Genomic DNA, 123,388 nt, shown 5'->3' with positions numbered 1-123,388 from the left:
ATTAATTAAGCAATTAAATCTGAAGTATTTCTTCCTGTAAACGGCTAAAATCTAAACCTTTAAATTTAAATTTAATAAATGTTGTGAAAGGTGTTACTGTAAGATTTATATTACTGCTAGTTCTTTTACACACTGTCAATGTCTTTTACCAAGCCCTGTAAAATGAATGAAAAAAATATATATATATCGATGTGTGTGTGTGTGCTGAAGTAAGGATGAACGCCTTGGTTGAGTGTCTGTTAAACTACAGTGTACTGACATTTACAGTGAGCCTCTGAAAGGCTGAACAAGCATTTGTCAAGAGCTATAAACCGTTGAATGAAAAGGATCACAATCTACAGTTGCAATCTGCAGCCAATACAAGCGACCACTGGGCTGCTTGAGACTGGACGAGAAACGGCCGATGCTGCAGCACATTGGTTTGCTGAAGATTTACTGCCAATCTGGAATTTGCTGCATTCTGTTGAAAACCGACAAAACATTTTATCGTCTGTAAGGAGCAGACCACTGCGAAATGAGAGTAGGAGGTAATTCAACACATTATTTTCTGCAAGATTAGACCAGGAGTGGAGAGTCGTGCAGTGGCTGCTGTATTTAGGCTTCCCAAAGCTCAAAAAGCTCAATTTTATTTCTACTGTTGGCAGGAGGCACAGGACTTGACTGAGCACAAAGAGGGACAGCAAGGAAGGAATAATGAATTAACACAGGGAGAGGCACTGCAGATTTCTAGCACTGTGAACAGAAAATGACTTACAGATAGATGGCAACATGATGGCTTGTTAACAGACACTAATTTCTACTGTCTGCAGTGAAGCGTAAGACAGGAAGAGTACATGCTTTGTCTCACCGTCTGTGTCAGACTGTGGGAGAAGGCCAAAGTTCCAGATGGTGTGTGCTGCCCACGGCTACTGGCTAAATGAGACGACTATGTAAAAACTGCTCATGTAAGAATCACAATAAAATCTGGCATTCATTCAGCAGGGACAGCTTACATAGATCCAGATCCTACATGTTTATCCTGGGTTGCACTCAAACCCACATTCAAATGCCTCTAATACATACATGGCCAAGACACGGAAGGGAGAGGATCTGCACTGAAACTATTTTACATAAAGACAATTTGCTGCATTTGGTAAATGCCCACCTGAATGCAAAAAAAACTTTTGTTACGCCTGACAGATGTGATGCAGCAGCACTCACATTATCATAATGTAATTAAATGGTCAAATATGGATCTGACTGGCCAGGAAGCAAGCGAATGAAAGAAAGAGGCTAACAATAGGTAAGCAAACACACACAGATACACCCTGCTGGGCTTGGCTCAAGATGTGCAACCTGATAAAGCTGGACACAGTGAGGAGAGTTGGCCAAATAATAAAAGGATCTCTCCCTCTTTCAGACACTGCAGCACATTCACAGTAGTCTCTGGCAGATTTAATCTTTGTGGGGTACAAAGAACAACTTGAGAAAACAATTCTGCACTGCCTTCCAAGCCAAACATTTACAAACACATCCGTGAAGTGTCACCTCTTCAGTTTTAAAGAAGGAAGAACCCGGATATGGAAAATAGGCTTCCACCACAAAGTGCTGGGCCATACAGACAGCAAAAAACACTAAGTAAGTCGCATTGCTTGACAATCTGCTGTACTGACGCAGTCAATCGAACTGAAACAGTCAGTTAGGTGCAGGCAGTGTACTCAAAAAAGGCATGGGAGATTTGGTTGAGGTGCGTAAACACACCACATGCTACTGTTCTGCAATCAAAAGTGTGATAGAAAGATGGGAGAGATGAGAGTAGACATCTCACTCCATCAAGACAAGAGTTTATCACATTAAGCATCACCACCTAAAAAAGCACCAGCAATTTAAGATTTTTTTTGGGGGGGAGGTTCTGCTTTATTTAGATAGCGACAGCTGCAGAGAGAGAGAGAAGCTGATATGCAGCAAATGGCCCAGACTGTAATCAAACTTGGGCTACAGTAACAAGAGGTCAGCCTTAATGCATGTTATAGTATAAGTATATTAAAGTATAAGCTCCCTACAATATTCCATATTATAGGAGCCAGTGGGACTTATTTAATTTTGTATGAATTGTTTATTGAAACAGACATTCACAGAATTCCCTAAAAAAAAAAACCCTCTCAATATAGTGCACTGCATATAGTGCAGTCTTATACAACACCACCTTTAAATATGAACTCAGTAATAAGCATATAAATAGAGAGAGAGGAGAATTAGTCAAAACAGAGCTGGAAAGTGGCCCAAAATTCGTGGTGGAAATGATGACCTCAGATGTGCGTCAGGTTTGTATTAAGTGCATTTGCACATTTCTATAGAAACCCAGAATTTAAATCTGTGTTTGTTTGCTTGAGTCTGCATAGAGGATAGGCAGAGGATAAGCGTGGAGAGTAAAGTGCCACAGCAAAATACGGTCTGACAGCACAGCAAAAGCCTCAGAGGAAGTATTTTACATAACGACAATTTGCTACATTTTGTGCGACTGAATGCAGAGCAGAAATGTCTCTTGTAAGGTAGGTGATGTTAAAGCATGTGGGAGAGCTGCGTGTTGATGCACCCAGGAGAACACAAAAACTACAACTGGCATGACTGCGATAAGAGCTGATGGGCTCTCGCGAACATCCTGGCCGGCATATCTGAGCTGACTTTGACGTCTGCTCCCAAAACACCTGAAGCCGAGACGACGCTGAGGGCTCGCAGTGAGTCGTATCCCAGCAGTCATCCAACATGACAGCAGTCCCATAAAGCTGCTTATGTCACCTTTCAGGTGCATAAGAATCAGCACAGCAGAGATCACAAACTTCCCTTTCGCGCAAAGAAGAATTAAGAAAAATGTCAAGATCAGGTGTTCATGCCAAGAAACACGAAAGAAGCTGTACAAAATAGATATATTTGTATTTAAAAAATTCACTTTTTACCCTTAATCACAAAGTGGAGAAGAGCTACTAATATGATCCATGTTGTTTAGTTAAGTATTAGAATTCACTAATATTAACCTCATGTTTCATTTTCACCACCGTTACTTTGGAAATACTTTCCTATACACAGGTCCTAAAGGGAACAGTTGTGGTGTTTTGGGAATCATGTTTGTGTCCCTTTTGGCTGAGAGGCAGAGAACATACCAGCATGCTACGTGTTAGCATAAAGAGTGGCAGCAAAAGGGAAAATCAGGTAGACTGGCTGGTCTGGCGAGGCTAACAAGAAGCCCGAGTCTCTCTGAAGTTCATAAATACACCCAGCAGTACCTCTCAAAATCACTACTAATGTTTTTGTTTAATCTGTACACAAACAGAAAAGACTGTGGTTTGAGTGTAGTGTAGTCTGCTAAACAGACAGATAGTTGGTTATCAATAATAAGTCAAAATCATCAATTCACTCTAAAAAAATTGTCTTTTTTTTAACATTTCTGTTTTAGCATGAATTAAACAAACAATATAAAACTTGTCCACTATTAGACTATAGTACTGATCATCTCGCCTGACATTCAAATAAATTTATTTCCCAAAAAGATGAACTGTTAAGATAAAATCTAATTAAGTAAAGATTCATAGACAAATATATATGTGTGTGTGCATATATATATATATCTCCTCAAAAAGAACTCCCTCCCATATTTATGGCTAAAATGCAGAAGTGTTTGCTTTGGGTTTAGCAGACCGATTACATCACAAACCAATACAATCTCTATCGAGAGCTCAGGCAGGCCACACAGTAAACTGTCTGCACATTCAAACTGACACATTAAGGTTTTCTATTTAATGAGCATACTGAGCAAGTTTACTTGAATAAGGCAGGAGCTCTTCGGAAACGCAGCCATTAAGCTGCATTAAGCCATAAGTTGTCAAAAATGGTTAAATCTTACGACAAGAGTGGAAAAACCATCATTGACTTTCATCCCATCTCAATCCTCCAAGTCAAAACCAGCATCTAGTTGCTGTGTATATGTTGCTGTTTTTAGCACTTCTACAAACGAGTTAACAAATGTTTTCTTAAAAAAAGAAAAAGAAAAAGAAAAAAAACCCTCATGAAAGATTAGGAGATAAACTGCACAAATGAACCGACAGAGAAGCTTCCTGAGGCTAGACAGACGCACACTGCTCATCAGCCTGCTTCAGTCACTCTGCTCCAGATCTGTCTGCCTTCATTTGAGCTCAGCAGCAGCAGCACTAATTGTTTGGGACAACCAATGTTTAATGCTAAATGGTGCAAGAGCACTGGCACATGTAAATATAATAATGGCTGCCTTACTAAAGCCATGTCAGAAATGACTGCCACTTGGTCAAATCAAAGGTAGCAGGCAAAACCTTGAGAATGGGTTGCTTTTGTAATAGTTAAACAGTTAACTTGATTTATTTGGAAATGTGTGCATCAACCACACTGATTCTGACAAATTTGCTTCCCTGTTAATTATTTTCTGATTGATTTGATATTGTTCTGAATATTGGTTATCCTATTTTTATGCGATCAGTACTAACCAAAGTTGTAAAAACTGAGAATATCTAGTTGGATTCATAATTTCTGATCACACAGTTCCTCATTTAAAATCAAAATTATATTTTACTCTATTATCTTGTACATTTAAAGACCAGCTGTGACTAATGATTATTTTCATTATCAATTAATCTACTATTTATTTTCAGAAAACATGCAAAATTTCATCATAATGTCTTGGACTACAAAGTGACGTCAATAAATGCCTTGTTTTGTTTCATCCATTCATCCATCATCTACAACCACTTATTGCTTACCCATCCTGTATAAAGGTCACTCAATAAATATAGCTGACCAGACACAAGAGACAGAAGCACTGGACACTTGATATCATAAAAATAAGATGGCACGCAGGGTTGCAGAGACTATTTACGACCACAATATGTGATAAAATTAAGATGAGGGTGCAAATCTGCCCCACAACAGAACAACTTCAAACAGTAGCTCACCCACAGCTGTGAACCAAATACAACAAAAGTCTGCCCTAACACCAAGAGAGAAAAGCAGCTCCATTGAAAATCTGCTAAGTTTCCTTTGATGGTTTCAATTCCACCTTCAACATCCAAGTCGAAAGCTTATTTGTGAGTGGTTAAAGCCATAATGTGTCTCTCCATCAAGAAAGCTGCCAGTGTGCCCACAGTCAGTGGAATCACTCCAGTCAGAGTCTCTTAGGGCACCGTGAACAGAAGCTTGGCTCTACTGATTCTAGCTTTCTAAATAAGAATTAAATGTCCCACGACAATAAGCACAAAAAATGTGGTTTTATTCCAAAATGAAAAATCCATGTGCAGACCCACATAATGCCTTCTTCAAACACATACAGGCCTTTCAATTCAGGACCATATTACACTCAGTCTAATTTATACATCTTATTAAATTAAGCCAACAAACCTCTTTTATTAATCAAACTAATTTGTTTTAAAATAAAACTCTTTGTTGTCAAATTGTTGTCTTTTATGTTTTTTTTTTTTATGGCATCGACTTTTGCATCATTGATGCTATAAATCAACAGTGACATGAGTCTATGTTCCATTCACCTTAGAGGTGGAGAAACTGGTGCCGACAGTGACGTCACACCTGAGCTGGCCACATTCCAGTACGATGACTTGGGAAATGCTTGTAATCTTCTGAGAGTTTACAAGCATTTTAAATCAGCCCAGGTATATAGGAATATTTGGCAAAACACATGCATTTAGAGGTCCGTTTTTTATAATTTGGAACGACGCTGCTCATATCCGTTGTGTGTTCCAAATGACTAAATATCACTTGCTCATCCTTTGATATTCCTCTCTTCATAACTCACAGGAGACTTAAAGATCATCTGCTTTTAGATGACATGTTCGTCCAGCCCATGAAAGCTCTTAATGTAATAACTGTAATATGGAGAAGTTAAAGAGCTCAGATTTTACATTTAAGTGCGGGTCTTTTCAGCTCTACCTAAGACGCACATGCTGTAAAACATTAGGAGTTGCATCTTGGGACCTTATAATCTGATCAGTATATCCCAGCCATAATTCTGGTAAGATAAAACTGTCACTCCGCTCAGCCTTAAGAGGCTTTAAAAACTGCTGCTGAACTTTAGGTGGCCTGCACTTTCCCTCCTGCCACGAATCTTGTTCATGGGTACAAAACCAGATTAAAGCATAAAGCGCTGTCTGGAGTAGTTTGTGTGTGTGTTTGGCATTTATCTGTTAAAAGAAGCACCTTGCTTCATCCTAAAAACTGCTGCTGCAAAGGTTTGGACGATAATTCTCGAGCACATCTGAACTGAAGCGCACAGATGAGTGACAAGAGACTGTGTGATTGAGGAGGCAGCAGGGACACAATGGAGACAAATGAGTTGTCAAGCAAGACAGTTTTGATTGTCTTCTTCAAAAGCATGTTGTGTAACGTGTGATTGCAGGGTGGCGAAGTGGTTTTTGAGAAACAGTTTTTCTAAGCGAAATGTTCCCTGAAAACAGCTAATATACGCAAACACATCAACAACAAACTGGTTGAGGTGCCCTTGAGCAAGACAATAAGGCTTTTTTTTTTTCCAGCTGGATAAGTGGAACCTAAATGTCTACTTACTGCTGCTTTCATCATGCCTGATCACAGAAAACTACAGGCTTTAATGGGACTGGAAATGCAAAACAAAATAAATTACATTTTCACGTTAAGTATTTTGTGCTGAAAATAAAACTCTAAAAATCAAGGCCTCTGCCAAGGTGCTCTACACTAATTAAACATTTCGGCTATAAAATGACAGAAACGTGCAAGATGATGACATTAAATTGCTTTTTTTGTTCAACTAGTGCTTGAAAGCCTGAAGATATTAAGTTTACTATCATGTAAGACAAAAAAGCAGCACATTCACTGAGAGCTAGGTATTTTTGCTTGAAAAAATATGTAGCAATTAAATGATTATGAATTATTATTTTTCTTTTAATCAACTAAACAGATATCACTCTACACCAAACATACCTGCAGAGCAGCCGCTCCACACTGAACTCCTTCATCTATATAACTCCTTTAACTCCTCTGAGAGTAAAACAGTAAATTAAAGTAGGACCGGACACATAATCACATGTACTCATGTCTCCTCAGGTCTTCCATCACTTATTTTTGATCATTTTAAATTATCTTCACCAGCGAGGAAAAAAAATCTACTTGGAGTTAATTATTTCCCACTCTGCCTGCAGTTTCTTCTCTTCGATCATTAATGTCTTTTCCGACTGTCTCGTGTAAAAAGCCTACAGTACACATGGGCCTGAAGGTCACAGTGAATATTTCTTCATACATGTGCACTAGACTCCTGTCTCTTTCATTCACTGAAGTTTTCCAGGTGGACAGAGGAAGACCAGCAAAGAAACCCACCTTTTCTTCCTGTGGTGTGTCAGTGCGGGTGTTACTGGCCTGACGGGGTGAGACACAGGTGACCACAGCATCTGCTCTTCCTGGGCCCCATTCCATTTCAATTTCAACCTCATTCCTCTGTCTCCCATCCTGACTAGTTTACAGAGCAATAACTACAGTCTACATTTTCAACATTTCTCACCCCTGCTCTGTGTCACATCGCCATGGCTGCGTTTCCTGAAATCAGCCCAGACCATCTGGGCAGATGGGTGAGGGAAGGTGAGGCAGCTAAGGGGAAATGGGACGCTGCCCAACATGGAGCGAGCTCTGGCTCTCAGCCCTGTGGCTCCACAAGAGAAAACCAATAAAGGTGGAGAGCAGCCGAGCCAACAGCTGACAGGAACAGGAACTAATGTTTAGCCAAGGTCAGGAGAAACACACACACACACAAACGCATGCTCACACACACGGGTGAGGATGTAACAGCAAAACAGGGTCAAAAGACACTGGGGAATGATAAGGTAGCAGTCGAGTACTCAAGGGGTGTCACGATCTAATGTTCAGGGAGCAGAAGGACAATGTATGAGCACCTGAGAGAGTCCTGTAATCAGTGTAGCTGCTACTGTTGGCAGACATCACCAGGTAGAGATTTCACACACAAAACAGACACTCACTCTGTCTCTCTCTCTCTCACACACACACACACACACATACACGTTTGTTTGCTTCCTCACTTGCCAAACTTAGCAACTGCTCATTTAATGTGCTCCTTATTCCAGTGTGGGCCAATAAATAGCTGTTTACCAATACACATTATTTTATTAACAAATTAGTGCTAACAACATGAGTTTATTAATTAGTAATCTATGCAAATAGATTCGACAGACTGCCTCCAGACAGCACGGATGATATTTCAACAGTTCTAACCAAATGTGAATTTTAAGAATTTCGCTTGCGTTTATGTACAAAAATGAATAACTTCCAATATATCAATATTATAGCTGCACTGAATAGCCGACTCAATGCAGCTACTCAACAGTGATTGATTAGTCATTCAACTCAAAACTAATTGGCAAACAAGTTTTGCTTAATTTATTTGTTTTACACTTTTTCAAGCAAAAATACAACATATCCAGATCTTTGCATTTTGAACTGTAAGCAATTTTACAGGGCTGTGGCATTTTTCACTTCAGTCTGGCACTGCACTGACAAAACAATTAATCAAGACAATAAGTAGCAGACTATGATCCTACTTAAAAGTACTTTGTGTGAATTCAAAACCTGGCAAATCTTATTCCTTTGTGCCATACAGCTCTTTTGTTATCCAAAAAACAATAGAAACACATTAATGAAACACACAAAACAGTCTCCAACAAACTCCTGTTTAACTGATATCTGATAAAGACTTTTTTTGAAGACAAGAAGACTGTTCAGTACAAACCAGGGAAGTTGGAAAGTGTTCGAAAACAGATCGACAAATTGTGTGTTTTCACCAACAAAGTGAGACCAACAAAGTCAACTTCTAAAATTGTTACTTGCAGCCATTTCACACCACGTGCGACTGTACTTAGGCTCATCGCCCCTCACTTTTTCAAAGTGTCCGTGTCGATGTGTTTGGCTGGCTACCCCCCAAAAAAATCTGCACACACAATTGCACGTCTCGTAGCCACAAGCTCGAAAAAGAGCAAGCGGTGAAAAATTAATGAGAGGAAAGAGGGAGAGCAGAGAGAGAATGAAAACAAAATGAAAGTCTTAGACAGCAGACGGAAAGCCGGAGGGGATCTTAGTTCTTCTGAAACAGAACCTTTTTAAATCTACCGGGAGTCCACATGCGACTGCAGATCTCTCACTGGGAAACTCCGAAGGTTTTTAAATATAAGCCTCACATTAGCCTAAAAACACCCCAAAACAGACACTGCTGCTAAATCGGGCTAATCAGGCCAGTAGGCCTCTGAACTTTACATTTTAAATGATTTCTTAAAGCAGGGGTGCAATTTGCAATCAATGTGCTGATTTTACTTTTTACTATGACTTTCTATTTTTGTTTTTTTCATAAAAATAACTTCAAATTATTAAATCAATGAGGCCTCAGCTCTAACTCTAAGAACACAGTGAAACACTTTTGGGAGATAGTAAACATTTTGCTGCCACTCATGAGTGGAGCAAAGCATTTGAACTCTTAAAACATTAAAGGTTGACAATATTAAGGAGTTCATAGGACAAAACCTGGGTTTCCTCTCTTCTCCTGGCCATGACACAGTGAATTAGTGCTTACAGTATGACAGATATCACAGACTGTGGGAAGGAAATCCTGGCCCAGCTGCAACCGAGAGGGGAAGGTGGTGTCAGCATTGTGTAGACTCTCAGACAGCTAGATAGCTGTAATTACTTCAGCAGCAGACAAAGATTAATTAAGCAGGAGAGAGCAGAATTAATGAGGTTAGCGCACACCTCAGCCAGACTTAAGAAAAGTTCCCACCATTCCCGTGGAGGCTTCAGGATGTGTAAATGCATGTGGTGACAGAGCTGCAAACCCAGAAGAGGAAATAAGTCATGGAATTCAACATTTTCTCCGTTTTACATATTGAAAAAAGCTCCCTCAGGTATGCTGCTGCACAAAAATGCACTCAGAGGGAAAGTAAAGTTGTTGTTTTTTTAAAGCTTACAAAGCCAGATGAATTTGTTATTTGAAACCTGAAACTAATCCCCTCCCTCCAAGGGCTGAAAGTATCAGATGTGTTTAATTTACACTTGAAGGCAAAGGGATCACAGCTGATTATCTGAACTTGGCAAAGCAATCCGCACAGGTGTAATTGCAAAAAAAGAAAGAAAAAGAGATGACATCAACAACAATTTCAGATGCTCATTCTTTCCTAACGTAGGCCCAGGGCTAACTGCATGCTAAAATCAGACACCTAAGCCTTTTTTGCTCCTATGCAAATGTGTCTAATCATAGCTGGAACATGACTAAAACCTCATCAAATCATTTGTGTTTCAGGCAGCATGCAATCCAACACCTTCCAAAGACAACACCCTAAACTGGGGCTTTTTTTTCTTTCCTCCTGCTTTTGTGAAAACCAATTTCAAATCCTGGAAACAACTTGCTCACACATCACAGTGAATATACTACTCGATAAACAGGCTTGTGCAGCAGAAAAAACAGGGTGCCTTTACATCACCCACTAAATGACAGCATATAAACAGAAAGCAATGATGTCTAAATGGCAGCTGGCAACGTTGTGTTAGCATGTCATACTGCTGCTCCAAGTCTTGGACCACAATTGGACCAGTTTCCAAATCTGACTGGCAGCCATGATGCTCTGCACTGCCTAGAGTGTGTCAAGACCCCAACACAAATGGTTTCAAGTTTACTGACAGAGGATAAGTAGGTAAAGGCGCCCTGTTTGGGCCAGATAACAAGGCCTCTTGTTGTGTCCTGGAGCTCGCCATTATACTAAATTTATATAAAGGACAGATTTACCAAAAGTATTCAGAGCTGATTCTCAAAATGAGAAACAGTTGCTGAGGTCATGACAGCCATATATTACCCAGAGAAAAGGCTTTCTGAGAGGTCTGTATTTCAGACTGAATGGCTGTATTCTGACATTGCCTTAATTCCTGCAAGTGGTAGAATAATTTTACGCACACTGATTACTAGAGGCTGATGCTTTTAACCACTAGGATGTCACTTTCAGGCCTGCTGAAAATGCTGACTTAATTGCTGACTTATTTTCTCACACACTCAATTGCCAGTTTGTTACACAGAGCTAAAACTAATGCAGTCTAATACAACCATTTCTGCAATAAAACCTGCCTTCATGACGGTTAGAACATTGAGTTTTTATGCTGATACAACTTTATGGCGATTTAGTACGATGTAGTTTGTGGTGGTGTTGAGTTGAATCATAGAGAATCTTAATTGGTATAAACAGGGTGGGTAAACATAACAGAAACTCCTATCAGTATGATACAATAGAGTTCAACAGTGTGAATCCTCAAACACTCCCGCAACTGGCACTGATAATACACTACAGCCACGTCTTCCTCCAGTGGGTTTTGGCAACTACTGACGGCCATGTTCACCTCCCATGTTAGAGCTCCACGCATATCTGTCATCACATAGAAATCCAATTAATTAGGCACTGATGAATCACACTGTGGCTTTATCAATCACTGCTACAGCACATAACTCAGCTGGGAGTTGGGTCTCAGCCTTCACCCAGTGATACAAGTTTACTCAAAGTCAGCTGATGGATGTGGTGACAGGGAGGTGTTAGAGACATACATCAGCTACATCGCGCCTCAGTGAATGTGAACACCTCATTTCATCATGGACTGCAGTCCAGACTGTCCTCCAGCCTGTGTGTAAATCAGTAGCGTGAAGTCAATGTGTAGGATATAGAAATGTATATATATATATAACGTTTACGTATGTGGAATAAAAACTGCACCTGTTGTGTCTGATTTTCACACAACCATTTAAATGTCATCACCAGCGGCAGCTCGGGGATCTTTAGATGGCTGTGGCGCAGTTAGTTGGAGGGTCCAAAATTTAAAGTTTAAATAACATCCTGTTCATCAAGTCACTTGGATATCACGCAAAAAGGGTCTGGATGAGGATATGAGGCTGCCACAAACCACTGAAGTGCATCTGTTGGTTATTTTCTCTAACAAATCATAACAAAATCCCCTGTTTTCCATGCAAATCTATCAGTCTGCCACATTTATCAAACCTGGATTTCTCACGGTATATTAACTGGTAACTAAAAGCGCCACCTGCTCAGCATTAGTTTTCCAAATAAACAAGCAAATAAATAACAATAGAAGAAGATAACAGAGTAAGTTGTCGTACCTTAAACACGTTGTTGTTTCCGGTCTTCCTCTCCACAGGAGAAAATATCCTGAGCACGGCTCATCTTGTTGATAGTTAGTTTCTCTCAGACATACTGTAAATCCCAACTCCGGAAAAGCCGAGCTCACAGCTGTTAACTTGACTGCTTCAAGATGGCGGACTGAGCAGACGTTATCTTGTGAGCGCACGCTGTTGAAGTTCCTCTAAAGTGTTGAACAAAGGCATTTCCCCCCACCGAAGTTCTGGATTAGGATTTTAAATGCTTAATAAAAAAAGGGGGGGTCCAGAAAAAAAGGCACAAAAAGTGACAACAAACATTTGAGGGTGTTTTTAGGAGGCGCTGTCATTAGCTTAGCTGGTATCATTCCACCTTCAGAACAGCAGAGGCAGCTTGACCAACTTTTGTCTCACTGTTTTCATCCCACGAGTTGTCCTCAAAATCTGCGCTTTCACGGCGCTCCTGAATATTATTGCTTTAATTGTCGGTGTCTTCACCTTCACTTCTTTTTTATTACGGCAATTCTTTAGCGCTTCCGCATTCGGAATTCACCTGACGAGCCGCAGTGTGTCTGCAGTAGCGCCTCCGTGTGGCGAAGACAGAAAAAAACATGAAGATGCGACGCCCCTAATTGGCACAGACGTGGTACTTGTCTTCCAATATTTGTTTTGTAAATTTATATGACCCTACAGTAATTCTCTGTCTTGTGAAAATAATGTGGACCTACCTCCAAACCGTATGGCTTATGATCAACTCAGAAAACAGCTGTTTCAAGTTACATGTTTTCTGGTTTGCAGCAATGCAATCCTCAAATAATCTAGTGAGTTTTCAAGTGATTTATTTAGTTTGAGAAATATAAGAATTTCCCAACCAATAAATTTCAAGTATGCAACACGGTCCAGCCTGGCTGGGATGTTGTTTTAGAACCAGTTTCTCAAAGCACTTCATCAGGATGGGGTGAGTGCCACAGGGCAGTCATCGTATAGACACAGTTTGTACAGGGATAATGGCAGCTCTCTTGAAGCAGGTGCGAACAGTCTCCTGTGTTAAAAATATCAGTAATAACATCAGCTAGCTGGTTGGCACTTATTCTTAGTACACACAGCCAGGGATGTTATCAGGCCCCGCAGCTTTGCTCATATTCGCTCTTTTATCAGGGAACTTCTTATATCTGCTGTGGATAGTGACAGTGGCCAGTCCTCTGCAAGAGGAGCAGACTTGACAGCTGACTCTTTGTTGCAGAGATCAAAGAGGGAATAAAATGTGTTGAGCTCATCTGGCAGTGTGGCCTCAGCAATGAAGGAGGAACTCCTACAATAACAATACATAACTCAGCTGAGAATTCAACCTTAGCCTTCCCCACCTTTAATGAAAGTCAACTGATGGACATGATGAAGGGAAGACGGTCACATAGCTTTAATAGTTGTGAGCGCCTCAACCTTTTACTGAATATACAGTATTTTTATGCCCAAGTGCAAACAGATGAGGACAGCCTCTCATTGAGCCACATGTAGCTTGACACAGGAATGACTTTCCCTCACTTCATTTCAGGCGTGAATACATTTTCTCAGGGACTCTGTGACATTCGACTGAAGGTGAGGCAGCACATTCAGTCACTCTGGAGGTGCAAGACCGATGTTGAGTCAGCAGCCAAAACACTAGAGGAAACAGGAAATGCAGGACCGACAGACTCATCGGTCGATAAACGGATAGAATGATGATACAATGATAATTTGGCGGGCAACAAAATCAAGACAGACACACAACATCATCATAGTGAAGTTTAATCTTTTATAAATTACACTGACATTGCACCACATAGTATATAACCGTACCAATACATCCTGAGCAGACATCAACATTTCTGCAATTTTGTTAGACAGAGACGTCCTCACTGGAAGGAAGTCTGTTGATTGAATTTGTGCTGACTTCAAAGCACCAATCCCTAAGAGCACAACGTGAAAATGACAACAGCATTGATCAGATATGTTGAAATGCATCCTCACTTGAGGTCATTTATTGTCTTTATGTGTGCATTTCTGCTAACGGTGCTGGAGCCTGTATCGTCCCTGTGAAACGACACTTGGCTCAGTGTTACATACTTGGAATAAGCCCTCATCTGTATTGTTAAATCAAAGGGAGGAGGCATTTTTATATATCTGAACAAAGCCAGCCATGTCAGCAAAAACTTCATTAAAGATTGTAACTCCTGCTTCAGAGTGCTCTGAACAGGAAAAGGCTCAGTAGTTAGACAACACGCGGGTAAAAATGTGTAAAACGTAGCGTGTAGAGTTAAAAAGTACAGAATCAAAACAAAATAGGTAATCAATGAAGCACAAAAAGTGCCTTTTAATATTAGCAAATGGAAATTTGGAATATAAATTATTTTTTTTTTGTAGAAAACATTAATCTTTGATCTAAGTTCAAAAGTACAAACCGTTTGGATGTACAAATAGACCCACAGGCTCTCAAATGTTTTTGGATTCACTTTCAAATGCTCAATGATTAAAACTTAATCTAACTATTAATTTTTAATGCTTATCAAAGTGCACCCAAAGTTGTAGCTATGCTGGTGGATTGAGAAACCCGTGTATAGTAAACATACATAACCCTCCGGCACCTAAAGTGTTCCCATTCAGACTAAGGCTGCAGTGTAAATAAAAGGCTCAGCAATACTCACACCAAAGACCAAGTTTCAAACACATTAAATTCAAGTCCAAAAAACATCACAGTGTAGACGAGATTATCATGACTTCTAACAGATCGGGAGACGTGCGCAGCAGTTTATATCTATTACATGCAACGAAATGAAAAATCTCTCACATCACGTGCAATAATGTTCAGCCCTTAAAGAATACGGATAAACAAGTGTTATTCACATTTGAAGCGATGTGAGGATCACATCGTCTTAACTGCTTTGTATTAACCTCATCATCAGGTATGAATGATTCAAAAGACCTGCTGGAGAAGACCTGATCGTCACAAACACTTTTGTCTTTTCTTGAGTCGACATGCTGCTGCGTCTTTCCTTGTTTTTTTCTTTTTTTTCTTTGACCCCATCGTGGTAAATCAGTCATCTAACCTTAAAGAACAGAAGGTGGATGTCTGATTGGTCTGAACGCAGTTGAAAAGCTAAACAAATCTGAGAAATCTTGCAGTTATGGGATGTTGTAAAACTCCCTAATGAGACGCTGATGCAGTTGAGAATTTTAACTTCTGTTTGCAGGTTTTTAAAGAAAAATGTAGCACAGTGCGTGACATCACACCACCCTCTGCAGGATGTAGAGGATGCCGATGCTGTCAATGGTGACGAAGGTGGAGAAGTCGGCCGAGACGTGGATCTTCTTCAGCGCGGTTCCCGTCGGGTAGAAGGTCTGCAGGGCCTCGCCTTTCTCCACATCCCACCACTGGCCAACAGACAGAGGAAGACAGACAGAGAGAGACCATTTAAAAGCTTTCAACAGACAACACTGGTGCTGAATATCTGGGAAGGACAAAAATCCAAAATTTAAATAGGAAATTGTGTACAAGTTCAGTGAGCTTGAAGGTGGTATTTAGCTTAGTGTTAAGACAGGAAACAAAGGGGTAACAGCCTGCCTGCCTCGGCCTAAAGCCAGCACCTCTAAAGCTACCTTTTCCCCAGAATGTCTCAAATCAGATTTACGCCCAAAATTCACGTAATTCTCATGACGTTAAAAACAGGAGGGTGTGTTTTATGCAGCCTACTTACTGTCTTAGCATGTTTAGCCTTACAGCTTTTCATGTAAGTGAAGCTCTGAGATGGCAAAATCAAAAGGCAAAAGTGGTGTAGTCTGCCCTCAGCTTGAGACAGGAAGGGAGGGAGACTGACATTTGGTGCCAAGAAGACCACGGTGAATTTAAAAGCATAATATTACCAGACACAAGCTCACACACACACACACACACACACACACACACACACACACAGCTTTTCATGAGTGATTCCATTTAATCTTGGTTTAAAGTTGACATTTTCCATTCAAGCTCCATCTCACTGGGATGAAATCATCAAAGGCATATCAAGTAAATCATTTATAGTCTGGCATCAGCATGTGAGTGTGTGTGTGTGTCTGAGTGAGTGTGTACATTCAACTTTGACAATAATAAGCAAGATAACTTCGAATCAAATCAAAACTGTATCTCATTCATCTGAATAAAAGACAACATGACTTAAAAAATCAGTAGGTTGAAGCTTTTGTGGTCTGTGTTTTTGCTCTGAAGTATTAGTGATGAGTGGCTGTGTGTGTGTGTGTGTGTGTGTGTGTGAGGGAAAGCAGGCCAACTCCTCAGCCTCCACAGACGTGCGGACAGACAGACTGCAACAGAAGAGGTGGCGGCAACAGATGTCTAGCTTACAGAAAAACACACACACACACACACACACACACACACAGTCCATTAATCACGCAACCCGTTCAACGGAATTAAGGGGAGCTCATTTGCATATTCATGATATTGAAACACAATGTATGCCTTTAGGTTTCATTCACTTTTTTTCACCGTGCTATACCATAAATATATATATTGTGTGTGTGTATGTGGGTGCCTGCGTGTGTGTGTGTGTGTGTGTGTGTGTGTGTTATGAGTGTGGGTCTGTGGGTCTGTGGAGAAAGTCCAATCTCAGCAAAAGTATGGCCAACCCCCTGCAGCAACACAAATATACTGGGCCATTTTTCAGACTACACACACAAACGCGCACATACACACACACACACACACACACACACACACACACACACACACACACACACACGCTCACTTGTTAAAAATGCAGCTTATTAACTGGACACGGAAAGGCTTCACAGTGACCTTGCCATCTTTGTCACAACAAATACCGACTAGTGGGAACTTGGTAAAGTGGAAGCAGACAGAAACATATTGTACGGCATTAAATGATAGGAATACAAAATAAATGGCACCATACTGTGTTTGTGCGCCTGTCGTACAAGAAGGTTCCAGACTCCAGAAGAAATCAAATTATTCAGAGAGTGTAGTCAAGCAGATGGATTCACAGGAACCAACATATCTCCAAAATCATAATCTTTATTTCGTGGTTCTTTTAAAAACTCGTTAGATTCACAGGTGTGGGACCATCTCAGCACAACACAAAGTACAGGTCAAGTGCTGGCCTATATTTGAGAGGGTGTCAGAGTTAAGTTATTTGAAGCTCTGTTATCCTGGTTTGACATCTTTACACAGGCCGGATTCAACACTAAACTAGAATAAATGTTCTGTTTGAGTCAGGAGCTTAGATAACTGTAGAAGTCAGAGGCCCGCTAACCTGCAGTTATTAATAATTCACTGTGCAAAGAGAAATCAGGTTTGCTCTCCTCATAAATGTGTCCGTCTCCAGCCTTCGACCCAGAATCACCCAGGAAATCATTTTACACATGCAGCACACAAGAAAAATTACTTTTATAAATTACTCCAAGATCTTAAATTGCATGTAACTAATGTGAAGGCTGCTTTACATGATGTATCTAAGAAAAAAAAACGCACTGCTTATCTTTTTAAGCTTCCGTATACAGTGCCTCGGTGAATCTGCTGCCCTCGAGGCTAAATGTGACCACGTTCCCCGAACACGACATCCAGGCATCAGGCTAATGAATCTCATGTTTCCACACGATTTAGAAAATACAAACATACGGACTCAATCACAGGACACGATTAATCTGCCATTTAACAGAATCCCCTGAAGATCACTGGACACTCAGGGTGAGAAAGCGACTGCATGGCGATAATTTATGTTTACAGCAACATTTTCAGCATATTGTATTTTGACAGCACAGGCTGACACACAGTATATATGTAAACTGGTGATCAGACTTCCTCCCAGGTCTGACCACGGCCATTAAAGATACCAAGTCCTTATATGAAGTCCAGCTGAGAGGTTGCGTTGAACACGTGTCTGACTGCTGGATATGAAACTAACTTCAGCCTGGTGTCTGACCTGCTGTGATGTATTTTTTCCTCACACATCAGTACACAGTTGTGACTGATGGAGAAAGTACAGACAGTCAGCCCAAACTTTTAAGAACTGACAAAACATCAGTCGCCTGCTGAGCTGAATCAATCAGATCCTGACGCGTCTCAAGTGTTGTCACTGTAGTTACTGTGTGTGACTTTTGCTCTGGAGTGACAGCTTCCATTGAATGTTTCTGAACATTTTAATGCACCAATGGCAGGGTTGAAATGTAATTTCATTTTAGTTTTATTGTGTGACTGTTGTACATGTCTTTAATTACTGATAGGTGGGCAACATGTTTGGTTTATGTCTATTTTTCTTTTAATTTTCTGATGTTAATTATGTTGTTTTATGGTGATTAGCTGCCTGGTAAAACAGTTGCTTCACTAATTAAATGCATGGCCTTCACCTACCAATGTAACACATCATCTAAGCTTAACAGAACCAATATTATATAAGATAAAAATTAAACAAGTCTTCCCCGTTTGCTTGATGACAGATATGAAATTGTAAAAATCCACATTAATATGTACAATTTTACTTTTTATTGCATGTAGTGGATGGGTGTGTGTAAGCAGAATTTGCAGATTTCTTACTTTTTCCACCAAAAAATGCTGCAAGAAACCCTGCACATGATGTCCCAGAGCATCTATGCGGAAATACTAACAACCTGAAATTTATGCAATTTTTAGGTTAAGAACAACCCACACAGGTGAAATGAAATCATTTACTACACAGAATCACACACACCCAAACACAGAAGACCACTGCATGACACAGCACGAGTAATGACAGAGAGGCTAAGACGTAGTCGGTCTGAAAAAGAAATAACGCTTTTCATCTCAAGCCTGTGCAAAGAACCGTTCAAGGTCACAGAATGACACCTACAGCATCACATGAACCTCGGTTTTAAACGCCGAACGTCACCGTGTATGCTTTTGCTGGCCTTACAAAGACAAATCGCGATTGTTTTAAGTAATAGTGTGAAGGTTGATAACACAGAACTTCAGAGGGAGGGAGAGATGTGAGGCTGGATAAAGAAAGATAGATAAGATAAAGGTGAGATCGATACGGAGGTGGAGGGGTGAAACAAGGAGGCGCGCGGCAGATATCACAGGAGGGAATGAGACACTTTGTTAAAGTGTAATTGCATCGTAACGAAAGGGAAGATGGCTGCCGGCTGCGAAAGCACTGACAGCTTAAACAAAGAAATAATACTCAAATGCCTGCACATACACACACAGAGACACACATGTATGTGTAAATACAGAAATAAACAGCCAAACAGGCAGACTGAGACGAGGGAGAGAACAAGCAGTTGAAGAACAACAAGAACGAATCTCATGACAAACACGGGCAACAGACGAATGATGAAAGTCTGTGACGAAAACAGAAAATAAGAGAAGGGGGTGAAACACTCCATAACTCTGACTGGTTGTTAAAAAAAATAAATAAATAAATTAAAAAAAAAAAGGATTAGCAGGGAGATGCGACACATGGAGAAAAAGAGCGGGTGCAGAATAAATGTTTAAAAGTGCCAGTTGGCTCAGTGGTGGGAGACGTGTGGACAGAAAGTGTGAAAATGATGTTAGCTTCAGAGTGGGACTGGATTTACTATGACGGTGGGCAGAAAAAGGCCTGAAAATCACTATGTTGAATCATTTACACCAGAGGACAGTGACGAGGGACTGGACTGGATGATATGCATATTAATACATTTGCATGAGCAGGAGACAGAAAGGCGGAGGAATAAAAGGAAAACAGTGACAATTCTTTGTTTCAAAATAAAGAAAGGGAGCGAAAATCATGTGAGGGGGAAGGAAAAAGACAGGAAACGGTGAGCAAAACAAAGGAGCAAAGTCAGATTAAAGATGTAAAGGTGCTGTAAACTGAAAAACACATTCATCATAACAGCCACACACACACACGAGATAATCGTCCTTCCATGTGGGTTTGTTCTCTCTGATGGGAAAAGGCAGCAGTGTGTTGTGTGTGACACCGAGTGCCCACATCCTCATAGCAGATGGCTGATGTGCTGATATCAACACCATCACTGTGGGACCGCTGATTTATGGGAGAGCCGGTGATGCGCTTCGACGCTAAACGACTACACAGTCTGTGTGCGTTTCTGAATTGTTGAGAGGACAAAACCCCAGGGTGTGTTCACCGTGTGCATTTGTGTGACCGTCGCGGTTTTTTCTTTACCGAAGGCGGGAAATGTTTCCACAACATCCAGCGCAGGACCCTCGCTTCACTTCTGCGCTGCAGCTGCTGAAATTAACCCAATCGATTTACGGAAATGTTCAGCTCCACACTGCGTGAATGCTAATGCGAGGGAGACACGCACAGGTGGGACTACAGGAAGTGGAAATATATTGAGGACAGACATAAATGCATTAGCAGGAAAATGACGCTCTCCTAATTCTAGTATGTAGGTTACAATTTAAAATTCATAATGTAGGTATAAATATAATGGAGATTATTCCATAGAACAGCCAGTCTCTTATTGACCTCCTTCATCAAATCTACACCAATCCCAGATGAAAACATGGCGAGAGATAATTCAGTATTATCGTTTATCATATGTCAGTGGAATGCAATGTTATTGTTTTTCAAATTTATGTCGGATATTTAATTAAAAACTGACACAAGCTTTTGCTTTACATGTGCGAAATGTTTAGTCGACTGTGATTTAATCAAAAGTCTAATTTATTTAGAAAGACTCAAGCCAGGAGCAACAACTGAGTTCCAGTGAAAGGTCAGATGAACAAACAGGGTAGTGAGCATAAGACCAGCCGGACCACAAAAGGGATAAAAAAAAAATAATAATAATAATAATTAGAAATGAGGGGGAAAAAAAGAGAAAACATTGAAAACATTCGGCAAAGGATCTCTAAATATAAAACAAAGCCAACAGACAACAACAAGATAAGAGACCAAAGGAAACACTGAAACAGCAGCCCAATGGTAACATGACAGATCAGCCTCTATTGGTCAGTGAGAGAGGACAAAGCTGCATGAAGTTTGACATTAATATTAATAACAAGTCTTTAGAACCAATAACCTCATGCTCCTATTTATAGAACAGTTTGTTCCCTCCTGCATGCTGTGTGTGAGCTTCTCTCTGGTGGCTGGTTTGTACTCATATAATGGAGGCTGACTTCACATAGAGATTTTCTTCATATGCATTTGGATGTAGAATATTGTTTGAAGAACAAATTGAGAAAACTGTTTTTGTTGCAATACATATTCAGACAGGAGCATCTGTTCAAATTTAACAAATGACAAATAAAACCACTTCAATGGCCTGCTGATTAACTTCCACTGCGTCCACAGTACTAGCAGAGACATTAAGGAGATAGCAACTACTGCATAAACAGAAGGTAGAGAAAATTCATATTAGTTTTAGTATTTCATGCTATTATTGTGCTGCTGGGTGATTTATTTTTGCTGAAACTGTTTTAGAAAGGTGATGATTCAACTTTACGTCCGGTTTGGAGGCTGCAGTTGTGGTTTTGCTGTTGGATTCTGAGACGTGTCTAATATTTAGTAACCTCATTGGTAACAATGGACAAGATAAAATATTAAAGATAAAGATAAAATATTAGCAACACTTCTCTAAAACAGTGAACATCACCAGCTTCAAGGATTCACTGCAGGACTGTTAAGGTGTGCCTAAAAAACTGACAATTGAGCGTGTTGGAAAATTTTTAATATTAGCGATGTCAACCACTTTGTCCAATCAGGCGAGAGCAAAGGAGTTCAAAACGCTCTGAGGAGATGCGGACAGGATGAAAAGGACTGTTTTTCATTCATTGTATTTTAAGAATGACACGTCTGAGTAAACAAAAAAAAGCAGCACGGGGTGGAGAGCATAACACGTATGTCATCTGCCGTGGTGGAAACGTGACAACAGCAAAACCAGAAGGGCCACTGAACCCTTTATCTGCAAAGCCACACCGTTCTGCATGTTCAGATAAGCTTCCCTCCTCAGTGTCACGCTCACGTACGCACGGGTCAAAATCACATCTGGGGAATGTGAGGATGTGAGTAACCCCACTTCATCTCAGCGAACAGCAGATGAGCACCGTATCTGCACTGACAGGCCCTCGCCGTTCATTCTCTTGAAGCTAAATAGGTCTGCTTATTCAGGCTACCTGAGGGAAAGTCAACAGCGCTTACATAACGAAAATACCTGTCCGTGTGCGTTTGTGTGAGGGCCAGAGAGATGCTTTAGGTCTGAGCGAGAGCACAGTTGCGTCTTTCAAAAAAGAGGTGGAGGGAAGTAATTCATCTTCCTCTTACATAAATAGCTCTGATACAGAGCCCAGGGGGAACAGGTGAAGTTTCTATGCTTATTAAGAAATTTTAAAGACTCTCCAGCCAGCTGGATGCACACAGTGGATGGAGGCAGGAGGGGAGGGATATTAAAGAAAGAGCTGGAGTAGATTCAGGCAAATTTGTAAGGCCACCTCCATTTCAGAAGGAAGAAAAAGTGAGGAATTTAATGTGTGTGTGTGTGTGTGTGACCAGGCCAAGAGTCTTGCAGAGAGGAAAACAGCGTGACACCACGACTGAATTATTCATCCAAGGTTCCATCCACTGAAATATTGATGCCCAGACAATCCTCAATCCTCTACACATCTTTCCCTCACACACTGTCTTTCTTTCTTCGCTTTCTCTCACCTGCATTCCTTTATTTATTTATCCCAGTTGTGACCAGGAACGAAGGAGAGGAAAAAAGAAGCAAGGAAACAGAACTTAATATTGATCATAAGGAGCAGGAAAAGTGAAGAGGAGCTCTTACCCTTTTCCTTCTCTCACGTATCTCAAGGCGCACAGAGAAAGGGAGACAAATCCATCACATTAGAGAGAGAGACATTGAAAAAGAAAGGAAAATAAAAGAACTGAAAGAGAATAATGAATAGAAAGAAGACAAAGTGCAGAGTAAGACACCAGCTCTTTACTCTGACTCATGGACACGTTCAGCAATTTGAACACTTCTGTCAAACCCTGATGCACAACTGCTCTCCGACGGCCGAACTGGACCAGCAACATCCTGCAGTAAAAATCCAAATTTCTGTTCACATGGTATTAGATGATGAACTGCTATGTGGGAGTCATACATGTACAGTACTGACATTTATGTAAAATAATTCTGCATTAATTACAGTTGCGTGGGTTTGTAGATAAAAGGCATCATTCATTCACATATTTTTATACACATTTAAAAATGTTGTTTTGATTTATGGATACTAAAAGCTGAATTTCTGAGACTAATTCATCTCCATACGATCACTCGAGGTAGGTTTAGAAGGACAAAAGGTGGAAGCCCGAGATTTAAGTCAGTGCATCTGGTGTGGATTGAATAAGACTGAAATAGAATAGAATAGAATAGAAAATAAGTGAGACGAAGTGAGCAGAGAGATAATAACAAAGACAGAAAAAGTAGGTAGGAAAGGCAAGACAGAGAGAGAGAGATTGAGTAAAAGAAAGTCAGCCAGTGTGTGTGTGTGTGTCCATGCATTTTACAAAGCATACAAACCATCACCAGCTCCCTCGACCCCAATCGCTGATCTCCCATCTCCACTCAGCCTCATTTTGTCTCGGTATGATTCGCGCACACAATGGCCCTTCTTCTCCAGCCAGAGAGACAATTAACCTCAGCTTAATGAGCAACGCTGGGGAAACAACTGCCTCCAAGAGACAGATAAATATTTCACCAGCCTGTGTTTATACCCCAAGCCTGACAACAAGAGCAGAGAAACCAGGCCACGTTCGTTCCAAGATTAACTCTTTCAAAGTTCTTCACTCTCGCTTTGTCTTGTTTGGAAGCGAATGGCGGTGAACGCTAAAGCAGACAGTCGAGGCCCTGCAGAATAACATCAACTCTGGATGCATTTGGACCACATGAGGAAGAATATGTGCTAAAATGTGTGTGTTAAATATGCTTTTTAACAGTTTCTGGAACAAGAAAAAGAAGAAGAAAAAACGAGAACAATGGATTCTGAGAAAAATATAAATGTACGTTCAGGAGCTGTTTTGCATCTTGTGAGTGTTTGTAGGTATTTTTAGAGGCAGGTCTGCTGCTATGCCGGAGCAGCACTGCAGGGTGCTTACTTCTCAAGCAGCATGACGGAAGAAAAGCGATGAATGAAGTCAAAACTGCAAACGCTGCCTGAACCCCGTGGTCCTGTTACTCTGGCTCATTTACATGCAAGCCCTCTCAGAAACAGCAGTCACAGAAATGTGTTATTTCCATCTCTGGACCAATTGCAAAGGAGGTGGAAGTGCAAAAAAATCAAAGGAAAACCCAAGAGGTGCAACTAGCCTGTTAACCAACATCCAGTAGCAATAATAGGCTAAGAGTGAGGTCTTTATGCTGTGGCACAAATACAAAAAGATTGGCTGCTGGGTGATCAGATGAAAGGTTAATGAACCCTATGAGGAATGTCAGTCACTGCTGTTGAAAGTGGTCAGGAAGTTTTGATAAAAGCAGCACGGAAAGATTAAAAGAACAACGAGAGAAAACAAGAACGTCAGCTGACTCCCTGGTTGCCACAAGAACTGATGCAGCTATTAATAAAGTGCGAAAGTATATAAATAGAATATTCATAAAGCATCCTGCAGTCATGTTTTTAAGAATGCTAAAAAAAACAAACAAGCAAAACAAGCGGACACTGCAGTACATCAGACACATGACAAGGCTTTCCTACAGCCGTGTCCTGTACAGCACGCTAACGTTTACACCAGAGGGGATAAAACATATGTGGCGCTCAGAGTCGGCCATGCTGTGAAACTGTGGCACGGCAATGAAAGGCGCACCGTGCCGAGCCCAGTTCAGTCAGTATGACTGACTTAAAAAGCCTGCTATGATTTTTTGTCGATATGAATGAGAGTGAGTGCTGCTGAAGTACAGGCTTAAGTGTACAAGAGACTTATAGTTTGAACAGCAGAAGTGAAAGATTGACAGTGTAAATCTGGGCTTCAAACTGGCTTTTCTCCAAGCGGGGAAGGACTTTGAACTGATAAATGATTAAAAAAAATAAATCCAATCCCAATATAACATTGCAACAAGATTTTTACTGTAAATTTAGTTCTATTTTGGGGGACCAAAATCAAACCTCTGCTTAGATGAATATACAGCAGGTGTTGCTGCTGTACTATAACAAAGATGGGACAAAATATAAAACTTTGCTTACTTTTTTGTGCTTCTTACTGAGGTTTGTTGCCTACTGCTGAGGTGTATTTAAAAGATTACTCTTACTTACTCTACTTCTTCAAGTTCCATCAGCTTTGGCAGCACAAAGTGTTCCACGGATGGTCTATGTTTGCACTTTATTTACCGAATACTGTCAAGTTGTTTCACCATATTTTAGTTTTAATACTGGTACTGGCACAACTGTTTCATCCTCTGTTGCTCTTCCTGAGGTTTCTTCTTGACTTACTTGTTAAATGTTTATTTGGGGAGACTTTTTCCTTAGTGGATTGAACGATAAAAGAGGCAGGATATACTCACTCAGGACTAACTCTTAAAATGTGCCATCTGACCACATGGGATATGAAAAGAGTTTATATTTATTTTACGACTGACTACAGTGGAAGGAGGGCTGAGAAGCTGGTCACCATAGAGGGGGAGGAGACGCGATAAAACATAGGGATAAAAGTGCAAACTTTCTGGAAATAATTCATAGTGCTGCTTGTTCCTGCTAAAAGTGACAGATAAATGTCAAGAATGAAAATGAGAGAGCTAGAGAGACAAGTTCAAAACCAGGCTCCTGATGACTGCTGTCAGATTTATAACCAAACAATTCACCAAAGGACTGATTTGTACACAGACAACTTAATCACAACTTAATCGAGATAGTGGGATTACATAATTACTGTGGTTAGCTTCTGTAAAGAAGGTTTCTAACATGCATTTTTTCAGATTGCTATATAGGACAAACGTAAGTTGATGTGTGGTTGAATTTACACAAGTTGCTTGCCCTTTATATTGCTGCTGGGAAGTAACAGAGTCCTGTTTAAGATTAATAAATTACAAGTTCCAATCACATATTGGATCAGTGCATATAATCACATACTTGCAAATAGCCGATCCAGCACTGCAGGTTGCATCCGAGGCATTTCCATTTGTGGTATGTAAAACGGACCATCCCTAGTTCTGTGTAACTAATTAAAACAAACTGCAATGATGTGTTCTTTTTTCCAACACTTCATCACACACTAACTGTGGTATACTTTGTTTCTAAAGTGAAGGATTTTTGATAGCAAGCTTTGTTGTTATTTCCAACCAAAAGAACCGCATATGCAACAAGTCATACTGATGACTTCTGAAACATAAAAAGACCTCAGATGGAGGCAGATGGGGGTAACATAAACTCTAGCCTGAGAAAGACTAATGAATACTTGGACTGAGTGATGTTTAGCCTTGAGAGAAATCACTGAGGTCCTTGCCAGAGATGGAGAATAGAGACCCATTTACTTATGGCTCAGTCAATCTCATTATACGAGATTCTTGACTGCTTGATCCCCAATCCATCCCTCAGAGAGATGACTGCTTTTACTATCCACCCTGTCCTTTTCACTCAATCCCAAACGCAACTGTTTCTTAATCTTTGACAGATTCTCCATCCATCAAATGTCTCTTGAGGGAAGGTCAGCGCAACCTTCTCTCCTTCATTTCATCACGTCTCTCTGGCCTCTTTCCCCGCCTCACGTTGAGTCTTACTTAGAGCGATGACTGGCTGTAACAGTTCATTAGCCGTCGAGGCCTCGTTAGGAGGTGCTTAACAGTGATGGCTCGAGGTGAGAAAGCGGGAGAGACAGAGACAGACAAAGCAATGGCCTACTGTACAAAGAAAGGATCATATTAAAAACAGCATCATGTAGAGAGACATAGTGCGCACGGGTGAGAGTCGAAAAACCTTGCGAGTGTCGGCTTCCAGCGAGACTTTTAAAAATAAGGTCGCCGAAGTGGACAGAAAAGATATTGACAGCGGAGAGAGAAACGTAAAACAAATGAAGGTGTGAAACGGAGAGACACCATTAGAGGAGAACACAGGAAGAGCACGTCTGGTGGGAACTCGGGGGAAAATAGAGGATGAAAGCAAGGGGAGTGTAAGAAGGTGAGATAAGGTGAAATTGTGTTTCTCCCTTTCTACTTCATCACAGTCTGACAACACTGGTGGCAGGGGAGAACTGTCATCTAAAACACTCCCATCCATCTGGGGATACACAGTTTTGAAGTGTGTGTGTGCTACAAATGCTGGTGTGGGAGCATGTGAGTGTGTGAGTCAGTGTGACAGACAGAATGAGAATAAGAAAAGCGACTGTGCGTTGCTACAGTCCTGTTGCAGTTTAAAGATGTCTCTCCTGGACTGAAGACCATCTACCATGTCGCATCTCCTCATGTTAATTGTGTCTGGGCCAAAACGTTGCATTTGAACACACCACAAAGACTACAGCCGACGGCCTGCTAGCACATATGTTCTGCGCCCCAAATCGTAAAAATTAACGAACTCAATGAGACAGAAGATTGAAAATTCACACTAGCTTCAGGACTAATCTGCACTCTCTCTCTCTCTCTCTCTCTCTCTTCCTGAGCTGACAGAAAAACTACTCAATTGCTCAAACAAAGATGGTTTTGCAGTAAAAGATCGTGGAGTAACTGAAAGGCCAAACTACCATGTTTGTCCTTTTCAAGAAGTCCTAATAGAGCGTTAAAGGTTAGTAGAGCAGCAAGGTAGCTTACGTGTCCCATTTTTTTTTTATTTATCACCGTGTTCTTACACCTGAGAGATGCCTGGTACAACCACATTTTCCACTGAGCAGGAAAGTGGGGGTCCAGTGTCTTGTTCAAGATTAAGTAACTTTAATAATTTTTAAATTCAAGTTTTTAATTCAATAGTAAAGACATTTTTTTTAATCAGTAAGTTGTGTGACAGCTGCATCAGCGAGACCAATCAAACTGAAATTAATGGATTAACGGAAAAGAACAGATCCGCAGTCCCTGCTGATGAGATGACACCTCAGCTGGGCCTTTGACAGCTGGCTTAGTGAAAGAAACAAAGTTCAACACACCCAGAGGTCTTGATTAAGGCCAAATGAGAACATTAGTTTCACTCAGGGAAGACACTTTGGTAGGAGGGACGTGTCCATAATATAAATAAAAAACTGATACGGTTATAAAGAAATTTGTTGAGTGCTTTGTGGTTTTGTTTGCAACATGACGACTGGGTGTGAATTATTTTGGGCTCCTGGGCAAGTTTGTGTGTGTGTGTGTGTGTGTGTGTGTTCATGCAGTCAGGATGAGCCTTTTCACACCTGCCGCCTCCCCTCTTGCACCATGGCACTGTGACAGATTGGGCCATCACCATTTGGTGTGAGGGTGTGGGTGGGTGTGTGTGTGTGTGTGTGTGTGTGTGTGTGTGTGTGTCAAGGCCAGGTGTGAGACAGGTATAGCATTTTCCGACAGGACTTGGAGCAGAAGGAAGGAGGACTGATGGGAGTCAGTGTAGGATATAACAGCCTCTCTCAAGAGAGATGGACCACACACACACACACACACACACACACACACACACACACACACACACATTTCTGCTCGCACGTACGTATGCTCACAACCAAAAGCACTAAAACATGCGCATGTGTTCCGTTTTTTATTATATAATGTGAAATGATAAGAGGCTTAAGAAATGTTTAATTAAAAACTCGACACAGGTACCCACACACAACAGGGTACCGGACAAGCACATACACTCACACACAATAGCCCGCTGCTTTTAATTACACTCACACCAATCACCCGACCATACAGACAGGGAGGGGAGTGATAAAACAGAGAGAGAACAGGAAATGCAGAGACGAAGAAAAAAACAGCATGAGAGATGATTAAGGTATAAGTACTGACAGAGAAACAAGTAAAAAAAAAAGGCCATTGGTGTAAACAAGAAAACATCAATCTACACAGGCAGCCAGAGAGACAAATAAAACGAGGCAAACAATAAGGTCTCCACACGCTACGAGCCTCACGTTGCATCACATCAACCCATCAGCTGAGAGAAAAGCATGGCAGACATCACCCGCTGTCACTTCTCCTGCTCTTATCCGACCAATAACAACATCATCCTGTTCAGCGGCGAGAGCAGACACACTGAGTCATTGTGTAGAAGGGGGGCTTCTGATGTTTAGAGCTGCGATCTGAGAGAATCTGATAGCTGAAAACTCTCCAGTGAATCACATTACGATAAGAAAAACATACCTGCTCTTCTTCTCTGATCTGCTTATTTTTAAATATTTTCCCAACGATTATCTTCCAGGAACACTGAACACTGCCAAAGCAAAGAGGATGTGTGTATACTTAACTATAACGGTGCTATAATTAGTATGTTGTGTGAGAAAATTTCAGTGTTTCTGGATTATAATTAATCTTATTTTGTTAGGTATCTACAAATAGCACGAAAACAGATTTGCCACAGTCTAAAAGTCTGATGTGCTTGTTGTTATAGTATAAGCATGTATATATTGTGTGTATATCATGTTAGTATTAAAATGGAGTGATGTTTTGGCTCTTTTTTGGTCTCCACCAGCTCTGGAGGGACACATGCGACTGTTTGACAAACTAAAAATGCTCCACAATCTTCACCAGCTGGTTGCAAATTTTGTCTGCGTTTGCTTTTAGGTACAAGGCGAGCAAAACAGCCGTCTGCTGCTGCAGAACAAAAAGCTGAAGGTCGTAAAACTAAAACAATGAGCTGAAAGGCGCTAAAATGCAAAGCTGAGGGGAAATGTAGTCCGGTGGTAATTCATCATGAGTTCATCACTACATCTTTCATTACAGTCTTTTGACACAATGTTATGTCAATGTCAAGCTAATCCAAGAAAGATGAGAAATTTCAACAATGTACAAGAATCTGCTGTATGTTGGGAGAATTTTTGAAAGCAGAAGCACATCAATTTGAGGCTATTTGATACAAAGGTATTTTGTGACTCTGAGTATAGTAAGTCAACAGCAGCTCTGTTCATATACCATAATAAAGATGCTTTACAATTTACTTTATTTTCGACATGACCTTTTATGATCAAGTTATGTGATGGTTCCAAAGAATAAAATAAAAAAAAAAGTTAAAAATAAAAGTTCATATCATTGTTCTGAGCTTTTATGTTATTCAAGCCAAACTTCAATATCAATCAGTCTACATCAATGATCCAAATGCACATTTAATACAATCCCACTGATCCCCCATAATGAAATCTCTCCTTACACCAGCTGAGGATGAATACAAACCAAATACCCTTATGAAGCCGTTCAGATGACTGCCAAGCCTTTTTCCAAGACTGACAGAAAAATAATTACAATGATTCTCGATTTTTTTTTTTTCTTTTTGGATATCAGTTAATATTTTAATTAACCACACTGGTAATCTTGCTTCATATTTATATGGAAATACCATTCCCTTTTAGCTGTCACATCCTTAACTCAGTTAGGTATGAAAGAATGTTCTTAAATATAAAAAAAATATATTTATTTACTAACAAGTCTGTTTGAAGAACTGTGTCTGGGCATAATTGCCAAGTTTTAGTTTCAAGACATTTGCTGATTGCAAAACACAAGGCGAGTACTGTGACAAGCGTTGGCAATAATCATTATAACAGACAGACAGCTAGATTATTATCATGCTTCCTCACTCCGCAGGCTATATTATCTGTCATAAGAGGTGCACACTCTGTCATGTTAATTACCATGACAGACAGGATGGCCTCTCATAGCTGTCCAGCCGACACACACTACGATTAATCAATCAAAGCTGGCCACTCGGGGTGGGATGGGGGGTGGGGGGTCACCCTTTAAGACAAGCATAAAAATCTATCACAGCTCCTCACATCCACACGCTGATCCATCAAGTCAACACGCCTTGCTGAAGAAGAGAGAGACTACAGAAGTAAAGCCTGCAAAATGGAGTAACGGGCTGATCCATTAGCCGATTCCCAGAATAATTATGACTGTCACGATGATGTAACGGAAAACGAAGCTGATGAGAACTACATTAGTGAACTGAGCAGAGCAACCCTGTCTGGCAACTTTACTATTAAACAAATCAAAGGATACATTAGTGGACTTCATTGGCTGTAACAATATGGTTTCTGGTTTGGTCACAGTTGAAAGAGGTTTAAAAAAAAAAAAAAAAAAAAGACCTATCTATTACAAATCTATTTTTAAAAAACAAATGCTATGGAAAAAAAAAAGCACAGCAAGGGTTGCACATTGGAAAGAAACAGCAACAGCACTGATCACATACTGGGAAATAGAAATGATATAGTGTACATAGATGTCTAATAATTATTATAATAATAATTTTTGAGCTAACAATTGGCTTTCAGCTTTTAGGCACAGACAACCTGCTTTCTCAAAAAAATACATGCAGGTCATGTTGAGTTAGCAAAGGATCAGGATTATAACCAGGGAATGTTTAAATGAACAGTTCTGTAATTCTAGAGGAATGTTTACTGGTTTTCTTGATTATCTGTGAAGACCGGTACCACTCTCATCTCTGTATGCTAACTACAAAGCTACTGAACAATTACCTTAGCTTAGCATAAAGAGGAACTACACCCACCTGAGAAATGGTCATAGTATGCCGCTCCCCATAAAAGGACATTTCTGTTAATGCAGTGATTAGACAAGTGAGATAACAACATGTTAATTAGTCAAATTTAGAGGTGCAGGTAGGTTGATTTTTTTGAATTTCAAGTTATGCTAAGCTAATCAACCAACTGACTCCGGCTTCATATTTAGCCCACAGATATGGGTGTGATATCGATCTTCCCGTCTAACGCTCAGCATGAAGACACATAAGAACCTCTGAGCTCATACATACACTATCATGCTATAATGTATGTACATGAATGATTATTGTGATAAACTTTTTTATTGCCTGCCCAGCCCTTATGCTGTGACAATCCAACATCTGGAATACGATGTCATCAAACGCGATTATCTGCTTCACAGGGATTCAAATGTGACCTTGCGCTCCTTTCTGTTAGAGAGGCAGTGAATTCAAACTTTTAAATCCCTCTTCTCGCATATGATGTCATGCTACGGTGTCTGGTGTCCTCTCTAGCACCCCATCTTTCTTTTTAATAGTCTACCGAGGGCTTTTACTGAGACCTATAAACTGCAAGCGATGCATGTACCTTCAGAAAAAAACATTATGGGTCTGGCAGTTGAGAATTTTCAGAAAATCCTCTAATTCTGAATACTTTGTGCAAAATATATAATAAGTATATCTGGGGCCCTCGTTGTGCTTGAGCTCATCTTCTGGTTTTATGATCTCGACAACAGAAATCTGCTACAGATGAGGTTAAGCTGCGTATTGTCCATCTGTCTATAAAAAGCCTGAAGAGCAGCAACCACCTGCCTTCAACAGTAACATCACGGTCGACCCACACATGAAGGTACACACAAAGGCGAGTGTGTGCATATTCGCATGCATACACACACACACACACACACAGCACAGCACACACAGTATCAGGAGTAATCTGAGATATAAAGCCTCATCGATCAGAACTGCGCTCCCTTGAGAATTACATCATTGTGGAGCAAATAACCAATCAGAGCACAGCTGAGACTGCCCGCACTGTGACCCCATCTCTTGTAAAAGTAAAGGCAATAAGAAAGAGCTACACACACACACACACACGTAGACACGCTATTCCAGGCACATCGCAAGCAGATAAGCAGACATCATTCTCTCAAATACTGAGTGTTTTCATATGAACACGCACCACTGAAACGCTCCTCTAGTTAATGCTACAATGGTGCATGTTGGGGGTAAACTTGTATTGTTTTTATTAAAAAATATATCACGCAACAACTCCCTCCCTCTCATATTTACATGGATATACTGTCGAGAACAGCAAAGGCCTGCAGAGTGAAGGAGTGCATTGCTGCATAACTTTGTTATTGGAAGTGTCTTGTGTACAGTGGACACTCGAGAGCAAACGTGGGCAGGAAGAGGCACACAGAGCAGTCGGTCTTTTATCTACAGCAGAGGCTGTAAACAATACATTACAAAACAGTCACGCACTTTAAGACATATTTGCTGTCACATAGGCACCAAATATGTCATCCCAAGTAAGGTGAAAGAAGGTGATTATGCGCCATCAAAAGATGGGAACACATCTCAATTCAGGTCTGACTAGAGACATTTGTTGTATATTAATCATTTCTATAGTTTTGACTCTCAATGAAAGTATAACATGTTGAAGAAAAACACTGAACAAAGATTTGAATATTATTTTGGAACAGATGTTTGAAGCGTGTGTCAACATACCTTGATGTAACCACCGGTCGACACCAGAACAGAGTCGTCTTTGGAGAAGTGCAGGTCGGTCACCCAGCCTCCGTGGAGTGAATCCATGCCGTCTTTACCATCCCGGGAACAAATCTTCAGCAAAGTGCCGTCCTTCACACTCCAGAGCTGTGATGGACAGCCGAATGTTATACACAACCCATAGAGTAAATGTCACGGAAAAACCACAAAGATGCCACAAAGTTAAGCACTCAGACCCCACTTACAGATTAAAAACTGCACGTTTTAGAACATTGCTTAACTTAGACGGAGTTTGTTCAGTTGCCATGGAGACGGTTTAGCTCAAACCACGCAACCTCAGTTTTGATCATGTGACAACAGGTGGTCATATATCAGGGGAGATCATCTCAGTGCAAGGATGGTCCCTGGCATCAGAGGTGACCAAAGCTCCACTTCAGGTCACATAATAAAACAACTACACCATCTATGAATGTCACAGGATGTGGCCAAAAGAAAGTTGACCTTGTGATAATTTTGTCTAATTTCCATTTCTAAGCTCAAGATGAACCTTCAAGATCAATACAATGGAAATCAATCAGAGAAAATGAAGAGAATTTGCAGACAGATGAGAAATTTCCCACAATGCACCAGATATGTAATCAAAAGATGGTTTGCGATTCTATCATTGCTTGTACGCCACATCATGTCGACTGCAGATGTTATGCAACTGTTCACATGTCCATTTGACAATGACACATCACACGTACAGCTATATTTAACACTTGGCATGCTTTTGTGCAGAGTGACTCACATTTGTTTCCATAGAAACAGGGTTGAGATTTCAGTGTGGCTTATGTAATTGGATCTGATGGATTTGTCCATTTCCGAATAATGGAGCACTTCAGCGCAGAGGCCACCAGAGGGCATTAACCCCTTGTTGGCTGAAGCTGCGTTGTCACGGCTCTCTACCTCTCACACACTCTAACTTCACATGTGTCACTGTGTGTGCATGCGTGTGTTTTCGTGTATGAGCGGCGCAGCCTTGGGGATCCAATTTGGCAGCAGGAATCCTCTCCTTCACCTCCCACTGTCAGGCATCTCCTCCTCTTCCTGCTCTCCTCAACCCAACTCCTCTCAGAACCTCCGCCCTCCTGCAGCTCCTTGCTCCCCCATATGAGAAGGAGCCCTGCCTCCTTCCTTTCATCTCATCTCTCCTCTGTGCGCTGCAGCAATCACGATGCATTAGTAAGCACTTTATCTAAATGAGTGATGAGATGTAATTATTGGGTGATTTCTGAGATAAATGTTTACTGGTGTAATAGCATTTTTTTGTATGATGCACGGGAAATTAGATGGTTCTTACTTTTCATACTGGAAACATAATGCCATTTGGTGTGTGGACACACTGAGGCTCACTGGGAAGTCTTTCCTCACTTCTTATCTGCAGTCTCTGCACTTTACCTCCATCAATCCCTCCACTTTTACTAAAACTACCTCACTTTCCTCATAACTCTGAAAATGTTCTACTTCCCACTTTCACCACTTCACCTTTTTGCATTCAGGCACTTTTCTAAGGTCGATTAGCAAAACATAGCAGTACAGAGCAGCAGAACGAGCCTAATGAGCCCAAATTTTTAGATCAGCGCCTGACAGTGAAAAATAAAAAATAAATGCAATGGTTAAGAAAAGGTTTAATGTTTTGAACGCGCACCCGAATCTCTCCATTGTCATCCCCTGTTGCGAGGCGTCGGCCGTCCCAGGAGAATCGGCAGCTTCGGACACATTCTTGGTGGCCTCTCAGCGTGTGGATACACTGCCAGGACTCACAGTGCCACACCTATGAACAGAAGGCAATGCATCAGGAAGATCAAAAAACACAAATCGGTTCATCAAAAGCCTGAAATCTGCACATTCATTGACTGATTCTGTGGCACATCTGAGTGTAATATACTGCAGTTGAAATGTAATTGTAAAAACCAACCCAGCAGTGTTTACCTGGGAATAACATGAATATAATAATATAGATTTACCTCTGTTGCTCAAAGCAGTCATCACCCGTTAATAGGTCTTATGAGGACAAATAATCGTGCCAAGCACAGAGCTAATGTTGTTACAGCTCTGCATCCCTAATGAGTACTCTCCTACTCTCTGCTGTTTTCTTTCTTTCCCTTTGTTTGGATTCACATTCTTTACCCTCTCGCTCTCTCTCATCCATTGTTCCCTTTAATATTCCTCCCATCTCTCTCTTCCCTCCCTCCTCTTCCTCTCTCTGTGTTGCTTCCTTACCCCGGTCACATCCTGCGCCGCACAGAAAATAACACGGCTCATAATTAGACACTTCATTTGGCAGCCGGCTAACTATGTCTGCACACAAAGTCGCATTCATCTGAAGGTCAGCAGAAAAAGGAGGAAAAAGAGGAAGAGTGAGGATAGAATGAGAGAGAATCCTCCTTTTTTGTGGTTCTCAACAAAGACATTCATGCCTGAACCTTTTGGTTTGACCTCTAGATGGATGGAAACCGGGGACTTTGTGTTTGTGTGTGTTTTTGAGCTACCTACTCGGTCTGGAGAGCAGGGACTATGTGACTGGCTGCTAACCAGCCCCACTACACACACACACACACACACCTCAATTATCATCTTTGCCAAATCCATAAAACACACATTCTCTCTCACTACCGTCCATTGAGACAAGCCAGGTTGGCTGCCAACCCAGAGGCTGTTCTCTACAGTAAGCGTCGACCAAATCCAAATTCCCGTGTGAAACTCGGTGGCAGTGGCTCTAGATCAACTGCTTCAACGAATGCCTGAGAGAGCAGCTTTGCATCATTTCTAATGCCGCACACTCAGGAACACCAGTTGTCATTTGTGGTTGAATACTGGACAGAGAAGGAAGCATAAATCTAACACTAGAACCGCAGCTGCTTTCAAGATCCAAGAAAGTAAATGACACCAAGAGGGGGGTCAGTGTCAGAGAGCGTACAGATCAGCGAGAGCTGTGCAGTGGAGATCCCTTTTCTGTGGAAGGCGAGTAGGAAAAACAACGATTTTAGAGCTGCTAGCAGTAAAGGTTACAAATCACATCTCCAGCCCACAGAGTCGGTCAAAGTCAGGCCAAAGTCAAGCGCAGCAGTGTTGGGAAACAGCAACCTGGGCAACAGGGAGGTGGGTCAGCTGCAGTCCAGCCAGCCTGCCAGGCTAGTGGTTCAGTGGGTCCATGAGCTGCAGGCAGACTAAATAATCACTGGATATGAGTGCAGGAGGACAGACTGACCCACAGCTAACTCACCAGGCCCGAGGCCATCTGCTGCATGCTTATCTTTAAGGTCCCCCGCCTCCTTACAGGAGAAACTTTTAGCCTCAGATATCACCCGCAGCAACGCATCCATGTGCTGTAAGTAATGAGTTCTGAAGGAGGTTTGAGGCAAGACGTTGGTGTCACGTTGTTACTGGCAGCACAAACAGATATGTCTCATCCTGTGAGTATGTGTTTGTGTGTGTGAGCGTAAGTGTTGAACCTTAGCAGTTTTGTCAGCAGAGGTGGTGGCGAAGAGGCACCCGTCTGGCGAGACATGACAGGACAGAATGGCTCCCTGATGAGTTTCGATGTCCTGCAGCTTCTCGCCACTTTCCATGTCCCACAACTTGTAGTGAGCAAGAGAGAGAGAGAGACAGAGGTCATTTTGCATTTTATGAAACTGCTGTTAACACTATTGCGAGTATGCATGTGTGGGCCTCACCTTGACAGTGCCGTCGAACGACCAGGACAGCAGTCTTGTGTCGGCGGGTGAGCTGGAGAGCAGCGAGAAACATCTGACTTGTTCCTTGTGACCGTGCAGTACTTTACACTCCCCTGATTGCCACCTCCACACCTACAAGAGGGCATCAGAGAGACAAACAGTCTCCACTTGCCATTGTCCACACTCTCTTAATTCACTTATTTGAGATTATCTTGCTCCTCGATTCCATCTTGAACCAGAAGTCTTGCACACCAACCCAAAGCTCTTTTTTCTGTTGTGAGGAGGGGAGGATCATGGAGGGATCTCTCAGGAGCCATGATATCCTTACTGGATATCAGTTACAGACTGCACGCTGCAGCTGATTGGACTGATCTGTGTATCCTACGAAACTTAATTGCAGGTCTAAACAACACAAGGACAAACAACTTTCCTAGTTAATTAGAAAGGTTTTTCTTGTCAAGATCTGTTACTTGCCCCATTAACTTTTATTATGGATACAATTAATGTCACAGAGAGCAGGAAAGTCTGACTGTCGGCAAGAAACACTTTTTACATCATTTATCATCATTTCTATGCAACCACATGTGAGGCTGATAATTCCTGATTGTGGGGGTTTTGATGTGTTACATAATCTCAATTTTCTCTGAAACATTTCGCCTAATAAATTATTTCCAGTACTCAAAAGACAACATAATCATATTCTGGGTTATTAAAAAATGAATTCACAATCAGAATATCAGTGAATACAGATTCAAATAATGAATAAATAATAGAAACGCCTTCTGCCAGCAGAAACGGTTCCTGTGCTTCGGAGCAGGACACAGCATAAATACAGAAGGCGGCTTGTTATTCATGTGCAGGTGTTTGTTAACAGGCTACAGAGATAAAACACTGCACCTCTGCAGTGATAACGGTCTGCCTCTATTCATAGGCTATCAGAAAATTGTACGCATGCAGACACAAACTCCATCAGAAGTCTCTACAGCTGTTTAAGCCGACTGACAGCTGATCCAGCTGTCGTCAGAAACAGACGCCGCTTCATGGGACGTCTCATCTCTTATCGTAAAACATATTGCATCATTTCTTTTCTCCTCATATGGTTACCTTATGTCTCTTCATGCCTCCTCAGTGCGAGGGACTAAGACGCAAGGAAAGGACACATCTCAGGGAAACATGGATGCACTTTAAGGGAATTCAGTCGTAACCTTTGAAGCATGTTTGCAGAAGCTTGTGGAAACTTTGAAAATATTTGAAAACAAATATTTTGTATACTTTGACTACATTCACATTTCAGCTGTATCATATTTGCACTTCCCAAATCTTTACAGGCCAGTATGGATACAAGTTTAAAAACACCTGAACTTTTCTTTAAATTCCAACATTACTCATGATGATCTGTTTAAATAACAGGACAATACCACCTGATTAGGTGTGCTCTGCTCATCTGGATTTACAACACCTGTCTACAAAGTGCATGCTTATGACAATGTGCAGACAGCTAAATTACCACAGAGAGGAGTTCAACTGGGCCCAAAGATGTGGGCAGGACAGACAGCGGTTCTTTTCTCCTTCTGAATAGAACCTGTCATTGATCCAAAGGTTACAATCCATCACCAACTGACATCAGTGTCATTAAATCTCTTTACATTCACTCTGCGTCTGCATTAACATCTAAATACACACTACCATTTCCTAGCAAGCACATGTCAAACAGCATGAATTTGAATAGCTTCTGAGTAAGCTGCGGATGGTCCGAGAATAGTGATGGGATAGGCAGCAGCCGCATGAATACGGAACAAGGTGCTGCGTTGTCAGGAGAAGGAAGTGCTGCAGTGGACAGGTCTGTCAGCAAAAAGAAATGATGAAGAAGAAGGCGGAGGACGAGATGAGAGGGGAGGAGAGGAAAGGGGAAATGAGCAACAGAGCATGAACGGTGGGGGTTGACAGACCGTAACGGCTTGAAATACACACACACATAGTCATGCACAAACACAGAGAGCAGCACACGGCAAATTCAAGAGCAGGAGGGAGATAAAGAGCTATGGAGAGCGGCATAGCCGAAGGCAAAGAGTAGGGGAAAGGATGGAAAGGAGACAAAAGAGGGGGGAAGGAAAATGCAGGTGAGGTGAAGAGGGCCGACAGAGATGTTGGTACAGTGTAACAGGTAGGGGGAGGTGAAAGCACCAAAGAGACCTGAAACACTGAGGATGAGCGATTTGGCAGAGCAGGCGGTTTTACTCAAGGTGACGAATGGGGATGGGAGAGAAAAATAATCGATAGCAGAGAAGAAAAATGGGAGGAAGGTGGGGGAGGAGGTTGAAGTCCATGAATTAGGCAGGAAAAAATGGTGGAGATGGTGATGAATTGGAGGAAGACTGGGGGGAGGGCGGGGGGTTAGCCTACCCTTAGGGTGGTGTCCTCAGAGGATGTGATAAGTATCTGGCCATTCTGACTGAACTGACAGTGCAGCACCGTCTTCGTGTGTCCGAGCAAAGTGGCCAGGACCTTTCCAGAGGGCACCTCCAACACCTGGAAGTAAGAAAAATACATGATTACCACAAGAATCTAGATAAACATACTGTATGGCATGAGGATACTTGTGCAAAGGTAGGACTCGGCCAAAAAAAAGATGTGAAAACAGTGCACTGATAGCTCTACTGCACCACACAGGGTTCACAGACTGTGTCTAGAATATTTATGCAAGCCTCAAATTGTAGTTGTGTTTTCCAAGATATACTCAGGGAGGAAAAGTGTCCCAGAAAGTTTACTAAAAAAAAAATTCAACACAAAAAGTCACATTTTTAGGGAGCAATTGAGAAGGACAGAGATGAAGTGCAGCTGCTGGCTTGATGAGGCTAAGCACATCAAAAAGAAAGTACAGTTGGGAGAAAAAGTGAGCTCTGAGTCCAACCGCTGAGTCTGGACAAGACCAGGGAGGGCTGTCAGGGGGGCTGACAGCCCTGGAGACATTACAGAGGGAGTCAGAGAACAAACAGCTCTGATGCTCAGAAGATCCAGCTCAAAGACAAAATATGTCATCAGACATTCTCACTCAGGATAGTTGTTGCTATGCGAGATCCTGTTATAATAAGCTATTGAGAGAGAAATCTTTCAGAGAATATTCAAAGAGACATAAGATTTTGTGAATGGCCCTAAAAAGATCAGCTGGCTGGTTGCTAACACGATGACCCAGAGACTTCCAGAAGTCATTCACGGGGTTTCAGGCAGATCTGAAGCCAAACAAAAAAGTATTTAGTCATGCTAGCGGTGCGTCTTTAGGGACGGCCAGTTGCTCAATTGGTCTAGGTTGAAATATCTCACCCACTGCTGGATGGGCTGCCACGACATTTGGCTCTAGATGTTTTCATGTTACTGACAAAACACGGCAACTATACCTGTTAGTAAAGTCACTGACAGCCTGTTAGGATGTTAGCATTTTCCTCAAGAGTTCTAACTAAAATGAACTTTCTACAAATCAGTGACTTGTACAAAGGCTAATTAAGGTATTGTGATGAGAGTCATGGGTATAAATTACAACTGCAATTACAAAGTCTCTTATGGCACTTATCAAAGCCTTCCATTTTTCTAATTAACCATGAGATGGATTTATCCAGTGATATAATATACTTACATTTATTCTAGCTGTAAGTGAGTCTACAAACTTCAAAAGAATAAATTCATGGAAGTCATTCAAAAAAACAATCATTCACTCATTCTACTTGATTTTAAAACGTGGATTAAAACACAGAAATCTCATGTGAAAATGCTTTGACCACCGGACGAATAAAATGAAGTACATCACAACATTATCGTCAGCACAGCACAGCAGCAGCAGTTTTGAAAATATAAAAGAAAGGCTCGTAACGCTCGGGATTTTAACCAGGCTCTAAAATATTTACATCTCAGAGGAGAGGGTTGAAATGCCTGAGCAGAACAAGCCTCGGGGCACGCCAACCATGTTTGTCAAGCACTAAGATGCAAGTTTCAAAGCCTGAGAGAGAACACTTTGGAGAGATTTATACATCCGGCTGAAGGTGTTCTGGGAAAAGGCAGTCATGAAAATGCCTTTGGGTGTTTGGTAAAAAAAAAAAAAAAACAACACATTAAACAAATATAAAAGCTGGCTAATGTAAAGAGGAAAGATGGGGAACACTTGTTTAAAATATCACTACCAAGGGAGTAAATAAGTCTCTGAAGTGTTGCAGAACTCAATTCAAAGGAAAACTGCTAAGAAGTGGTGGAGGAATGACTTGGCCGGTGTTGAAACTGGCCCTGCATAACAAGAGATTATGACAGAACAGTAACATCAGTGAGATCCTTTCTGCAGTCAGTGATCTCACTGTGATCTGACATTTTGAAAAATACACACTTACAAGCATACTAGCTTTAGGTGTGTGTGTGTTATTTTGAGGTTCTGAGACACACTTGAAAACAGATGTTACTCTTTCCCTACCATACCTGCACGCAGCCTGTGAAAAACCCTACAGCCAGAACAAACCCCCTGAAGGAGGTCAGCAGTTGTCGGATCCTGCAGCCAACCGTTCTCAGTACCTGACTAGCTGTCAGCCCTGCTGCCTGCCACAGAACACACACATTCACACATTGCGCAGCTGCACTTTTTCCAACAATAAAAAGGTACACACAGTAACTTTCTGTCCTTGCCTGTGCAAGTTATTCTCCACATTAACAATGCGGAGCTGGTGTGTCAGACACTGAAGTTATTTTTTCCTACACTTAAATGGTTGCGAATAACTTGAGATGAGGTGGAAAAGGAAATGAATGCCTTCCACTGCAGTGGTTACTGGCACCAAGAATACCTCCAGCTAACACCACGGCTCCCTCTGGTGTTTGGTCAGGGGCCTACAGCAGCTAAAGCTGTAAGGACTAAAAAGCACTTGAAATGTATGAATTGTTTGGAAGTGACTGACAAAGTATAAAACATCAAATATAATGTCCAATGGGTTTAAATGAATGCTTGAACATTTTGGCATTTCTAAAAGGAGAACTATAAAATGCAACAAAGCAATGCTGTTTCATTTCAGCAAGTACAGCATATAACATACAGTATAATAAGCAAACAAGCGATGAAAAATGACAGCTTTTTGTACACACGGCAAACATCTTTTTGCTGTTTCTCAATGTAAAAACTACGAATCTCATTATTCTCTAATCATTTTATTTCTACTCTCTTCGTTTTAAGGAGTCACGTTACTAATCATCTATGCTTCTTGAAGTCCTTGCATCCAATAATCCTTTGCTCTCATATCTCTGGGGCCAGGAGAGGATCTGTAATTAAAATCATTAACCCACACATTCATTCAGCTTGTAGGGCCCTTTAATTAATTAGAGCTGCTCTCTGCTGTAGGATGCTGGTCTGGCCATAGCATGGATAGTGTAAGGACAGGAACTTCCTGGAACATCCATTACTGTTACAGTGTGGACACAACAAGCAACAAACACACACACTCACAGACAAAACACACAACAGCCACAATACAAGACCAGGATCTCATTCTCTGCCCACAAACAGCAATTTATCATTGAGACGAAGAGTAGCGGAGGAAGAGAAGCAAGGAGACAGACAGAACAAAAGAAACATGAGAGATAAACAAAAGGGGGAATTTTAAAACGTAGTGACAGGTGTTGAAATCACAGGTAAAAGGAGAGGCAGAGCGGCGAGGAGTGGAAGGTGAGGGAGATGAAAGCGTTGAGCGTTTGAGTTGACCTGACGTACAGCTGACAGGACGGATAAAAAGGGCGACGGCGCTAATGTCAGATCTCATGACTCAATGTGGTCAGAAAAACACCTCCTACAGGCAACATGGAGTGGAGACGTACACACACACACACAAGTGACAATTTACAACCTTTAGTTTCACAATGTGGTTATCTATCTGATTGTTAATTGTTCTCTTTATAGACCCAAAGTCCAGTAAAGGGAGGATATAAAATATTTTGTCAAGCTGAGGGCATCATGTGGTGGATTTTTGTAGAAAATAAAGGAATAGTTAATATTGTGGGAAATATGCTCATTTGGTTTCGGAGCTCTAAGAAGATTAGCTTAGCTTAGCATAAAGGCTGAAACTAAGGGGGAAGCAGCTAACCTGCACCAGTCCAAATATCAACAAGGACAAGAGTTTGGAGTAAACAAATGAGATAACAACATGTTAATTATAGCTTAAGGGTTGCTGGTATGCTGGTTTCAGCTGAGCAAATTGCCTGATGGTCGTAATTTTGTATTTACAGCAGACCAACAGAGCGGTATCGATATTCTCAACTAACTCTGAATAAGACCGCAAAGAAGAGCTGCAACTAAAGATTATTTTTATCATCAACTCGTCTGTTTTACTGACAAAATCTACAAATCACGATCAGAGCTAAAGCTATTAGCCGATTAATGATTATTGACAGAAAATTCATCCGCAACTATTTTGAACTATTTTGTTTGTAAAGAAAAAAAGTGTAAAATATTTGTTGATTCCATTTTTCAAATTTGAGGATTTGCCTCAAATTTCTTGGTCTTACAGGACAGTTTAGACTGTTAATGGATCAAGATGAGCAAATCAATAAATTTAATTACCTCTGAGAAACTGACGTTATTTTTTTTATTATATGACAGGCAAATATTAACAAAATCTATATATTTCAGAAGCTGTAAACGCTCAATGGTGTTGCTCACGTGTGGGTTAATGTAACCGAATAATACAATATCATCATTCACTTAATAACTCTCTCAAATTGACTCATCATGTGAGCATCAGCACTAGAATGAAGTGTCTAAAATTGAAGTTAAGTGAACTCATTCTCACTGCTGTATTACAAATTCATACATCCACATAGAGTAAGTACTGTAGGTCTGAATATTAGTACCTGCGCACAGCCATCTTCTTGGCCCAGGGCCACGGCGAAGGGCTGCCTGCACAAGCACGTACACCGGATCCTGGACGACTTCTCCTCCGACTGGAACAGCACCGATCCTGTCCGGCCAGCACGTACCTGACACACACACGCACATTGTTATGTACAAGAACAGGACAGACGCACATTATAATACAGTAACACTCGTCTGCACCCGAACTCACACTCAAGCAAAACAATCATTCCAGCTTCACATTACTGTTTCAACCGGTCCGGCGCATCTCGTTCGTTTATTCATTTATTCGCTCATTTTTCCTTCGGCTCACCTGCAGTCGGTTGCAATTGTCTGCAGCTGACACGATGATTTCTTCATCACTGAAGAGAACGTCAGAGTCTCTTTTCAGGCAGATGGCCGACGAGGTGTGCACCTTCTTTGTCTCCCACAACTATAAGAAACACAAGACAGAAAACAGACTTGGGTAGATTATAACGTAAACCTCCAGTGAAAAAGTTACGGGCAACATTATGTCTCATTTTTGTCACATTTTTCCTCCAAAATGACTTTACATTTAGATGATATTGGTTCACCATGTTCGTTTACAAATTGTCTGCGGTGCTGCTTGTTAATCTTTTGCGTTTTCATTGTTATGCGGCAAACTGGGAATAATCTGTCTGTGGCAAGAAATAAATAACCCAAATCTGTCTAATACATTTTTATTCAGCACGTCAAACTGAATTTCCAGATGGTCCAACAGCTGATGGCTTTTCTTCTTCATGGATCACAAATGGGTCGGTTCAACCCACATTTTCTCCCAAAGGACTTCACATTCAGTCCATTTTAGCTGTTTTGTTTGGTTTCAGTTGCTGTTGCAGGTGGATGCAGCCTCAGTGGTCATGTTTAAGGAGCCAGCGTACTCTTGTTGGATTTCTAATGATATTGGACAAGATTATTTCTAACTCTTTTAATCATTCTTGTCTGTGTTTAAAATATTTATTCAAGCGCTTTTTTGTTTTGTAAATGTGCAACACCTTGTAAAACTGGTTTTGAACGCACATACAAAATGGTATAAAAGACTTCCTATCGCCAAAACAATGACGACAATTTGTGAGAAGGAGAGAATCCACAGTATGTGCACATTTTCTACTGCAGATTTGGTTTGTCAATCAGATTCATGAGTCTTCATTAACTGTAAATCCATCCTTTATTATACTTTGTTTTCAGGCTGCTCATAGCAGATTTTGGTTTGTTCAAGGGAGCAAAGAGTAAAAATAAACAGTTAACAACTCATGTTTATATAACCTCAATAATAGAAGCAAACCAGCCTGCGCAAAACTCCAGTTTTTCCAGTTTCTTTCATAACAAATCATATAGTAGCCATTTAAACTTTATTTCTATTGTGGCATAAAATGGTTACTATACAACGCTTTCTCTTATATAAAATAAAGTTTGATAAAATCTTACAACCTAATTCCTGTGCTTTCCTCATTAGGGGCTGAAAGCTAACAGCTGGCAGAGGGGGAACGGAGTGCAATTATTAGTCAACTTGTGATGTTTAGACTTAGCATGACTTTAATTATACTGTCACAGGAGGCAATTAGGACAATACTGAAACTATCTGTGCGAGCAGAGTCAGTGTACGACACACACTGAGTCAGTCTTACCCTGACAGTCTGGTCGTCAGAGCAGGAGAGCAGCTGCGAGCCATCAGGTGAGAACTGGACACGGTGGACCCAGCTCAGGTGACCACTGCAGTCAGCCATCTTCTTATTGGCCTCCAAGTCCCACAGCTGGATGAAAAGCAAACATGAAACGCTGTGCACTTATTCACACATTATTTTAACACATACTTATACTTATGTGTTATACTTTTAACACATTATTTTTAGATGCCCTTCAAACTTATAAAGCACTTAACTGGGAGAGAAATGCAGAAAATGGGTCAGTCTATGTGTATCCTGTCAACATTATGACATAATAAAGTGGAAAATCTCCAGCAAAACATGATCTATTACCTTTTACTTCTACATTATAGATAAAGAAGGAACATGCAAGATAAAAATGTATAGACTAAATCTATGGTGTGATTGTGTGCATGTAAGTAGTTTATATTATACCTCCACGGCATAGTTTGAGAAAGCGATAGCCAGCAGATTGCTGGTAGGACAGGCGTGACAATATTGCACCGTGCTCAGACGGTTTGTTTTGATCTCCAACAACATGTCCGACGTCTCCACGTCAAACACCTGAGAAACAGTGGCAGAAAGAGAACAAAATAGTTTTCTGAGTCTGGGCAGAATGCGACCACCTTTTTCACTTCAGGTTGATTTAAAAAGCATTTGTGGACTGCAGTTATACACAATGATACCAATATGCCTACAAAGCTAAAATAATCAGCTCATAATATGTAGAATAATGTTGTCTATACCACAGTATATATTTCCACATAAATTCATTACGTATTGCACATTAAGTCTAATGTACACTAAAAAGAATGATCTTATGCCTGAGGATAAAAATCTTAAGATAAAGCAAACTTGCAATATTAAAGTCTCATTTCATTCTCCTTAAAGCCAAAGAAAGAAGCTCAGACATCTCTGCAGTGTTTGGACTGTTACCCAGAATACGAACGAATGACGACGCAGAGAACACAGACAGACTGATTACGGAACAAGGCTGGCTGATTTTGGAAAGCTCGGGAGGGCTGCTCACATTTATAACCAGGACACACGCTCTTTAAACTCAGCAGAAGACAAAGTGACAAACAGCCTCTCTTTCATGTCTCCTTCAACAAAATGACACACTGGCAAGGACAGGGAGGATAAAGGTGAACCCTGTGGTGTTGGATCCTTACCTGTGAAGTGGAGACGTGTAACAAGGGCAGATCCACACCCAAACATTTTGCACCCTTTTGATCATATTCACAACAACACACTGCAGCAGACAACAGTCTTCATCAAAATGTGATTATTCCCTTTCAAACAAACTTTCCAAAATGCTCACCAGAATGGCATTCCTGGCTGCACATATGACACGGCTGCCGTCAGCAGTCCACGTGCTGCACTTGACAGGGACGTCCTCTTCGCTTTCTGTAAACACGTCTCTCACATTGATTGTCTTCCACTCATTGGCAGATGACGCCTGAAATAACTGCATACATGCAGGAACACACAAAAAGGAGTCAGGGTAGAGTATGTCATTACAGAGTACAGTCTACAAGTACTGCAGCTGCAAGACATCTGTGAACACAAACCTGCGTATCTTGTTAAGCATAATGTGTAATAAATGCAGCACATTCTTGAACAAAGTTTAGAAAAGGTGTAGTTTTTTATTCCCAAACGCTCCTGGTGAAGATCCAAGTCACATACTGTGTCAAGCCCAGGTTGATGTACATTGCCTTAGGAAAGGACAGCTTTACAAGCGGCATGTTTAATGGCAGTCACCTTAACGGTCCCGTCGTTGGAGGAAGTGGAGACGTAGGTGTCATCAGGGGAGAAACAGCAGTGGTTGACTGGCTCAGAGTGGCCAAACATGGTGTTCTGGGAGGACGGCTTGTTGAGGTTCCACAACTGCAGAAAGAGAAGAAAGAAGGGAGCACAGAAAGAGTTAGAAACCAACAGCTGCTTGTGGTGACAAAAACAGTGACTTACTTTTCTCTTGTTTTCTCTATCTGTCTATAGTAAATTTTCTCTTATGTATGGCAACAATGTAAATTTGGAGGACACCAAGGAGGTAAGCTAATTAGAAAAAAAATATTCGCACGCAAAACAAAGACTTGCAGACCTTGACATTCAAGAACTTGTCGTTGGAGCAGGTGGCCAGCAGGAGGCGCTGTGTTGTGTTGGTAAACTGGCAGTGGTTGATCTGCTCTTCATGCTCCTCCTCAAAAACCCTCAGCAGCAAGGCTCGCTCCACATTCCACAACTAAGACACACCAAGGAAGAACAATTTTAGAGATTAAAATGTAAAAAAGTGATTAAGAATGCTGGATTTTGAGTGCATTTTACTTGCTTGTTGTTGGTCACAGTGGATATGAGGACAATTTTCTGCTTACCTTGACTTTCCTGTCAATAGAGCACGTCGCCAGCAGGTGGTCATCAGGGGAAAAGGCACAGCAGAGCACCTCATCATCATGGGCCTGAATCTCTGTGAGCTTCTCACCCGTGGTGCTTTTAAATACCTGAGTGCAAAGGTACAAGAGCAGCAGTTACACAACAGTATGCACACCGAGTAAAAGTTCTCTTTCACCCATCTCTGTGGAAGCTACACTAGATTCTAATATCTCAATGCTAAACTGAACCATTTTGGAGTTAATGTCCCCATAATGACGGCAATTTTTGATCTTACTCATCTCATTTGATATATATACGGATTCTCTCTGTATGGAAAACAGACATTTTCTGGAAATTAATCTGTATATGCCCACAAAAATTTGCAACAGAAAAGATAAAAAAATAAAATAAATTTCCAAACCACCATAGTATGTACAACTAAAAAAGATACATGCACTTATTATGCAGTGCATTTTTAATGCTGCATTTTCATCTTTTTAATAAACATCTAGAAATAAAAGTGGTTTGCCTTCTACATTTTCCAGTATTTTGGTCTCCATGGAAACTACTTGGCCTTAAAAATTGCAATGACACACACACACACACACACACACACACAGGCACAAATACACTCGAAGAAACAAGTCTGGTTTGATGCCTTGAGTGTTTTGCTGGCTCCACTGGAGGCGATCTTGGTTCCATCGTGGGAGAAGCAGGCGGAGTAGATGGAGCCCTGGTGGGGGTGGATCACCAGACGGGACAGACTCTCTATACTGCTATTATTCCTGGACAAAAGAAGAAAAGAAAAGAAGATGCGCTGAATGGCCATGAATGTTTCACACAATAACTGCAGATTCCCATAAAAATTGGTTGATGTTATTTGCTTGCTTGCATACAGCCACTGAAAGTAGAGTTTCCCTTTGCTGGTCCGGTCCTGCGCCTGCAGCAGAGCCTGTCTACAGACCTCAGAGGTCTGTGGCTGAGACAGAGCAAGCTGCACCACGTCGGGGAAAGGACGCTGCTCCAGATGGTGGCCGTTAAGAGACAGAAACTCCTGGAACTGACTGCGCACTTCACTGTTCTGAGGGGGTAAATAAGCACACAATAAAGTCCACCAGTTTTACACTAAAGAAATACAGCGTGAGAAAGGGACCGCCTGGATCCACCTGAAGGACCCCTGGTGGCCCCTGGACCGACTAACCAGCTAACCAATTTGTAAAACTCATAAATGACTGTTGCCAGTGTCTTCTTACTATGCATGTCCTTGTAAATCGTGTTGGAGATAAGCATCACAGTCCTGTGTGTGTGTGTGTGCGTGTGTGTGTGTCAGTTAAACCATTTGCCAATTAACAAATCTGCCTTCTTGCAATGGTGAAAATTGGAAAGGGAACAGGGGACACGACAATGTATTTACGTTTTTGAGATAATCAAAAGCAACTTTTGGGAATGTAATAGATGGACAAGCTTTTAATCCAATTCACAAAATTTCCCAGAGAGGTCAAAAGCAAAGAAAAAAACCCAGATTTACTTTAAAACCTGCATTTTCCCTGTGGAGCATCTCATGTTTGGGCACAGTTTACATTTTACTGAAGAAGAACGGGTGGCACTATGTCAGAGAAAAATCAGCAACTACAAGTGGCTGCACTTGCTTTGCTTCATTCATGGTAAAGTTCTGTTGACTGCTGACCTCCTTGTCCAGAATGTGTCCATACTCCACATAGTCATTGATCAGGAGAGCTGGACCCATTATCTTGGCCTTGATGCTGACCCAGTCCAGAGAAAACATGAGCGAGTAGAGATCCTAGACAGACAAACAGAGAGAGAGGGAGACAGCCAGAGACCAACAGAGAAAGAAAAAGACAGATTATGGCAAAATAACACCCCAAAGTCGAGTCTCTGTCACATCTGTGCTGGCTGAACAAGCAGGTCTTTCTTGTTTCTGTATGTATCAAGATCTGACAAACACAGACAAAATGATTCACAAAGTTACCACAGTGACGTTCACTTCCACAAACTGTGTTCCTGCGTAACGTATCACATTTGGGCAGTTTTCAAGGAGATTTATCATTAGTGATTCATTTAAAGAGAACTGGTCTTGTCTAAAGTGATTACACAAAATATGGAATAGAGTGTGTGTGTTACCTGGGAGAGGTTGGCTTTGGCCATGTGGTATGTGAGGAATCTGATCCAATAGAGACATTCCTCATCTCCTGAGATGGGAGGAGCATTTCTGTAGTACTGTTGGTACTGATGCACCACTTTAGTGTGGAGATTCTAAAGACACACACATAGTGAGAATAAATAATTAACAAACATCTTACCTTCCTAAATTTATAATAAAAAAGTAATGATATAGTTAGAATTCTAAAAGAGAAGACGCAGGCCATTGTAAAACCACCAAAAGATCTGAAATGTAATTGATTACCACAATTAAATATATTATAATATATAATAATATATTTAATTAAATCATAATATATGGTATTTTATTTGACATTTAAATAGGAATTTGTCATTTGATTAGCCTAGCATTTCTTTCTGATAAACGATGAATGTCCTTTATATGTTCTGAACAGCTTTTTGTTAGCATTTTTGTATACAAGTTCACAACCTCACCAAAACCAGCCTGAACCGGTTGTTAGTGTGATGAAAACCACAAATAAAACATGCAACAAACGTAGATCAGTGTGCCAAACTAACCTCGAGCTGATTGCGATTCTGCTCCACCAGGAAGTCAAGCTGGAGGTCATGGAGGTAGTAAAGGTACGGTTTATTGTGACTGTCCAAAAAGAGCAGAGACTTATTGACAAACTCCTCAAGAATGTCCTCCACGTCTTCTGGCTCCAAGTCCCACAGAACAGACAGCAACTGGAGAAAAAAATAACAGTGTACCCTGTGTATCTTCAGAGCGATGACCCATTTCCTTATTCCTTATTTTATTCTGCCTGAGAGAATAATTTGTCCAAATATGGTAAGACAGTGGGATGTTTTTTTTGCACAAGCAACATAAGCACAATAAAACACATTCAGCTGTCTCATGTCAAACCAGAGAGAGACACTTTTATAAGTACGCGTAAGGCTGGTTATGATGTTTACGCAGACAAAAAACAGCAATGTGGTTAATAAGAATTTGCAGTTTTGGAAACAAAATAAGGAGCCTCAGTTAAGGACAAATGAACAAACATGGTCATGTGACTTGACGTGTAGCCAAACCTTTGCAGGGACTTTGACGTCTTTCTCGAACACAGTAAAGTCCTTGTAGAGCTCTTGATGATCATCAGGTAGGACGTCAATGCTAGCAGCCATCGCTTGGTAGAGGGCGTCGTAGTCGTAAGACGTTGACTTCTTTATACGCCTCAACTGCTTCTGCTGCAGCTGGCAGAGGTAGTATTGCCAGCGGTTGGGTTTCTCTTTGAGCAGAGCCCCGATCAGCGACACTACCAGAGGGGAACCTGGGACGGCGCCACAGAGAAGCAGAAAAGTGTCTGTGTTAAAGGGACAGTTTAAGAGCAAAAGTACAGCCCCATTCAACAATGTGAACATGCAAGATAGGTTCAGTGCCTGTAATTTATATTGTAAAAATGATTTGCGATTTGCACATTTCAGTTTGCAGACCTTTACATTCTCTGACAATACCACGAGCCTCCTCAGGAAGACTGTGGGGTTTCGTTTTAGTGTACAGAGAGAGGATCTCCAGTGACTTCTCTTCACCCAGGCCACTCTCCACTTCTACCTCATATTTAATGCCTACAAAATAAAAGCATGTGTACAGAAGATACAGTTTTATTGGCACAACTCACGTTTCCCGGGTAAATAAAAAACAATCACAGCAGGTTTAATTTACACTGACTTGCACGCCTATAGTGATCAGAGTAAGAAACAGGATACGTACCACTAACGGAATCAGTGACGCTCCTATTTCTGGTGGTCAGAAGAATCCGACAGTTAATATCAAACATCTTTAGTACCGAGCTGTCCCAGATGTCATCTAGAATCAGCAGAGCTCTGAACCCCAATGGAAACAGACGATTTATCAGAAGCAAGAAAACAACAGAACAGTGTTTACTGTGGCACGCAGGCACAGACACATTATGTAACACTCATACATGTAGACACAGTAACTATATAACATATCATATAGTCCTTTTGCAGCAATTAGCATTACAACTAATTTAACTAATTTAAATTTTATTGACATTTAATTTATTGTTGACTATTGACTATCTTTGTCTTGTCATTTAAACAGATCATGGAAATGACAGCAGCAAACAATTTTACATGCTCCTTGATAGGTTACAGATTCTATAACCTATCAATGAGCATGTAAAATCAATTATTCTATAATATATTCTATAATATAGAATAATTGAGTCCAATCAAGTTGTTGTTCTTTATGTTGCTATGTGTATTGTGTTTGTGGTCCATCAGCAGCAAGCCCGTATGCCTTGCTTTGCAGCTTTGGATTAAAATGTGAGTAACATCCATCTAAAAAAAAACACACAAAGCAGCTCATGTTTATCTGGACACGTAATAACCTTGGATATCTGCGCAGCATGAGGAAGCGCAGGCGTTCCTTGACCTCATCCAGAGAGTTGGGGAGCCTGTGGAGGCACTGGGAATCCAGGCTCTGCTCCAGACGAAAACACAATGACTGGATCTTAGACAGCAATGCCGGTTTGTCCAGTTGGCCGATGGACAGCCAGTGGATCCCTCCAGGGAAGCACTCTGCAGATGGAGGCCGGGGGAAAAAAAAGCAACCAAAGGTCACAGAAGCAAGAGGTGAGAGGCTACCAAAAGTCCGAGATAAATACAGAGTCTCACAATTTTCACTGTATTAAAATGCCAATATTGTCAGCCAGTCAAACATAATTCACCTTCAATGAGGCTGTGGTGTCTGACGGCCTCAGCAGCCAGGACAGATTTGCCAGAGCCAGCCATGCCAAAAACAGTGATCCAGCCGGGCTTCTTCTGCAGCCTGTAGAGTTTCTCCCTGATCCGGTTCACAAGCTCTGGTCTGCTAACAAACACCACAGGCCTCTGTGGCACGCCGCCTTCACTGAGCACTGTCTGGACTGTTAGACAAACAGGCCGGACGGGAGATACAGTATTAACCCTTAACATGTAGAAAATGGCAACTTTAAACATTTTTAAAATGTACTTTCCAGATGTTAGGCAGAATGTCATCATATTTTTATATCTCGTGATAAAACACAAGCTGCTTTCATATCCTAAGACAGCACACACAATGGTCACTGCACATGAAAATTGAGGACCCCCACCCACCCCGACACACACACACACACACTTCTCACCATAAGGTGTGCAGCCGTCAGAGTTGCTCTTTTGTGACTCAGAAGACATGCACGGTAGGCCATCGTGAAGCAGACTGGCCAAATCACTGTACGTCTCCTTGACCAGGGCATTGTAGAAGGAGATGTAGGCACGGTTGTCCTTCCTGAGCAAAAGTTCCAGGAGGGCCACAGCCTGATCCTTCCTGGTGGGCTGCAGAGAAAGATATTTTATACTTTCTTCATATTGCATACGTTAACATGCTACAATTTTGAAGAAATCCATGATCAATCATCATTCTGAAAAAGAGTGAAAGGTCATTCCTGAGGTGAGTGAGGAGAGTTTTGTCTGGACACAAAATGGCAAGATAAAGTGACAGGACATAAACAGACGGGCAGGAAAAAATTGGGTGTGGTGGAGTGATTAATGCGAAAAATGCTCCCCACCTCCATTAGCTGGCTGATGTGCCCTTGAGCAAGGCACTTAGCCCCCCAATATGCTCCCTGGGCGCTTGATGCTGCCCACTGCTCCTGTGTGTGTTGTAATTTGCCGGGTGTTGCATGTGTGTGTTCAACTAAGAATGGGTCAAATGCAGAAGACGAATTCAGTGTGTGTATGTAAAAATATATATACTGTCAATAAAGCTGATTCTTCTTCTTCTTCTTAATCAGGACCGGGGTGACTCACTACAGGCACAATAACAAAGTCCAGGAGGAGGAAAGGATTAAGGAAATATGACAAAACACAAAGAAGAAAAAATTCACAACTCATTCCATCATGGACAAATAAACTAGAAAAGTAATAAGAAGAAAAGAAAGCACATTAGATAACATTGGTTTCAAATCATGACTCATTTCTCCTTCACCTGTCCAGGTTAAGCAGAGACTCACCTGTGTCCTGATCCTCTCTTCCTCATCCCCAGTCAGCACACCATCACTGATCATATGGTCCATCAGGTAGGAGGGCTTTATGTCCTGCTCCAGTTTGTGGCGAAAACGCAGCAGAGAGCTCCGCGCCCCTTCCTCCAACGCCATGTCTGCACAACACACCAACCATGCAGAGTCCTGTCGAACTGCCAATTAACGGAGGAGATACGCAGAACCTCAGCGATATCCATCTTATGGCCCAAATTATGTGTGTCAGCAAAACTGTGTGTGTGAGACCAGTTACGTTTTGACAGCTCTGTAGCATTTGTCAAAGAACGTCAAAGGGAATAAAAGTACTATGACTCAGCATTTAACTCCGCTTACGTTCTTTAGCTCTGTACGTGACCTTTCGGTTTACCACTGACAGTTAAATTAACACTGACAGACTTTGCGCGTACTTGTCGAGACAAGTTCACTCACCTGCTAGAAAATGAAACAAAGAAAGTAACCGCCAGTTGATACTTACATATGTCTTCCTTTCTTTGTCGACGAAGGTAGCTGGTGAACTGTATGTAACTGTAAGGCGAACTCAGGTTTTACTGAATTCAGTGTGGGAAAACAGAAATTAATTTCTGTGTTTACGTTGTACTGACGCCCAGTTTTGAAATAGCGCTTCCTCATTCACAACAAAAACAACTGGCCCGGTGGAAAGCAGCCAATAGCGTGGCGGGATTTAAACCACGTGACGGATGAGATCACTCAGTTAACGAATTTGTAACTGGGCAAACTAATGCTGCTTTCAATGACGAATACAATAGTCGGAAAATATTTAGTTCGTGCATTCAAACGCCTTTTATCTCAGATAATAAAAAAAAAAAAAATCCGTTCCTGATGCGAACAAGTTAAGAATTGCATATTACTTTTGTCTTATATTAATTTAATTACCCAGGTTAATCAAATGTTAGTACGGCACATATTCAGTGCTGATTGCTGGCTAAATATTACACTGTTTAGTAACCCAAAATGTGTCCATCTGCGTTTGAAACTTGTAGTTCCGGGCTGCATGTAAAGGTAAAATTACTGCCTAGTAACAGCAAGAGATGATAGCATGTTGTTTATGCCACAGTGCAGTAATACACTGATAATGCAATTATAAGTAGCCACAAATAGAAGAACCGTATAATACTGTGAACCGATTAGCTGGTTGTAGTAATTTCCAAATAAAAATTTAGATGATGTCTTAGGGTGTCTGTGAATCAAAATTCCACCACTGTATCTCTATGTAGGAAAAATACTGGCTACCTGAAGTAAATCTAGTCCATGTCTATTTTAAGCAAGCGTGTAAATCTCAAGTGTTTTTCCAGAATGTTGATATTAACCTCCCTCCTGACTTCAGCAGCATTTTAGATTTAGGGATGCTCATGGAAAAAATCAAGTTTTTTGCCCAAATATAGAAGTCAACATACAGTATTTGTTAAAACACAGACTTTAATTTGTTCTTTATCTTGTTATGGCTGCATGCAAATATCACATCATTTTGTCACAGCCCTTTAAATCTGTTCTCAAACAAATTAAGACATGTTCAATAATTTTGATAAAAGTGGAAGTTTTATTATATTAAACGTGGTACACAAGAAACAGAAAACACATTTTCTTCCCACATTTTATGTAAACTTTCACATCAAGTTTATAATTGCTTTTCTCTGTGCATCATTAGGTCCGCTGGAAATTTTGGACTCACTTTTGAGTTCAGCACCTTACATTTCCCCACAGGATTATGACATCCAACACAGCAATACTTCAACAACTACAGTACCTCAAAATGTAACAAACATAGGAACTAAATCAACATAACAAGTATGCCACCGGCAGAGAATAAGCATAGAACATACAACATGTGACAACAAACGACTCAGGTAAAAACTAAAATGACTTAACCCCAACACAGAAGTACTCATGCAAGCAAACTTTTCTTTCTTTCTTTGAAAAACTGACATAGTTTTGTTTATTTATACTTCTTTTTTTTTTTTTTTACTGTTTGATAGTATGAGTGGATAAATATTTAAAAATCTAAAAAGCCAGAATCTAAAAATTTTTAGTTCTCTGACTGATAAAAAAGTTAAAGGGAGAATGATCAAAAGAACAAATTCCATGAGAAAAAGGCTATCTCATGTTTTCTATGTTCAAAGGTGGTTATAACTGTGGTTATACTGTATAGTTTCCTGTGATAAATAACTTCTTAAATGTAAAGAATCTGATGTTCTACTTTTCTAAATATATAAGCTTCTTCCTTTCTGCTTCATAAAACTTACTGTATCCTTTACACATACTAAGGTTTTGCCCTTTTTTCTCCCGTGAACTCCCTTCACAAGAACAGGAGTGTGAATGCAAACAAATATACAACATGATTATTACTATTATGTTCAGAAATGGATCAATGTAATACTGGTTTTCCAGTTTGAAGCTGTAAATGTTCATAAGAGAACACATTTCAGAACACTGACCACAAATAATGTGGGTCACAGTAAATGTCGACCACATGGTAACTACACCGCAGTGCCTTCACTGCTAAATGTAGTGATAAAAACTACATTTACGATACGCTGAAGGTAACTCTGAACTATTGAAGCACACTGATCAACCAAAGCAGCAGTACTGCCAAGTTACTGTAGTACCTCCTTAGCTTTAGCTATGTCTGGCAAAAAGACTCCTAGACTGCATCTGTCAAAGTTTGGTTTCAGTTGGAGGGGACGGATTCGTGAGTGGTGCCCTGAAGAGGGTCTGCTGCTGGTGGGCTGCTGAACATCAGCTTCCTGATGATACTTGCGTAGAAAGGTCCGTAGACAGTCTTGTTGTAGTTGACTATGGAGATGAGCTTTGCTCCTATCGATGCTAGCTCAGGTTTGATGTCAGTCAGGCCAGCTGGTGTCTGTTCAAGTTTGACCTGGGGTTTGGGATCAAAGATGAGGGCCCTGAAGTACTGCTGCGCACGATCCTCTGCACAGAAATCAAGAGCATAACAGGTTAGGATATGCCTCACAAAACTCCAGGCTTAAGTAAAAAAGAATTTGGGGTACTCCGACATGAAAACATCTTAACAATCCAGCATAAGGCTCAAATAAGCACACAGTCACTCCTGCTCATTTATCTTACCAACAAGACTGTGGATTGGATTGTCCTTCTGAGTGATGCTGCAGATCTGGCCTCTAAGGGTGGCCTGCAGCTCTGGGGTCAGTGCAGGGTAGCTCCTCTCTGTTAAAGACTTGCTGATCTCACAGCAGATCTGAGCACTGACGCCCTCTAGTGCCTCTTGTAGGTTAAAGTTCCTACAGATATAAGCAGAGCAGAGTTCTGGTTTGAGCTCTTATTTCAGGTAAAGTAGAGCGTAAATAAATAAGGGATGCCTGGTGCATGACAACCAGAATGGAGTACTGAACCACACAGTGGCATAACCTATGATAATCAGCTCTTTGCTTACATACAGATTGTGGATTTCAGATGGATTTAAAAACCAAAAAAAAAAAGTGAACTGACGGGCTGTGCATCCCATCCAGCAACACACTGGTCATCCTCTTCAGACGGTCAGACAGGCAGGGCAGACCCTGGACAGGCCCTCCGACGGTGCTGTATACAATGAGTAACACCATGTTCACCATCTGACACTGCCGGAGCTGCCACTGAATCTCACGCAGACGCATCTCATCATTTATCAAGGTCTAAAGGATAGGAAAAAAAACTTAAAAGAATATTTTGACATTGTGGGAAATATGCTTATCTCTAAACTTTTTGCTGAGTGTTAGATGAGAAGATTTATACCGCTGTCATGTCTCTGTGTGTAATTATGAAGGTACAGCTGAAAGGTGATTAGAAAAAGAGCTTACAATCCTAAAATTTGCTGAAAATATTTTAACATGACAATCTCTCTTTCTCCTGTTGCCAATACAGATTCACATGACACTCACCTCAGGCACTGGGCTCTTTTCAAAGTCCCATGTAAGGATGCTAAGGAAAGCGGTGTTGAGGATTTGAAAGGGACCAGGCATCTCTCGCTGTCCCTTCCCCTGCTGTGTGGAGAAGGTGGCCGACAGCAGCTCTTCCAGTGCTGACTTGATCCACGAGGTTGTGTGGTTCAAAGCACCTGAGGAGGTTTATCACAGTAATACTGACTGAGGAGTTTGTTCTCAATGCTCTTTTAAGAAAGAAAATTGTTTAGTGAACTGATCCTATGTCTGATCCAACATGAGCATGCTTTCTATTACACAGCAGAGTACATATTTTCCAACTGTTGTTTTAAAAGCTATAGATAAAATTGTGTTCTCTTGCACTCACTGGGTGTTTTGTCCAGGATTCTCTGGAATGTTGCCCTCTCAAATTCAACACCGTGGCTGTGCAAAACAGGCCTCAGATCATCTATTGTTGAGTTCAGCATGTCCACCTTCATCAGTTCCAGCACTTGGAAGATCTCCCTGGCGAGCCACGAGAGAAGAGCCACTTTGATTAAATAAAAATGCTAAAAATCACCAAGTTCATGAATTCTCACAGACAGAGAGTGTATGCTTACCTAAATAGAGTCACTACATTATTATCTGTGTTTCCACGGAGCCTTCTGATATCCCCATCCCTAACCGGCGCACAGAGTTTGCCCATGGTGGTGATAATATAAGAGGCAAGGCCCTGGATGTCCACTGCATCGTTGTCAGCCTGCTGACGAATCAGGTCGATGTCCAGCACCTCCGTGATCTGTGTCCTCATCCGATTGGCACCCGGATTAAGAAATGACAGTAAGATCTGTGCAAAAAGGAAGATTATTGTAATTTAGTGATGGATTTGTTTCTGAAATTGCTGCTACCACGGAGATAAAGAGGAACAAATGAGTTACAGAAAAAAAATCGCCTAAAATATCAGAGGATCTTGAAAAAGTGTTGCAGATGAATATCAGGAAAATGTCAGCCAGAGCGTTTAAGTAATTTCTACAGAGTGAACTTGTAAATATCACATTGTGCGTGCTGACCTCTCTGATCTCCTCCAATAATCTGATGGCTTGCCCATACTCAGGCGGGTCGTCGTTCAGCTCGGACTCCAGGATGTCCCAGAAGGCCTTGTGGAGATTATCTTTTACTATCTTGTGTAAACTTTAAAAAAAAACAAATAAAAGTTTGTATTTGTTAGAGGTTTTCATGGTATTTCAACCTGTTCTCTTTGACTTATGACAGTGTTTTTTGTTTGATTCACATGCGGTTTGGACACAAATAACAGGGACTCTTTGGATTTCCGCCGTCTCGCGTTCCTTTGGAAGCTCACATATCAGTGTTGATATGCCAGAAACCTTTTACGTATTCCAGAGTCAACATCATAAGACTGATATTTGGTGATTAACAGTTCTCCTCCAAGAGGTGTACACATAGTTTTGTCAAAACTGTGAAAGTCAGTATTTTAGACAAGGCATATACACAATAAGCTGCTCTCACTGGTACTTAGATCGAGTGACATGTTCAGGGTGTGAACAAATTAAACAAAAACCCAAGCTCTTTTTCACAGTGTACCTGTTTGGAGGGAAGTTGGGTACTTCCACACGGAAGTTGCGGTTTACAGTCATCTCATGAAACATATTATGACTGGTAAGGTCCCAGGTAGCATCCATGACTTCATCCAGGGTTAAGATTTTGGGTGGGCTGGCTGTGGGGACCAAACATGAAAAAATAGACAAATAAAAGCTTTAATTAAAAAAAAAACAACAAAAAACATAAAATCAGCTGTTGAGGGCAAGTATTCCTGGAATATGATTACAGATAAAACACAGGCACTGAAACTAAAAGCATGAAAAAAATAGATAAGTATAATTTAAGTGTTATTTTTCAAAGTGAACTCTGAGCCAGTTCAGCCTTTCCTGGAAAGGGAAAACAATCATGTACACAGAAAAGTAAACAGCAGGTCAGAGCTTTAAACATGAGCAAACTCACAGGAGGGCGTGCAGTGCTTGCTGGAGCAGTCGCTCGTGGAGCTTTCCCGGGAACAGTCCATGTCGCTGGTCGACGTCATGCTGTCACAGCGCTCTGACGACTCCACGTCGCTGCCTTGGTCCTCGCCACTGGACGTAGAGGCCGGTCGCTCGTCTTTAAGAGGCATCTTGGGTTACAGCTGCACGTGAAACGCTGGTTAGAACCTTTGACTATAAGAAAGCTGTAGTTTTCAGTAATATCTAAAAGGAACTGCAAAGAAAATAAAAGATTTGACATGATGTGATATTCTGGATTGTTAGTAAAAAGTCACCGCGAAGAAGTGCAACTACCAGCGACTTGATCCTGGAAACAACTATTGTGTGTGTTGCCAAAGCCTGACGTAACTTTTCCAGTACCATAGTTTTCCAAAAGCTATTAAAAACAATTTAATGAGCAAATGTAATTAATTTTGACTTGATGATCACACATACGCAATCCATGTGCTCACTTAAAAACACTGTGATTTAACCAATTTGAGAAAAAAAATGACAGTGTCCAACTGCTTCAGGGAATTACTTTGCCTTTACGCTGTTTTTGTCCTTTCCTGGGATTTTATGACAGGAACAAAGCTACCAGTTGCCAAATCCTTTAAAAGAAATGATAATAAAAAAAAGTTAACCATGAAGAAAATAAATTATGTAAGATTACTTTTGTTTTTAACCTCAGGAGGAAGAGCATGTGCCGAGCAGATGAGAGAGCGTTCATTTTTCACTTAAGCAATAGTTGCTGTTGTCAAGGCAGTCAAACAGACACTCAAAACAGTTGGCAGGCCGGACTCCATGGAATCGGAAGTAGCTGCCTTGCTGAGCAGCTCTGAATATCAACATCTTATTATCTCAATATGATGGTGCATGAAGTAATTCATTGGAGGAAAAAAAAAAATACTGGCTAATGGTTTCAGTGTGTGTCTATTGCCACAGGGGCCGACAGCGCTATACACAGTCAGGACACAAACACAAACCATTACCATAACTAGAGTTACACAATGGCTTGTATTCCTTGAGGATAAAAAGGGGACACTGTGTTCAGGCCTCTCTGGGATCAACTGCGTCTCCAGGGCAACATGGGACAACAGAGGGGCTTCTCAACAGTCAATATGATCCTGTCACACCTGTTCTTGTGTTGACTGTCCTCAACACAAGTGACATTAACATAAGAAAAGAAGGAAATGTTTGAGAGAGTGTGTGTGAGTGTGTGTGTGTGGGGGGGGGGATACAAAAAATACAGTAGAGCAAAACACAGCATAAATGACTTTGATGTGTAATTCAAATTTGGAAAATTAGAAAAAACTTAAAGCCACTCAGGGCAGACTACGGCTAATTAATAAACAGCCAATTAATACTTTACATACTTTACGTGCACGCCACAGTACCAGTAAGCAGACAGAATATTTATCGCTCACCATTAATGTTCTTCAGCGTGTTACATACGAGAATCCACAACTATTGTCCATAAATCTCTACACAGCCAAACAATTCACCAGTACGACAACGCAGCGTAAGCTTAACGTAACACTCAAAAACCTTTTGTGCTCCTCCGTCCAGAAACACACACCTGTCCTCTCAAAAGGAGGAGTCAAACATCCTACCTGTAATATTAAAAATGACCCAAAGCACAAAGGTGACACCTACTGGACTAACGTGGTGTCCCAGATACACCTGAAGAGAAAAAAATGGCTACTTTAAGTACATTAACAGAAAAATAATTTCTGGTGTTGACTAGCGAGGGCAGCAACGTTTGAACGACAAACATTCCGACAAACACATACAACAATTCACCACACTTGGCAAATATAAAAACACAAGAACTTGATGACTGTAACACCTCTAATAAAGTAAGCCTCTGACTGTCCTCATACTATCTGAGACATACAGTGCTGGCAGGGTGACCCTTGGGTGTTCCTGTCCCTGGTCTCAGTTATCTGCTGCCAAAAATGAATGCACACTCCCATCACTGCTCTTGTGGTTTAAAGATAGCTCGAGGGGTGAGGGTGGATGGGGGTGAGAGTGGGCGGGTGTGGGGACTGTGTGACTTCCGTGTACCCCTGCTCATTCATTACATCATCTGCTAGACTTGACAGCTAGGTCACAGCATCACAGCAGGCCAATTTTCAGAGATTATCCAGAGAGATGGGGGCAGTACAGTCCAGAAACTGATTACGGATTAGTTCTGCTCTGCCATCCGCGGATGATATATGAGAAACAGTCCTTAAGTAGTCTGAGTGTAAGCAAAAATAAAATGCAGTTTGCTGTTGTAACAAGCCCATATCGCAGCTACAGAAAGACATAAACATTTGACATGTACAGACATGTTGAGAAAGTGGATTTGTGAATATCTTCATAATCTGACCAGGTGTTTTGGATGAACGTCATGTGAGCAAAAAAGGTGAGCAAACATGTGAAATGTCGTCCCGAGGTTTTCAGGTAAAGACTAACAAAGAAACAAAGACAGCCCTCTAGGATTCAGATTTGACTCCAGTCTATTGTAAACAAAACAGTGGATCAGGGAGGCTGGGCTAACGACACGAGGACTGTCGTTATTGGCTGCAGCTCCCTGTCTCTCAGCCCTGCATGGAAAATGTCTGGCTATGCTATGCACAAGGATAGAAAAAAAACAACATCCACACACGCGTAAGAAGTGGATACACGTGATCCGAGTACCAAACCAAAACAAGACCTCATTAAATACATTAGTAATGCTATTCCCACGCCAGAGCCGAAACAACAACATGCAGTTAAAGCGTTTATTTGTTGCAGATAGCTGTCAAACTATGTGGCAACGTTTGCACGGCCGTCTTTGTTACTTGACCAAAACGCTCTGGCTATGACAAGCAAAACTACAAGACGAAATTACTCAATTCTGCAAAGCAGCGACACTTTGACATTAGCGATGACATGCTAGTTCGAGCCAAGTTTCCGCTACACGACAAAGCCACACAACTCAAATGAACACAAAAGTTACCAACAAAACCACCCGAATGATTTACAGTTTCAACTAGAGTAAAATGTGACGAACAAATTTGGCTTTTACCTCATTCAAGTATCCGGACTAGGAGACTAAAACCAAAAATAGCGCACCACTGAAAGGAAGACTGGCCGTTGTTGTGCACTGTTCGTCTCGCTGTTTAAAGGTCCTTCTTTAACATTACCCCAGCTGGCTCTGAGGACAAACGGGCGAAACCATTTCACTCACAGGGCTGTTACACGGCCACGCAAGGGCGAACACGACGTTTTGATTGGTGTTCAAGTGTATCGATAAAAATGTAAGTTTTGAACGACTTTATGTAAAACGAAATACTCACAAGTACGAGAAAGGCAATATAATGCATTATTCTGCATTGTAACACTCTTAGCTCAAATGGTACGCTCCGTACCGTTTCACGTGGGACGTCTTTGTTTACGGATGTGACCTCAGTGTGTCTCTGCCTGGGGAGAAACACACACACACACACACACATTTTAAATTTAATTGAATGTGTGTATGTGTGTGTGTGTGTGTGTGTGTGTGTAAACTTGGATGTGATGGAAACTGGAAGGAATTTTGGGTTACATGATTCAGATATAGAATTATTATTATATAATTTTTTAAACTTATATAGACAAAAGTATTGAGACATGTGACCATTACGCCAACAGAAACTTTAATGACATCACATTCTAAATACACAGACAGCTTTGCAGCTATAACAGCTTCCACTCTTCTGTGGAAGTTTTCCACGAGATTTTGGAGTGTTTCTGTGGGAGTTTTTGCCCATTCATGCAGCAGAGCATTTGCTGCAACACTGATGTTGGACCAAAAGGTCTGCCTCACAATCTCTGTTCCAGTTCATTCAAAAGGTGTTGGATGAGGTTGAGGTCAGGGCTCTGCGCAAGCCAGTCAAGTTCCTCCACATCAAACTCATCCAACCATGTCTTTATGGAGCTTTGCTTTGTGCACTGGGGCACAGTCAAACAAACAGCTCCGTACAACACCTGAATTCAATACTAAAGAGGTCTGTCTCAATGCTTTTGTCCATATAGTGTGTTAATCTCTGATGTTGCACATTCCAGTGCAGTAGGTGGCGGTATGCACGTACTCACGTTGGTATGCCACCCCCTATTAACTAGAGTGAAGAAGAAGAGGTTTACGCTTTTCGCCTGGTGACGTCACACGTAGAGCGCATGATGGCGGTTGATTTGACTCCTCGCTTCAGAAGGTTGAACAGCCAAACGAGAAGTTTTCGGGAAAATATACAACATGGTAAGATCTGAGTAGTTACCTTAAATAATTTTCGAGATAGCTAATCTCCCCTCATATGTCAATACAACCACCCAAACAAAGCACAGTTGTTTAAATAAAGAGCGAAGACGTGGTTGGAGTCTAGTATTGACAGATCAGTACGGTTAACGATTGAACTAACCGTGTTGTGAGCTGTTAATTATATTTAGTTAAAATGTTTTACAGACCAGATTTTTAGAGAGACTGACATTCAGGGACCTCCCTCTAAAGTGGTAGAAGTATTCACAGTATTTATTGAGTAGTAGCACTGCACACTGTAAAATACTTTCACGTTTAGTAAAATCCCTAGATTAGATACATTTAAATGTTGAGTATCCACGATCCAAAAAGTGCGTAACAGCTTTACGTTCTTTAAAAGATAGTATCATAGGAACGTGATATCGTGAGGTTGTTGTTAAACATACATCGACGTGTAATAAACATTGTAATGTAGCTGGTCGATCGAGACGTAGAAATGTTAAAGTCAGCATTTGGCGTGTGTGAGATAAAGGCAGTGGAGTAAAAAGTAAAATTTTTCTACTGAAATGTAACTCGTGGATATATACTTATATACTACTCCTGGTTTCCACTGAAATGAAGATGATGACAAACCTAATTTTCTCGAACTCTGTGTCTCCTAATAGGTTTCTCAGGGCCCTTTGGTGCCACCCAGCTGTGGCACAACATCATCCAGGCCCTGCAAACCCAGGTGGAGGTGCGCCGCTGTAGAAGGCACCTCCGCGTTCATGCTGGATGTTTCACAGGCTCAGACGCAGTGGATGCCGTCCTCAGTTACTTGATGCAAAATGTGGTGTTTTGCACAAGTGAAGTGTCTCGACTCAAAGCCGCTCGACTCTGCCAGGCTCTGATGGAGGCCAAAGTGTTCGAACCTGTGGGTACGAAGCTGTTTCGCAGAGACAAGGAAGTGACCTTTGAAGACAGCAGCTGTAGCCTTTACCGTTTTCTGGATTATAAAGTCTCACCAAATTTTGCCATGAAGGAATGCAGCAGTGACACAGAAAACATGCTACCAGAGGAGAGGGAGACAAAGAGGAAGAAAAGTTCCAGGTTGGTTTTGATCAAAATCACCTCTCTGAAAACCCACTGCTCATTGGCCATTATTATGCAATCATACCCTCCTATTACTTTTTTATAGCAAGGCTTTTATTGAGTAGTTATTCTGATAGTTTAATTTTCACAACATTGTAAAGCTTTGTTACCCAGGGTCACTACACAGACCCGAGTGTTTATGAATCACCATAATGCTTACTTTTGTTTCTGGAGGCTGAAGGAACTGAGGACGATATCTAATCCCCTTGCTGTCGAGCCTTCAGACAGGAGGGTTGAGAGGCTGCTGAAGACCATCAACCTGCGACCCACCATATCTTCAGCTCTAAACACACCACCCTCCACTTCTGCCTTTCTCTCCAAAGCTGGTAAGACTGAGATAATCTGTAAGTGTTTGCCAATATTATGGTGTGTGCCACATACAAAGCAACAACATCCCATAACATTTCCTCTATCCATCATCCCTCCCTAGTGGTGGATGAGGTTTGGAAGCAGCAAACACTGCTGCAGCTGTTGCAGATAGTAGAGGTGCCCATGCTGGACTGCATCCTGACCTCTCCTGCTAGGGTTCATCTCCTGGGCTACAGAACTCCTCTGGCCACCCAGGACCTGGTTATCTCTAACACATGCCTGGAGAGAGAACTGCCTGACACTCTTAACTTGCCACAGTCAGTGCTCTGATTATTATGCATTCAGCGTTTTTGCACAATTGACATAAAAACATTATATTCCAGTATTTTCAAGAATTACAGAAAACTGTAGAGTGACAATAAAACATTATGTTCTGTTTCATCACCCTTTGTTCGCAGGTTGGATGGGTGGCTGTCAGCAGCGGCAGACTGCTTGGAGCTCTTTCCCGACCAGCTGATTGTGGTCGCAGGGGAACAGCTCAGCCAACAAGGTGGAAATACATTTTCAGAAGATGACCAGGCTGAGCAGATGGCAAGCCAAAAGAGACTTCTGTTTGACACCATTGCCAAGTACTACAGTGGACAGGAAAAAGCTCCACTACTCTCAGGGCGCCACCTGGACATACATGCTGCAATCCTGAATTTGTTGGGTGAAACTGGATAATATTTACAGCAGTTTTATGGTTTCTGTTTGTGATATGTCACAGTTTCATTCCTGTCATGAAGGTCACTACTTTTTATCCCCCCCATAAATATGTTAATCCTTCTCTGTCTTGTTTCTTTCCAGATGAAGAGAAGGTGCAGGATGCTATCAAAGCATCTCAGCTGTGTTTGCGATTGTTGGATACGAGCATGAGAGAGGAACTCAGGAGACTTCTGGTCTTTATGGCTGCAGCAGCTCACCCGGATGCTTGCCATTTACAGAAACAGGTAGCTTTATATTCTAGTATGAGATGTAAGGTTGGATCAGTGGTCAGTGTGTTTGAATCTATTGTTAACATTCTGGTGTGTTTCCTTTCAGATTGATAACAGGGCCTTGGTCTGCCGCACTTTTCAGAGAGCAGTTATACAGAATCACGAACTGACTCGATCTCAAAGCGAAAAGCTGGTGCTGTTTTTCATGGACAATTGCAATGAGCTCTTTAAGGTACACTTGAAGTTCTCAACGTATGTATAACTAACATGCTATATTAAAGACAGCTGAAACGTTTTACATCACCTGAACTTCTTGTTCGTACTTTAACTGAATGGGTCCTACAGCCACCTGTTAGTGGTAGGTTCATTTAATTCTTCAAGTTTACATTCAGCATTTTAATATTCCTTGTGCTCTTTCTTCCTGTAATGAATGCAGACACCTACATCCCTGACTGAAGCTGTGAGGAGAACATTGAGGACCATGCAGCAGGGAAAAGACCCTGACTCCATTGCTAGTAAATGAAATACATCTTTACCTAAATATGCATGCTCACCATCTGCAGCCAGATGAACTAAGTACACTTGTATCAATGTATCTTTAATGAGGAACTCCAGTTAAAAAGGATCTTGGTTCTAAGTCCTGCATATGAGGAGGTGAAACACTGACGTCTCCCACCACTGTGTGTTGCAGCGTTCACCTTCTGCCAGCAGGTGACTCCACAGGAGTACGAGGACCAACGAGAGGCTACCACTTTGGAGAGCCTCAAACAGCTTCTTCGTGACATAACCTCAAGCCAAACCATACCTGTAAAGGAGAGGAGGAGGCTCCTCAAAGAGTTTGAGAAACATCACCCCGTGGTCTTCCTCCAGCATCTCTCCAGCACCTTCTGAAACATACACCTGAAGGGTATTGGTTTGACCTCCTTGGTGCACTTACCAAATCCTTCTTACACTGAAGAAGAATAATTTAATGCACATCATGAGTCTAATTAAACATAATGTCTTTCTAATTATGGATATTTTAAGAACTGGCAGACACCCACACCTCTAATCCCACTACACTGTAGTGAAGGAAGGACACCGTCAGTGCAGATAGTCCTATAATTAAGACAAATGTTACTGCTTTCCCCAATTCCTTTAACTCACAAGAGGCCTAAATAGTTGAAGTTGTATTTGTAGACGTGCTGTCTCGTGCATGTCTTGTTTTATGTTTATAGTTCTTTTCCTGTAGCACTGGATGCATTATCCGTCTGATAAATATTGCAAATAGATGAAGCATTATGAGATGTTTGTTTAAGCCATGGGTGTTATTATAGTTATTTTGCACTAATTAGTAAACAAAGATATCTCGTCTATGATATCAGATGCTTAAACGGGGTTAGTAATTTTTTATTGTACCTTAGTGACACTGATTTTATATTGTAAAGAATAATGTTTAAAGAGGCTTGCTTTTGTCTGCCAGATTGTTTGGGAATATTTGTGGAGACTCACTGGAAACCCCTCAGGGACCACCAGGGGTCTCTGGACCCCACTGTTCAAACCACTGAATTCATGTACTTCTCGTGTGTGCAGATACTGTGCTTGGATAAAACTGAAGTGTTATCCTTAAGAAATATTTAAATTTGGTTGATTTGGGCTTTGACAATGGAAATGCAGCTTTCGAAATTAATGCCGTGCACTTGGATCGGATGTGACTATTCCTACAAATGAAGAATAATAATGGTATAGCAGCCATTTTGTTTCTTGTTTTGGTTTTTCAGTTTACTGTTGCATTTGTAGAGTGGTTAAGGAAAACACTGCGAAGTGCAACACTAATATAGCTGAATATGCCTGAAACAGATTGAAAATCGTTTTTGTTAGAGATGAAGTCAGGTCTGTCTGAAGATTTTAAAATCAAAGCTAACTAATAGGGTACCATAATGTATTAGGCTAACTGTAGCTCAGGTTAATACAACACATTTTCTATTATGTTATTTTAGGGGGTTAAGCCTGTTTTTAGTATCTTGGTCAAATGTCTTTTTAATAGCAATTTTGTCATTTTATTTGAAAGATGGACATTTTAATGGAAGATGCATTTAATTTAATGCACTTAATTTTTTTTAGGATACTAATTTAATCTTTGGTAAAGTGTGATGCCTCAGCTGGATTTTATTTTGTTAATTCATGAAGGTCATTCAATATTAATTCACAGTTAAATCTCATTCAATTCAGCCTCATGTTCTTTACATACACTGAAATCTTGTTAGAATGCACTTTATGATGCTGAAATGTGCTTTATTTTCTCTTGGAATAATGAATTTAATAAAACTTTAATAGATGGTTTCTCAAACAAGATGTTGCGGTATTTTCTTTTGGTGCTGTGGAGTCCAAGGACCTTCACTGGTCCTTAGTCCAGGAGTCCTCTAATATACAACAGTTTCCACAGTTGTTCCACATCTCTCATCATGTTACACTGGATTAGATAACCCATTAGTCAGAATTTCAGATATTGTCACTACATATGTTTTGTTTTTTATAACATCATCACATACTCATGCAGCCGCTATAAACCTGGTTTGCTGTATATAGACAGCCTATAGTTGGGTATTTCCATTTTCTGCTACTTTTGTACATCACTAGTATTCATAGACAAGTTACTAGTTACTTTGCAGATTTAGTGTAATAGCAAAATATGACTGACAAATAATTTGTGACTTACTATTATAGAGCAAGATGTTTTTCTTTACATATGATCACATTGATGGGTCAGTTATGGTAATCTATACATGCTGTATGAAGCCAACATTTAGGTTATTATATATCTATTAATTATACCTGTATTTTTGTACAAATGCTGAGAACATTTTATGCTTCTGACAATGTGTTGTACAAAAATCTGTGCTCTGTTTGTTATGGTGTCCCATTTTCCCTGAGGCAGGATCACGTCCCCCTCATTAACTGTAATAATTTGTAAGATATTCAGAGTGTTTGATGAGTGTAATTGTGAATCAAGAGATTTGATGTACACTTTATTTGTACGTATAGTTATTACAAAATAGTTAGTTTAAAAAAATCACAGGTGACGTTGGTGCACCTGACTCCGTTAAAAAACCCGGAAGTGGGGTTGTTCATTCACTAGCGCACTAAGCAGCCTTATTTCGTATGCTACTGGAAGACATGGGGGCTGTGCTTCACAGCCCTAACTGACAGCGCCACAGCTGAGAGCCTTCTCGTAATAGGAAATAAAACTGAGACCTCCTTTAATATTAAGGTAAGTAGATGGAGGGTATCGTGTCGACAGTTTAGGATGGAAAACAACCGTCTTTGACTCTAGGGACAGTAACGTCACTGAATACTTGCGCATTGTTGGCTAGTTAGCTTGGGTATGTAGCTATCGTGATCTGTTTGTCTAAAAAGTCTTTCACGGTTGCCAACAGATTGCCACGATGATGTCACTCTTCTAGAGCTAAAAAGGTAGATGAGGGGTTAAAAAGAGTTTTGAGAAGATGGTAACGATATCGTTAGTGTCACATTGCTGTGCTAGTTTTGTTGTATGCGCACAGGCTAAACAAGACGTTTAACTTAGCTAACATTAAGCTGTTTCCCAGTCAGACACGACAGTGATCGCCAAGCGACAAAATGTAACATTTCAGTTAATTCTCTGAACGTTAAAAATTATCGTTTAATCTCACACGAATAGCTTGTAAACCACAATGATGCTTGCAAGCTGCTGTTAATAAACTGTCTAGTGTGCTGTCGGCTAACTAGCTAGCTAACCAGTGAGCTAGGTAGGCTCAGTGCAGGTGGTTTTGGTGAGGTGAATGTCCAAAACGGTGTTTCCAGTTCCCCCGTTTGTCTGGTCTCTTGCTAACTATTAACTAAATTGACTGCCGTATTACGCAATGTTATAACCATTTATTTCTATGTATTCTATGTCTAATTTTTGCCAAATACATCCTTCAAACCTGTTGCAGATGCAAGCTTTGAAACGGCCCCATGTTAGGGAAAATCTTCAATAAACTTTTGTTTAATTACCAGGTCTTGTGCCACAGACCTGTCTATCAACAAATAGATGCTGCAAAATTGATAGCTAAGTGCAGCTAAAGCCTCTGTTTTGGGTTAGGTTCAAGTAGAAAAAATGTAGTAGAAGTAGAAAGTAGAAAAGTAGTAGAAAATGTACAAAATTAGGAAATGAAGGGGACTGACGAAGACTGATGTGGGATTCCTTAAGGAGTTGATAATCCAAACGGTACTGAGTGCATCTCAATTTCTAGATAATAACCTTTTCAGCCTTGTTGCAGTATAGTGAATTAAAAATCAAAGTACTCTAAGCACACTCACCGGACAGAGAGATAAAACCCTGTAGCGTCTGTTCACTGCTATATTAGTGTCAGCAACGTTCTTTTGTCTGACTTCCTGTTGCCTAACATGCTGTCACCCTGAGGTGTTTTGAAAGAGAGCTTTAATGTGGCGTGGCTGAGTTTTGTCTGAGTCATTTTATATTTCTGGGGATAGCTTGGGCTGTTATGGTGCTTATTCTCCTCAGCCAGCGCAGAGCACTCTGGTGGGCACTTTGATGTGCAAATTTGAATGATGTGCATTAGAATGCGTGTCTGATGGATTGCTGGCGACTGTTGCTGAAGAGTTAGGCTGGAGCTGCCTCTTGTAGGATTGCAGAAAAACTATTGTCTTGACATATGACTTACTGGTTTACACCTCTGAGCTAAACCTGTCCTGTTATCTGCCTTCAGCTGCCAGGTCAGGCCTGAACATGGAGTCTATGTTGAACAAGCTAAAAAGCACTGTCACCAAGGTGACAGCGGATGTCACTAGCGCTGTCATGGGCAACCCAGTGACACGAGAGTTTGAGGTTGGGAAACATATTGCCAGCGGGGGTCCAAACATGTGCTGGAGGATCTACAATGGCACCAAGAAGTCCACCAAACAGGTGTGTGTGTGTGTGTGTGTGTGTGTGTTTGTGGTAACATCCTCCCCCTGATCAGACCAGCTTCAATTCATAAGTTTAGATTTAAACAGTCAGACAATTGACAATGCTTGTCCTTTTGTTGAAATCAACTGAGAACTGTCCAGAAGTCACTGTGGGACTTCAGCCAATTGTTGTTTGTCCCTCCAGGAAGTGGCTGTGTTTGTGTTTGATAAGAAGATGATTGATAAGTATCAGAAATTTGAGAAGGACCAAATCATCGATTCGCTGAAAAGAGGGGTGCAACAGCTTACGAGACTGCGTCATCCCCGTCTCCTGACTGTGCAGCATCCTCTGGAAGAGTCACGGTAAATAACACATGCACGAGCACACACAGACGAAGGACAAATTCAGTGAGTCGGAGCTCAAAGAGGGGCTTGACATTCGAGGGAAAAATTGCATAACAAATCTATTTGTCTGCCTGTGTGTGAATTTGGGAGCAGAAGCTTGTCATGATCAAAAGGTGGTCTCTGAATAATTTATATCTCCTGAGGGCAAAATAAGGTTGAGGCTGTCTTGAGGCTTTTTTTCTTACTTAAACTTCACCCATGGCAGCTCTAAATTCAAAACACTTCTTTGTCTTCTTTTTTCTTTGCTCATGTTGTTAGCTGTCTCATAACTCAACATTTAAGAGCAGTTTTTCCAAATTATACTGACATTATTTATGTATTTGGTCCTCAGAGACTGCTTGGCATTCTGCACAGAGCCAGTGTTTGCCAGTCTGTCCAACGTACTGGGGCAGTGGGATAACTTGCCCAGCCCTGTTCCCAATGACATCAAGGAGTACAAACTCTATGATGTGGAGACCAAGTATGGCTTGCTACAGGTGAGGGTGCAGACAGGTTTGTTTACTTGATTTCAGGCTGCAACTCGGGATTGTCTTTGTTGTTCATTACTTGCCAGAGTGCAAGCTGAAATTTTTATGGCTGATTTTGTCTGATCTCAAGTCCAAAATCCACAGATTCTAGGCTTTCTGGGCTTTAAAAGTGTCTAAACCTTGAAATTGCTGTTTTTTATTATAAAAACACAAAAACTTAGTTGTCTATCAAATTTTGACACCATGTAGGCCACATCTGAAAGTCCAATATGCATCTGTACTGTACGCTGTTACTGCTCAGAGCCAGTTGAACCAGCTCAATTTCATGCATCACCTTTCAGTGCGATGCTGTGTTTCCAACCTAATCATTTATTTTTGGCCTTCATTTCTGTTATCTAGCCTTTTTCACAGCTTATATGAGTTACTCAAAGGAGTTAAATCATGGCTGACAGGACTAGAAAACGTCTGCAGTGTCTAACATAGCAACGGCATCCTTTAGTTAGAGGTGTCACATCTGAAATGCAGGGCATAATGTCTCGTTTTATGTGTTGACTCATTCACACTATCTGTGAGTCAGTTAAATGCCAACCTCTTTGCAGCTTGTTGGGGAAAAATGCTTTAGTCTGTCTTACTCTATAATTTCCCCCTGACATTTTCATTGTTATAACACTTCAGATCTCGGAGGGTTTGTCCTTCCTCCACAGTGGAGTGAAAATGGTCCATGGAAACTTGTGTCCAGAGAACATCATCCTCAACAAGAGTGGATCATGGAAGATCATGGGCTTTGATTTCAGCATCTCCTCTACCAACCCCTCAGATGCGGAGGTTTGTTGAAAATACTGTTGTGCTCATAATGCACTCAGACAGGGCTTACAACCTTCAATATGCTTATATTGTCATGTTCTCTTGATCTCTTTAGCCTAAGTACACGTGTAAAGAGTGGGAGCCTAACCTCCCCCCACTCTGCCTACCCAACCCTGAGTACCTGGCCCCTGAGTACATCTTGTCCGTCAGCTGTGACTCTGCCTCTGACATGTACTCGCTGGGCGTGGTCATGCATGCCGTCTTCAATGAAGGCAAGCCTGTTTTCCAAGTCAACAAGCATGACATTTTTAAGAGCTTCAGCAGGCAACTGGACCAGGTGAGTGTAGGCGTGACAACATGAATGACCATAAATGCTCCTTAAAAATATAACCTCTGCTTTGTGTGCATGACCCTGGAATAGATATTTGTCTTTCTTGACAAAATACTTCGATGATTTCGCAATTCAATGTCAAAATATCTTTCAAAGAAATGTGTTGCATAGCTCCAGTGTGTGTGTTACCATTGCCACTCAAAACTGTTTTTGTTCTCCTCCTTCCTTCTCTGTTCCACTGTAGCTGAGCACTATGAGTCCTGCTCTGTTGAACAAGATCCCAGAGGAGGTGCGGGAGCATGTCAAAATGCTGCTCAGTGTCACACCCAACGTCCGACCGGATGCAGACCAGATGACCAAGGTTTGCATTTAATAAAGAAAAGAAATTACAAAGTAAAGCGTTTTATTGTGTGCTAATGTTGGTAACTTCTTTTTGTTGTGTTTTTCTGTTCAGATTCCATTTTTTGATGACGTGGGTGCTGTGACACTGCAATACTTTGATTCCCTCTTCCAAAGGGACAACCTACAGAAGTCCCAGTTCTACAAAGGCCTCCCCAAAGTCCTACCCAAACTACCCAAGGTAGTACAACTAAATATCATAGCCACATTTTATTGTTTTTTTGTTTCTGGTATGTATTGTGTTTTCTGTGTACTTCTTCATATTCTAGTTTTTTTTATCAGTGCTCTCTATTGAAGTCAACATGAACATACCAGTATTGTAATTTGTAGTTGTCACGGCTTCTGGAACCCATTCTGTTTTTCTTCCTCACAGAGGGTGGTGGTGTATCGAATCCTGCCTGCGTTGACCTCTGAGTTTGTCAACCTGGACATGGTTCCCTTCGTGTTGCCCAACGTGCTGCTGATTGCAGAGGAGTGCACCAAGGAGGAGTACATCCGCCTCATCTTGCCTGACCTCACGCCTGTTTTCAAGCAGCAAGAGCCTATTCAGGTAGACACACACAAACACTTACTTTAACAGAAAACTGAGATTTTTCTCTTTGCACCTTTTGCATGATGTTTTCCTTCTTTTGGTGTTAATCAGGTAAATTTAACTGACTAAAGAGCATGCTCCATTTGTGCCTGGCCTGTCACTTTATCAAGATTGTCTTTCTCTGTATTTTTCTTTACATGCCTCTTCAGGCTAGTAATATGGTGAGTGATCTCTGCTGTGAATCCGCTCCAGTCACATCAGCTAGTTTGTGGGTTGTGTTTTCTGTCACACTAATAGCTAAATTAAGCCACTGAACACGCTGTCTCTGTAAACTTCCACTTAACACTGTACTCACGTAGAAAATAGCATAGAATTGTCTTGCTTTTGAGTTTTATTTTCCTCACTAAGTGCCTGTGCTGTGCAGATCCTGCTGATATTCCTGCAGAAGATGGACTTATTGTTGACCAAGACGCCGGCAGAGGACATAAAGAACTCCGTACTGCCCATGGTCTACAGAGCTCTGGAAGCCCCCTCAGTACAGATCCAGGTACAAGGGAGGGAAATGGTGCTATTGAGATTAACGCAGTCAATCTTACCCAGAAAAGTAACCACCATATCAACTGTGGTAGGAGCTACAGTATACTAGATTTTTGAAAAAGCCATGTGCTGTGTCAAAAATATTTTTAGGCCTGTTTGAGATTTCTGGTTGCTTTAGACGCCACCTGTTTGAAGTACAAACACTGTGAAAATAGTTATCCTCACAATGAGTCTGACTTCACTGGCATATATTTTTAGCATTCCACTGAGAACATTATTTCTGCACATGCTGTTCTCTTCAGTCTCTTTTCAGTGCTACCTAGAAAGCACAGCAAGAATGAATGCATTTGGCTTCATAAAAATGTCAGATTTCATAACATCTTATCTGTGGCTGAGCAGGAGCTGTGTCTGAACATCATCCCGACGTTTGCCAACCTGATTGACTACCCGTCCATGAAGAACTCCCTCATCCCTCGAATAAAATCAGCCTGCCTAAAGACATCCTCACTTGCTGTGAGTTCCCATTGGCCATTTTCTGTTCACAGCTTGTACCTGTCAGGCTGTTTGCCCGTACTTAAATATACATTTTTTGTAGTCGTGCCTTTTAGCTGTGTCTAATATCTCATAATGTTAGGATATGCATTTTGACTTTATGTGTCTTCCTTTGCTGCTGCGTAGGTACGCGTGAACTCTCTGGTGTGTATGGGGAAGATTTTGGAATATCTAGACAAGTGGTTTGTCCTCGATGAGGTCCTGCCTTTCCTACAACAGATCCCCTCCAGAGAACCAGCAGTACTCATGGGTATCCTAGGTAAAGAAACTGGACACACTCCTCTCCTCTTCCTGCTTGTATGAATCGAACCTCTTGGTTTGCTTAATGACTTTCTCACCCCTCACTTTAGGAATCTATAAGTGCACCTTCACCCACAAGAAGTTGGGCATCCCCAAAGAGCACCTTGCCACCAAGAGCCTGCCCCACCTTGTCTCTCTCAGTATAGACAACAACCTCAACCTCAACCAGGTAGCCACGCACACACCTTTAAAGTTTGTTTACCAGCCAAATCTGTGAATATATATTGTTTTTGTTCTTATTCTTTTCTGATATATTTTGTTATTCAGTTTAACTCGTTCATGGTGGTTATACGGGACATGCTGAGTCGCATGGAGGCTGAACACAAGACCAAGTTGGAGCAGTTGCACATCATGCAGGAGCAGCAGAGGTGTGTGTCACAGTTTTAAATTACCCTACAGTATTACCTCCCTTTTGTTCTCTCTGTTTAAATAGAAAATCACTATACATATTAATGGGGATTTCATATCCAAGATTATCAAGGGAAATTGAATCTGTTTTAGAAAGCAATTATCAGTATTAACCAGGGTTGTATAAATGCTTCAATGCAAATCCCCCTTCTATTCTGAATCTTTTGTCTCTTCTAACAGGAGCATAAACATCTCGAATCCAGGGAACCAATCAGAGGAGACCAAAAGCCCACCTAGCACTGGGAACCATGTGAGAAGTCAATTCAGAGAAAGTCAAAAAAAAGACATGAAATGTCATGTATCTCACCTCTGTGCTGCAGTGATTGCATGGAGTTTTTCTTGCTTTCAGATTGATGATATCTTTGGCAGCACCGGGGTTAATGGGAAAGAGAATGGCTCTGCAGCAACGGCCCCGCAGCCTAATAGAGTATGGAAACAAAGTCATGCCTCATTTACACAAATCTTCACCTTTGTCCATTTAGCATGCAATCCAATTTATTTATGATGTCTCTTCCTCTGCACCTCCCCAGATGTCTCTGACTCTAGAGGAGAAACAGCGCTTGGCTAAGGAGCAGGAGCAGGCAGCCAAACTGAGGAACCAGCAGCCATTAGCACCACAGACTGTCAAACCAGCCTCCACCACCAACACATCGGTAACACCCGAGAAAAACCTGTGTAGACGTGCCAAAGCACTAACGGCTTGTGATTATAAATCTAACCTCATTTTATGTTACAGACTAAGGATCTGACAAGCAGCCTTCTCAACAACATGACATCTCTGAACAACCTCTCGTTGGCCAACACAGCACGACCAGCCCCAATGCAGGGCTCCACCATCGCTGCCTTCCCCACCTCCAGCCCCATGCTGGGCCCCATGGGCACCCAGGGCTCCAACGGCTTCAATCCACCCATGGGCTTTCAGACGGGAGGCATGGGGGCGGTGGGCATGCGGCCCACAGGCCCCGGCCTCTATGGCGGCATGGCCACCACCACCAGCACCCCAAACTTTGGAATCCTCACACAGAATCAAGGACCAAATAAGGCTCCTGACATGTCAGCCTTGGACAGTCTTTTCACACCCAGCCAGCCCAAAGTCACCCTTAATCAAATGGGTCCAAAGGCTACACCTGGCACCAACACCCCATGGCTCAGTCAGTTTGGTTCATCCCAGAACAGTCAGACTCAGATGCAGGGCACCTCGGTTGGTATGGGAGGAGTGGCCAGCGGGTTTGGGATGCAAGCAAACCCTTTTTTCAGCCCGCAGAACTTTTCTCAATCTGCTGCAGCCCCCAGCCTGAACCAAAGTGGAATTAAACATAGTGCATCTGTCAACAATGATCTGAAAGACTTGTTTGGCTAAACGTGAATTAAAAAGAGATGTCAGGTTAAGTATATTCTTTTAATAACTGTGGATGGATGAGTCTCACAGAACAAAACACTGAAAACTAAATTCTTTTCAAGGTTGTTGCTGTCTGTATTTTTAATTTGTTTTAGTTTAAATTCGGACTCTCGCTCACATTCAGCTGGCAAATTAACCTTCTACTGGACCAGAAGAACAAAAGGTTGGGGTGGGAACTACTTCTTCTATGCTGTGTTCTTTAAAATGCTGGGGGTTTCCTACTGTTTTGTACTTGACCAACTCGGTTTAATCAAGAAGGTTTTGTGCCCATATCGTGAATGTTTGAATGGATGGAATGAATTTCATTTTGTAAACAAGTTGCACCAGACTCGCCACTCAAGATTGGCAGGAAAAAGAATGTGGCTTCCATGCTTCACATCTGCTCAGTTTCAGGCATCGGTACCTTGATTGCCTCTCCAGACCATTTTAGGATTTTCTGCATGTCTAAAGTGATCAGAGTGTTGGCTTAAAAACAAAAAGCGCGCATATAAAAACGTCCAAGCCCAGTGGGAGGTAGCTTGAAGTGTAGCACTGCCATGCCTGCAGTCACTGATCTGCATCCAGGAGGCTCCTTTGTGGAGAAAATCTGGAAAGGGGGTGTAGAAATCTGACAGCCCCACTGTTTCTCTGCGGCACCAGAAGCCTCCATTTTATGGACAAAGATTACTCTGATGATCCAGTCTGGTCTTTTATCATCAGGTATTAAGGCTGCAAAATCTGCTTTTTTTGTTGCTTAATTTGACATCTGCTTAAGCATGTTGAAAAAGTAAGGGTTAGTTTTGTCTGGTCAAAGATCTTTGATGGCTGTTTCACCTCCTTTGGTAAGAGAAGACACTGTATAAGCAGGACAGTATGAGTGACTTCTCTGCATCTGATGAAAGTGGACTAGCTAACAAAACTCTAATGCTAATGGAAATGAATAAGACACATGCACTGCTTAGGCTACTGTGCCTTATATGGGTACACTCATAATCTGTTACTCAAATGTTATTTTCTCTTTTAATCAGCTGTTTGGTATTTGCTTCTCAAATTACTCTCATTACATGTTACTGAAATTGATCACGAAAGATCAAAATTTTGATTTTAGCATATTTTCTAATAATGATTCCTAACAATTCCAGTGACCAATTACTTTTCTCCCCCCAGTATCCAGCTGGATTTGCTCTGAGGTATTTTAAGGGGCTCAAAATCATCCAATGCACCAATTCTGTTAGCAATTTGTACAATGATGGACAGTTTCACTAGATATTTTGATTTCAGCACTTTTCATCTGTCAGAGGACCTGTGCTGGTGACATATTATTGTGAAGTGTAAATATATAGTTATTTAAAGATGGATTGTTTTGAGAGGGTCTTGGCATTTTTATGTCCTTGTGATAAACAGTTAAGAGGCCTTAGATGAGTGGTGTGCAATAATCCTTATTGGTTGTCAAGGGTACACATCGCCTGGCTCAAGCAGCCATCGGTGTGTCTTCAGCTTCATATCCACTGACCTGCAGTAATGACATGTTCAGATTTTCTAAACAGCTTAACATAAACGTGTACTCATCCTGAATCTTGCATTTTTGAAGAAAGTTCCGCCATTTTAGGGTTTTTAGAAGCACCTCGGTCACACTGTTTCCGATGACAATGATTGTTGTTAACATGCTGAAGCGTAATGTCTTTTATTGGGTTAACTTTTGTTTTTGTAAAATAATGCCATCAAGACACGGTGAGGTCTCTCCAGTTGTTTGGAAGTGTTACTTGCTTGTGGATTTGACTCGTCAGGTTCGGTTAATTTCCCCATTTTCGTCATACAAAACTACAAATGTTTCTGTGACTGAAGCTGTTTTGTGTGTTTTGTTTTGTTTTTTTTGTTCTCATTTGTAGGTCGGCATACTCTGTGGCAGTTTTGATTTCCTCACAAAGTGGATGTGATCTGTGCTGCGTGTTCCTGGCAGAACCCCAAAGCAGAAAACTTATTCTTCTACAAGATTGTTTGTATGCCATTGCTGTCATTTATGTGAAGTGTGGCCCTCGTTTAATGTGTTACGGTGCTGGTTTCTGAGGTGGTCCAATGAAAATCTGTACATATAAAGGAAAGTACACAATCTAATACTCTGAGAGGGTGGTTGTTATTATTTGTGATTGTTTTAAAACAGCACATAAGACACTGGAGTGCTTGAACCTTTAATTTTGAAATGATAAAGTCAAAGTGCATTGATTATATGGCAGTATTTAAGATTTCCTTGCATAATCTGTAGGCAGTGTCAAAAGAGGTTTCTTCTCAAAAGGCAGTATTCATGACATTTTAACATCAACTGACGGTTACATGCACAAAAACATGGGCAGGATTACATGAAACGATTGTAAACATCCCTTTGGTTTTAGGTCTTTATAAGGTGAGCTGATCACCGAGGCAGCTGGTGAAAAATGTCTCCAACACAAGAGACAACCTGAGGCAGGCAGTGAGGTGATTGTGAGGATCTGTTGTTGTGGCAGTCACTGATTAAGTCGTCGTACTGATCTGGTAGTGTTTGTCGACAGGTTCCTCTGGGTCATGGCTGCAAAAAACAGATTTAAAGTTACTCTAATATGCACAATGATCCGTTACTGTCACTTCATAAGTATGAAGTTCTACATAGCCTGGAAAACAGATTTTTAACTTGGGACCAAGACTGGAGCTGTTCGTGTTGCCGGATCACCTGAGAAGTTCAGCTCGTAGACAAAGTTCTTGGTGGTGAACATGATGGTGCCTGACGGGTTCTCCTGGTACTGGAGCTCGATGTCCTGACTGGACACGCTGCAGTGATAATTCCCCTACACGACCCAGAGATCAACATAAACTTTAAGTCTTGTTAGTTCAGAAAATCCTGTGTGTCTCTGTCTATTGAGTTACTTGATTAAAGCGGGTGAACCCTTCAAGTATCATCACTCTTTGTGTTTAGTGCTAAATAGCAAATGTCTGCACGCTAACAACACTAACCCCACTGTATGATAAACATTATAACTGCTGAAAGTCAGCATGTTGTCATTGTTATAAACTTAGCATGCTAACATTAGCGTTTTGCATATTGACAGATTCCCTTAAACTTATTTACTTACGTAAAGGATTCACTGCTCGACAATACTGGCATTAACACATTATCAAAAACAGAGTCGTGTCTTACTTTGGAATAATCTGTCCATATTCCATCGATGTCTTGAAACTGCCATTGTGGCAATGTGGTCCAACTGAAGAACAGAAGAATTTAAGTTGAAAATGTTTACAGTTAGCATACATACAGTGTTCACATAGCCTATTACCGTCCCATGAATAGACCTGCTGTCGCTATACAGATTTGGTGTGTAAAAGTAAGTCAAAAACAAAAGCTGTAACACTCCAGCGGTACATTCATTTATAATTAATAGGACATGAATAAGAGAATGTCATGTACACGTTAGTCTAATTAAGTTGTAAATTAAGGGTATTTCAAAGTGTTTTAACTCCTTTAGTGTTTGCTTTATTTAACTCTATACGAGATCTTTTTTTAAAATTGAGGGGTTTTGTCATTTGCCTTTTCAAATCAATTCAGTCCAGTTAAGAAGTTTGGTATGTTTTCAAGGGTAAATTAAGGATTAATTAGTGGTACTTTATGGGATACTGGTGATACATGGTGGAACGTTCCTCCTGACCTGCTGTTCTGTTGGCTCCCATAGACAGCAGTCCTCCTCACTGTTCTTGTAGTCCCGATGTTGTTATTGACTTGTTGCATTTCTGTGACAAACACGGAGGTTTGAGTTGCAATTTAAACTGCTGTCCCTGACAAAATCAAGTAACAGATTCTTTAGCTTTACACCTGTTGTTGTATGTGTGTGCATTACTTGAGAAATCCAGCGTGTATGAGTATCTCTTGATCCTGAAGTTCAGCTGCCCCTGTGGATTCAGCTTGTATTGTCTCTCGATGGCAGCGCTGTCAAATGAACACACCTGTGCACAAACACAAACTCAGTCAGAAATCAGTCCATGACACCATTAGGAGAAAAAATGAAGAATGAAAGCTAAATATATTTAACATAAAGTGCCATGTCATATTAAAGCTTCTAGCTGAATGTAAAATGAAAACTAAACCTTTTATGGCAGGTTATGCTACAGTTATCTTTCTTACGTGTGCTTGGTATTCTGTCCATTGGCCCTCATCTCCCATAAACTCCCACTTGTAGCATCCATTAGTGGCTTGTGAGGAGGAAGCCGTGGGAAACACTGTGGTGGAGGGAAGGCTGTGGAGACATGAACACACTGTCACGCATGTTCATACAGACTTCTATACAGGGGGGCTTTGTCTTAAACTTCCCTCCCAAGTAAAAGTCCTTCCAGGTGAGACCAGCTGACAGATCAATAGACAAAAATCTAATTCCTGCAGATGAGAAGTCTTACCTTCCTGTGTTGGGAGGGAATTTTGGCCGCCTGCGTACGTTCCTGCACATGCCTGTGGTGCAGTTTGTTTGGCTCATGGCTGCAGAGCAAAACACCATCAGTTAGATTTGGCTGCACAAGAAGACGTTTCTCGACATGAAGCTCGTACTTGGTATCTCACTTAGTAAATATCACATACTGGAAAAGTCAAGCGCGTAGACTGTCGAGCCCACTGTGAAGCTGAAGGATCCCTGAGGGTTTAGTGCGAACTGCTGCTCAACATCTTCACTGCTGACTGAGGAGGTCAATGTGCCAGAGCTCTGAGGACGAGGAGGAGGATGAGGAGACGGTCAGTGTGTAAAATCTGAGAACTGAGTGAATTTAACGGTGGACATTTTCCTCACCTGGGCTCCGTATTCACGCCACAGCTGGTCATCTCTGAAGTACCAGCCTACATCCGCCTTCTGGCCCTGAGGTAGGAGAGATAGCCTCTGCACCCCCATAGCTCCATTCGAAGCCTGTAACTTATCGAAGTCTATGAACACGGGCCTGCGGAGGACACACGTGATTCAGTCTGATATATACTTCTTCAAATGTGACATTTTGCTTTGATTGTCCCAGAGCAAAGCAAGATTTAAGTCACCATCCTCAGTTTGGATAACGTTATTCCCTTAATAATTTAAATAGTGTTTCCTGTGAAAAAAATTCATCCTACTTTCACCATATGTCTTGGCCAAAGCTTATTCAAACACCTCCAGATTATACGTAAGCACTTCCTGGAAATAACACCTGAACCTTAAGAGAAATTTTATGCGACTGTTGGAAAAATGTCAGACAGGAAGAAAAGTTAAACGAGTAGAAATCACCAGCGCTGACCCATGGCTTGTGTTGATGGTGATTCCTTTAGCTCCAGGTTGGCAGTAGTGGGTCTCGATCACATGGTCGTTGTCAATTCGCAGCCACTGATGTCCATCAGACAGCTGCCACTCATAATGTTTCCCACTGACTGCAAAGTAGATAAATATGGGATCTTATCACGCATTTACAGCATGTGACAGCAGTCTGACAGCTGCTCCACTGCACACGTCAGCAGCAGTTTGTTTCTTTACTGTCCGGCACTGACGCTAATTAAGTTAGTCCAGGACAGTAATGTAAACGAGAACATTTACTCAAGTATTGTTCTTCTTTTTCTTTTCATGCTGATTTCTGCTTTTCGGAGATGCTTTTTAGTTCTTATTTGTTTGACAGCTTTGGTTACAAGTTACAGCGCAAACTAAGATTTTTACATACAAGAACAAACAGAAACTTAATATGGAGGAGACAACTCAGTGATCATGTCCCAAGTTAGCGTGGGACTTTGTGTACAATATGTCCAATGAGTATCCTTATCATTACTATTTCCAAAAGTCAACCTTTTCTACTTTTTTAAAAGACAATATGATTCTTGATTTTGACGTATTAGTTGCATAAGTGAGTCATGATGAGAGACTCAGCTAAAAGGCTTAAAATGTAGGACGTAATTCCATATTATTAATTAGCTGCTATATGAGGACCTTTATGTTAGACAGACCTGCAGTGTCCCACAAACGGCCAAACTCCTCTTCACTTCCCTGTAAGCAGCAGACACACAAAAGTCAAGAAAAGCTTCCGACAGTGAGACGTGATCACAAAGTGACCCTGTGGGGAACACTCACCGTGCTGTGAGGAGGATACATGGCGTCAGCCCAGCATCAAAACAGGCAGATTAAACAAACGTATCTTCTTCAGGCTTAGTTTGGTGTCACACAGAAGTCGACGTGATTGTTTCACTTGTGTTTTTCCACAATCGGCTTTCACTTTCGGTTCTTCTGCAGAAGCGTCCACGCACTGGGTGGAGTCCTCATAGTGACTCTGGTGGAAGTGATTGTTTAACTCTAAAAAGCCTTCCACGATGGCACACTTCAGGAGGTGACTTTTTATAATGAACACATTTTGATGTGTCGGTGAACATTTTTGTCTGCCTTGTGCTTTTTATGGTCTCAGTTGAGTGACAGCACAGTGGAAATTCTGTTTTGTTTTCAAGATATTAAAATGATGGGCAAACACAAATGGAAAAAAGTACTTTTATTTTCTCTTACTGCTTCCAAAACAAACAAGCAAACACTGGATTTTTTTAATTGAAGTCATTTTTATTAAATTGTCATATTATTTGCCAGCCATCTGTAAACCTGAAGGTCCAGCAGCGATACATATATATGAATTATTATTGCATGATGTGCAAGCACCCAACTGCGTCATGTAAAACACCTGAAAGGTAACGCGCACATGCAGCGTAAGGCTGTTGAGAAACGCCCTCAGATTTGCTTCTGAATGAGTCGATTCTGTTACAACAGAAGAGGCAGCTTGTAGATTTGTTGTCCCGTGCAGCAAATATTTTGCATTTATCTTAATGTATTTGTCAACAAAATAAAAAAAAACAACAAAAAAACATATTGCATCCCCAGGTATGGCAGTGCGCAGCAGGCTAAGTCATGTATGTGTACTTCAAACAATAATTTTGTAAAAGGCATTTTGGTACAGTACGTAATCTGAGTGCAAGTTCATCAGGCAGCATTTAGGGGTAATTTGGTCATTTTAACACGATCCCCCACAGCACCAAGAAACCACACAACCTTCAGTACAATTTAATCTTATCCTCGATTCTTTTCTAATACAAACTCAATATGACACTTTAAAACAAAGAGGCCAGCGTAGAGCCAAATCTACAAGAACCAACGCTAAAAATCCCCCCAGATAAATTCATGTGAGACTGTAATGACTGCATGAACGATGGTACGGCACAGGCACGTGGAGATCCCCTCGAACGATCACACGAGCACACGTCTGATCTTGCGTGAATGCTTGGTTCTGAGGTTGGTTTGAATCATCGCTGCAGGGGGAAAAAATATAGAGAACAACAAATAAATAAATATCTTTGTCATGTTTCAGCCAAGACGTTACAGTTTATTAACCCTAGAACACTAACGTTAAAATTAGTAACACCATCACTAACGTTGGGTATATTTTACCCGATATAATATCTCGGATAAAATACAGTTTATCACACCAGCGTTCATCATGCCATATAGGACACACAGTGGCCACCTCTTGGTTTTTCTTTCACAGCTGTACTGAGCACACATTTGGTCGAAAGTATCAACACATCCCTTCATTTGGTTGTAAAATTCGATCATTTCAAAATTGTGTGGGTGAAAATCACCCGACGTTAGTGTTCTAGGGTTAAAGCCCAGATTCTTTGTGACTTGTGGTTTGCATTTTCTCTGCAATGATTTGGTTCACGTGTCCATAAATTCCTCATAATTTCAGCAGACTTTTCCTGGACAGAACTACATAACTTCATACCATTTCATTTATTACCTCCCCTCTTCACTGACATGTAAAACATAACCCGACCTGCAAAGTCCAGCTTGTAGGATTGTCCGCTCACGGTGAAGAACATGCCGTCGTTGGAGTTCTGCTGGTACTTGGTCTCAATGTCTTCGCTGGTGACCGAGCATTCACTCTGAGTGCCGCTCTGCACACACAAAGCCATCCACATCTTCACGGCTGATCTGAGCAGAGCTATTTAAAGGCAAATGAAATCTGTGCTGATAACTCACTCTGTGCCTGAACTGATGCCACGCTCCTCTGTCTCCCTCGAACTGCCACTGTGGTCTGCCGCCCAGCGACAGGGTCTGTAGTGCTGAGGCTGCTGCAGACACTCTGCAACGACAGCATCGCAGTCTGTACTGCTGTGTGTTTCAACGTGTCGGGAAACGCACTTATTTAATAAATATGAGCAAAGTCTGCCATCTGGTGTTAATGTAAATGTACAGCAAGTCCCTTCATACAGATTTGTAAGGAAATTTGCCACAATAAGTTAGATTTTTCGTATGAATTGCACAAATGAAATATCTCAAGTTAACTGGCGAGTTTTGGAGATGCTGCAGGGCAGGTATAGTTACCTTTGCTGAGAGCCATGCTAGCTGTTTCCACCTGTTTCCACTTTTTATGCTAAGCTAAGCTAACTGGCTGCTGAGTGGAGCTGTGGGTAGCTTTACAGTCGCAACCATTTCAAACCCTGTGCAAGAAAACTAAAAAGCAAAGGCAAGAATAACCTGCCATTAACTCTCTTTCAAGCCGGTGAACAAAAGCCAGACTCACCCGGATCCCGTTTGCTTCTGTCTGTAAAGTGGTCGACGAGTCACCTTTCTCTTCCTGTTTTTACACACCTGTCGCATTTCTGAAAACAACAACAACAACAACAACAGAAAGCACATAAATCTGGTATCCGAGCAGAAACTCACAATGTCCTCCGAGTGCAGGTTTTGTGGATATACCTCACCCCTGAATCTGATCTCTACAGTGTCAGCTCCAATGCTGAAAGTAAAACAGCCTCTTGGGTCACTCTGGAACTTCTTTTCTATGTCAGAGTTCACCACAGGACTTGGGTTTCCCTTTGAATCCTTTAAAGACATTTTAAAAAATCAATGTTGAGTAACAAACTGACCAAGAAGACGAAGAAATCAAAACACAGCTGTGGCTTCAGAAGCGGCTTCTGGTTCGATTCCCCCACCGGGCAGGAAAAATTTCAGTGTGGTGGAGTGATAATGTCCCCACCCCTCCATTAGCCGGCTGATGTGCCATTGAGCAAGGCACTTTTTTACAAGGCAATTTTTGCTCCGAAATAGAAACGTTTAATTTCCTTCTACCTTGTCTCCATACTTGTTCCACTTCCGACGCAAGGTGCAGTACCAGATCCACTGAGTGTTTCCATCATCCAAACGTCTCACCCTCAGACTCTTTCCACACACTCTCATCCTGTTAAAATCTATACTCACGGCCCTGTAGAGAGACAGAGACAGAGACAGAGACTCATCAAGCGGTTTCCATCCACCTGTGCTCAGAAAACGTGTTGACGCTGCGTACCCATACGCCGTGTTGTAGATTTTGATGCTCTTGGTGTGCGGCAGTGAGTACTGGGCTTCGATGACGTGATCGTTTTCAACATCCATCCAGGAATTTCCATCATTCAGCTGCCACTGGTAGAGTCGGCCGTCAGTGAGCTTTGGGGCTGGACATAAAGAGTTTTAGATTTACATTCTGCAAGCGAAGGCACCACAGATGACACACACACATTATTATGTTATGGTGTAAAGCAGTAATTTTTGTATCAACGATGGATGAAGTGAGTGTGCGCGTGTGAAAGGTGACGGCTGTAGGTTTAAACCCACCAACAATCCCCCTCAGCTTTGCTCAGCCTTTTAGCCTCTTTTAGCTCATTGTTTTGTTTTGTTTTGTTTTAATGTGTTTTGGTTGTTTTTTTTTTTCTTTCTGGCTCGCAAACTTTACTTTCATCAACTGTTTCCATCTGAACAGCTCCGATAATGTGACTGCATGTGTTCACTGTTTATATATCTTTTATTCTGATTGTTTATATCTTTTATTCTGATTGTTTTTTATATTTATATAGTGTTGTTTTATATTTATAGCATTGGGTATTTTGTTAGGTTTTTAGGCTTATACTGGGACCGGGGAAAATTTCGTTCCACCTCAAGTTTCTACATGTGTGAAATGACAATAAAGTTTCTTGAATCCTTTTCTTTATGTTAAGAATATAAATTTTAGGTTTTTTAGAGAAACATTTAGTGCATTTATTTTAAAAAAAATGTAGAAATAATTCAAAATCTTCCAAAAATTAATTGTTTAATTTAATTTTTTTTTTTTAAATCTTTTTGTCTTTTGAATGCACCTCTGATTTACGCTCACAACCTTAACTTTTTCACCATAAGAAAAATGTTGCTGTCTTAGCATCAGAGTACTGAGAAGGTTAAGTCCCCCTTTTGTTGGAGCGAACTGAGTTTTGTTTATAAAGACAAATCACAAATTTGTCTCTGACTGAAAAACTGGACGGACACACACCCAGCTGGCAGAGCAGACCGAATGAACAGAATTAAAACATCCAGCTTGTAATGTCTAAAACACATATTACCAAGTACACATGAGTATAATAAAGTTTCAGGTGTGAACATTTTGGAAATTGAGATGTGGATGAGACAGAAACCTTCGGTCTCATCCTGTTCCTCGTCTCCAGACGCGGATCGGGTGTCTCGCACACCAGAGGACGGCCTCGCACCCGTGCTGTGCTTCAGCTTACACCTGGACCCGTAGCGACAGTTTCCTTTCAGTGCATACTTGCAGACGTGCAGGTAAGAGCACCTGCCATCATCCCGACAGCCGCCCTTGTTGTAAAACTTGCACGGTTGTCTGTCTCGACGCTTTAAAAACAAAATACAGAAGATGCTTTTATTCTCATCACATACGCTCATGTGCTCCGTCAGGTGAAAAGCAAATATCAGAAAACTCTGGGTTTGAGTGGGCTTGTAAAACAGATGCTGACCCTGGCCGGAAACGAACCTGACAGTCAGTTTCTGCTGCTGAATGTTCATCGCTGTCTGACTCGTCGCTGAAGTCAGATTCGTCCTCAGAAGGGATTTCCTCAACAGACCCTGCACAAAACAGCACAAAACACCAGAGAATCGGTATCAAATGTTTACATGTCTGGTGAGGGCTTATTTGTAACTCCCGGTGATGATGATGGAGCATGATCTTCATCATTCAATCAGTTTTTCATTCTTTGGCCTTGCCTCTGTTGCTCCATCCTTATTTTCTATACTTTGTTCATTGAGAAAGTAGTAAATAAATGATGAAAGTTCACTTTTATAATAAAATCCCGTTTGTATATACATCATGTTTTGTTATATGTTTATCTGCTGCCCCCTACTGGCTAATTGAATTACAAAACGTATTTGGCTTTGACCTGCACGTTGGAAAACCGCTGCTAAATTAAAGTTAAATAATGAGCGAGTCTTAAGTTTAGTGCTATAAACGAGTAAAGTAGACCTGTTGCTTGGTTTTTATCCTCCAGCTTCGGGCTGGACGGGTGATGGAGGAAACGCAAAATAAAAAACGAAACCGAAACTTAGGATTTCAAGTTCTACAAAAGCGATGAGAAGTAAAATAAACGATCACAGCTCAGGTGATCAATCTGAGTACCCGTCTGAGAGTCAAGACCCGAGTCATTCCTATCGCTTTTTCCTAACGTCACATACATCAGTGATACCATTCGGGTGTATTAAGATATCAAGATTTAACTCTCATTTTCATCATGTAAGGAAATAAATGTAGGCGACACACCACGTCCAACACAGCTAACACTGCAGATATTAGTACGTAAATTAAGAATATAGTTTACAGGATACTTACTGGCGGCAGACGCCATCGCGATATCATCCGCAATTGTTTCGTTTTCATTATCTTTATTTTGATTCATATGACAGCCACTCCCACACAATAGGCTGGTTCTGCGGGTGTGTCCCGCAGAAAGACTACTGTCAGCATAACTTTACACCACTATCGTTATCAGGGGCGTCTTTTGGAGGAATTATAAAGTAAGGGGGAAAGTCCTGAAGGCAACAGTGATGGCAAAAATTAGATGTACTTCTTCTCTTCTTAACCAACGCACATTTCACAAACAGCAGAGATGTAATATAACAAAATCTGAATATTGATTTTTCGACCATTTCTTGATAGATTCAAACGTACAAAAAAACGCACAATATGTAGGTCTTAACACTTTGACCTACATATAAAATGCATAGAGGTTTACAGATGTTGCAACATTGTAGCACTTTTTGTGCTACAACATAGCAAATGCAAGGATAACCTGCCATTAACTCTCTTACAACATAGCACAAAAAGTGCTATGCAAAACATGTAATATGTTACTATACATACAACGTATCAATTAATAAATAAAATATGAAATATATATAAAAACAGAGTGATAGTGATATGATTCGGCATTGGCGCTTCCACATCTACAGGTGGCGGTAAAGCGTTCTGTTAAAAGCTCTAGAAGAAGAAGAAGAAGAAGCTGCTAGGGCCCTTCTGATGGAGCGCTGAGTAGTCTTTTCCTGCGAAGGGAACTTGATAGGAAGGTTAAAAGGAAAAACGGAAAATAAATAAAACGAAGTAAATAATAAGTAAAAAATAAATAAACAAATATGGAATTTCCAGACCATGATTACACGCACACCACTTTTTATAAGCTCACCCCTGCGGAGTTCACATATAAAAGTAAGTATAGGCAACAAGAAATGCCATGTTTTAACCAAGCTAACGAGCTAACGGTAGCTAACGTACACAGAGGTAGCTAGGGCACCTAGCAAGTGGGCTCGTCGTTAAGCGACATTTTCAGCCGGACATCATCGGCCTCCACTGGTAATGTAGGTTGTATTTGATGTGTAGGCTAATATATGTTTAAATAAGTATAAACGAACCAGCTGATTGCTGACCAGCGGTTTAACAACTTTTATAAAGTTCATCTCGCATGATAACATTTCTCATCTAAATTGAAAAGAGAGGAGCATAAGTATTCTGTGCACCATTTTTATTTTTTTATTTACTTTTAAGAGGGGAAATAAACAATCCTGAAATTAATAATACTGGAAAAAATGAGGTCATAACAGGCTGAAACAGTCTGCACACTGTATAACATCCAGTATTAAATGTAAGCCTATGTGTTTGTATTCCTACTAACTTTACTTTCTCTCTGTCTTAGTGAATTCAAAAGAAATTGAAGACTTTGTGAAGCTGAGGGTTTCAAACGGTTGGCTCTTCTCTGGAAAAAGAAATACTTCCATGTTGGCATGGAGGTATGTGAGCAACTTAAAGCTCCAGATGTGTGGAAACAGAAAAGACTCCAATGAAATGTTATTATTCCCTCATTAATATTCATATTTGAGAAGCTGAATCCAGTGACATTTTGGTATTTTTACTTTCAAACAATGACGTCAGCAACATCTTATCAGCATAGTTGATTTTAAATTTTCTGCCGATTGATAAATCAACTCATCGTTTCAGTTCTAGTGTTTCTGTGTGTCGTTAAGATCATTATATTTACAGGGCCGTCCTGAAACATATGGGCTTGCAACACAAGATGACTCATAATCAAGCATCCAAAAAATGGGAAAACATGAAGAAGAGATACAAGGTGCAGTTTCTTTTTGTAAATTTTACTTAGCTTCTTCAGGCATTTGGTTATTTTTTTTCTTGATTTGTTGCCTTCTCTCTGCTTCCTCAGGAGCTGAAGAACCCTCCGGATGGGGTGAAAGTGTTCCCTGAAACATGGCCTTATTTCAGTCTGATGGACGACGCCATGGAGGGTCGCCTGGAAGGCAGGGCTCCCATCCTCAAGGCCCTGCCCGATGACAAAGGCAACGGCAATTTCTTACCCATCTTGAGGCCCAAGAGGAGGAAGTCATCCATGGTGATAAACTGCAATACAGATCTGTTGGCAGACATGCCAGAGATTGAGGTTTCCCAGAACGGAGATGAGGCTGGGGAGGAGGAGGGACGCCAGGAGATAGATTGCGTCATGCAAGAGGTGGACCACGAGAGGAACATGATGGACATTGAAAGACAGGTGATGGAGAGGGAGAAGCAGGTGATGGAGAGGGAGCAGCTGGTACTGCAGAGGGAGAGAGCCGTGCTGGATAGGGAGGCTGCTGCTCTGGACCGAGAGCGAGCCTCGCTGGAGAGAGAGAGAGCGACGATAGAGAGGGAGAAGGCCATGATGGAGAAGGACAGAGATGTTATGAGCAGGGAGAGGCTGGCTCTGGAGCGAGAGAAAGACAGACTTTTGAGACTTTCTGCACCCAAAGAAAGGACTGAGGAGGCTACAGAGGACAGCAGCCAGGTGAAAGACTCAGGCGAGATGGAGAGGAAGGATCGCCTCCTCAACTTGCTTGAAAAACTGATAGAAAATTTTTGATTCCGCCGATTTTTTTTTTCCCTGCACAATCCCTCCCCTGAAAAATATTTGACGGATATTCCTGTAGCTGTTTCCACCTTGGCTACATCTGCACATAATTCAGAATGTACATTATGCTCATATACTGACCTAGAAGCTGTCAATGAAAACGTTGAGCCACTCCTAGTTCGGAGAGGTCTTCAAAACAACTTTATTCACTTGTGGTTATTCCATACAGAGCACACAATGGCAAGCTATTAGCATTATTCTTAACCCCATCCACAATCAAAGTTCACAACCCTCCCCCCCTCTTCCCAAATCAAACAATAGTCCTTATGTTAGTGACTCTAGACATTAGAGTCTTTGGTTTAGGCTATTGTGTACGGTTAAAACATCACTTTTTGAAATGTAATAAACCAAATATTGCAGTTCTTGTAAAAAATCTTTTTTTTTTCAGAATATATATTTTTATATTACAATACAGACTTTACAACAAATGATAGTGTTTAAATGCGTCTTTTATTGCTTTAGATACTCAATTTACCTTTCATTAAGCTCCAGCTTCAATAAGTTTATGCTAGTATACATTTCCAAAAGTGTTAGATCTGTCATTAATATTAATATTATAATTTTTTATTTTTACAAAACAAACATATTTAAACAATATTACTGGTTGTTTTTTTTCTTGCCAGTCATGAACAGACACTGAACAGAAACATACATGCCATTTGAAGAGTTTTTAATAAACCGATTTGTTTGAATGTCACCTATTGTTTACTTTTAATCAAGTTGCAGAGCAGTTTGAGAAAGTTCTTGTGTGTATGTGTGTGTATTTGTATGTGTGTACATGCACTTTGGGTGGGAATGAGAGAGATTGACGGTTTCAGTGTGTATATGTGTTATTTTATTGTACCAGGCATAAAAATCTGAACAACAGGAAGAAGTTGCAGTAGAGCAGTGTATATGTGCTTGATCACCAGACTCATAATTTGTATTTGTGGTTGTTTATGAAGCATAAATTTCCACACTGAGATTCACTGATTTGTAATATACATCAGCAGCATTTATGACAGTTGTGAAATACATTATTGTAATGAATTGATGGTTTGAGGAGGTGATAAATGGTATGCATGTCTGCGTGTGTGCTTGTGTCAATATGTACAAAGATGTGTGCACGTGGTTGCTTTTGTGGAAGTCAGTGTGCAAGAGTGTAGGTATGTGTCTGTGTGGTTAAATAAGATCCCCAATGGGTATACGGGGCAGGCAGATGTAAGCCTGCGGGGTCCTGCTGAGGTTGATGGGATTGCCGTCCAGACGGATGTCCTCCAACGCATTCCTGATGTAGCTGAAATCTTTCAGGTTGCAGAACGTGTCCTCGTGCATCATTTGAATATTGTTATGCTGCAGTAGAAGAGGGAGGAAGATAAACGATGAGATATCATCAACAGGGATATTGGACTGGCTTTGATTATACAATCATGATGGAGAAAGTGGGTCACAAGAGATCAGAGTGGGTCATGTAGTGGATGTTAGGCTATCTGGATTTGTTGGAGACACTTTCAGTCAGATCTTCAGCTTAGTCTCAAACATGTCATCTGAATTGATTTAATTGTTTGAATATAAATCTTACAATGAAGTTATTTGTAACATTTTTATTTCATTTTTGAAAGCAAAACCTGAATACACTACGTGGACAAAACTATTGGGACAGACCTGAGACCTGAGTATTGTTTAAATCAGGTGTGGGGGCTCGGACCCTTATTTCCAGTGAAGGGAAATCTTAATGCTTCAGCATACCAAAACATTTTGAACAATGCTAAGCTTCCAGTAAATACAGTTTATTGAAGGTCCTTTTCTATTCCAGCATGACTGTGTCCCAGTGCACAAAGCAAAGCTCCATAAAGACGTTTGGATGAGTTTGGTGTGGAAGAACTTGAATGGCCCACACAGAGCTCAACCGACCTCAACCTCACCCAACACCTTTTGAATGAACTAGAACAAATTTTGCGAGCCAGGCCTTTTGGTCCAACATCAGCGTCTGACCTCACAAATTATTTACTGTATGAACGGGCTAAAATTCCCTGAGAAACACTCCAAAATCTTGTGGAAAGCCATCACAGAAGAGTGGAAGCTGTTACAACTGCAAAGTACCAATACTTTTGTCCATATAGTGTAGATTAAGTGAGGCAATTTTGTTCAGTAGAGTACAAATGTCAGAAAAACAAACTACAACCCTTTTCCACAGGCCACATCTGGTTCTTGACCAGTTAAGTAGCAAGATTTTTTTGTGAGTTAACGACCCGGAGGCCCTGCACACAACCATTGTCCCACCACACAGGTGTTTTCAATTGCTTTGCTTAATTAGACTACTCTTCTTTATCTGTTGACATGTGTGCACTTGACTGACATCTCTTTACTGATTTTATTGTTTCTCATTATCATTGGTTGGTGACACCATATAATTACAAGGTGGCACCATCCACTTTAACATGAGCATGTAATCATTTATTACTCCACATTATCTGAGTTTCATATGAAATTTGAATTAAAATGTGTTTTAAGATCTTGAATTAATCTTTCAGTGTTGACCAGCGGTGGGGGTTGATGAGACATGAGAGCAGTTGTACCTGTAGGTGTAGAGATCGCAGGCTGTCCGGTAGGGGCACAGGGATGTAATCAATGTGGTTGTCCGTTATGTACAGGTACAGCAGGTTTGTCATATCCTGGTTACAATGAGGAAAGATGTAACTCATCATTAGATCAGTCCTTGAGATGTCACTATTGTGACAGAAACTTGTGACAGGCATAAATTTTGTTTTGTATGATGTCGCAAATAGTAGTCCGTTCCAGTATTAAAAGCAGTAAATCTGTACTACATTATGTGTGAAGGAGTCTGACTTGATTTTTGCTTTACTTTAGTAACAATAAACTTGACAATGGAAACATTTAATGTTGAACTGTTATATCAGCCTTTTTAGTCAAACTCTAGTGTAACAGTAAGTATGGAATGTGTACATACTTTGAACGCCTCGTGGTGAATACCCTTGCTACCAATGTTGTTATGGCTGGCATCGATCAGGGTCATGGTCTCTGGCAGTGCGGGCAGCTGTGAGATGTGATTTTCTCGAATCACCAGCTCCTTCAGCTCAGGCAGACCCAAAAATGCTTTGTCATCAATGGACGTTATCTCATTGGCGGTTAAGTCGATCTTCTTCAGCTTGTCTGGAAGGAGGTGAAAAAGCATACTCTGAAACGCCGATATCAGTGATCAGAATTCACTCCAGCATCAGTCAGAGTTAAAGCGATGTTTAAATGCGTGACATTCACCTTTTACATTTGGCTCTAATATTCATACATTTTCAATTTTCAAATGGGAAACATACTCATGAAGGCGAAGTCGGACTTGTTGATCTTGGTGATTCTGTTGTAGCGTGCATAGAAGTGAGTGGTGTCTTTGGGAAGAGGTGGCACACTATCCAGCTTCAAGTCATCACAGTAGACCGAACCACCAAGGCACGTGCACAGCAAGCAAGTGGGCATACCTGGAGCACATGGAGAAGAAGCAGAAGAAGAAGAAGGGAGAGAGAGGGGGAAAGGAATAAAATATGAAAAAGTAAGAGGCAGAATATAATTTAGAGGATATTTGGTGGTTGGCTGGATTCACCGTGTAACATTCAAAAAGAAAACCCCAACAGGTTCGAATCAGGGTCAAATTCAGTTGGCTCCAGGTTCAGGATATCACAAGTTCTGAAGGGATATGATGAAAATTTACCCAGTTTCTCAAGCTTCTCTGAATTCACTGCCTGTGCTGGTCAGTACTGACCTTTCCTGTCAATCACAGGCTCTTCAGGCTCATCAGGCTCATCGGGCTCATCAGGCTCATCGGGTTCATCAGTCTCTGGCAATCCAGAGCTCACTGACCCTTCTACACTGCCAGCACCCTCCTGAGAGGTCTCTGGGGTAGTCGGAAGCAGCCCCTCCTCTTGTTAGAGACAAGATTAGGTGTTAAACAAACAAGTTAGATCAGACATGGACATGGAACAGGAAGTCTGGCAATCAGCAGCTGACTGTTTGCCACAGTGATAAGTTACATACAGCGTATTAGCAGTGTTAGCCAAGTGTTTATGGCATTTAACTCATTGATAGAAGTTAAATGAAACAAATATTTTTGTGTTAATAACATGGAACGTGATCGGCTGAGTAGCTACAAACAGTATGGTTGTTAGCAAAGAATAAAAAAAACACTTTTTACGGAAGCCAGATCAAATGGGTTAGCCTCCATGGTGGGTTACAAGGCTGAAAATCCATAGTCAACTTGGTAGAAACATTTATGTGAAAATGGTTCTTGGAGTGAATAACTCAAATCACTGCTCAAGTGACATTACTATCCTTTGTTCTGCAGACCAAAATGTAAGTATTGGAGCTTCTGCAGTAAATCTTGCACCATTCTACTAGTTTTCACCTTCAAAAAATTCCTTATCTATGAAACTGGCTCTACTCTAGTACTTTAGAGGTAAATAAAAGTTATGTTTAGGTGGAGAAGAAGAAAACCAAAGCACCTGACACCTGCCAACAGTATTCCCTTTTTGGTACACTGTCTGGTTTAGACTTTACTTTTTGTCCTGATTTTAACATATTTCACAAAAGTCCAAATTAGATACTGACCTTTATCAGTGTCAGGGACCAGAGTTACCTCAGGGACCTCTTCGTCTCCAGAGCCAGAGACACTAGAAACCCCAGAGTCTCCAGACAACCCTAAGTCTCCAGAGACTCCAAGATCCCCAGAGGCCCCTGAGGTTCCTGAAGCTCCTGAGAACTCCCCAGAAACACCTGATGTCTCACTGGGGATAGTCGTGGGAATGAGTTCCTCCTCTTGTTAGAGCCAAAGGTTGGGTTTAGGAGACATGAGATTAGGAGGGCGAGGGGTGAGACGAACAATCAATCAACCAACCCATTAACGCTCACATTTTAGAAGAGACAGAATGTTAGGAAAAGCATGATTATGAGTAACATAAATACAATGGCACATAGTAGAACAAGTAAGTATGATTACAAACAAAAAAACATCAACATTTAACACAGTTAAATGGAATTTAAGACAGTAAATCAACATAAATCACATAGAGTAAGACAGGTTATTGCTACACAGGTCACGAAATAGAGTTGTCACAGCAGACATCTGGTAACCTACTAACCTCCAGATAACAATGTTATCCCTGGGTCCCCGGACTCAACAGAGTCCCCAGAAACCCCAGAGCTTACAGAGGTCTCTGAGATCAAGAGATCTCCGGAGAACTCAGAACCAGACTGGTCCCCAGACTCTCCAGAGCCCAGGGGGAGTTCAGGGGAAATCTCTCCAGAGCCAAGTTCCCCAGAGACTTCAGAAATTTCAGATCCTATTATATCCCCGGACCCTGAGAGATCTCCAGATAACGAGGGATCTCCAGATATTGAAAGATCTCCAGATATCGAGAGATCTCCAGATATCACGATATCCCCAGATAGCAAGAATTCCCCAGATCCCCCAGAGCTGAGGAGCTCTTCAGAGGCTCCGGAGATCAGGACAATGTCTCCAGAGCCCCCAGAACCACCAGAGACCGGTAGGTCTCCTGAGTCTCCAGACCCAGAATCCCCAGAAGCTCCAGAGGCCCCAGACCCTACAGAGCTCCCAAAATCTCCGGAGACATGAAGGATGTCAATGGGCGTCAGACGCAGCTCCACCTCTTGTTAGAGACAAGATTAGGTATTAATAAACAGACACATAAAACTGAAATGGACCAACCAGATTTGGCACTCACATGGATGATTAGGTTAAGTAGTTGCTGAAAAATGGACACTGTGATGAAAGGACACATTTAACCATCAACAGCTAGTTAAATGGAAGACATGCACTTGGAAAAGATGATTGCTGAAGACACAATCAATGATTTTAGAGAATATATTAGTGCGTATTTGTTTTTTTTTGTCATGATGGGTGCTGCTGCTTTTACCCCACAGGCCCAAGGAGGAGCAAGGCCCTCTCTGAAACTGAACTGAGTGAACTTTGAACACCAAGTGATTCTATGTTTGTGGGTGGGCAAACCTAAAGATATGTGCTTTTTCAGACCTTTCTGTGTGTCTGGGCCCATGAGAACCCCAGATCCCCCTGACCCCTGAGGGATGAGCTGGGGTTTTAGAGGCATCTCTTCCTCCTGCTCCTCCTCCTCCTCCACTTCTTGTTCTTGTTCTTCCACTGGGGCCTCAGGTATAGGGTAGTTATAGTCGGGTGGGGCCAGCGTTCCAATCTCTATCTGAGGGAAAGACAGCAGCAATGAGTCAAAAATTTATAAGTATATCATGCTTCAGAAGAGCTATATTTAGTCTGACCATCACTCTTTTCTCAGTCTGTGAAATAAAGCTCAATGTAAGCACTTGACTGTGTGTCGTTAACGCTTTTTGCTCATTCCGAGTAAGAAAACTTTATCCTAATATTATTGTACTCAAGTACAATACAGACCAAGACACTTTGCTCTATTCTAAAAATCAAAAAGTTAATCTATATGTTTCAGTTCTGGTAAACTCTAAGATGCTAGCTTAACAAAGGAAATATTGGGAGGTCTTTGTAATAACGGTGACAGATCTACTGCTTAATAAACCATAATTCTGGGCTAGACGATACAACTTGGTCGACTGAACCACTGATTTGAGAATAATTAGAAAAGTATTCTGTGAAGCAGGACTAAAGCACAAAATAGTCCTGGAAGGACAACATTTAATAAAATGAAATTTGCATTCATGTACCAAAAATGTTGGCAATCATGGCATTTAATGTCAGAATGTAAAATACTAAAATAACAAAATCTTTTGCATGTGTTAATGTCTCACAATCTGTTAAGGACTATTATTTGCACAGGCACATAGGCACATAGGCACACAAATGCAGTATTATGTGTACAAATCTGCCATTGTTCATGAAAAATTGACATTGACAGAATGAAAGGAATCAAATAACAGGAGAAGTCAGACGCTTTGGTCTGCAGGGACACACAGTCAGTGCAACAAGGACCAAAAAAGGAACTTACAAAATCTTCACCACTAGATGGCAGCAAAGTGTCTCAATTTAAGAGTCCACTCAGACACAACCTTTGTGAAAGGCCATAGAGGATATTTTTTGTAGCAGAAACATCAGCATTTTCAGAATGTTCATCTCTGTATAAAATGTGTTTTCCATAACAGCAGATAAACAAAAAAACACTGACAGAAAGATCCTGCAGGGAAAATGGCTTTCAGTTAGGAGCTCTTGTTTATATTCCCTTAATTGTAAACTGATTAGTAATGGAGGAATGCTTACAAAACACCTCTTTTTGTGAGGACAGAGGAAGAACAGATAGTTTTCAATCCAGCTTCAACCTCTGGCATTTAATTTTGTAGACTTAACTGAAAGGTTTTCACATCATTCTACTTTAGCAAATCCTCTATGGACACAAGAACACAATTTTACCAAAACCTGTTTGCAGTGTGTGCAACATGCACCCCTGGTGTTATACTCTACATACGGTGATTTGTCTCTTTAAGATGTTATGTAACCATGAGAACATTAACAAGAACATTAATGGCTCTTATGCCTTATTTCAAAATATCAAATTATTCTATGAGCAAATCCTTATCGCCTCTGTTTTTCATGTAGGCCAGCTTTAATGTTATATGTTGAGAAATAAATCAAAAGACAACTCTGCCAAACCAGCCAAGCTTTATGAATTACAGTGCATTTTGGTTCCCTCATTAAAAGCTTCAGGTGTATCCATCTAGTATTACAACGGCATTTTCATGCTTCAGTATTTGATCAAACCTGCAGTTCTGCCCTCCTCCAGATGAGGGCAATGAACGCCCACACACCACCACAGGTAATACCTGACACTCTCTCACGCCCAACAAGGCTGACTCAACCCTCCAGAAAGGGAATGGTCCTTGTGGAACCAAGACTCACATGGTAGCTGCAAGGGTTTATATTTTAGTCCTTTGAGCTACTCTCTACCACAGTAATCAGAAGCCAATAATCCAAGATGTATCAAACTGATGTGTAACAGTACAATAATGCAAGTCAAACTAAGCAGTGCCTTTAAATGATGGGTATAAGATACAAGAAATATAACCGACTAAAAAGCCACGTAGAGACATTAAATGCAGCACTGACAAGATGTCCAGCACTGAGCGTCTCATTTTAAAGATTGGCTGAGACACAGTCTGGGATACAACAAGGTAGGCCATTGAAAAGTCTTGCACAGAGTTAGCTTGCTGCAGATCTCGCTTTCATTTCCCTCTTTCCCCAAAGCAAACACATACACCCGAGGGGAAAGAAGAGGCGAAAGACTGGCAACCAAAAATACTGAGAAAAAAAAAAAGCTCTGGAAACAGCATGGGAAAACAGAATGCACAGGGAGAAACATTGAACGTGGGCATCAAGCTGATGCCAAATGTCACGTTGCTGTTGTAGTACGTAGTATATCAGCTAAGAGATGCATTCAGCAAGGTAAGCGAAGTTTTTGCAGAAAAACGCTGAAATAATGCTTTTACAAAAGGGATTTTGTCTTCCCAAAACAATGCCTCACGGTTCACCAGCTTAAAGAAATCATTTAAAATGTTGAGAAATAATGGCTTTTTTTGCTGCAGTTAGATGAGTATATGAGAACAAGTCTGCCCAAGAAAAATTAATGCCAGCCACAGTGACTTCCCATTGGTTGGCAACCTTGCGGTGATGGTAAGACTGTAAGAAGTCACTGTGCCAAGCCATGAAATAGTCGGACACATGACTCCTTATCAAACTACAATACGTCACTTTTAGATTTTGTTTTTTTTTACAGGTCAGACAAACTATTTGTGTATATTGTGTTAAATAGTGATCTCCAGAGGTGCTGGACAGAGCATAGCTGGTAGTTTTCAATTTTATGCTAAGCTAAGCTAACTGGTTGATGATTATTAGCTTCAGGTTTAATGCACAAATGTTAGCGGTATCGATCTTATCATCTAACACTTGACAAGACCAGTGCTGGGCCGAAATTCTCTGTATTTTTAGGTCGGATTGTTATGGTACTAAATATTGGAGATTGTGTTTATTCAATTGGAACAAGTGAAGTAATGCAGGTTTCTGACAAAACAGTTATTACTATATACAGCAGTACAATCCAGCAGCAGCTAAAACAAGAGCTTCAGAAACTACAGGGTTTAATACTTGAGGTAATTTCTTCAACACACGTCTAAACAAGTGGACTGCAGTATATATTGTACAGGTGTAAATGTTATTTCTGTGCAGCCCTTGTACAAATAAAGTTAAACATTTTAATTACCAGCTGCATTAAACTAAACCAACATTTTTTCCTATAATTCGACTCAAGAGAAAATGATGAAAGACAAATTAAATGTCAAATTGAGCAGTTGCCTAAATCAATCTAAAATCAGTGGTTTTGCAAGCTTAAGCAGAGGCTCTTTTGAACGCAGCAGACTGAAGACGATTTGCTTGGATAACACAGAAGATGAGCCTTTATTTCTTTCAAAAGAGACAAGCCCCGAGGAGAAAGAAAAGAAATACCAACAGATGGATGTGGAAAGTAAAGAGTCAGCATTCCAGAGGCATGGAGCTCATCATCGCTTCATTTCTCCCCTGACATCTGTGTGTGAATAAAATCCATTTAATCCCCAGTCTTCATTAGCAACCAGCCTGTCTGAGAATCTGCCCTGTCACCCAACTGTGCTGTCAACAAAACAAAATGACAATCTATGCAATATGTTATTTCTCAGCACATGATACTGCAACTCAAACATTCGTGTTTATCCAGGTGGAGAAAGATTTCAGTAACTCTAAAAGTTCTGCTCTCTCCTGTTCCCTCTCCCACAGACTGCCGTAAAACCTTATGCAATGCGCTGCGTCATATCCAGCCTTGTTAAACACAGAGACATTATCAATGCCATTCGCCTGCATTGCATTACAACTTTCCCACACTGAGCTGTGTCATGTATAACACTCAGCTGTAAAGCCTGAAAAAAAGAAGCTGTGTTTGAACCTTTTTGCAACAATGAATGACGCAATAATTCACTTCTTTGTGTTGTTTCTTTTACTAAATCTTGTCCGACCTGCTAAATTTGCATTTGATTGTGGGACTGATCTTAGATAACGGCAGTGAGTGCAATCGACATGAGGTTTAGCTTAAACTTCTGGCTCAGGAGAAGCCAGACGGGGATGATTTGCCTTGTGCCATCTTGACATTGCCTTGGCTTAATTCGTTTGTTGCAAAGGCATATAAACTGAAACATGAAATTTCACTGGAGCTTGCCATACCAGCACTCCCTGCAGCTTTGCCACATCATACCCAGCAGAGTTTTCTGGAATCCATAATCCAGTTTGTAACCCTTTCTGCCTCTGCTCTCCACTCATCTTTTAAAAGTTGTTGTGCTTAGCAGAATTTGAGTAAAATGAGAAAAGAAGTAAGTCCCAGAAGGCACAGCGGTCCTTGAGTTTGCCCACTGTACAGTGGGAAGGGAGTCCACCTTCAGTGTGGGAAAAATGATACATGCAAAGTAGTTGCAGTTTCCCTGTATTTTGCCCTGTAGATCTGCTACAAATTCTTCAACCTGCCCACCAAAAGAAAGAAAAATATCAAAATTTGGGGCTGCTGTGTGATTGAGAGCAGTTCCTTCTTTGATTTTTTTGCAGGCAAATAAAACGTATGTCCATCACTGGGACATAAATATTGCTCGATTCCATGCACAAAACCTACTCCAGATGCAGAACATTTCAGTTTATGGAGATTCTAGGGCATGTAGCTTAAATGGAGCCCCGCAGAGGTATAAAAGTGAAATATTTTGGCCACAATAATGCATAAAGCTGGAGAACAGCTTGTCCGTCTTTCAAATTGCTGCAGTTGGTATCAGTGGGATGTCTGTCTGCTCCATGAACCCGGTGACCCTGGTTCAAAGCCAGAAAGTTCACCAATATTACACTGTCACAGCTGTGATTTGTGTAATCTGAAGAAAGGAGGGACTTCTGGGAATTGTACCAATCTGCGTGGTTTAAGAAGTGAGTCGTATATCAAGTTGCTGTGACATGTATATTTTTAAGATTTCTTTCAGCAATACGTTATGCAGTGAACATCACAAAGCAGACCATGTCAAACCATTCAGCTGATGAAAGTAAATTTCTTATCTGATCAAGGAATCATATGATCATACTTCTTTTGACTTACTAGTAAGCAACACGCCATGACCCAATTTATTTACATGAACTGGCCATGAAAAGTGACCAAATACAAACTTGTATTGCTGGCTGCTGGCTGTGGAACGAATCCCAGAAAACAAATGATTGAAGAAACACAAGAGTTTTCTGAATAATGACAGTTGGAACTGTTTAATTAAAGGCCAGGGTGTTTGGAGGGTATTTGTACATTTTGGACGAACATTTTCTCTTGTGCTTACTGATTGACTGACTTTCTCTTACCTGAGGATCATCAATTGTCAGCCCGTCTTCGTAGTCATAGATATCCTGGTTCTCCAAATTTAAATTGTCTAGATCCACATCATAGTTGGCACTGTCGTATGTGTCCAGGTCCACTTGTCGGGAAAATCTTGGGCTGCCCACTACCGCTTTGAGGACGAAGAGTCCCAACACAAGCCGCACGAGCATCCTCATTGTCCACCTTGACAAGACCAGAGAGATGGAAAGTCATTTTATTAACTGTCTTTGCCTTTTGTAATATAACAATATTTTAATGATATTAAAATATAGAGTTACATAGTTCCACATTCAGTGCACTGATATTGGCAGTCCACAGCACTACAGACCAGAGCCTGACATTGGGTCACATCACTGAGGTCGATGAATTCATTACTGAGGTGCAGACAGCTCAAGGGATCAAAATATGAGGGCCTCTTCCATGGTTGTAGCCAGGGGCTCACTGTTCCATGGAGCAGCCATCTTGGCTCAAATCTGTGCTCGTCTGTGGCATGTCAAAGGTCAGAAGTCAAAGTTGATCTGATAAGGAATCATGGGAACATTATCTTCATGGGTCATGGTTTTAAATGGATTTAATGATTTGGGAGTTGCCTCTTTTCCACCAAATACAGTTAAAGGGGCATTTAAATTCCAGTTTCAATATTTATTACCCAATCACACCAAAAAGGCTTTGACATGAAACTTGAAACGAGGACGCAGACAAGAGGGTCATTTTCTACTTGAATCTAAAATTAGCACGTATGATTTTCACTGAGTGCGGATCTGACATGCACTGCCCTGACCCAGAAAGCTGATTCATAATCTTGCTCATATCCTCAGCAGCACAGATCTGCTTAGCCGGGTTGAGTCAGTTCATGAGTGTGAATCCCCGGTGGGAAGTGCTAACAGGATTAACATATGTTAATTACTGCTTAATTAGTTAGCACAACTGACATTAGTCTTAGGAATCCATCATCTGTCATTTGGGAATTTTGTAGCACACTAACTGCAGGCGAAGCCTCATCTCAGCTGGTCTGAGAACGAAGATATCAAATCCACGAAAAGGCAGATGAGTTTAAAGAGAGTCCTCTAGGCCAGGTCAGAGAAACGGAGAGCGAGGGAAGGGAAGAAGAGACCAAACGAGTGAGATGGAGAGAGACGTGGACAAGATGTTGGCCCTCAGGGTTAGATGGAGAGAGTGAGAGAGAAAAAGACTGGGTGGGAAAGAGCAAGAGAGTGAGACAGACAGAGACAGAGAGAAAGAGAGAGAGACAGGTTTCTGAGCTAACTCGACCCCTCACCCTTTACAGAGGGCCTTTATGAGGCCCGGTTGCTGCCTGTCTCAACACTCAAACTCCAAATTCCTCCGAGGTTTGTGGACAGGATGGCAGTGAGTTACGGCTGCAAGGAAAAGCTTCATTCAGTAGTGAGGGTGCTCAAACACCCACATGCACAAACACACAAACACACACGCACACACACACAAACACACACGCACACACACACACACATTCATGCACACACTTGGGTAGGCACATCCTATCACAGATGCATACTCTGTCTTAACACACATATCTTTCAGAGGGAGAAAACTGAGAAACCTCTGCTGCTATTTTTGGGATGAGGACAGATATAAAACAGAAAACAAAAAACACACGCACACATTCACGGGTTACTTAAGTCATCAATCTAATCTTTGTTGATATCAGAGGGATAGACTAATTATGCAGATCATGCCTGTCTCTTGTCTCCTGAACGTGTCCAACATGAAATGAGTGCACCCTATTGAGAAAAGATGTCTGCTTGGCATCCCCACTGAAATAGAATTTCTGTCATGAGGCTATGAGATTCAGCACAGTCACACTGAAAGAGGGAGTATGCTAAAGACAGAGGTGTGCTTTTATACAGGCCATCACAGTGTACAGTGTGTTGAAACTGTGTATGTGTGTATGAGTGTAGCCTATAGACTACCTCCGTGTTATGCTTGGCTCTGGGCTGGGCATTCCTGATATCCAGTGATTCTACTTTTTTTTAAATTTTTAAAATTTTTACATTTTTTTTACCTCAATAGCTATAAACAAACTTGACAGACATCCCTTTGCAATGGGTCACAGAACAAACTGGTAACTGGTATATTTGTAAGACAAAAAGGTCAAAAGAAAAATCTTCAAGCAGGTGATAATAATTTAAGTCAGTGAGAAATATAATTTATGCATATTTTTTTTCTGAGAGGAAATAGATAAAAATTATATCAGCAGATATAAGATCATCACATTTTCTGAAGTTTTTAGCAAAAAATGTACAGTTAGGTTCAGAACTCGTTAAACCTCTTGAGCCAAAATTCACCTTGCTTGATCTGATATCTCATCAAAAGAAAACAACGCCGTAGCCGTCAAAATTGCAAAATCGGTCAGGATCAAGGATCAAGGTTGGTACTCGTCCAAAAAACACCTGTTGAACACCTGAATCATATCTACAGAAGTTTAAAAACTACCAGCCAGCTTGCCACTGAGAATGCCAAAGCACCACCAATACATCCACATTTCTGTCACCTGCAAAGCTCCCAAAGCTAATCCCTGAGTGAAAATAAAGCAGCTGCGCCACCAACCAATTAGCCAAGTGGCCTCTATGCAAACCCTGAATAGCAGTGTTTTTGGAGGTAGGCGACCCACTGCTTGCCTAATCCCCTGCGCCAGAGAGCCATTGAGTCAGCATGATAGATAGCAGCAAGAACGCTTACCTCTGTCTCCTGCTTTCCCGAATGGTCCCTTCAGCCGTGATGGAGATGCTGAGGGCTCCGGGACTCGGCCAATGGTGAGAGGTCGCACAGGGTGCCTTGAAGAGGGAGGGTGGGTGTGTTAAGTGTGTGTGTGTGTGTAAGAATGTGACAAGTGTGTAGGTGTGTGTGTATGTGTAGGTCTGTGCGCTCTGGCAGACCTGAGTGCCCTGCCGCTTATGTGTGAAGGTAGGCACTGAGACTGATTGGACCAGAGCAGATTGCTTTTGGTCACTCGGAGTGCACCCACCCCACACTGTACACACACACACACACGTGCACGACTCTCTCAAACACTACACACACACATACACGCATTCAGCCAGCAGACACAGAGGGAAAGAGAGTGCAAAGGCCCCCCAGTGGCAAAATAGCTTTTTATCCCTTACAAAAGTACCCTTTATTTTTCTAAGAGTGTGTCTCAATCAGACTGAAATATTTGTCCGCCTTTTCCTGAGGTGAAACCCTGGCATGTGTTGCTTTCATGTATGGGGGGGATCTACGGGGCCTTGTACACAATGGGACCTCTGTGAGGAGCCCCTGTTAGCATGGTGCTGAGAGGAAGTCCTCGCTTGGAAGAAGGCCTCTGCCCTCCCTTTTGGTTCAAGCTGCTTTCTCTTTGCACTGTCCCATCCGAAATGTTCTGCCTTATCTAAGATCTGCGTTCAGTTGCAGAATACCATAACACCCTGACCAGGTGGAGAATGAGCTGATCTGGTTGTCAGAGACAAACAGAAGAGATCTAAGAGGTTCTTTTGCAGTTCTGTACTGATGTAGGTGTCTAAGAGATGCTACATACACTCATGAACTGTCTTCAGTGTGCATTGTCAAAAGTAAATATAGGACATACTCTGTCAGCTTTATTTGATTTTCTCTCAACCTGGCCACCTTTCTCTCTCTCTCACTTCGATGGTAACTCTAGAGCTTTTGATGAGTGAAGGGAAAAGGACATGGTGGGAATGCCAGACATCCTTCTGCACCTGCCATATAAGCTGGGATTTATATTCAGGGCTTTTCTTCTACCAGCCAAGCATTCTCAAAAGGACTGAATAAAATTTTGCCCAAAATACCTTGACACAAAGACTGATGTGTGCAATATATGCCTGAGTGCATTGTAAGGAGCCGGAGTGTTCCTGCAGAGCCAGTCCACTCTGTGGAAGCATTCATAAAGTAATCGACAGTGAGATGGAAATTTTATGCTAGCAGAAACATGGATTATGTTTGTGCTAGAGCTGGACATATATTAAATTGATTCACTCAGTTCAAATTTTTTGTTTTTGCACGGTGTAATGAAAACACTATTCTCACATTGTGAAAATAGAGCTTTCAGAATGTGTACTTCAGGTGTCTAACTGGGAGTGGGAAACACTAATCCCTGGTGGTAATGTAACATATAGCTCAAAAGTGCATGAATAAGTCATTAAAGAGACTTAAAGATGTTACATGGATGATGTTGGACTGTATGTTCACTTCCTAATGATTTCTCGATAGTTATTATCCAATACATCCTGAACAGAATTTGGTTTAAAAAACCTCCCTCATTTAAATGCCTGATTGAAAATCTTATCGCAAATGCAAATTGCAGGCTACCACAATTATTGTCATTATTACTTGTGGCAAATGTTAAAATGTAAGAGTCATTAAAAAAGACAAAATAACACCGGGGCATATGTTCATTTTCAGAAGTTTTATTCAAACTGAAGACAATTCAAGTGAAATCTCTTGCTCAGTTTATTCAGAAAAATAATGACCAGAATTAAAAATTGTGTTGGCATTTTTTAAAAACATTTACCACATTTCTTTTTTTATACAAAATATTTATGAATTTTGGCCATAAATATTTACAGGACTGTAAGCTTTCTACTTCTATTTCTCCAGTATTAAATAAAAATAAATTATCTACAGTAATTTGTAGAATAGAGAATAAAAAAAGTAAATAAGACCACAAACCTAGAACACACGACCAATAATTTGGCTTCAAGTCTACAAATATAAAGAAAAGGTTTTCTTGAAACAATAGAAAAAAAAAAAAAGAAAAGTGATATTTTTCCTATTCATTGATAAGCTATCCCTCTTGCTCAAAGAAGCATAATGACAACAAGTCCTGAAAAATCTCCACATGCCATAAATACATATTTCTCCTATCAATTTAAATCACTATCATGCTAAATTATAATCACATATTTATTCTGAATTGCAGATTCATGCATACCAACATAAGGCACAACTAGTGGTCAACAGACTACAGCCTCAGTAAATCCTCTAACCCACCAGCTCCTTGTCACTTTTTGTTCACTTCTTGTACTTTTAACTTTTATTAAAATACCACTGAAAAAAACTGAAAAATGTTTACTGGAACTGGAAAGGAACCTTCACCAAAGTCCCGGCAAAATAACCCCAAGTTTATGCCAACTAGCGTCACAAACATGCAACTATTACATGCTTGGACTCGCACATTTCATTTCTCAGAAATCTTTTTTTTTCCTTTTTCTTTTTTTTAGATGACAATGGACCTCAGGAGACGGAAGCAGAGAATGACATCCCTGGGAATTGGTGGCTTAATCTCATTGCCATCCAGTCTGAGGTGTTGGGATCTCTGGCCATGCGCTCTGGAGAACAATAGAGCGGCCTACATGTAACCCATAAAGCCTGAGTTAGAGTGACCAACTGTTAGAGACCCCACTCATGATGTGCAACTAGTCATAAATTCCTGAGTTTAAACTCAGAACCGGCACGGACATTGGCTGTGTGCCAGCCATCTCCACGGGGGTCCGAGGTGACGTCACTCAGGTAATAAAAGGTCACTGCGACCATCAGCATGCGCTTTTTCCCCGTGCGTGCTGTGACAGTGAGAGCTTCTCCAGGCTCTCCAAGTGTCCAAACCGCCAAAAGGGAGCAACAATCAAACGTTTTGATTAACATCACTTTAGATCCCGGGTCACAGTTCTGCAACTCGCAGGCCGAGAAACAGACTGCTGTATTTTCTCCGTAACTTTTCCTTTTTTCCTTTTACCGACGTGGATCGCTGAACAATCAGCTGATCGCACGTTAACGAGCCGCGCGCCGACTTTGTTAAGGACGAAACAAAGTTTGTTAACTTTTTCATCGGTGATTTTCTCCGCTGCCGCCGAGAGATCAACACTCCGCATCATCAGAATAACGGACCGCCAGCATCCCGCCGAGGACGACGCTGCGAACGTTTAAGCGGATCATTAATTCAACTCCGAAAGATCGGAGCAACGCAACGTAAGAGGCTTATGTCTGGGCAGAGATAGTGTAACGTAGGGTTGTTTACACATGATTTCTGTAACTTTTAAGTGCTGCATTTATTGATTTTGGTTTCCGGTCGGTCATTTCCGCCGTTTCAGCGAGACCGCGCGTCACCAGTTAAAGGACCAATAGCTGAGCAGATAAGCTCCGGTTTACTGACTCCGCTATTGTGTGGTGACACGCGAGTTTCTAAAGAATTAGAGTGGATTATTTTATTGGGTTGTGTTTGTTGTATTTTCATTTCTATCTTTCCTCACACTCTTCTTTCTGAACGGTGAGGCGAAAGTCCGAGCACGCGATCACGAACCGTAACCAAGGGGTACGTGGCGCTCAAAGGCTTCCGCCCATTGTTCCCTTCTGTGACCACATAAGCAACATCACGTTGGTTATCACCATCTTGGCTCTGAATAATACGGCCGGCGTATTCTTCGGTAGTCATTGGAGTTTTGCTGAGTCATCACATGCGTGTGACTAGTTTTGTTTGCTGAGTCATCCTTTATGTGGTTGTTCATCCTGGTGTGCTGACCCCTCCTCATGTGGTTCTCCACCATTTTGGTTGTAGTTTCCCCACTCGCCATTCTGGTTGTAGCTCCTCCCCTCATGTGGCCATCCGCCATCTTAATTGTAGTCAGCCACTAGCTTGTTGTTAGCCGCTATCTTGTTAGCTGCTATCTTGCTAACCGCCATTTTGTTTGTTTTTAGCCTGTAGCTTGTTAGCCACCCTCTGGCTAGCTTGCTAACCGCCATCTTGTTTGTTTTTAGCCACTAGCTTGTTAGCCGCTACCTGGCTAGCTTGTTAGCCTCCATACTTTTGTTGTCATCTGTCTCTCTCACACACACCCACACACACACACACACACACTCCTGTATATAGATATACTCTTGTTGCTGTACCTGTGTTATCTTTAGTTAATAGTTAATGTGTGTTGATAAAACTTAGATTATAATAGTGTTTATTACAAAGTGATACTTATCTATGGATGGTTGTTGCTGTTTAATAAATCCTGTTATAGTTTAACCTGTCGTTGTCTGTGGTTATTGTGTATGTACTTGTAATAACAGCTGAATTCATGACAGCCAGTGCTCAGATTCATCCTTCACAATTTTAAGAGACTGTTTTCCCATTAATTAATTCGGCTATTGGTCCCTGGTAACAGGGTGGTGCCCCGATATTTATGTGTATTAAGCATACACTGATTTTACTTTAATGATTATTTCCCATAATCATTGACTCTTTGCCAATAACCAAATTGCTCCTACTAAGTCGCACAACATCATTGGTGCCCCGTGTGAGGCTGTCTTATTCTAGCTGTGTTACAGTATAGACACAATAACAAAAAAAGCAAAACCAAACTTTTCCATGGGTCCACCAACATAATTGGGGTCCCAGGTGAGTTTGTCTAATTCCAGCTGTGTTACAGTATCACCACAGTAACCTGCTGCTGACGGTTTAGAGAATTTCTTTTCTTTTGTGTTGTTTTATTATTCTCCTTATTCTCCTCTTTTCTCAGAATTAGAGTGAAGAAGCCGTCCCCTGCATTTTTAATTGTTAACTATTAATTACGGGTACTAAGAGTATTGGTTGTGTTGTGTTGTGATTGCACTAAGAGGTGCCATAGATTGGATAGTGGATTACATAGGTTAAGTAGCAGAACACAGACCGTGTTCTCTTGCTTCCCTGGTTCTGTGAGTCCTGTTTTGACGTGCACTAACTCCTTTAGCATAAGGTATAGTGCTACTGTGTAACCTCAGTTACAACTACTTAGCAGCCATAGTTAGCCCAGCACATTGTTGATTTTTGTAGGTTTGTAAGCCACAGGTTGAAGCCCACCTGTGCAACTTAAACTTGCTCAGTGTAGCAGTTTTGTGATTTTTATTTTGTCTGTTCAGTGGAAAGACAAAATGAGCAGTAGGGATTCCCACACCCCAGGAGCAAGAGGCTCCCAAGAGGCAGATGACCTGGACATGCAGGCCACAGTCACTGGCCTCGTGAAATTGGCAGTTAATGGCATGAGTGACCTGAACAGCTACAATGCTAGCACCTGTGATAAGAAAATACAGGAAGTGGTCACTTCTCACTTGTCCCTCATTTCTCAGATGCTCAGTCAGGTAACAATGCTTTATCACCGTAAAGCCCAGTTACAAGCTGCAGAGTATATGGAGCAGATTACAGTGTTGCAGACCGGCTATCATGCTGAGCAACACAAAAACTTGATCCTACAGCAAGAGGTTAAGGACCTTAGGGATCAGCTGAGTGAAGTTAAGGAGGAAAATGAGACCATCCAGCAGGATTGTCCTTATTTAAATTTGCAGCTCCAAACGACGGAGGATCAGGTGAAAGCAGCCTTGATCCCTGATCCGTCTGATATTGGTTCTGACCCAGATGCAGCCCCTGTCCCAGAAGAGATGGTTAAAACGCGAACGGCGGACACCATGGAGGACAAGCTGCGGGCTGAACAACAGGCATCCCGAGCACGGATAGCCACCATATGTCAGGAGCTTGAGGGTGCTCGACAGACAGTTCGAGCCACACCCACTGATCTGAGGACAGTTAGTGGAGAGGTAGCAGCCCCTACTGAGATGCCCGACATGATCATTCTTGACCAGTACACTCCTCCACTGGTCCACCATAGGCATGGGAATGCCTCAGGCACAAGAAGTGCAACTTCATCAGCTCTCCAGCGCTCCATACCTGACTTTGCCAAAGGAAGAACCTCCCTGGAGAAAGGTGGACATCAGCCATACTCCTTGAGAGACGACAGGGACTTTGGCCCCACACCGGCCGACATGCCATATCTAGGGCGCCGCTCACGCCCTCACTATGACCAAACCCCTTCTCCGCAACGAAGGAGTAGTCATGGTCTTTCCCCCCAGGACTTGAGGAATCCAGAATCCTCAGATGACTCTGACGACGCCAGCACCTACTATCAACAGGGTCTGCGCATACGTCAGCTTGAATCTCTTGCAAGAGACATAGAGAGCTTTGACCCCAGGAACCAGGAGTCATCCATCGATGACTACTTGAGGGAGGTGGATCGCTGTCTCCTTGATCTTCCCCATGCATCTGCCCGGGAGAAACTTCGCTTGATCTGGAAAACCACCTCCAGGAGTGTCCGTGTCTTCATGGAGACTCTCCCACCAAGAACCAGAGACCATTACTCAGCGCTCTGCCAAGCCCTGCGGGAAGAATACTCCCACTACACAGACCATGCTTCCGCAACTCTTGATGCTTTTGCTATCACGCAGAAGAAACTTGAGCCTCCCTGGGAGTATTACAGGCGTCTCAGAGCAGCATATTTCCAAGGGCGTAATGCGCCTGGATTAGAGGAAGAGCATGCTTTCAAATCTCTCTTCCTCCATAACCTGCACGAGAGCGTACGCTACGACGTGACCATGCACTGCCGCACTAACAACCTCAATATGCAGGAGATGAGGCGGTACGCGCAGCTGGCATGGGAAACACGAGTACGCCCAAGTAGGACAGCTGACAGCAGTGCCAGGGTACTGGAGATCCAGTCGTCCGCCACTGCAGAGGTGGCACTGGAAGGCAGCAAGATGCCTCGTGCCCAGATGCAAACGGGACCAGGTCCCCCGGCATACCAATCACTCCGCCCACAGGGTGGACACCCCAGTCAGAGGACCAACAGTCCTAACTGGTCACGAAACCTGAGCCCACCGGCAAAAGACACTTGCCAGCCAGACAGAAAGGTCAGGTTTAAACCCAACTCCAAACAGGGTAGGAGGTATGGTGGCAAAGCCCCACTTCCATTTAAAGGGGAAGACTTCCAAAAGGAAAGTTTAAAAGAGCTTATAAGGAAGTGTGTGGCGGAGACGTTCAGATCGACCACTCAGGCCGCCTAGTCACCCAAACATACTCCCAACACCAGAAACCCTGTTCCTTTAACTGCTTTTGTTTTTTTTTCCTTATATATATATATATATATATATATTTCCCCTTTTGATTTTCTTATAGCATCACCAGCTGTATAGGATAGATTAACCCGACCAGCCACGGGGAGAGGGGGGGTTGATGCTAACACACGCCCTGACTCACCTGTGGTGGTCACCATGGTTACAAAGCCACTCTCCAGACACTTCAGCAGGTTGCATATTGGACATCCATGAACAACGACACCAGAGGTTAAATTCAAGGGTGCCTTACCTGCTGTCATCTTTAACTAACCATCCTCTGAATCAAGCACAAATTCAGGGAAAGGGGGGTCACCTTTCATGTTCTAATCTTCAAGTCAGTTAGATTGAACCAGTCCCTAAATATACTGAAGGTAATAAATCCCTCCTTATCATTATCATAGACCTCTAGAAATTAGAGCTAGGCTCTGTTGGAATCATAATTATCATAGACTGGCAGAATGAGCAACTGAAGTCTGTTTTGAATGTTGGTTTTGGCAAGACACTACACGTATGTCATTTATATTGGTGTATCATGAGGGAGACTCCTCATTGTATTTTGAACCTTAAACACATGTACCTGAACCAGGAATATCCACTGGGTCTGCCCCAGCAGCCATTTGTCAGAGATGTGAATGATCTCTGTGGTTTGAGAGTTGACTCACCCTAGCAAAAATGCCAGGGTACCGTGTCTGCAAGAACAGAGGAAAGTGAGATCCTCGCAGAGTGAATTGGCCACCTATGGCTTGTGAATACAGTCACCACAAAGCCCCATTAGCCTACGACCGGCATGATATAGCCACTAAGCTGCTGGCTACATTAGAATACATAGCCAATTCACTGATACTCCTCCTCTTCTTTCTCCTCTCTTTCTTTCCTTGGGTACCTACATTGAGCTATGCTCTGTTAAAATTGTGTTAAATGTGTTGTTGAAATGCCAATTAATCATTGTGGAGTTAGTTAGCTCATTATTCATATCTGCCCAGACTGTGCCTCAACTCTGTCCAGACATTAAAGCCTCAATGAACTCTGAATTAAAGCCTCAATGAACTCTGAACTTTGAACTGTTGATCACTGTGTCTGCTCATCAGCCAACAGGAAGGAAGCCAGAAGGATGACCACCTTCAGCGCACATGGACCATTCGACCTTAGAGAATGTTGCTCTAAAGACCGTGGCCCCTACCCCATTCTTCAGACCAAAGGGGGGATGTTGGGATCTCTGGCCATGCGCTCTGGAGAACAATAGAGCGGCCTACATGTAACCCATAAAGCCTGAGTTAGAGTGACCAACTGTTAGAGACCCCACTCATGATGTGCAACTAGTCATAAATTCCTGAGTTTAAACTCAGAACCGGCACGGACATTGGCTGTGTGCCAGCCATCTCCACGGGGGTCCGAGGTGACGTCACTCAGGTAATAAAAGGTCACTGCGACCATCAGCATGCGCTTTTTCCCCGTGCGTGCTGTGACAGTGAGAGCTTCTCCAGGCTCTCCAAGTGTCCAAACCGCCAAAAGGGAGCAACAATCAAACGTTTTGATTAACATCACTTTAGATCCCGGGTCACAGTTCTGCAACTCGCAGGCCGAGAAACAGACTGCTGTATTTTCTCCGTAACTTTTCCTTTTTTCCTTTTACCGACGTGGATCGCTGAACAATCAGCTGATCGCACGTTAACGAGCCGCGCGCCGACTTTGTTAAGGACGAAACAAAGTTTGTTAACTTTTTCATCGGTGATTTTCTCCGCTGCCGCCGAGAGATCAACACTCCGCATCATCAGAATAACGGACCGCCAGCATCCCGCCGAGGACGACGCTGCGAACGTTTAAGCGGATCATTAATTCAACTCCGAAAGATCGGAGCAACGCAACGTAAGAGGCTTATGTCTGGCAGAGATAGTGTAACGTAGGGTTGTTTACACATGATTTCTGTAACTTTTAAGTGCTGCATTTATTGATTTTGGTTTCCGGTCGGTCATTTCCGCCGTTTCAGCGAGACCGCGCGTCACCAGTTAAAGGACCAATAGCTGAGCAGATAAGCTCCGGTTTACTGACTCCGCTATTGTGTGGTGACACGCGAGTTTCTAAAGAATTAGAGTGGATTATTTTATTGGGTTGTGTTTGTTGTATTTTCATTTCTATCTTTCCTCACACTCTTCTTTCTGAACGGTGAGGCGAAAGTCCGAGCACGCGATCACGAACCGTAACCAAGGGGTACGTGGCGCTCAAAGGCTTCCGCCCATTGTTCCCTTCTGTGACCACATAAGCAACATCACGTTGGTTATCACCATCTTGGCTCTGAATAATACGGCCGGCGTATTCTTCGGTAGTCATTTGGAGTTTTGCTGAGTCATCACATGCGTGTGACTAGTTTTGTTTGCTGAGTCATCCTTTATGTGGTTGTTCATCCTGGTGTGCTGACCCCTCCTCATGTGGTTCTCCACCATTTTGGTTGTAGTTTCCCCACTCGCCATTCTGGTTGTAGCTCCTCCCCTCATGTGGCCATCCGCCATCTTAATTGTAGTCAGCCACTAGCTTGTTGTTAGCCGCTATCTTGTTAGCTGCTATCTTGCTAACCGCCATTTTGTTTGTTTTTAGCCTGTAGCTTGTTAGCCACCCTCTGGCTAGCTTGCTAACCGCCATCTTGTTTGTTTTTAGCCACTAGCTTGTTAGCCGCTACCTGGCTAGCTTGTTAGCCTCCATACTTTTGTTGTCATCTGTCTCTCTCACACACACCCACACACACACACACACACACACTCCTGTATATAGATATACTCTTGTTGCTGTACCTGTGTTATCTTTAGTTAATAGTTAATGTGTGTTGATAAAACTTAGATTATAATAGTGTTTATTACAAAGTGATACTTATCTATGGATGGTTGTTGCTGTTTAATAAATCCTGTTATAGTTTAACCTGTCGTTGTCTGTGGTTATTGTGTATGTACTTGTAATAACAGCTGAATTCATGACAGCCAGTGCTCAGATTCATCCTTCACAATTTTAAGAGACTGTTTTCCCATTAATTAATTCGGCTATTGGTCCCTGGTAACAGGGTGGTGCCCCGATATTTATGTGTATTAAGCATACACTGATTTTACTTTAATGATTATTTCCCATAATCATTGACTCTTTGCCAATAACCAAATTGCTCCTACTAAGTCGCACAACAGAGGTATCGCAGTCGAGGAATACTTTCGTTGATGGAGTCATCCACAGTGTCAATGGCGACAGGACAGACATTGGAGCCATCTACACCTGTAAATAAACAAAGGGAAATAAAGTTACAGGACTTGGAATGGCTTTACAGAATCTCTCAGTCAGACTCAATAGATAGAAACACTGGGAAAATTTGACAGACTTACTTTTTATATTGTTGTGGTCGAGGTGAAGGTGCTCAAGGCCAGAGGGAATGAGGGGAACCTCAGTCAGCTGGTTATGGGACAGCTGCAAGTCCAAAATGCTGGAGACATTAAACACATTTTTGGGAACCCCACTGCTGCCCAGCTTGTTGTGGTTGAGCCTCAGAAATGCCACTTTTGGCAAACCTTTGAAGTATCCAGCCGGGATCTTCTCAATGTTGTTGCCATCAAGGAAAAGCTGGGTAGTGGTGGGTGGTAAGCCAAGAGGCATGCTACTCAGCTGGTTCTTGGCTAGATTGATTTGTACCAGGTTGTTAAGACCCTTCAGGCTCACCTCAGTCACAGCATCATCCATCAGCTTGTTAGCCTGGAGGTCCAAGAGGTTAAGCTTGTCCAGACCAATGAAGACACCAGCAGGGATCTTGGAGATGCGATTACGAGAGAGACGTAGATGCTCTAGACTGGCTGGCAGTGGAGATGGTACAGAAGACAATAGGTTGTCATCTATGTAGAGGTGTGCCAGTTGAGACATTGCATTCAGGACACCTTCTTCCATTCCCTCATCAGTGATTTTGTTGCGGTTTAGGTTGAGCCAGCGCAACGATGTGGCATTACGCAGAGCATCTGCTGACAGCCTTTCAATTAGATTATTTTGCAGGTAGAGATACCATGTGTGTGGGGGGATTGGGGGGATGCTTTTCAGGCCTTTATTGTCACAGTAGACAGCACGAGGGAAGTTTGGGGGGCAGCGACACTCTTTGGGGCAGGCTTGCATCTGGGCTATAAATTCCTCATAAGGCATGTCCTGGCTGAGAACTGGCCCAACCAGGCACAAGATACAGAGAAGACTCAGAAGACGTGTCATTTTGCTGCCCAACCTGTGATGGAAAATGAAATAAGACAATATTATTAACAGCTGTGTCACACAGATCATAAGACAGGATGGGGTAAAGGCAAGTTGGATGGACAAGAAATCAAGGTTAAAAAGATCAAATGTTGTAATTTGCAAAGGATTGGGGACTTTGAGGAAACAGGACCACGGTGACCGATACATTTGTTTGTGTTTCACAACCTGTGTCTGTTTCATGATTCTCAATTGACAACAGTCTTTGTAAGGCCTTTCAATCTCTGGAAGTTTAACATTCAGTCACTTAAAATGATGCATGTCACAACATACATGAATAAAGCAGCTTCACAATCCCACACTCATTAAGACTCTGGCCTAAATTAGCCACCACCAGAGTTTGTATCCTACTCTACTGTTAATGCCATTATCATTAAATTCCAATGGCAGCTGCCAACAGATCAAGCTAACCTGCTCTTTCCAGGTCATTACTTTTCCTAAAGCTTCAAAGACAGGATGCAGAGACAGGTCAACTTAAATTGCATTAGGATGATCTTAAAGCTCAGACTTTGCCTGTCAGTTGTAAGGTGCATGCTGTTCTATAGACTTTGATTGCAACATGTATGGCTAAGTCTGTCACACACATCTCGAAGTTCATTTGCTTTGGTTTGTGCAACAAAGATACAATTAAGCATACAAATAAACACATATGCAGACATGCCACATTTCAGCTAAGCATTGCACATTGAGGAGAACTGAACGTTTCCCCTTGTTGTTAGGTATAACACCTCAGGGAACGGGCAGATGGCCTGGAATTAACCACTGTAAGGGGGGTAAGAGAGAAAAACTGTGATGCAAAAGTTGGGCTACTCTTCATACTATGAAATAGAGAAGCACAAAACCAAAAAAAGGTGAAACAAACAAAATCCGCAGTAAGCTGTACCACCTTCTATCCACCCATCTGTTGGAGTGCTACTTGATTCCTCCCAGTTGCCATCTGGTGCTTGTTTAAATTCTTGATGTAGTCCACGTTTGTCTGGAACTTATTTGTTAGGCCACGTTTTTCCATAAATGGCCCCACTTCAAAGACAAAGCTGACACACCTGTTTTGAGAGATGTGCCCCTACATTCTCACTTTACAAAGCTCAAAATTTCTTGACCCAGCTTTGGGGTGCGATGTGAGGTGGAAATGATAAAAGCATGATCCACACTTCCGTTCAGCTAAAACCCAACCACTAAAGTTGTAAGACAAACATTTACCAAATTACCAACCCTGTCATTCAGATGTATCCATGTCTTTTTCTTCCAAACAACCAGCTTACCTTAAACTCTGTAAGTTCCCCCTTGCTTATGTCCTTTGCAGCAAGTTATCAAGCCCAGTCCCAAATGATGAGGCTGTGCCTCTTGCCTCCCTGTATTTGTACTACTAGTTTTCATTCACCGTGTGCCAACCTGTCACTCATGATGACACCAAAGCTTGTCTTGACCAATCCGATTCTCCCAAGATCAAAGGTCGAAGGTGGTGTATAGTGTGCTAAGCCTTTTCAGTACTTGAGACATGGCCCACTTAGAAACAGACTAATGCAAGTTCTTTGTTTGCTGACTTCCACATGTACAACCCTCCCTCCTCAGGTTGGCATGTTTGATCTCTTTTCAACTCCACTCACAAATCCCTCAAAGTCCTTTGGTGACCTTTGCGCTAATTTTGTGCTGCTGCCGTCCACAGTGTGATCAGGATTACTTAATCTGCTTCATGCGAATAATAAAGTAACACAGTGTTTGGAGTCAACACAGACTGAGGGATAAACAAAAGGCACACGAATGCAGTTTGGTATAATTGTGATACAAAGATCATTGGAGTTTTAAGTGGATCCAGCTCATCAAGCCTGTCTTCCAAGACTGCAAGCAAATGGTCACCAAAATTTCGCTTCTTTTTCGATTTGGCCTTTGTCTGATAAACCGTGGGTCAGATTTGGTGTAAATATATTACTAGTTGGACCTGTGTCCAACAGAATAGTAGAGATGTAGGAATTGTAGAGAGTGTTTTCTTGGGACACATTAATTTTTAGAATACTGATCATAATTTGACTTCCAAAGCATGTTTAAGCATTATCTCTGGGCAGACAGGTTGTGTTGTGGCCACAGTTTAACTTATTTTGAATAGTTTCAGAAAGCTATTACTTGAAGCACTCTGTGAACTCAATGGCTTCAATTCTGAGGATTCAATTTTGAGGAAGAATAAGAAGAAAAAGAATGATAGGTTTTCTTAACATAGTCATCAATTCTGTGGCTGTGCAGAACAGTAAGTGACTATTAGATACTATTTACGTTTTATCCCAAATTATTTAGATTTTGTTGAGCATGTCAGCTTTCATTGTTAAGAGACTGTTCTGTTCAGACTCTACTGCTAAAACATCCCGCACAAGGTGACGCATTCTACCTAAGTACAAAACGTTGTCTTCAGACAAGAGATGTAATGGTGTTACAGGAGGGAGGTCAAGCTTAATCTGTGGGGATTTTACTGCACGCTCGCCAGGCGAAGTGTTTTTGTAGAAGCTGGTTTGTGCCAGGTGACCTCTCAACATTCCCGCATGAGACTGCACTAATTTCCAGTGATGACGGCAAAGGCTTGAATGCAACTGGATAATCCCAGCTGAGTTGTTTGAGGATAGGAGCAACACTTATCCATGATCAGCCATTTAAACCCATTAGAGCTCCCCTTGGGTTTGCCAGGGTGCGTTTGCAATGAGTGATCACTAATCTACACATGACTGTAATCTTGTATGATCAAATACACATCCAGACGTTTTTGTCCTGAGCATATTTATAGGAACCGTACGTCAAAGACAAATTACTGCTTTGTCAGTCACTGTGCTGTCCTACCAAGCTTGACTTGTTGGCTGGTTAGCTTAAAGAAACTTCTTTGCGTTCTCCATATGTTTATCTTTTAATAACAACATGTCTAGTCATTTACAGATCTTGCTAATCCTTGTTCTGGAATGCATACAATGGCTTTTTGAGCTCACAGTAAACTGTTTTGTTTGTGAGCATGACTAACCTTCCATTTACTCTGTATGAAATGCAGTCTGTTAAGCAAACAGGACAGCCAGCTTGTAACCTCTACAGCAAGAATGTGCCTCCACTCATACTTTCTAACATGACCAGTGAGAAGACTTGGAAAACATTTTGCGGTGAAATCAAGGATCAGTCAAAGTGTGCATCTGATAAGGATTCTGTTAGACTAAAGATAGAAACATCTGTCTTTTCAGAGGCCCCTGAAAACTTTTATTATACAACCCTGATTCCATAAAAGTTGTGAGTTAAAACATGAAAAACCTGAATGTAATAATTTGGCAATAATTTGGCTCATTATGCAAGGATGGGGCAAGGTTCACCACTTCACTTCACTGAAACACATGATTGAAAGTATTTTACAACATGGGCCTAGAAACACTTCATAAAATTGTTTTTGGAAAATCCAGGTTGTGCAGTTAATGATGTGTAAAGAACTGAAACATTGTTATTCTTCTTTGTTTTTTGTTTTTTTTAAATTAAACTGAAACTGAGTGTGGTTTAATAGAAACACACAACAGATGACGTACCCTTTGGTTCTCATTTATAATGTGCGTCAAGATTTACAATTAAATATCCGAAGTGTTGAAAATCTCTGCAGATCTCTGCTAAATGGCACACTGAAAACAAATGTTGTCTGCAATATGCCTGACAGACTAAGCAAAAACACATGCAGTGGAATATGATAATGCTAATTTCCTGCCAGGGGCTTTGTGTTTGAGCCAGCCATGATAATCACACAAGGGGTTGTATTTGCGCTGCCTCGGTTTTGCGGGATTGGTCCCAGAGGATGGCTTTGCTGAAATCCATTTCATGACTTTGAAACATTTAGAAGATTTTGCATTTCTCTCTGTATTCAGAGATGACAAAGTAACAGTGTTTAGGGATAATTATTATGTAGAAAAAAACATGTTTGTCAGTAAAAGTGACTGTAAGAGTGTCATTTGGGACAGCCACAGTTGTTTTTTGCTTAGATCAGTCATTTTCAGGTGTAAACTTGATTGTAAAAAAGTCATAAATTGATTACAAAAGGGTTTCTTAATCAATGAATCTATCTATCTTGATCCTGAGATGAAGCATATACTTCATAAAATCAACTGTGACTTAACACTTTCAAAACTCACCTTTTGTTTGCAAGGTAACTTCAACAACTTTACCTGTAAGTTCAGAAACATGGGATGCAAGGTGCATCACATCAAAGGTAAAAATAAGTAAAATCAGAAGATAAATCCCCTGAAAACACTGCATCCTCTGTTGTCAAAGCCTTTCATTCCTCCTTTCTCAAACAAATTTGTTGCCAAACAAAGACAAATGATCTTTACCTGCTTCTTCAACTAGAGTGAGTGGTCTGCATGCAGCCAGGTGAGGTTTGTTTCCTTAGCTTCTTCAGTGATTGGCTCTGATGAACGTCCGTAGTGTCGGCAACACTGATGTGGTTAGTGCTGTAAGCCAGCCTGGTTAGACTTGTATTGTTGATGGTTTGATTCCCCCAGGCCTGCACCTTGAACATGCACCAGTTGAACCGAGAGGATGGAGCATGTGTTGTTGGTGGGAGGACGACTTTGTGTGAGTTGGGATGTCCTTCCAGAGTTTGTGGTGCTTACTTTTCTGCCAGCCCAGCAGTTTTTTTTTTCCGCCTCTTTCGTTTTGTCTCCTCTTTTTCATGGATGAAGAAGTTATCAGTGTGAAGGGGTTAAACTGCTGTCACTCCACCCAACTTAACCATTTGTTCTGCAGTGGAGGATTTGCTCTATTCCCATTGCTCCGGGGGATGGGTGCATGACCAGTTTATGGCTCATTTCAGCTCACAGGCCTTGGGGTGTGTTTGCTAGGCTGTCAGGTGAGGTTAGAGAAGAGCTTAGAGGGGTTTGCAGACATTCACACCCAACTTTTTATAGGAAAATTCCCTTATTTTTACAACCCACATCTTCTTTTGTAGTTTTTTTCCTCCCATCATGCCTATCAGTGATAATATATCACTCACTGACGTCATTGTAGCAGATTTTTGTACACGCTCATTGCCAGAAGCAGCCTCACAATACAGCACTGTCTGCTGTGGTAACAAAGGAGCTGCAGACCACAATTAAAGTTCACCACTTCTTTGGAAGTAAAAATTAAACTATGTTCACAGTGACTTCATCGTGACATAGTACCATATCATGGAAAATTGCACTTCCAGTGAACTTGGCACCAGAGACAACCACTTACCCAGCTCGTACAAGTTTTGGGTGCAAGTTCAATAAACTTTTAATGGTGGTTTTTCTTGCAGAGCCACCATGAGGTAGCCTGCGTTATGATGGATCCCACTGCTTTTCTTAAGAACACTTGCCCCTCCTCATTGGTTGGGTTGATTAGGTTTAGACACGAGCAGTCAGATTGGTTAAGGTCGAGGTAAGAATGTCGGAGTAAACCAATGAGAGACAGATCCATAATAATGCTGTTATCCCCCTTCGTGTAGCCACCCTGACAATAGAAGTCATTTGAAGTGGATATTGCA

At 41.5% G+C, this 123,388-nt stretch overlaps 9 protein-coding genes across 20 annotated transcripts; 3 read left to right on the top strand and 6 right to left on the bottom strand.

Annotated features, from left to right (window-relative positions):
* Positions 1 to 13,962: 13,962 nt before the first annotated feature.
* Positions 13,963 to 55,010, bottom strand: apaf1 (apoptotic peptidase activating factor 1). 2 transcript variants are annotated; one of them, XM_046378928.1, is made up of 28 exons: positions 54,830 to 55,010; positions 54,328 to 54,509; positions 53,461 to 53,650; positions 53,023 to 53,220; positions 52,684 to 52,873; positions 52,041 to 52,153; positions 51,764 to 51,895; positions 51,362 to 51,600; positions 50,849 to 51,016; positions 50,291 to 50,422; positions 49,836 to 49,949; positions 49,045 to 49,229; positions 48,807 to 48,933; positions 48,151 to 48,276; positions 47,880 to 48,020; positions 47,540 to 47,665; positions 47,100 to 47,246; positions 46,214 to 46,342; positions 45,761 to 45,886; positions 44,425 to 44,544; positions 44,111 to 44,236; positions 41,699 to 41,815; positions 39,644 to 39,769; positions 37,241 to 37,372; positions 37,019 to 37,144; positions 35,212 to 35,337; positions 33,522 to 33,668; positions 13,963 to 15,601 (listed from the first exon to the last, which is right to left on the bottom strand). In XM_046378928.1, the coding sequence occupies exons 2-28, from the start codon at positions 54,469 to 54,471 to the stop codon at positions 15,455 to 15,457; spliced, it is 3,894 nt and encodes a 1,297-aa protein (XP_046234884.1). In that variant the 5' UTR covers positions 54,472 to 54,509; positions 54,830 to 55,010; the 3' UTR covers positions 13,963 to 15,454. The 2 variants fall into 2 exon arrangements, with proteins under 2 accessions (XP_046234884.1, XP_046234883.1); XM_046378927.1 differs by lacking the exon at positions 41,699 to 41,815 and having other exon boundaries at positions 54,830 to 55,009.
* Positions 55,011 to 55,889: 879 nt separating this feature from the next.
* tcp11l2 (t-complex 11, testis-specific-like 2) lies at positions 55,890 to 63,485 on the bottom strand. 3 transcript variants are annotated; one of them, XM_046379452.1, is made up of 10 exons: positions 63,333 to 63,485; positions 60,264 to 60,441; positions 59,847 to 59,979; positions 59,315 to 59,435; positions 58,865 to 59,091; positions 58,633 to 58,769; positions 58,266 to 58,441; positions 57,838 to 58,019; positions 57,457 to 57,629; positions 55,890 to 57,300 (listed from the first exon to the last, which is right to left on the bottom strand). In XM_046379452.1, the coding sequence occupies exons 2-10, from the start codon at positions 60,427 to 60,429 to the stop codon at positions 57,041 to 57,043; spliced, it is 1,575 nt and encodes a 524-aa protein (XP_046235408.1). In that variant the 5' UTR covers positions 60,430 to 60,441; positions 63,333 to 63,485; the 3' UTR covers positions 55,890 to 57,040. The 3 variants fall into 3 exon arrangements, with proteins under 3 accessions (XP_046235408.1, XP_046235409.1, XP_046235410.1); XM_046379453.1 differs by lacking the exon at positions 63,333 to 63,485 and adding an exon at positions 61,705 to 61,829; XM_046379454.1 differs by lacking the exons at positions 55,890 to 57,300; positions 57,457 to 57,629 and adding an exon at positions 58,120 to 58,156 and having other exon boundaries at positions 57,874 to 58,019.
* A 914-nt stretch (positions 63,486 to 64,399) lies between these two features.
* depdc4 (DEP domain containing 4) lies at positions 64,400 to 69,281 on the top strand. The gene is made up of 9 exons (XM_046378822.1): positions 64,400 to 64,541; positions 65,204 to 65,627; positions 65,844 to 65,995; positions 66,100 to 66,295; positions 66,437 to 66,687; positions 66,825 to 66,967; positions 67,059 to 67,184; positions 67,389 to 67,467; positions 67,644 to 69,281. Exons 1-9 carry the CDS (start codon positions 64,463 to 64,465, stop codon positions 67,841 to 67,843), a joined length of 1,650 nt encoding a protein of 549 aa, XP_046234778.1. The 5' UTR covers positions 64,400 to 64,462; the 3' UTR covers positions 67,844 to 69,281.
* Positions 69,282 to 70,057: 776 nt separating this feature from the next.
* scyl2 (SCY1 like pseudokinase 2) lies at positions 70,058 to 80,088 on the top strand. 3 transcript variants are annotated; one of them, XM_046378820.1, is made up of 19 exons: positions 70,058 to 70,202; positions 71,683 to 71,879; positions 72,066 to 72,223; positions 72,597 to 72,741; positions 73,408 to 73,557; positions 73,652 to 73,873; positions 74,112 to 74,228; positions 74,322 to 74,447; positions 74,640 to 74,816; positions 75,223 to 75,345; positions 75,735 to 75,848; positions 76,014 to 76,146; positions 76,238 to 76,356; positions 76,455 to 76,555; positions 76,776 to 76,845; positions 76,945 to 77,022; positions 77,126 to 77,248; positions 77,332 to 77,980; positions 79,873 to 80,088. In XM_046378820.1, the coding sequence occupies exons 2-18, from the start codon at positions 71,703 to 71,705 to the stop codon at positions 77,953 to 77,955; spliced, it is 2,757 nt and encodes a 918-aa protein (XP_046234776.1). In that variant the 5' UTR covers positions 70,058 to 70,202; positions 71,683 to 71,702; the 3' UTR covers positions 77,956 to 77,980; positions 79,873 to 80,088. The 3 variants fall into 3 exon arrangements, with proteins under 3 accessions (XP_046234776.1, XP_046234775.1, XP_046234777.1); XM_046378819.1 differs by having other exon boundaries at positions 77,332 to 80,088; XM_046378821.1 differs by lacking the exon at positions 70,058 to 70,202 and adding an exon at positions 70,227 to 70,405 and having other exon boundaries at positions 77,332 to 80,088.
* Positions 80,089 to 80,191: 103 nt separating this feature from the next.
* On the bottom strand, positions 80,192 to 84,208 carry si:ch211-244b2.3 (uncharacterized protein LOC557230 homolog). The gene is made up of 12 exons (XM_046378824.1): positions 84,063 to 84,208; positions 83,939 to 83,978; positions 83,245 to 83,374; positions 82,773 to 82,917; positions 82,568 to 82,688; positions 82,390 to 82,468; positions 82,121 to 82,232; positions 81,837 to 81,942; positions 81,648 to 81,729; positions 81,143 to 81,206; positions 80,678 to 80,792; positions 80,192 to 80,536 (listed from the first exon to the last, which is right to left on the bottom strand). The coding sequence occupies exons 1-12, from the start codon at positions 84,081 to 84,083 to the stop codon at positions 80,475 to 80,477; spliced, it is 1,077 nt and encodes a 358-aa protein (XP_046234780.1). The 5' UTR covers positions 84,084 to 84,208; the 3' UTR covers positions 80,192 to 80,474.
* Positions 84,209 to 84,508: 300 nt separating this feature from the next.
* si:ch211-244b2.4 (uncharacterized protein LOC541512 homolog) lies at positions 84,509 to 89,770 on the bottom strand. The gene is made up of 10 exons (XM_046378823.1): positions 89,653 to 89,770; positions 88,804 to 88,895; positions 88,451 to 88,664; positions 87,316 to 87,460; positions 87,099 to 87,231; positions 86,732 to 86,852; positions 86,551 to 86,629; positions 86,007 to 86,109; positions 85,801 to 85,921; positions 84,509 to 85,276 (listed from the first exon to the last, which is right to left on the bottom strand). The coding sequence occupies exons 1-10, from the start codon at positions 89,717 to 89,719 to the stop codon at positions 85,215 to 85,217; spliced, it is 1,137 nt and encodes a 378-aa protein (XP_046234779.1). The 5' UTR covers positions 89,720 to 89,770; the 3' UTR covers positions 84,509 to 85,214.
* A 546-nt stretch (positions 89,771 to 90,316) lies between these two features.
* Positions 90,317 to 92,512, top strand: si:dkeyp-38g8.5 (uncharacterized protein LOC568385 homolog). Of its 7 annotated transcripts, none has more exons than XM_046379413.1 (4): positions 90,317 to 90,525; positions 91,010 to 91,103; positions 91,354 to 91,441; positions 91,532 to 92,512. In XM_046379413.1, exons 1-4 carry the CDS (start codon positions 90,453 to 90,455, stop codon positions 92,219 to 92,221), a joined length of 945 nt encoding a protein of 314 aa, XP_046235369.1. In that variant the 5' UTR covers positions 90,317 to 90,452; the 3' UTR covers positions 92,222 to 92,512. The 7 variants fall into 7 exon arrangements, with proteins under 7 accessions (XP_046235369.1, XP_046235368.1, XP_046235373.1 ...); XM_046379412.1 differs by having other exon boundaries at positions 91,010 to 91,160; XM_046379417.1 differs by lacking the exon at positions 90,317 to 90,525 and adding an exon at positions 90,533 to 90,669.
* Positions 92,513 to 92,664: 152 nt separating this feature from the next.
* epyc (epiphycan) lies at positions 92,665 to 106,874 on the bottom strand. The gene is made up of 10 exons (XM_046379762.1): positions 106,402 to 106,874; positions 103,668 to 103,866; positions 98,307 to 98,490; positions 97,396 to 97,923; positions 96,866 to 97,072; positions 96,024 to 96,182; positions 95,584 to 95,742; positions 95,220 to 95,422; positions 94,828 to 94,923; positions 92,665 to 93,601 (listed from the first exon to the last, which is right to left on the bottom strand). Exons 2-10 carry the CDS (start codon positions 103,857 to 103,859, stop codon positions 93,431 to 93,433), a joined length of 1,899 nt encoding a protein of 632 aa, XP_046235718.1. The 5' UTR covers positions 103,860 to 103,866; positions 106,402 to 106,874; the 3' UTR covers positions 92,665 to 93,430.
* kera (keratocan) lies at positions 106,874 to 122,462 on the bottom strand. The gene is given in 4 exon segments (XM_046379420.1): positions 106,874 to 109,044; positions 116,785 to 116,871; positions 116,979 to 117,853; positions 122,214 to 122,462. Coding segments are annotated over 4 exon segments (1,260 nt in total). The 5' UTR covers positions 122,402 to 122,462; the 3' UTR covers positions 106,874 to 108,934.
* Between the last annotated feature and the right edge of the window lie 926 nt (positions 122,463 to 123,388).

The sequence above is a fragment of the Scatophagus argus genome, chromosome 22, assembly GCF_020382885.2.
Source record: "Scatophagus argus isolate fScaArg1 chromosome 22, fScaArg1.pri, whole genome shotgun sequence".
In the NCBI taxonomy this organism is placed as follows: domain Eukaryota; kingdom Metazoa; phylum Chordata; class Actinopteri; family Scatophagidae; genus Scatophagus; species Scatophagus argus.
The sequence above is the reverse complement of the archived record's forward strand: the minus strand, read 5'-3'. Positions and strand labels throughout refer to the sequence as shown.

Coding starts and splice junctions, on each gene's coding strand:
- si:ch211-244b2.4 (XM_046378823.1), bottom strand. CDS start 89,719: ATGAATCAAAATAAAGATAATGAAAACGAAACAATTGCGGATGATATC. Junction 87,232..87,315: donor ATCTACAACACGGCGTATGG/GTACGCAGCGTC, acceptor GTCTCTCTACAG/GGCCGTGAGTATAGATTTTA. Junction 85,277..85,800: donor CTACAAGCTGGACTTTGCAG/GTCGGGTTATGT, acceptor TTCCCCCTGCAG/CGATGATTCAAACCAACCTC.
- depdc4 (XM_046378822.1), top strand. CDS start 64,463: ATGATGGCGGTTGATTTGACTCCTCGCTTCAGAAGGTTGAACAGCCAA. Junction 65,996..66,099: donor TGCCTTTCTCTCCAAAGCTG/GTAAGACTGAGA, acceptor ATCCCTCCCTAG/TGGTGGATGAGGTTTGGAAG. Junction 67,185..67,388: donor ATTGCAATGAGCTCTTTAAG/GTACACTTGAAG, acceptor TAATGAATGCAG/ACACCTACATCCCTGACTGA.
- apaf1 (XM_046378928.1), bottom strand. CDS start 54,471: ATGGCGTTGGAGGAAGGGGCGCGGAGCTCTCTGCTGCGTTTTCGCCAC. Junction 50,423..50,848: donor AGAATCGCAATCAGCTCGAG/GTTAGTTTGGCA, acceptor GTGTGTCTTTAG/AATCTCCACACTAAAGTGGT. Junction 48,934..49,044: donor AAACTCTACTTTCAGTGGCT/GTATGCAAGCAA, acceptor TCTTTTGTCCAG/GAATAATAGCAGTATAGAGA.
- epyc (XM_046379762.1), bottom strand. CDS start 103,859: ATGAGGATGCTCGTGCGGCTTGTGTTGGGACTCTTCGTCCTCAAAGCG. Junction 97,073..97,395: donor GATAACATTGTTATCTGGAG/GTTAGTAGGTTA, acceptor GGCTCTAACAAG/AGGAGGAACTCATTCCCACG. Junction 94,924..95,219: donor TTCACCACGAGGCGTTCAAA/GTATGTACACAT, acceptor CATTGTAACCAG/GATATGACAAACCTGCTGTA.
- si:dkeyp-38g8.5 (XM_046379412.1), top strand. CDS start 90,453: ATGGAATTTCCAGACCATGATTACACGCACACCACTTTTTATAAGCTC. Junction 90,526..91,009: donor TGCGGAGTTCACATATAAAA/GTAAGTATAGGC, acceptor TCTCTGTCTTAG/TGAATTCAAAAGAAATTGAA. Junction 91,442..91,531: donor ACATGAAGAAGAGATACAAG/GTGCAGTTTCTT, acceptor CTGCTTCCTCAG/GAGCTGAAGAACCCTCCGGA.
- scyl2 (XM_046378820.1), top strand. CDS start 71,703: ATGGAGTCTATGTTGAACAAGCTAAAAAGCACTGTCACCAAGGTGACA. Junction 76,147..76,237: donor AGTACTCATGGGTATCCTAG/GTAAAGAAACTG, acceptor CCCTCACTTTAG/GAATCTATAAGTGCACCTTC. Junction 77,023..77,125: donor CGGCCCCGCAGCCTAATAGA/GTATGGAAACAA, acceptor GCACCTCCCCAG/ATGTCTCTGACTCTAGAGGA.
- si:ch211-244b2.3 (XM_046378824.1), bottom strand. CDS start 84,083: ATGTATCCTCCTCACAGCACG. Junction 82,918..83,244: donor ACCATCAACACAAGCCATGG/GTCAGCGCTGGT, acceptor TGTCCTCCGCAG/GCCCGTGTTCATAGACTTCG. Junction 80,793..81,142: donor TATGGACAGATTATTCCAAA/GTAAGACACGAC, acceptor TGGGTCGTGTAG/GGGAATTATCACTGCAGCGT.
- tcp11l2 (XM_046379452.1), bottom strand. CDS start 60,429: ATGCCTCTTAAAGACGAGCGACCGGCCTCTACGTCCAGTGGCGAGGAC. Junction 59,980..60,263: donor CAAGCACTGCACGCCCTCCT/GTGAGTTTGCTC, acceptor TGGTCCCCACAG/CCAGCCCACCCAAAATCTTA. Junction 59,436..59,846: donor CCCAACTTCCCTCCAAACAG/GTACACTGTGAA, acceptor TTTTTTTTAAAG/TTTACACAAGATAGTAAAAG.